Source organism: Nyctibius grandis, chromosome 1, assembly GCF_013368605.1.
Source record: "Nyctibius grandis isolate bNycGra1 chromosome 1, bNycGra1.pri, whole genome shotgun sequence".
Lineage (NCBI taxonomy): Eukaryota > Metazoa > Chordata > Aves > Nyctibiiformes > Nyctibiidae > Nyctibius > Nyctibius grandis.
The window spans coordinates 125,199,881-125,318,799 of NC_090658.1; the positions used below are offsets into that span (position 1 = coordinate 125,199,881).

Consider the following 118,919-nt stretch of genomic DNA (forward strand, 5'->3'; position numbering starts at 1 on the left):
CAGGGCAGGGGCAGGGCAGCCTCTGGGGAAGCTGCGTTTCCCCCGCAGAAGCGGGTGCGCGTCCCCACGCTACCCCACTCGCGACAGGGAACAACCACCCCCCGCGCTCCCCGACCCGCCCACGACATGGCGGCCGAAGCCCCGCCCCTCGGGTGGCGGGGGCGGAGCTCCTGCGCCCGCCGCGCCCCGCCTCACCCGTCCCGGGCGGGGGCAGCGGGTGCCCCGGCCGTTGGCGGCCGCGCGTGCGCGGTGGTGCGCGGGACGCTGGGGAGTTGGCGGGCGCGGCGGGGCGGCCGGTCCTGGGCTGTGCGCTGCGGCGGCCGGGTGAGTTGCTGCGGGGCCAGGTCGGGCCGGGGGAGCGCGTTCCGCCGAGCCGGCGCTCCCTCAGCTCCGACCGGGGCTTGAACTTCGCTTGGGGCCGTCTTGAGGGGGAGGGCGGGCTGAGCCTTCCCGCTGCCTCCGCCCGGCGCTTCGCCCCGCTCCGCCGGCGGCCCTCGGTCCCGTCCCGCGTGGAGCGGGGCGTCGGCGTGAGGCGTCCCCCGGCGCGGGCAGGGCGGAGGGGTGGTTGCCGAGCCCGGCCCCTTTCTCGGGCACCCTGGGCCGTTACTCCTTCGCGTTGCTACCACGTTATGGTCTCATCGTCCCTAAAAATACCTCACGGGCTGCCCACGGCGTCGGGGCGGTGGCGTGGGCTGCCGCTCAGGCGGGGCGTATTTTGGGCAACGGTTTTGGCAGGAGGCGCGGAGCGTGTGCTTGGTGCGGCGGTGCGCTAGGGGGACAGAGCCCGGCTGGGGTGTGGGGAGTGCCGAGGAGTTGAGGTGCTGGCAGCCCGGGGGGGTCCGATTTCTTTCCAAAATGCACAGCCCTGCCAGCCAGCTGCAGAGGAAGCGTTTATGCTGTGATTTTTACCTCAGCATATCAGTCACGTTCGGGCCATTAGGTTTGATGCTTCTCTTGCTTTTAATTTGCACTTGCCATTTCTCTGTAGCTGCTTGTTTCTTTGTCACAAGGTACAGTGCAGTTCTCAGTCATGATTTCCGTGTGGTGTAGTGATAGACTGTGCTCTGCTGTAAGCCGTTTTCACCTTGAGAAGTTTACTTTCTGCCGAAGTTAGTAAGACAGGCTTTCATGGGGGAAGGGGGTTGTGTGTGCTCGCTTGAGTATTTCCGCCCTTCAGAGCAAGGAAAGCATCAAAGGTCGTTTCTGTTTTGTTTTTCGTGTATTGAAATAACTGGATGCGTGGGCTCAACAATACTGAGCACAAAAGTCTCTGCCGAAACTAATATGTCTGTAACTGGGTGGGTGAGAGCTGCTCGTTTCAAAGAACTGGCTGGGAAAGGTCAGCGCCGGGTCAGTGGCCCGTCCCCCGAGGAGCCGGTCGCAGGGATGGAGCCTGCGGGGGACGGAGGGTCCCTGGGGCAGGGGAAGCTGGTCTGTGCCGGGAAGGGCCAGGAGTATCCTCCCACAGTTAGCAGATGTAGCTGTGGTGGGCTGCTGGCAGCTTCAGCTTCTTCCGGTGTTTTAAATTTAATTTTCAGAGGTGCAGTTTCAGTTCTGTGGTACTTTTTTTGTCACAGACACAAAAAAAAAAGGCCCCAAAACTCTTAATGTTCGGAGTGACATCTAGGGATGTCTGTCAGAAGTTGGCAGGAGAGGTTGTTTGTGGAGTTGGGTTGGCTTGCGGAGCTGAAGTGCTTGCAGTGCAGTCTGATCGCTATCTCCTAATGGCTTTTTGGTCACAGTAAACATCAATATGCTGTACAGGCTGATTTCTTTACCTTGATATAGTAACACAAACGTTTCTTCTAAGTGTAATTGCTCTTGTACTTTAGAAGGAACAGTGACTTTCACAGCTGACCAGTTTTGAATACTATTCATGCATGTTTGAGGCCAGCCTAATGTAGCAAAAGAATTAATTTGAAGAGCTGCTTCATTGTGTTTGTCTCTTTTTAACAGCTGTGATGACAAGTCACAGAGAATCAACAAAAGCAGATGGCTGGAGGTGGCTCTTGTGGCTTTGGGGAGTAGTCTGTTGAATAGATTGAATAGTCTTAAATTCACTATACTTCCTTGATACTGAAAGTTCATTTTTTCCAAGGGCAGGTACAAAGTTCCAAGTACAGTGATTAGGTACACTTATAAGATCATAACATACCAGCACAGGCTTGCCTGGTGAATGTATATAATGCTCTGGCAGAACATTTGTGGGGAAAAAAAAAAGACTGTACTGCATCTTGTGTGACATGTTAAAGGTGTGCTAAGTATCCTATTTTGTCCTAATGGGTAACAGCATCAGTTAAATTGAAGGCTGCCTAAACTTTAAAACTTGTTACGGACATATTGACTGAATCTTTTTGGTTGTTATGGGGTCTTATATACATTTCTACAGAATGTGTCTCACAAGGATTTAACTTTCAAGAAACAATACCAGTGGCAACCTCCCGAAGAACATGAATTAGTACTGAATGACTGAATGGGGATTTTTTTTGTTAGTGCTGCAGTGAATGTTGTTTCCCCCTAACCTCTCCATCTTGTTAAATTAGATGTCAAAACCCTTGAAATTTATTTTAGTCTTGCTGTGCATACTGCTTTTTCAGAAGTATGATGGCTGTCGCTGCTTAGTTTGACGCTCTCTAAAAGCCATGTGCGATGTCATGACTTAGTCCCAAACCTGCCAGGAGCAGAACATCACCTGTGTAACCTGTACCCAGCGGTCTTCAGGAATAACTCTTTAAACCCAGTTGCAACTTAAAATTTCTGTTCTTCTGGGAGCTTGTCTAATTTTAGGGTTTTTTTTATTTTAGATTCTAGTTTTTTAACAGTGTTTTTGGGAGTCTCTGGCTTTTTGTGACTTTGCATAACTTTTTTTCAGAGAGCTCAGGAGTGAGCGTAATGAGATCAGTATGGCATTCTTAATTTCTTTTGACTCGGCAGAGTAATCCTGTAGCGTATTTAGTGCTTGCAAATCCAGGATTTTCTTTCCAGCTAAACAGTAGACCAGAAATTATCATTCACAGTTTCTGGGATGCTGCACCAATGTGTTGACATATGGTGGGAAGAGGAACCTGACAAATCTTGCACCTTTTGATAACGCGCGCTATTAAGGTGAAGGTCATTAGAATGCCTGCAGTGGCTGCAGTTTCTCTGCAACTGTCTCATAGTGTTGTGAAAAATTAGGGGAGTTTAAGTCGTGCTGCTCAGAAAAGGAATGTGATGTTTTTTCCTCACGTAGCGTAAGTATGGGCATGTGTGTTCAATTCACATGATTATTGTGGAATTGATTTTGTACATTTATGAAAAAGTAATCTTCCCTTTGAGTGTCCGAAACAGATGCATAGTTCATGTGTCATTAAATTAGAAACTGCAGGAAAACAAAGAACCATCTGGAGACTTGGTGGGGGGGGGGTTGAGGTTTCTGGTTAAATGTACTATCAACACAGGAAGAACTATACAGAGTTTCAGCTACAAAAGGAGGCAGAGTGTGCTGGGCATTGTGTCTGATTGGGTTTTTTGTTTTGTTTTTTTTTTGTTAACTATCTTCTTTTTGCAATTAGGTGAAGCACCAGAATGAAAGATATGGACAGTATCAAAACTGTAAAGAAAGAATGGTAGGTGCTAGTTCCCCCCCTGCCCCTTTTCCTCTCCCTTTCCTATTGCTATTTGTGTGTCCTGTCATGACTTTTCAAACTTTATGTTAATTTTTTTTCCATATCTGCCTGCTCTGCATATAGTGCAGTTTTTAAAAAAAAAAATATTTTACTAAAAGATTTTTCACATACCCAGAATGCTTCCTAGATGCAAGAAGCTGTGTAAATATTTTTATTTAAACTAGAAAGGCAGCCTTACAAATTGCTAACTCACTGTGCACCTCTACATTTGATATGGAGGTGTCTGGGTTTCCAGCTATGTTTCTGAGGTAAAGCGTAGTGAATACCTAGATTAACGCTTCAAGTTTCTTTTGTTCTATTAGAAAACTAAAATGAGGACAGCATACTTTTGAAATCTCTTCTTTAATGTTGTTGAGTTTTTCTTTTATTTAAAGATGTTAATCTCTAGGGATTCTTTGTGTTGCATAGATGCACTGCAAACAATTCTTTTTTATGCAAACATATCTAATTACCATTCAAGTAAGCATTGCTGCTATTGAATTCAATGCAGAGTTTTATGTAAAACTGGATATTTTTCAAGAGCTGAGATTTTTTTTTTTCTGAATAGCTTAAAATAGACTTTTCTGAATCTCCAATAGGAATAACTCCTTCAATGTTCACCAAAAGCTGCATAATCCTCTTACTATGCAAAGAACCTAAACTGAAAGATAATCATTCATTCAGGTTGCGTATTTCTCCATTTTGATTGGTGAAAATCTAACAGAAACATCTGTCACATATACAATGTTCTATAAAAAGATGTGGTTGATGCATCTTTTTTAATACTCTATCAGTCTCCACAGTATTGAAGTCTTCTATTGTATTTCTTCAGTGTGCTCAGGGGGTGTTCAGTCACTTGTTCTGGAGTTTCCCTAATGTACTTTCAAAGACAGTAATGGTGGTTCTGTGATGGTGCTGGGAATGGGGAGGTTAAAGTGGGGATGGGGGAATAAATCCTAGGGCAATTTTCTTGTATGTGGTTTTTAACACTTATGGCAAAGCAAGTCACCCAAGCCTGTATCATGGAAATGCTTTAAGGCAGGCCTTTCATTGGTGTGCAGTTAAATGTTGGATGGTCTGAGTTAGCAGTATGACTCACCTAACTTGCATTCCTTGCTCAGATACTGAGTTTAGAAGCTTCTGCATATATGAATTCACCTTTTCTATTGTCATTCTTTAACTTGTGCTTCTGAAGTGCAAATAGTAGGAGTTAGAGATTCATAAGAAGTTTCTAGAAAAGGTACAACGTGAAGTTGACCTGATGTTTTGTAACAACCAAGTAAGCTGGGTGCAGGGGAGCGTGCCTTTTACACCTCTTGGTACTGAACTTCTAGAGTAACTGCTTGTCTTCTCGTGTTCTCTAAGGCATCATTTTACTTATGTCTTTGTTCTGCAGGGTGTGTAAATCAGGAACTGATGATCAGATTTTGAATGGTACAGAACAGAACTGTGACTACTTTGTAGATCACCTTTTTGAAGAAGCTCAGAAGGTTGGTGCTATATGTATGCCCCCAGCTACAGTCAAGAACCAGGTAGGCGGTGAAGAAAAACCACACATGTTTAATATTATAGCACTACAGGAGTACTCTGGAAAACAAATACAAGAAGTCCAGCAGTCTTACCCAGTACATCTGTAAATAAATGCACACAGAATTCAGATAGCAGTAGGAACAGTCTCCCATCTCTCAGTCAACAAGGCCTCTGCTTTTGTGCTGCTGGCTCTTCTATTTTCTAGTGGTTTTAGTGTTGTTCTAGGACTGATGCTGGCGTTGGGTAATGCACTTCTGCTTTATTAGTAAGGAGAGTGAGCTGATCATGAGGTGCAAGGAATGACAACTCTTATTACATAAGAAGTTGTTTTAAAGAGTTGCAGCGTTTTTATGCAGAGGCACAGCCCCAATTTTTTTAATTTGCTCTCATTTGTATAGCTGTGGTGGTAGTGGGATGTTTAGTGTGCGTTGATATCTCAGTGATTCTGTCCGTTTCATATTTTTCTGTTACTCCCCAAAGACTGGTAAGGGGCTGGAGAAAAGGCCTTGTAGAGCTAAGATGTCAAGGAGAAGTTTGGAGTGGACATTGCTGGAAATTACGTTCATGGATCCCTGACTGAGCCTGGGAGAAAAGGAGTGTCAGGAGCAATACCTTAAATTGCAGTTCTGAAATAGTGTTCCATGGCAGTACTTGTGTCAATGTCTAAATGGGAGGTTGCTGTGGAATAATTAGTCCATGTTAGACTTGCATACTGGTTCACTGTAGAGGAACCTTTCCATGATGAGAACTCCTTCCATGTGCATTAGTGCCATGAGACACAAGACTTCTTAAAGGAATCTAATCTTGCTGAGTGCTATATACTTTCTTGACAGATGACCCAACCAAAAGAGAAGGAATTTTATTCAACAGTTTGCACATGTTGTGCATTTATGTAGCAATCATCTTCTAACAAGTCAAACTGAAAAAAAAAAAAGAATTGTCAAGTACTATCAAGCCTAGTTCAAACTAATTTCCAGCTGAGCTGAATTCTGCATTTGTACATGCTTCATATACCTCACATGTGGCCAAGTATCTGTCAAGACAACGTTATTTCAGGGGTCAATCCCAGATATATCCATGTTAAAGTTGGAGAGATTTTGATGAACAGTGTGAAGGCTACAAGTTAAAGTAGTGGATGTTCTCTGGCAAAGTTAATAAATTATTGAGAATTTATTTTTTCATTCCCCCAGCACCAAGGTTTTGAATATACCCAGGAATTCCAGGGTAACATAAATGTATGACTGTCTGAAAGTAAATTTTCTAGATACTTGCTGCATTTCCTGAGTGAAAGGATTCTGCATGCATTATCTCAATGCCTTACTTTCAGAAAATCCTGAATGATCAGAGGAAGGCTTTCCCCTAATAAATCCCCAGCTGGACTATTCTGGTAGTTGGTGTTCCAACACCAGGCATATGTGCTCTCAAATTAGCTCTTGAGGAGTTGCAGCTGGCTGGGATCTTCCAGCTTTTTTTTTTTTTTTCCTGCTGAATTGAAGGGGTGTTTTTGACCTAGGAAAGCAGAATGACTGGGGGAAGGTTTATTTCTAACCCTGATTGACACAAGATACTTAGAAATGTCACTTACCCCTTGCAGTTGCTCTGCCTGTTGGCACAGGGCTGAAAGATTACAGTGAGCCTGCTCTCAGTATTTTTAGTCCATGCAGTGGATGATTTACAGTCATAGGGTACTGTGGGTATACCAAGCTGGTTTTACATCAGTGTTATAATGAGAATTGTTCTTACTTTATAGGTTGATGTAATCATTAAACTTTGGAAAAATGGGTTTACAGTAAATGACAGTGAACTTAGAAGCTACACTGATGGTGCAAACCAGGAGTTCTTGGACTCCATTAAAAAAGGGTAAGTGAGGTTTGTGTTCTTAATGAGCCTGAGTTAATGTGCTTTGAATAGCACTTAGCTTATGCTCTAAATTTTTTACACAGCTGCGTGGCTTTGCTGCACTGCAGTATCCCTGTAGGATTGTAGGCCAGTGCCTGTCTCAGTTCCTGCAGTGCTAATGGCTGTTTTAACATCAACAGGTTTAATATAGCTTTCAATTGCAGTAGTCATACAGTTGTTGATGAAATAGATAAAAGTGAGTGTTGGTAGGGGGCACAGCAGGTGCAGAGAGAAATAAAGTATAAATCAGAGTGCCCAGTAAGAGCTACTGATCAAATGGTACTTTGACTAACGAACTCGATGCACAAGTGATTGAGTATTTCTCATTTTATGGCCTTTGTTTTCTTTTTATTGATGAAAAGCCTTAAATGGGCACAGTTGCTCCATGTAACATCGAGAAACTGAACAGTCTTAAATTTCAGACGTTTTTCCTAGTACAAGCTTGCTATTTCAGATGCTAGTGTGTATATAGCAATCTTACTTTTATTCCCCTGTTAAAAATTAGCGTGCTATCCTGATTTCTGCTAGTGTTTGCAGTGTTGCTTTAAAAAAGCAGGTTGACCATACAAACCAATGTAATTTTGCACCTTTAATTTGTAGTCTGTTTCCTCAGCCCATACAAGTGGAGAGGAGAATATAATTTAATAACTCTTTTTCAAGTATGTGAGCTTACTAAGCCATTGCATTTTTTGTCTTTTCAATACTTTGCTAGCTCATCAAAAATACCAATTTTGCACTATGTTTCTCCTCTATGGCTGTCACCTGGGTTAGTTGTAATACCAATTAACTGCACTGTTTAAAGCCCATTGCTTTCTTTGTGTGCATGCATCAAAAGTTTGCCACCTCTCTTCCACTGTTTGCTTGTGGAGATGCTAATTACAAGATGGTTCCTGCATAATCATTGATGGTAGAGAAGCACTTAGTACAGCTCCTGTGCCAGCTGAGCCCCACCACCTGAAAATGTAGTATCTGCATCAGAGCTCATAGACAAAGGGATTGTTGTGTTCTGCTTAATGCAAATAAAGCATCACTGAGGTGATGTTACTGCACTACAGAGTGTAGCTGTTAGTGATGATCCAATTTTTAAAAGCTGAGACTCATGTTTATTTGTAATTACACACATTCTGTCTAAACTCAGTTCTTTCTCTTTAAAAGCGAATTGTCTTTTTTCCTTCTTGTTGTACTATGGGGATAAAATAATTGAACCTTTTGTGGCAATGTATGGCAATACTGAACTTCCTACACATCATGTGCTTTGGAGTGGTAACTGCAGAGTAAATGTGAACATCATTCAGCAACTTGCATTATGATGTCTTTTTTTTATTGTTGACTTTCTAGTTAATTTGCAGTTCAGGAACTTGAAGTTGTTTTTATGTCATGCACTTAACATAACTCTTAGTAAATACTTGTGAAGTTTTTTTTTGAAAGCATCATCCTTGCAAGGATAAACATAGAACATGTATGGATGATTAATCTGTTTTGTATACTGAAATGTATTTCTGACATTTTTTTTTCTTCTTAAGGGAACTGCCTTTTGAGCTACGAAAAGTTTTTGATAAGGAGGAGGTAGACGTGAAAGTGGAAGATAAAAAAGATAAGGTGTATTTGTCATCGAAAAAGCCAATGTTTCGTCCCTTTTCTGGACACGGTTACAGATTAGGAAGGTGAGTAGTCTGATGTGACCTATGATTGAGTAGCTGAAGGGAACTATACCCATGGCAAAGGATCTCATAATTCAGCTCGGAAGTGATCTCTGGAGTTCTCTAGTCCAAGCTCCTGCTCAAAGCAGGGTCAGCTGTGGGGACAGATGAGGTTGCTCAGGCTTTTATCCAGTTGGGCCTCGAAATCCTGCAAGAGTGGAAGCTGCACAGCCTGCTTCAGTGCTGGACCGCCCTCACTGGAAAGAAATTTTTCCTTATATCCAGTCTAAACGACTCTTGTTTCAATTTATGTCCACCATGAAGAGCCTGGCTCCCTCCTCCTGACAACCTTCTGTAGACCCTGGCAAGCTGCTGTTAGGTGTCCTCCCCAACACCATCTCTTCCACAGGCTGAACAAGCCCCTCTCCTCAGGGCTAATGCTCTAGCCTGTGGTCATCTTGGTGGCCCTCCATGGGACTTGCTCCCATTTATCAACATCTTTCTTTTATTTTGGGTACCAAATCCGAATGCAGTATTCAGGTGTGTCTAATGAATGCTGCATGGGGGATAATCAGCTCCCGCAATCTGCTGCTGGTGTTCCTGTTAATACAGCCAGGTTGCTGTTGGCTTGCTTTGTTCAAGGTCTCAGTATTAGCAGAACTATTACCAGCTGAATGGCTGTCATTCTGTTTGTGATTTAAGAGAAAAGAATCTCTTTTAAAGCTGTATGTGCAACACTCTGTGAGAGGAGGGGAGTATGACAGTCCCATAAAGAGAACTGAAGAAGAGGTTATTTTGCATTCTCTTAAAATTCCTCAGTATTTAACCATGCATTTATTGCAGTGAGACATTTTAGTGTGTTAGAGTAACCCTCTTTCCTTTACTCCATTACTCTTGTGGTTGGAGAGTGTCAGCCACTAATGCCAATGCTAAAACAGGGCTTGATTTATAACCAAACAATACTGTATTTTGGAAGGCTGTTGTAGAGGGGCAGGCCAGGAGTTCATGTATTTGATCCCTGGGACTTTTGCTTACTCCAGCCAAATTATTTGCTTCGTGTATCCCTGTTGTATAAGACTTACATGCCTATGAAAGCAGACTTCAGCCTAGGGAACAGAAGGCATTCAGTGACCAGAAGCTTACAGGAAGCCTTCACAGGTGGGAAGTCACATGCTTAGTGACCTGCCAACTGGAGTTAGTAGACTGTGATGAAACCTTAGGTGAACAGCTTGTTTGATTAAGTGCAAAGGGCTTGCTGCTAAGGCCCAGTGCTTGTGCTGAGGGAAAGCATGACCTGGGAAGGAATAGATGAGTTAGGGGAAGAAGATAATAATGTGCAGAATAAGAGACTGATAACAGTAAAGGATGAGTGGTTCCAGGCTGCCTCAGAGAAGCAGGTATCTGTTTTATCAGTTTAATCTGTTTCTGTAGCACAGTCCATTCAGTTGCTACATGCTTGAGTAGATACGGTCAATAGGGAAAAATCTTCCCTTGAGAGATGGATGAGATGCTGCTAGATTTGCTATTGGTAGCACTGAAATCCTGAGCAAACAAGGGTCAAGAACTTAACCTTATTTTATCTACAAGTAGACCTGTATATAGCAAAAGCAAAAAGGTCTTCAGTGTGCTGGGTTTCTGCTGCTAACCAGTGCTAAACGGTAGGTTGTTCAGCTGCTTGTCGTGCTCTGTCATGCCTACAGCAAGTAATGATCTTGCTTCCCAATAGGCGAGTTAGGTTCTGAAAATGTGCTGTTCTGTGAATTTCGGTTGACTGGTCTTGTACACTGAGACATCCTACAACTTGCTCAGTGTTGGTTTTGTTGTTTGTTTTTTTTTTTTATGGACTGGATAAAATGCCTTTTTTCCCCCTACTCTTGCTAGTCTATTTAGTGCTTTGCTATCAGAGCCTTTTCTTTAAAGATGAGTACATATTTTTGCTGATGTTAGAAACGTGAGCTGTAAAGGCTCTTACTCCATAAACTAGTGTTCACTTCCTGCTGTTAATAAGGTCCGTTGCATGCATATGTTACTCTTTCAGCAGAAAAGCTTTGTGGGGAAATAGTTGTGCTGTCTGAGACCTGTAACAAGTTTTAATCCATAGAACTCCCTTTCCACAGTTGTATTTGTGTGCTTAATCAGAAATGAGAGAGGCAAATGACTGAACAGTTTACTTCAGCTTATGTCCTAGCTAACCTTCTGCGTATCAAATGAACATTTTTCTTTAATAGTCTATAGATTTTCTGCCAGTGTTCCCAGATGGATGATGTGGTGGATGAACCATTATCTGTTGACTGGCTCATTAAAACTTTTATTGGAGGAAAAATGGAGGAACTAGAAATGATATGTTTGTTTATATAACTCAGATGAGCTTGATCCTCTCCCTTTTTGTAGTACAGGAGAAACAAATGCGACTTATCAGACTTTTCCAGTATACCTTATGAACCTGTATAACTAGTGGGTATATTCTGTTTTATCTACCATGGTTCAGCTGCATTTAATAGTTTTGACTATAACAAGAATTGCAACCGCATTTCTCTATTAAGCTTATCAATGCATTTTAAAGACTGCCTCTGAAGCATGTTAATTAAACTATTGACTGAAATCCCTTGTAGCAAAGTGGGCTTGCTCTGTATAACCTCATTAGGGTAAAACATTGCGTGTCAAGCTGCTTAACTATTAGTCAGGGTAAGGCATGATACCTAACTCTTAGGCTTTTTCTTGTCAGAAAATTGACAGGAGGCTTTTACGTCTCTTCAATCTTTAGTTTACATCTTCTTTTGATAATCTCATAAAAGGAATAAGCCTGTAAAAGGGGTGATAATGCTTTGATCTCAGGCTAATAAGAGACTTAAGATTCTTTGTTTGTGGCTTTAAATCGAAGCTCCCACCACTAGATGGCTTTACCTGTCAGTTCTACAAGAGCAAAGTCATTAAGTATGGAAATGCTTTAAACCTTGGTGAATATAGATCTGACTTTCTCTTGCAGCTTAGCTTAACGTGTTGGCTTCTGTTTCACACATACTTTGCAGTTGAAAAAACCATCTCCAGTATTTACCACAAATTCTGAGATGTGACCATGAGGGAAGTCAGTTGGAGAATGATACCTAAGTCTGTATTCATTTGAGACAATTGTCTGAACTAGAACTGTGACTGATGGGCTAAAATGTAGTTCAGCCCAGGCTAAACCAGACGCCTGGCAGCTGCACGGTTGACTACCTCTCCAGCCTCCGCTCTACTGGAGACAGCTGTCTCACACCAGTGCTTATACTTCAGTGTCTGAACCTGGAGCTGCGTGCCACTGATCAAGCAGACAGCGAAAGCTGGTCATTGCTGGACTGAAGTATGACTTAAACTTTTTTTTTTTTTTTTGCTCTGCTCGTGAGACTGTTTAACATTATTTGTTGGTCCTCAAGCCTTTTTTATCAGATCTGGAGGGCAATTAGAGTTTATTTTGTGAGCATGAACAGAAGCTGGGTGTGAGAGAAATAAATCAGTAGAGGCAGGTAGGTGATAGTAGTCAGCTGTCCTTGAAGTACCAAAATGTTTTACAGATGTGCCTCTTGGAATCAGTTGGTGCTACGTTCTTGTGCCCAGCTGATTTCTGTGTAATGCAAAACAGTCAGTTCTGTGCCTCTCATCTGCCTCCAGTTGCAGTGAACATCTTATCACTCACTTGGGAGTAAGATTCCTTGATTCTTTTTTTAGAGTTTCAATGGCAGAAATAAAAAGTGCCTCTACTGGCTGATAGCCTAGGAGTTATGGCACTTAACTAGGCAGTGGGTGATAAGAGGTTTTTGAAATACCACAGACTGAGTGCTCAAGACTCTAACTTCATTAGCCTGAATATATGAAGTCATTAGCCATCTTTGTTTTAATAATAAATTGGCTGTGACTTTTCTGCTTTGTGATTAAACGAATACAGGTACAAGAACATAAGGATGCAAGGATGGGGTTTGTCCGTGATGCAGATTAGTATTGTTAAGACTATTATTCTATGGTCATTGGTTACCAACTTTTCTCTCAAGAAACTCATCAATTTTCTGTGCAAAGAGAAAGCTTTTCCACAAACCGCTGTGTTCATGTAGTCAGTGACCACAGCTGAGCTCAGAGAAGAAATGGTAACTCCTTAAATCACTGCTATTGTTTTGCAAGCAAACATCTGGTTATACTCACATGAGCTGAGAATGTGCCCATTGGATCAGGCCTTATGATGACTTAAACAGTCCATGCTGAACAAACTTAGTCCTGAAAGCAGCACTAAGCTGTAGACGTTTCTTCAGAATACAAATTGTTGCCTTTTTTTTTTTTTTTTTTTTTAAGACCATGTACTGGGACTGAGGTGCCTGTATTCTGTCAAGTCATTTTATGGATCTTTGCCCTTAGGGTAGGGTCAGCTGTCAAAAGTGCCTTGGGAAAAAATAAAATCCAAGTGCTGTGTGCATCAGCCTGAATTTTCACATTAAGTCAGTTTCTCTGATAGATGAGTAATGTTTCTAAGCTGAAATAGATGATGCTGGGGTCTAAATCAAGGCTAACAACATTCAGTTAAATTGAATTACTGTAATCACATTATGGTGAAAATTAACATTGAGTATGCAAATTCAATCCTCAGTTTCACCTGTGTGACTGGAGTACAAAAAAATGCATGAAGAATCTTCAGACCGTTTCATCTCTTGTGTATTCATATTTAATCCTTTCATATTTAAGTTCCATCTTGTAAAAATGTTTAACATGAGCAAACTGAAATTCTTTAGCATGTTGAAGTCTCCAAGAGAAAGTATTGGCATACACTTAAAAAAAAAAAAAGCTGACATTTATGTCAGTATTCCTGTATTTGTTAAAAAAAGAAGTCATCAGTGTACCCTGAAACAGGGCAGAAAGCTCCGGCAGCAGAGGTCTGGAGGGAAGTTCAAGCTTACATGTGTACACAGAAGGCGTAACCTCATATGGCTTTTCTTTTCAGTGCTACTCCAAGGATAATCTCTAAAGTAACAGATGATCATCAAGGACCTGACAACAAAAGATGCCTGCCTTTAGTACCCTTAAATGACTTGGAGCCTATCACCAACATCCAGATCTGGTTAGCTGACGGGGAAAGGATAATTCAGAAATTCAATGTTTCTCACAGGTAAGATTTATTTTGACACTGTCATCTGTATTTGCATCTGAATTTTTGTCCTATGCCTGTACACATGATAAGTCCCTAATTTCTGTGAATAATCTACCTCCTCAGTTCACTTAACACTGGACTGCTGTTCAGCTGTTCCTAGAAAACCAGCTTTCAAATTTTGAGAAATCTTTTAGCTGACAAGAGAAGAGCATAAGAAGAATGTGAACTGATGTTAATAGCGCATAACTGAGCGTAAATGAAAATCTGAGGAAACTGTAGGAGTTCTTTGTAGGTTAGTGGACGTTAAGGGGTATATATTGCTCATTAGTAGAGGAAACAGCTTTTAGGATGACAGATCTCTCATAAAATTATGACATCTGGAGCAAACTGCTTAGTGAAAAGCCTCATAGTCATTGGGTATGGACAGCATCACAGCTGGGAGCTAGAGGATGTGACTTAGAGTTGAGCCAGAGAAACCTCTAGGGACGGCCAGAGTCAGTGCACCAGGCAGGGGAGGTTCCTCACCTGTGTGTCAACGTGGACAGAATAGAATGCATCCTATGTATTTAATCCTTAATTAGTAAAATTTCCGGTTCCCAAAGAGGCTTATAAATGGGCATAACGTCAGAAGGTGTCAGCACAGCGTATGTATGCAGGAGCTTTGAGAAAGTAGGATTAACTGTTTAACATTAAATTGTAGAACTGCTGTCTTGACACCTTTCTCAAATTTGTAATTTGTAATTTGAGAAATTACTCCAGTACTGTACAGTCACATCCTATGGAAAGGATATGTTGCCTCTGCTTCTCTGTGAAGTAATTTAAGGTCTTCATAGATTTAATATAACACAGGCTGCTGTCAAGATAAACTGTGTATGTCTATGTCTGGTCAGCAGACAGAAAAGCTCAGCAGTTGAAGGTTAATGACAGTAACTTTTTCTTTAACTTGTACTAATTTATTACTGTTAGTGGCCTGAGGTATGAACTGAAACACTGTTGTGATGTAGTGCTGAAAGGTCAATTGCTATTTTAATTATAAATACTTAATTGGAGGGCTTAATATCTTAATTATTCCAGGTTTCACACGTTTAAGTATATTTAGAAGCTTTTTGTCTTCATGGTAAATAGCAGTTCCAACAGGTGCTAAGTGCTTTTGGAGGAAAAAAAATGTCTTGAGATAAGCAGAACAGATGCCTTGCTGATGTGATGCTCTTTTTGAAGTAGTTTGCAATAAATATTCCATCATAATATATCCTCTTGCCACAAGACCAGCGTGTTTGTGCTCTATACGGTATTTGTGTATGACCTAATAAGAAACAGGGGGAAATCCTTTTAGAGTACATATCCTTAAGCATTATCATTGCATGTATAGCACCCCTTTCAGTGGAGAAGAAGAAAATGGTCAACTATTTGTTGATTAAGCTATAGGTAAATAACCTGTAGCATATTTATTGCAGTGCCTAGGTAAATTGATTAATTTTACCCTTTTGCAGACAGAATGTGTATGTGCCACTACTTTAGATATGACTTCATTACTGATGAAAGATTGAAGTTACAGCATTGGAGCGTAAGTGCAGGTAGCTTTGTAATACTGCAGCATGGGGAGTCAAGGAGACATGAGAGTGAAGCAATGAGCAGAGCAGTGCTGTAGGAATAGCACACGTAGATATCTCTTGAATCGAGTTGTGTCCCTTCTTGAGCAGTTGCTAAGTTAGTGTGACCCTGGAGCATCGGGTATGGAGCCTGGAAAGGAACTTATCCTAAAGCAGATAACTGGTGGCTAATTGCCCGAGTTGCTCTTGGGACCCGATGATCTTTGATGTAACGCATGTAGACACCTGTAAATGTCCAACCAAAAATTAATTCCTGCTTGAGGTTTTTCAGGCTCTAGGCTTATAAGACCGAGCACTGTCTCTTAATTGGGTCCTGCATGCACAGAAATTAGGTGCTGGCTGTATCTGCCGTGCTAAGGATGACTAAGGCATGAAAATTTGGTCATCTCTGCTGCTAAACTGTTAGGATGGCTTTCCCCCAAGCCAACTAGCACTTTCCCAGACAATATCTAGGCTTGATCCAGGGGTTAGCTCAGGTCACGGACCATTCCCAGGAGGCAATAAACGCCGTGGGCTACCCTGTGCATGGGGGAAAGGAAGGATGAGTTTAGTAATTTGCCAGTAGCCAGAGTCTACCAGCTGGCCTCAGGATCAGAGAATGGGCATTGACACTGTTTATTTTACTGGTGTAGATGTATCCTGTCATCTTCATTTTCTAATTAAATTGTCAATCCTGATTCTTCCACAGCAAAACTGTCCTGCTCACTTGTTGCAAGGTTCTTCACACCTTAACAGGCTCCTTGACTGTTAACGAATTCACTGCTGCAGCTGCTTTGGTAGAAGGAGACTGTATTTACACCTAGTTAACTCCTAAGCTATCCAGACAATTTTTGCAAACCCTTTTTCTTTATTATTATTATTATTATTATGGTTCTGAAACATGTACCGCACACTGGAAGCATCTTTATTCTAGCTCTTGGCTACAGAAACCTCAGGTGAGAGCTCCACCAGCTGGTTAAGAAATGGTAGGCTAGTGTAACTACTGTTGGAGCCATAGTGAGGCATTTGAGTGCCCACAGTAAGATACTCATCCTTTCTCCCTTGGGACTGCTCTGAGGGCATGCAAACCTTGCTCCTTGCCTCCCAGATGGATCAGGCACTTCAGGATACTACCCCATCTCTATTCCTCCATTTCTATGCCATCAGCTATTGCATGAAGTGGGCGACTCATTCTCTTCTTGTGGTGGCTATGTGTGTTGTGTATATGGTCTGTGTTGGGAGTGGAGTGCTCTAATGCAGAGTTTTCTTTTTTTCTCCTCAGAATAAGCCATGTCAGAGACTTCATAACAAAGTATCAAGGATCAGAGGGAAGTGTTCCCTTCACACTGACTACTTCACTGCCGTTTAGAGAGCTGCGAGATGAGACACTCACGCTAGAAGAAGCAAAGTTGCAAAATGCTGTGGTTGTTCAGAGACTTCAGAAAACAACTGAACCTTTCAGACTCTTAGTAGTAAAAGCACCTGACAATGACTATAAATCTGCTGCTACACCTAATGGACAGCTCAAGAATGAGCAGAAAAACACTGTCAAAAGTACAAGATCAAATTAGCTTTTAACTGACCAAAAACTACATACAGGTGGAACTAGACAAAACCAAAAATGTAACCAGCAATATCTGGATGCACTCTCATCCTCACGTACTGTGCTCGTAGAGAGCAAAATGTGCGCTGTGCTATCATCTGCTGTGAGTGACAGAAGTAGTTTCAACTAGATTTGGTGGTCAGAGCTATATAATGTAGCAGAGGTAACTGTACAACGGGTTGTCCTTAGATTTTCCTTAGTTAGAAAGCTTCTTAGTTCTTTAATGAGTGTATTTAAGTGGAACAGTTCTCTGAGACTTAATTACTACTGATAGCACCTTTTAAGTAAAAATAGTATTATTTTTGCAATTTGGACTAAAGTGAAACTGATCTGATTGGTTTCACATTTTGGTATAAGCTGCTGCAGTTTGCCTTCTTCTCACAGTAACTTTTAGGTAACAGGTGCTGCAGGGAAGCTCACATTTGAACTAAACTAACTTGAAAATCTTCATCAGTATCTTCAGGATTTAACTTTTATCACAACATCTGCAGTGTAATGTTCTATAAAGTCTTCATGTGGTGGTAGGTGCACGTGTGAGAAGATAGAAATGAGGTAGTCTGGTGCATACTGCATATGAAGTGCCTCAAAGTAAGCTTGGAAGGAATTATTACCAATAGTTGAAGTGGTTTCTGCCTGTCTTGTGCTGCTATGGGTGTCTGACAGATGGGGGGATGTGAAACTACCTAGCTCCTTAGGGTAGAGATCACTTTTAGCCTTGTCACACAAGAACTTCAGCTTTTCTGGGGATTACCATACAGGAATAGTGGCTTAGAGGGACACAGTTGTTTTTATATTGTATATCTGCCTCTGTCCTGAACTGGCCAGCTGATTGAGATGCTAACTGCATGTGGCCAAGTTTCAAAGATGTTGAAAATCCTTATTTGAAAACTGAAGTTTCTTCCCCCTCTCTGCCTCATTTCCATCCCAATTTTTTTATTTTGGTGTTCAGGTACTTGAGGCATAAAATTTGTAGCCAACTATTCCATGTTTTGCTAAAGGAGAAATCAACATAAAGACTAAATATTTTGTACTGTCTTTGCTAAATAGCATGTGGGTTTGTGAACGGAACTAGAGTCTCCAGGTAAGACTTATCCTGGGGCATTCAGTGAGCGCTGACTAATTTGTGCTGCTTAGGCAAATGGATGATTTTGGGGGTTGTACTTCTTTTGCATGGTTAAATGAAAGATGGGTTTGGGATTTCCTGGTTTTGTTCTAAATAGAAAATGACTTAATTGGAGTGACTTGAATTCTATCTAAAAGTTGTGTTACTTCAAACTAGGGATACGCTTACTGCATTCCCAGGGATGTAAAACTTTTCCTTCAGCATCTCTCCTGGTATGTTTGAGGGCAGTGAAATGCAAGTCAACTGCACAAATATCTATTCAGTGTATTCAGAAAGCAAATCTCTGAAAACTATACAGTTAACTGTTTTCACTGCTATAAACTTGATGTGCTACTGTGTCATTCAGGTTTATGTAGCAAATAATGCGACTAAATTTTCTTTGCTCTTGCGTTGACTCCTCTACTATATGAAAGGCCTACCAGATCTCTGGTAGGAGGAAGAAATGTGCAGACAAATCCACTAGTAAAATTGAAGAGACAAGTCACCTACAGACACAGATCCAACCCTCAGTTTGCAGAGCTTCCTGAACAGTGAATTTTATTAATCAGTGCTCTTGAATTTGTCTTAATGTAAAACTAAGTATTCAAAAACCACATATGCTTGATTGTAAACTCAATTGTTCCCATCTAAAAGGTGCATGAAATGTCAAAGTAGCAGTATACTATTCCTGCATTTGCAACATAGAAATTAAAAATAATTAGTATAAGATCGATTGAAATTGAAGGGGGGGTGTGTGTCAAATTTTAAGGTAGGTGTATCCATTTTGCTTATTATCAAAAGACCATGTTTTTGGAAAGGAGCAGTAGGTATTTAGTATTTCAATGTTGATTCATGTCTGCTACCAGTTTTTTAAGAGACTGGATAGCTTGGTTCTGTCTGGCTGTATATTGTGCTTTAGTGAAATCAAGTGTTTCTGGCTACAGCTTTGTTGTACTTGAGTGTCTGTTTGCAGTTTGAAAGTGTCATGATCTTAATTACAAAATGAGAGCAAATCTTTAAAAAGTCAAGAGTGATGCTGACTGCACTAATCCCGTATTAGACTAGAAAGTGCCTTTAAAAAAAGGCAATGAACTGTGATTGGATAATTTATTTCCTAATTTGGAGAAAATCTTTGGAATGAATACAGGGCTCTCCTAAATCTAATTGGTTTTGGTCAATTTGTAAAGACTGATTAGCTACCTGTAGTGTCTGGACAGCCTAATCTCTTGCTCAGCTCTGTAGACAGCTATTGTGCATTGGTCAAACAGTAGTAAAACTAGCTTGATCAATGCTTGAGTTTGTGAAACACACCAATACTATCAGTTATTCATTGTTTCTTCACAAGCCTTCACTGTTTTGAGTAAAGCCTGTGCGTTAACATAATTTACAGCAAAATTGCAATAGCCTAGAAAAGAACAAAGAAAGGAAATGTTTTCTGTAGTTTTTTCCTCCGTGAAGAAACATGCAAATGCAGGTAATGAAGATTAAACGTGTTAAGGTAAGAAAGACTGAATGTGTTACGAAGTCATTGTGTGAAGAGAAAAACAAGAACCTAAATGCTGAATTTGAGTGTTACACACATACCTTCTATCAGCTTGGTATTGTAGAACAAATTACGTATTGGGGCTAAGGGCCTGAGCAGCCTAGCTCTGTTTTGAAGCCCATCTGGCTCAGTCTTTAGGGACCTATTGGAGCCTAAAAGCTTCACAGAGTTTTCAACAAGGCCTGTTAAGGCCACGATATCAGTTTTGCATTGAAGGACTGCTTTTAAGAAAATTTTTTAATGCTTTGATCTTTCAGACTTTTGCAGGTTTGCTGTTCCTGTCAAATGAGGTTGCACAGGATTTGCGTGTCAGTACTTCATGGCTAGTTTGCAGTGGCTGTCCCAGACCCACCAAGTGACCCTGTCAATAGCAGAGCTCTTTGAGTCAGTCAAGCCAGGAAGCCCTGTGTGTATAGATCAGTCACCATGTTCCCAAGACGAGCAGATCACAGAGTCCTTGTGTGCTTGTTGGTTTGTTTAAACCCTCTTCTCTCAGGCTGTCTCACTGCTGAAAGAATTCATACTTCAAAATGCATTTTTTTTTCCTCTGATGCAGAGCATGCTTGCAAAACCATTTTCTTGTGGGCAGAGTGGTGGTGAACTTGTACTGCCTAAATAACGGTGTGAGCTCCAGGGTCTCTGAGGGCAGGGCAGCAGCTCTTTCCGCAGCGTGCTTCCTGGGTGAAGTGCGGTTTTTGTGTCATCTCATGTCCAGTTGACAGAAGACAGCATTGCTGGCTGGCATGGTTATAAATTCATATAAATCAGAAAACGGTGCGTCTCTTCGAAAAGAGAGAGCTGGTATTTTTGGACTTTGGATGAAAACAGCCCCAGAAACCTTCACCATCTCACACCCCATCACTAAGCGCTTTGCTGCGGGGCGCGGCGGGAGCAGCGGCGCCCCTGAGGGGAGCTGAGGGCGGGCGCTGTGGCGGCCTTTCCCTGGGCGCTCCGGCCGGTCCGTCAGCAGGCTGCAGTGCAACGGAGCCCGGGGGTAACCTCACGGACGGCTCCCGCGGCAGCCCCCGCGGGAAGGAGCGAGGCCGGCGGTGCTGCTCTGGCCGCCGGGAGCTGCCCCGCTCCTCTCCCCAGTGGCAGGGGCATGGAGGGACGGAGGGTGAGGGGGTGTTCCTGCCGCCCGCCGCGGGCTCGGCGGACCCGGCTGTGCAGCCCTGGCCCGAGGCGGGGAGAGGGCTCCTCTCGCGGGGAATACCCTGTCCCGAGCCTGGAGGGCAGCGATAGCGCCTTCGCCTCTCCGGGGTGGGGGAGGAAGCCACCCGCTCTCCCTGTGCTTCCCTCCGCCGCCCCGCCCCGGGCACGCAGGTGTTGGCCGGGGGTGGGCTGTCCGCTTTGCCATGGCGGGGGCTGCGAAGGAGCGCCCGGCGGAGGAGGAGGTAAGGGGCTCGGGAGGGGGAAAGGCGGCCGGCTTGGGGTCTGAGGACCCCCACAGTGCCGGGGTGAGGCGGGCCTGGGGTCCCACCCGCGCCCTCCTGCTCCGCCGCGCTGTTTATTTTATTTCCATACGCCGGGGAAAGGCGGTGGGTACTGCCGGGGGGTTTGGGGCAGTCTGGACTGGCCGCTGCCGTGTTGTGTGTGGTGCTTCATGCGCAGCCCACCTGAGCGGGGTACCTGAGAGAGTTCTTAAATCCTTACACCGCGCCCCCCTTCTCTCTCCCCAAGAGGCTCCGTGTAACTCGGATATTTTCCCTCGAGGGCACTATGCGATATTTGCTGTCCACTTCGGTGGCAGGAAAAAGCTCCTTCGCTTTCCACTTTCTCTTCCCTCCGAGGCTGTCTCTCCCGTGAAGGCAGATGGGGGATCGGTGGCAGGAGAGGGGCGGGCGGGAGGGGGTTCACTCTCCTCATCAACTCCGAACTTCCCCATGAGCGCTGCGAGCGAGAGAGTACCTGAATGCTTCCTCTTTAGGCTCGGTGCTTGCCGAGATAGGGTTGGAGAGGCAGGTAAGAGGTGAGTGAGGAACCCCCTCGCTCCGTGTCGCTTGAGGGGGCATCTGGTAGAACTGGGAAGGGGCAGCCTCAAAGCAGAGGAGCCCAGGTGACCTGCCGGGATGTGGTTGGTATAGGGCGTTCAAGCCATGGAGCTCATCGGATGCTGTGGGCACATGCAGTTCTGGCTTGAATTTTTGCATTCAGAAAGCATCTGCGTGAATTCATAGGAGAAATCTGAAGATCTTAAAGAGAGATACGCTGTCCTTGGCTCACAGAGCCCCTCAGCACTACATTGCTGGCAGATGGGAGAATATCATGGGAAAGCACCACCGTATCCTGCCTTGTTCGTATGCCCTTTCCAGGTGTCTGCACCCAAGCCCTGCTCCTGTTATTTCTTCCACTCAAGGGTGGGCTGATGTCTCTAAGAAACCTGAAAGCTGTCCTCACAGTACTTGGTATGAGGGACCTGGGATGCCACCTGCGACTGTCACACTCATGCTTTTAAGAGGCAGTTCTATGGTCACTCACAGAGCAGAAACATTACCAGTAGTAATTCTATGTTGAAAGACAAGCTGACTTAAAAGCTGTTCCTCATTAGCTACATTTTCATTGTTTCTCAGATAAACCTAGACTAGTGTTTATCTTTGAGTCACAGGTTTTGCTCTCTCTTCTTACTGCTTTTAAATTACTTGTTGGTTCAGTTCTGGACTCAGCTGATAAAGAATAGCTTAGGACAAAATGCAGTTGCTCCCTGTGTCCACAGTGTTCATGCAATATCTGCTCACAGTTGCAAAGAGTTTTTTTTCAATGTGCTTAAATACTTTTTTAGAAATAAGATGATCTGTTATAAATATTGTATCCAATTTATTTTCTGCTGGGGAAGGGAAAATTTACAAGCAATGAAAAGTGTGGTTTTAACTTACAAGACAATTAAAAATAAAGGAACTACAGTCTATGAGATGCATTAATTTTCTATAACAATGTTTAAACTTATTCTTCTATTTAGGGAGCAAAATCAAATCTCTCAGTTATTATAGTTTCTTGGTTTACCTTGAAGCACAATTAACTTTGATATGACAGGAGCATGTATAAGTACTAAATTGTGAAGTTAATTTGAGAACAAAAGAAGATTGTAACTTAATTTGACCTTCCTTGGTCTTACTTCCCATCCTGTCCTCTCATGTTTCTTCTAAAGCTTGTAGAAGCAATTTGGTGTTGACATTCAACTACACCACAGGGGTCTCACAACAAAATTTTCCTTGTAAATACTTTGTATTTTGTTCCTTATTTGACCACTGCCTCCACATTCGGATCTCTAGTGAATTTTTGGAGCTTCAAGCTTACTGAGAAACTTACACAGGTGAAAAAGCTTTCACCGAATTTCACAGAAATCAAGCAATTCCTGTTGCTTGAGGAAGCAATGCAGCAGGGAAATTCAGCCTTAAGAGACAAACCCTGTGAGGTGCTCACAGCCAGTGCACTGCTGTTGGTCACGCTGCTCTGCACAAGTGCGATGTTATCCTTCTCAGGGCAGTTTTTGGTGTCATTTATTAGCAATATCATGTAAACCCAATGAAGGCTGGGGGAATTACTCCTCTAGATCCTTTAACAGACAGCTGCAACCTGTATCTTTTCTACTCTTGACTATAAGCCCAGGAAGTTAGAAAGAAGGAAATGTTTCAGCTTTACTGATGCAGAGACCTACCTTTATTTTTACCACTGTCTTATATGATACTGAGGTAGAAAATGTAGTGATTACCATATAGCTTCAATACGGAGAGTCAAAATAGATGGTGGGCTGCTTCTTTTGGAAAGAGACACCAGAATGTAGACTCTGATTATTTCTCAGCAGATGGAAACTCAGGGGCACTCAATGAAATTACCAGGCAGCAGATCCACAGTGAACACAGTGGCATTTCCTTTCATGGTATGTCTCATTCACGTGTAGAGCTGCTGTGGTGTATTATGGCTTAATGTACGAATGAGTTCCAAAAGTAATTAGGCAAAATAAAAGGAAAATGGGCATTGAACAGTGATCGGGATGTAACCTCCATTTTGGGAAGTTCATGAACTGCTGATTGCCTGAATTTCTGAGGCTGACCAAACAGGACACCGTTGTGTGCTGTGTCTATCTGACAGTTTGTTTTATTCTGAAAATAACACTAATAAACAAAATTTAGTGAAAACTTATCTATTGCTGATGAAACTATTGACTTTGCTTCAAGGTGATCTGGGAGCGTGGTTCAGAAGGTAGTTGAGCAGCATGCTGGGCTGTGTGGAATCACAGTGAGACTTTTTTTTTTTAAAAGTATTAAGATTGTAAATTTTCTAACCACGAAACTGATGTAAAGATAGAAGTACTGCCTACAGCCTGTAAGTTTAGATCTTGGTTGACTGTTTCCTGTAGCACAACTCCAATTAGACTAATTCTTAAGAAATTAACATTCTTTGTGTTATAAAAATATTTTGAAATCATGTATATTATATAGAGGCATTTACTTTTTCTGTGTTATCATGGTATTAGCTATTTAAAGGACAAGGGGCGGTGGTTTTAAACTGAGGGACACAAGGAAGAAATTTTTATTATGAAGGTGGTGAGACAGTGGCACAGGTTGCCCAGAGAAGCTGTGGCTCCCCCCTCCCTGGCAGTGTTCAAGGCCAGGTTGGATGGGGCTTTGAGCAACCTGGTCTAGTGGAAGGTGTCCCTGCCCATGGCAGGGGGGTTGGAACTGGACGATCTTTAAGGTCCCTTCCAACCCAAACCATTCTGTGATTCTATGACAGCTACTAGGGAAAATAAGTCAGAAAGCAGCATTATGGATCTAAAAGTTTTTCCCAACTTGTTTTGGGGGTGGAATGGGATACAGGATTTACATAGCAGTGGTTTATATCTCTTGATTTCAGTTGGAAGTCATCTTGCCAATGCTGGGAGATCAGAAGGGAAAGTGTCAAAGGAAAATAAGCTTTTAAAGTAATTCAGTTTCTGGGAGGATGGAGATGAGGCTAGGAGACGGGAATGATTAAATAATAAAACAGTGTGATAAAGTTTAAAAGTACACAGCCCCTGGAGCAAAGCTCAAGAGAACTGTGTTGTGAGTCAAGCGAACAAGATTCTATAGACCCCACAAGTCTAGTAAAGCTCACATTTAATAGGACTTATGTACGAAAAATTACTTTGTACAGCAAATATGTATGTAGTCTGTTGTGTTTAAAATCGCTTATCAAATTAAATAGTATATTGTTCTGATGAAGTCTGTCTTGTGACTGTTCACCACTCTTATTTTTTCCTGGAAAGAAGAAAATTGCCGATATGGAGTACAAGTGAGGCCTGCTGTGGCGATACCATTTTGCAGCTCGTGCCCTGACACTGTCCAGTTCACTTGGGCGTAGTAACAGGATGCCACCCCATCTTTCTCTGTGGAAACACAAAAAGGAAAGAGTCCTGATACTTGTGCTTGCTTGTTCACACCCACTCAGATAAAACAGTTCAAAGGAAAATGATTAGATGACAAAAGGCTCTGTCTAGAAGTCTAGAACTTATCAAAACTCTGTTAGGTAATAAAGATGATTGTACTTAATAAATTTAAAAATGTTCAGAAGTTAGGTAATATATCTGAATATTATCATTATGGTGGATCTTATAGCCATATCTCTATTTTTGTCCTGTAAGAATTAAGGGCTTGTGTAGTCAGTTCAGAGAGAGGGCAGATCCAGGATTAATATTGCTGCTCCTCTTCATGTTTCCTGGTTCCTGCTGACAGCAATCTTTAAAGAGGGATTGAAAGCCTCGAAGTCTAAATTTGGGTTGGATATGTTGTCCCTTTGAAAGAAATACAAGATTAATGAGTCATTTTCCTCCTCAATTTTGAACTTTATGGCATGAAATTAAGTCTTAAGGTTTGTTTTTTTTTTTAAAAAGGCTTTCCAATATTATGGAACTTCTGTTGGAAAACACAGTGTTCTTCATTAGAATTTCTATTAGACTATATGCATTTTTCTGTCTTTTAATTACTGTTATGAAACCTTATTTTCAACGTTTATCTTACCTTTATTTGGCAATTCTATTAGAGAATAACTTTTCAAACATCAAAAGGCAAATGAGAGAGCACAGTTTTGCAAAATTTTTTAAACACTCCTAGAATGACTTTGTGTCCTCCCTAAAGAGGACTTGGGCTTCAAAATCACTTTTCCCTATTATGCCAACTTTCACGAAAGATATAGAAAAGTCAAGTCAAAAGGAAGATGCAGAAAGTCAAGTGACTTTGCCAGGGTCACACCAGCATTTTGTGACAAGGAAGGAATGGAGCACAAATGTTTGGGATCTGTTCAGTCTGCATTTGACTGTGAAACTTTCCTTCTATGAATGTTGTCTAATTACTATGGTATGATAGTATATATTTATTATGGTCTCAAAAAATATATATTTTTTTAAAAGTAAAGTTTTCAACCCTTAGAAAAATCTGAATTAAACAAAGACAAAACTAAGCTCGGAAAATAGTGTAACAGTATGTGCACTTCTTTGCTGCTTCTTGCTTGTTTGTAGACTTGTTCCTTTTTAACAGCTTGCGAGAAGCAGGTGGGTAAGCCTAGATTCCCTTGTAGGAACACTGTAATGTGTTTTTAGGGGCTGAATTAAGGAACAAAACAGTTGAAAATCAAAGCAATGAGCATCCAAATGCCTGTTCATGATGGGAGTTGAGGGTGTATGGATTTATCAGTGGAATACCTGCGAAGTGAACACCTGAATTTGGTGTTAACCTTAGACTTTAACCTTATGACTTCTGTAGTTTTTAACATGTGTACTTTGTTTTTCTCATAATTTTTTCAGCTTCATCTTGAACAGGAATACAGGCTCTCGATTTGCAGCAAATTATGCTATGCAATAGGAGGTGCCCCAAATCAAGTGGCAGGGAGCGCTGCTGCTTTCTTCCTACAGATCTACCTGCTCGACATAGCCCATGTAAGTAGCACAAGAAACCTTTACAGATTGTAGACTTACCTCAACTCTGATGTTGTCAGCAATGTCCCTGGAATGATAAAAGGTGAATTAGCTAATAAAGCTTTTAAATTGTCTTGTTATCATTGCCTCTAGCTGTTCAGTGTCCTGGAAACTGCATAAACTTGTCCAGAAATTTTTTTTTTTCTTTTTTCACTAGTTTCTTTCTGTCTTGAAGTGGCCATTGTTTGCTTTTAGTTTGGGATCATTAGTAGAGCTTTAGGCACTGCAGAGCTCACACATTTGCAGACGCAAGAAAAAGCAGTTCTCTGTGTCAAGAGTCAGTGTGGGATATGAGACATCTGAAACATTAATAGCACCGTGTTGAGGTTGTGAAGTTTTGTTCATTTGGTTTAGTTAAAAATCCTTGCAGTTGCATCCAGTAGTCAACATAATTTCACATAAAATTTATTTGGTTTGTCTAGGATAATTTCTTTGCAAAGAAAGCTGAGTTATCGTTCCTGAAGGTTCTTTGCTTCCAGTCTGTGCCTTTCTGGTGCGGAAGCAGACCTGGTAAAACAAAGCAGTAGGAGTCATCCTATTCATATGACTTTCAGCTGCTCCAGCTAGATTTCAGGACAGCAGAGAAACAAAAAAAATCAATCCATAAGCATTTTTTGCTGTTTTGGATTGTCTTGTGTGTCTGTGTGGTAACTAGGTGGGACAGATAAAGTATTATAGGATAGAAAAAAGGATTTTAGGGAGAAGAGGCCAAATTGCAAGGACTGTGAGGACAGCTGTAGCTGAAACTACATGAGTGGCTTTCAGCACTGTTGACTGTTTTTATTTGCTGGAAAGAACAGTGGGTTCTGGATCAGATATCATTATCTATTCGCTGTTTAAGATTAGAAAGACAGGATATCATGATCTGGGGAGTGGAGGTGTCAAAAAGATTGAGTTTATGGTTTTCCTATAAAAGTCTGGTATCAGAAGCTGAAGTGTGACTTGATAAAATTTGCAACACAAGATGACTGGCATGTAAAACTGAGATCTTGAGTATCTTGTTGAGATCAAAGTCACAGGATCTAGAAAAGGGGCCAGTTTTGGACAGCAGTGTCAAAGATGTCAAGTGGGCTGGTGTGGAGTCTGAGGAGTTGGAGGTGGAACAGGTAACTTGGAGATGCAGCAGGGAGGTAGATGCAGCTCTGACTACCGCTGTTTCACACTTACGTCAAGGATGGCAATACAAGCCGTTGGAGAGGATGAAGCACAAACAGAATGAGAAAGACACTAATACAGTTTTCCCAGGGTGCTTATAAATATGGCAATTTCCCCACACTCTGCTCATCACAGAAATTGAAAATTCTTGAAGCTAGGGACTGTTTATTCCTTTGTGTACAGTGTCCAGAAAGCTGGGGTCCCATTCTTGCACCTGTGGGCACTACCCAAATAAATGACACAATAATAATTATTTTGTTAACAAGCTCCTACTAATTTTGCTCCCAATAATAAAAGCTCGCAATAATTTTGCTTAATGTCTGTAATGATACACTTACTACTTCATTAAGGGGCTTAATTATTTGTTCCTTGATGGTTTAGTTTGTTCTCTGAAGTAATCCTGCAGGGACAGGATTTATTACAAGGCCTGATAAACAGCTCTGAAATCCTGTGGTTTTCTTCCACACATTTTCAGGGGAGAGCATGTAATTTTATAGTCACTACCTGGATTTAATTCTTGCCCACTTAGAGGGCAGAACTGTTTTAGCTCTTTGAGAGATTGTGAAACTCACTAGGTGTAATCTTTCACACATAATCTGGATCCTTTCTAAGAAAGTTACAGTTGAATTCATTTTCTGTAGGTTACAATTTTGCCATTTGAATTCCGTGTTCCACCTAAGTTACTTGTATAAACTACAGACATACAAATGAACTCCAAACCACACAGGATCCGTGAGTCAAATTACTAGAAATCACCAAAACTTCTGATAATAGGATCCTGGTCTTTATTCCTTTTGAGATGGGTGAATTTGGCATATTTTATCTTGTATTGTATTGAAACTGAGAAGTTTCTGACATTGGTGCTGACAGACACTGTCTAGATTTAGGGGCTGAGAAGACACAGCCAAGGGATGTATAAGCCCATACCGATGATGAAGACAGGGTGACTACACAGGGTGACTACTCCTAACATAAGAGAGGTTTTAATTTTCCTCAAGGCTTTTTGCCACATCTGTTTATCTAATATCTACTTCCTTTCTGTCTATTCAAGTTATCTGAACAAAATGCTAATGCAAAACCCACCGAGTTTGAAGCTTTTTGTCCCTGTGTCCCTCATAACTGCAGTATTTCAACCCCTGTATCTTTCTGACTGCTATTTTGTTCTTGTTTTGGCTGACCTATCTCTTGAGAAGCAGTAATGACTTGTGAGCAGTTCCAGTGCAGCCCCCATGGCAAGTCTGCTTCAGGGTTGGTGGGCTACTTGCCACCCTGGCTGTGGGAGGGCATAAATCAGCAAAGGTGGATGAGGTGAACATCAGCAAACTGCTGTGGGACACAGCCCAGTGTTCCTCCCAGCCTTGTCATACAGTGCAGCAATAGGATCCTTGGAGAGCCACTGTCATTACCTGCTAGAGACTACCATTCCCAATCCTTCCCTGTTCATAAGCTTTCTAGGCTGTAGTATGTGTCTTGGAGCTGGTGGTATCAGGAAGATTGGCTGCCCCTGCAATTTCACCTGATTTGGGCTGAAATTTAACAGGTGTGATTACAAAAGTGCAGAGCATCTGCCTTTTACAAAGGTCATCCAGGACATTCAGAGATTATCGCCTCTTTCTTTCACCTCTGAGGGAATACCTATGGCAAATTCTGCAGGCAGGGGACCTGCACCAGCTGGAAGCCGTGTGATGCTGCATAGGAGGCAATAAGCTCTGCAGAAAAGCAGGGGATGCTAGCTCAAGCTTGGTTGTATCAGCTGCATTCTCCAGGCTTCCCGCTGCGTTGGAGCACTGATAGCGTGAAGAAGCGTATAGATGAAGGGCTTTGTCTGCCGTCACTGTTTAAGCCGCATAGGCTGTTTCAGCAATCTCTCTCTCGATAATTCATTTGAGGAACATTCGTGTTTATATAGATTGCAAAGACTTTTTTCAGGCTGTAGTTTCAGTGACATTAACTGAGCACTTGGAAGAGAACCCACCTCTTACAACCATTGTGCGATACGAATTCCAAAGCTCTCTACAGATATATGTGAAAAATAACTCCATTGCCTGGGATAAATGGTATTTCCATATAGGCACTTAAGTATGGTCCTCCTGGGTTAGCTTCAAAGGTTTTTCTAATTGGCCATTTTATTCTTATGTAATCCATGAACATTTTTCAAGGGAGATTTGTTGGACACGTGCTGACAACTTTGATTTGAACAGATGTGCCTTATGCAGTTCAGTTCTCACAGTTCAGTTCTGAGTGGATGAAGTCTGCAGTGCTACAGCCTCTTCCACAGCCACGTGCCGCCAGTTGGCAGCCTTGTTGGTAACCTCAGGAGATGAAAAAACATGACTGCATGTAAACAGCTCCCTCTACTTTTTTCTAGATAGGTCAAGATAAAGATATGGAGAAACAGGGCTATGTGGGGAACAAAGTGAGGGGATAATGACAGAGGGACTCTGTCAGCTTCTATGCCTAAAACAAGGACTTTTGTCTACTATTTGACTGACTCATTTTCCTGGTTCTCAACACATTCATAATCTCTCCTTCCTTGCACTTTTCCCCTCTAACCAAACCAGGACGCCCTTCTTGCATGGTGACTGTCTCAGTGGCTCATTTGTTTGCTACGGGTAACCAATAGTAATTTCTATGACAGCAGCAGACATGTTTTGTAAATGAACTATCATTATTCTTTAAAACACTGAGGTTTTTTTTCTGGAAAGTTGCTTTACGCTGTTTCATTGTATTGTGAAACAATGGCTCTTGTTTACAGTATTGTGTCTGTACTTTCAGATTACTCCGTTTCATGCCTCTTTGGTGCTGTTCATTGGCAAAGCCACAGGTGCAGTTACTGATCCTGTTGCTGGCTTTTTTATTAGCAAAAGTAGATGGACAAAAATTGGCCGGCTCATGCCTTGGTAAGCACAGATGTGTACATATATTTACATATATATATAGCGTGTGTGTTGCAATTATACAGTCATCTCATTGAATTAGACTAATTTTTCTTTGCCTGTTTCTCATACAACAGTGATTGCATTCATTCTACATGTATAAAATAAAAAAGTAAAATTGCCATGTCTATTTCCCTGTAACTTGTTCACCCATAAAAACATAGAAGAGATTTTCTACCACTGGCGACACAAACAAATCAGACCAAGACACTGCATTGTTAACAAAACTGGAAGCTCAGGGCTAAAACTTTCTTGAATCTGTGGTTGAATTTTCTTCTTGGTCCAGATTCCTTTAGTTTGGCTTCACTCCTCCACAAAGTTGGAACTTGTTTCTACTTGTGTCCTAGTGTGCCTTCACTTCTCACATCAGCCTTCCAGGAGCTTTGTTAACTTTAATTCTCTAGGCCTTTCATTTCAGTAAAGGATGTGTGCATACATGTGGAACAGATGTGACACCATGGCGTTGAAGGGCCAAGCAACCAGCACTGCCCTGACTTCGGTTACGTTCTTCCTTACAGCAGTCATTCTGGTCCTGCTTCTCTTACGTCCCCGTAACCAAAATACTTAATTAAAAAATCACCATGACTTTTATAATGGTATGAGATGCTGTAAGATTTTGATCAGCACTTCTAAAGGGCCAGAGTGATGTTTCACTGTGAAATACTTACCCTTTGTATGCACTCTGGCTAGTACACTTGTACACGTGCTGTCCGTGTACTGTAAGAAGAGGTTAGAAGAATGAATGTTACTCATATAGGAAGGAGATTGACACGTGAGAAGCAAGAAAACTGGAAAGGAGTGGTCCAAGTTAGAGAAACTCAAGTTCATCTATGCTACAGGGCATTTATTTGTTGATTTTTTTGTATTTTGGCGACTGAGTAGTTTGTGAAATAGGGAGTCTTTCATCACTGCTCTATCTCATGCATTATATGGATGTGTTATAAGATATTTTGAATAAATTTAACACCCAAACTTGATTCACAACAAAAATCTAAGAATAAATGTGGTACCCTGAGCAAAGAAGCTGAATTTTCATGAAAAACAAGCCCAGCTTTTTAGCTGGTAGTTCTCTTGCTGTCGTGTGGTTTTAGGGCTACAGAAACTTGTCTGTGGGCAGCTTATATCTGACAAAGAATAGAAGGCAAGTACATGTTGGAAGAAGGCTGAGATCAGCAGGAACAGGGCCTTCAGGTCAAAGTTAAATTTTTTTGTCAAGAGCCCCATGGGAAAAGAGGAGATTGCCTCTGTTTCTCTTTTCAGGATTTGGTTTGTGGCCAGGTAAATGGAGTGCTTTTTAATGAGCACTGAATTAATCAAGTAACAAAGTTATTCAAAAATAAAATAATGACATTTTTATACAAATGCTATTAGATATATTCTGATGTCTTTTTTTTTTTTTAGTTCTCTGAAAATCCTGCAAATACGTTTAGTGTTAGTGTTAAATTGATGTTAGGATAGCTCCCATCCTAGCACAAGCATGAATTTAACAGCCATTTGCACTGTAAACCAACTACTGTACAACTTGCACTTCTTACAGGAAAAGTGCTTATCTAAGCCAGCCCTTAATATACATTCATCAAACAGCTGCTTTCTTTCCAGAAGGATTTTGTCTGGTTTTTGGTCATATTAATTTTTTTCATGGGAATTTTGTTCTGACGCTTTGCAGGTCAAACCATGTTTATACAAAGCAAAAAACAGGTCTTCCATTAGCTTAAAAAAATACTTCAGTATTTTGAAATTATTCTGACTTCTTAAATATCTAGAGTGAAGCAATGGAATTGGCTGTCAGAAAAGCTTGCCAGCAAAGCGAGAACATTAGTAAAGGAGGTGAATGTTTAACTGTAGCTTAATACTGTACTCAATATAATAAGTCATCAATCACTATTGATTTCTTTTATGTAAAATGTTTAAGAGGCATAAGCAGACATTGACTTGAAATATAGAAACCTGGTCAAATATTTTGTCGAAGAAGATAATAGTAGAAAATGAGTTATTCAGCAACTTCAGCAAGGCTCTGAAAACTCACTGACATTAATGAGGAAAGGAAAATGTGGTAAGAGGAGGGAAGGAGGGAGGAATACTAAGAGGGTTATTGCTGAAAAGTTGCACAAAAGAATGACTATGAAAATATTTTGCTGTGGTGACTGTCTGGACACCAGTCTGGAAGAGCTCACACTTTTGGAGAGGAAGGTAGATTCCCTGAGATGTGTTAGGATTTTACCCTTATTTGTGTCTTCCATTGCTGACCAACTGTGGATGAACTGTGGCCTGGGGACTGGAGGGACAGAGAATACCAGAACCTGGCACTTTCCTTGTAAATGCTCAGCTCCCAGTGATGCTGTCCATCCCAAAGAGCAGTGTGGGAAAGCCATTGTTTTACTAAACTATTTACCCACATTACTCTTTTGTATTCCAGGTTTTCAGTTCACGATTGCAAAATAATCAGCTGACCCCCAATGTCAGTAGTGCTGTTGTGAAGGGATTAATCTGTTTTCTCTTTTACGTGTTTGAATATTTTTTGTTGGGATCTTCGTCATCTAATTACATTGTTTAATGTCTGATTTACAAGAATACAGGAGAGCCCTGATGCTGCTGCAGCTCAGACTTTTGGGAAATAATAGCATCTGACCACTTCTTCTGTGTCATGGAGTTTGACAAGTGTTGTTTGCCTGAAATAATTTTTAGACTAATGTAATTAATTTCTGGTTAATGGCAATGTCTGGAATTTAAGTTTCTGTGTTTCTTTTTTTTTTTTTTTAAGCCACCTTCCTCACCAGAAGATGATCCTTTCGTGTTTGAAGTGATTAGGAGTTTTGCTGTTGAGTTAAATGAAGCAAATTATCATGTACCCAAGTAGATGCAGACTGTAGGAACTTTAGTAGTGGGCTGTCCATTATCTTTTATCCTGTTTTCAGCATTTTTAAGTGTATCAGCGTATTTGTACTTGCTTGAAGCAGCAATGAAGAGACTAAGTTGAGAGGAAAACTGAAGGCATTAAAATTGGAAGAGGGAATCCTTGGTAATAAGTAAGCTCATGTAAAAATTGCTGAAGTATGCAAAGACGTGACAATAGAGCTTAGTTTTCAGTGGTTCTTTCAAATAAAGGTGTAGTCTCAGACATGTACTAAGGAATGGCAATATAGGTATGCTGTAACAGTGCATGTGCAAGGAAATTGTGTGTTCTGAGGGGGATATTAAGTACAGCTCTTTTCCTTCAGATTTGCTGCGCTTTTTCCATTTTATGGAAGTACTTGTATACATTTTATATTAATCTGTGTATTTAATACATGTTAACGTTTCATACTTAAAAATATGGCATTATTGTAGTTAGAAAACTTGCACATAAAATAAATTGCATTATATTGATTATTAGCAGGAAAATTTAATGTGCTTGCTATCATTGTGTTGAGACTGTTGACGTGTTAAATCTTCTTTGCAGGATGCTGGCATGTACACCCTTCACAGTAGCGTCCTATTTTTTTATGTGGTACCTGCCTCCTTTTGTATCAGGAAGAGTTGCATGGTACCTGACTTTCTACTGCCTTTTCCAAGCACTGACCACCGTAAGTAGATTCCAGGTCATGATGTTCTCAGCAGTAACTTGCCTGTTTTCTGTCTGTGTTAATGCATTCAGATTTAGTAAACTGAGATTTACCGAAACTTTACATTTGATTTCAATTTCTAGTGAGTTTAAGGGATAGGCAGATGTCCTTTTATCAAACTCTCTGCTGGTGGATGGTTTCTGCCCATGGTTTCTCTGGCAAATGACCTGCTAATTCAGACAGATTACGTCCAGTCACTTGCATTGGCAGGGCCCTAGATACTCAACTCATTCTTCTATAGATCCACAGAGACATTCAGATTCCTAATTCCAGTTAGACATCTAACTTCTCATAACTTCTGTTTTCAGGAGCAGATTAGGAGACCAAATAGGTTTGTGGCTCTAGCTGTGGGCATTTTGACTCAAGCTAGAAGGCAATGAAAAGTCAAGGTACCAGAGCTGAAATCGTAGTCATCATGATATTTTTGCCTGGATAGAAGAGTTTGAGCACATTAATTTTTTAATACAGAACTTGCAATATATATGCAGAAGCCATCATTTCACTGAATCCCAAAGAACTTCTCTGACAGATTCCATACTGTATGTAGGGGTTGCATCACCCTGTTTTGCCTTGTAGCCAGAATCAAGGTGAAACAATGTATCTTCAGTGCAAAGCAGTATCACACAGCAGATCAGGACTGGAAGTGACACAGCTGCATTGCAGTTTGGCAGGGTATTATCTTGACTGGGTGAATTTCACTGGATCACGTTTTGAAAAAGTGGTTCCCAGACATTTAAAATGTTTGTATTTCTTGTTTGACTTTGGCTTTTTCTCCTGTTTACAGATCTGTTGGACCTGGGAATTCTGTATTCCTGTGTTAAGCTGGAATATTTCCCTAGGTCCCTTATTTTATCTGTAGAAAGATGGTCCAGAAGACATTCATAATGGCTTAAAATAATTTTCTTTCATCTGTCTTTTGAAGGAAAAACACAGGTTTTCCATGGCAGAGCTTTGAAAACATATACACTTGCCATGTTTGATGGAGGTGAACAGAAATGCATTTTGTACGAACAGAGTAGGATGCAGATTGCGAGACTTAGTTTGCCTGGCTACAGATCTCTGTGGTGGTGGAAACACCACAGAGAACTTGATTGTTCAAGCAGGTTCATGTCCCACTTCCACTTCACATAGTCTGAGAGTTTGGCCTGTATGTTGTTCCAAGATTTTAGAAGTGATTTTTATTTTAGTTCAACACTATGAGGACAGGGTCCCACTCACATCATGACCATCCAAAAGGTCAAGCCTTTAATGTACAGTAGTTATTTTCAATAAAGTACTACTGGAGATAAGGCCTCTCCTGCAGTAAAAGTGGGGTTCATTTACCCAGCATTGCAATAAATACTACCAGTGCATTGTTTCCACCAAGATTTTACAGCAAGGTATCAGTTGCATACTAGATACCGTCCTGTAAAAACAAGCAACACTCCTCATCTACCTTTTTGTCAGCGCATGGACGTAGCAATTGAGTGTTTCTACCTATTCTTAACTCAAATTAAGGAGTGTGTGGCAAAATGGTGCTGAAGACAAAGTAGTTGTCACAATTATCTCCTAGAATTACATAGTGAGACAGATATTTGGCATGTTTTGGGGATTTATACAGTCTTCTGACTTCAATAAAGTGGAAAATTGTATTGTCTTCATTATGGCTTTGCTTCCTGTTAGTTAGCTCAAGCTAGGAACATCATAGTCTCCTAGTGCAAAGAAAACTAGGTGCTTTATAGCCCAGCTATGAAGGATGCTTTCCCAAGGAAGCTGAAGAAGCACAGCATTAAGGTAAAGCCTTTTGGTAATTTATTATTTATTATTTGTATTACGAAAGATACTTTTTTTGTTTTATGCACTTTACAATTCAGAAAGAAGGCAGGTCGTTGTGCTAAAAAAATATAATATTCTAAATAAGTGAATTTCAAGGTTGCATTAAACCATCTTCCTGGATATCAAAGGAACACAGCATTTCCTTTGGCATTTCCTAAGTGATGTTCTTTCTTTGCATAGTTATTCCAAGTACCATATTCTGCCCTCACCATGTTTCTCAGCACAGACCAGAAGGAGAGAGATTCTGCAACAGCGTACCGTGAGTGTGATCTGGGCTTTCTCATGTGAATTAGGGCTGAGTTTTATTTAAAATCATTCCTTACCTATAGGAAGTTCCTAATGGTTTGTGTTCCTAAACTGGACTTTTATGAGATTTTCAATATCTGATGAAAAATATTTTATCTTGTAAATGCTTCCATTTTTTCTAGCTAAATTAATGTTTTATTATCTGGAATTGTCTGATTAACTATAAACTCTTTTTGGTTTATTGCTAGCCAGACGAAACAATAAAAATCACTCTTACCTAAGCCAGGGTAAAGAATAATGAATTCATTTAAAGCTGATTTGTAGGGGAAAAAACAAAGTGCTGATCTTCTTTAACATTCAATTAAAGAAAGTCTGAAAGTAATTTTGAGTATTTTTATTTTTTTTTATTTTTTTTTAGTTTGGATTTTCTTAGGTTTATGTGTTTCCTGTTCAAAATTCAAATCCCAAACCTGTTTTCTCTGAAAAAATTTTTAGAACTCACAGAACCAAGACAGTTACTCTCACAAAAAAAAAAAAAAAGAGTAGTTTTGTGTGCATGTTCACACCAACTGAAATATCTTTTTTTATTTCATCTGTGTTTATTTAATTCTAATATATACCAGGTAGTTTAAGGACAGACCTTGTTGTAATATAACTAGCACTCTGACTGTACTAGTTAAAAGAATGAGGGCTTCCAGACCGTATCTCTGGCTCTTGAACAATTAAAACCAGATGAAGTTTTTGCTTTGAAGCAAATAGATCAGACCAAAAAAGTGCAATGAAAATATTTTCAAGATTTCCTGTATAGATCTTAAATTGAATGTAAGAACAGTTTCTTCCCTTCCTACTCTCTTCAGCTCTGTTCTCATGCCTTCTTTACTATGTCACTGCTGTCTTTCATGGCCACCAGCATTAAGCAAGGTAAAGAGAAGAGTCAAATATCACATGAAAGACTTTTCTTAAAGTTTTAACTTGTCCTTCAGTGTTGCTTTAGAATAACTTGTAACTTTTTTTTTCTCTTCCTGGCAAGAGCCCTTTTCTTTTCCATGAGTCCTTCTAATTCTCAACATACTTACTTGAGTATGGTGAAAACTAGACCATAGAGGCAAATTAAATGGCCAGAAGTGCTAAAAAAATCATGTCAGAAATACAATATCCCCTGAGCAACCCAGTCCCTTTCTGGCCACATGGAACAGTTGTAATTTGCATTATCATCAACTATCTCAAGAGAAAGTCTGGGCTAGCAGTCATAGGACAGGACTTAACAGCGGGAGATTCCAGTTGTGTTATATTCTTTGGCACTGACTGTATTCTGAGTCATCTGGCCTAAATTCTAACTAAATCCATGTACCTAGTGCTTTCTGTTGTCTGGTTTTATGTCTTCAAAGGCTGTGATCCAAATAAATGTGCTTTCCTATCTGCTAGTCCCATGCAAGACTTCATAGGCATGTGAAATTTGTGCTCATAAAAGCTGTTGAACTCCATGGCTGAGAGGTGTTATACATTTATAGTGTCATTTTATTGTTCAGAAAGGATTTAACTTTTGAGTGTGCAGCTGTTCTCCTAAGCCAAGTTAGGGTTAGCCAACCATAGTTTTGACTTTTCAAATGTTGATATTTTTGTATATTTTAAAATTATATTTGTTTGGAGCCAAGTTTCCTTGTAATGGTTATGATTATGTGAAAATTTCTTTTTTTTTTAACAAGTGTTTTACTTAAACACTTTTGCCTCTCTTTGGGTTTTGTAGAGAATTCTTCTTGTTGATAGACTTTCTTGGATGCATTCAGTTGTTCAGGCATTTCTTCAACTGTTTAAAGAAAAACAGCTGTGTAATATGAAGTGTTCTTTTAAAAAAAGGTTGGGACCAGAGTATCCATTACCCTCTACTGGAGACGAGCAGAACTGCTCATTATAAATTTTGTCCTGCTCCTTACTATGAATGCCAGGTAGAAATACTGGATTCCAAAGTTGCTTTAACATAAATCCTACTTACGTTCTGGGCAAAATGTAATCTACTTCAAGGTACAATCTGCTTTCTGAAAGATCAGCTTTCTTGGCTAAGGTGGAAAGTAATACATTATAAATTCTGAGCACACAAGAACTTTGAAGTGTGCCTGTTTCTCAGCTCTTGCTACTTCTTAGAAAATAAGGTTTCATAATGGTTGTATTTGTTTTGCTTTTAATGATGCTTCTGAGTTTTATGCTACACAAGTGCTTGGTAAAATGCAGATGTAGAAGCCTAGGTAAAGGCTATAAATGTGTAGGTGGCGTTTTGAATGAAAGGTGTGATTCAGGTCCATTGCCTTTGCACTGAGTAGTCAACAGTTTGGAAGCTCTGCAAGGCCCAGCTGAGACTAGTTTGTATCCAAAACTTCAGATCAGGTTGAGGTTAGTATTTCCACCATCTGCCAGCATTTTTGTGTATATGGACTGAACTGTAACATTGCTGTTAAGACTGGATGTGAAGTTTGGGGAAGAAGCTTTTTTTTTTTTTTTTCTTCCCATTGCTTTAAGTTGTTACGTGAAGCCTCAAATTTTCCACTCAAAAGGATTCTCTGTTTGGGAACATACTAGCAATGGTTTAAATGATCCGAGTCTTCTAGGGAGCCTCTCTTTCCTTTTCCTTACTTGATCTTCCATAGTTGTGTACAGCCCTTGTTACTGCACTGTCTGAACAACCTCTCAGTCTGTGTGCATTGCCCTCCCGTTAGGTGGAGAAGTACTTTTATTCCTTTACAGGGATATACAAAAAAGCATGTGTCCAAGGTCACCTAGGAAGGCTGTTATAGAGCAAGGAACTTGAATAAACCTGAATCTTGAAACGCCTGTCCCTTCCCAGCGAGAGTATGATAACCACCAGGACACAACCCCTCTGGAAGTGGCTCTTCAAAATCCCCCATGATGCTTCTGAGGAAGGAACGTAGGACCCCTGGAGCCACCAAGAGAGAATAAGTAGAAAAAAGCCTGACGTTTAGGTCAATGAGAAGAGCATTCCCTCATAAACAGGGAGTCTTGGTCCCTGTTCCTAACCTGTTCATGTATTCAACCCGATGTATCTTTATGCAAAATGTGTAAATAGTCTCTGGAGCTAGGACAGGAATTCAGCTTATCTCCCTGCCATGGGGGTGTTGGGTATGGCCATATTGCCTGGAAACAGAAGTGGTAGGCTTGAAATCCCTCAGGGTGAGAAGGGTCTAGCACCCAGATAACCCACCACTCTCTTGTGACAGCTGTAACAACTAGCCGCCTTGTTGACTGATTTTTGAGTACATGAAGCATGAGCTGGATGCCCATGGTTAGATCTTTGCTTTTCCAGATGGAGGCTTTGGTTGTTTTTCAGATGATTCTTGTTCTGATGGTGCTTGGAGTGTTAGTGATCTGAATCATTCTCTGAGGCTGAGGTAGCTAGTTCTGCCTGACTGTGGCCTTAGGCAGTTAAGAACAGCATCTGCCGTTTCCAGGAGCTTTGCAGCTGTATGGTTTCCAACATAAGCCTGAGGTAAGTATCATTTTATTTTACAGCTGGAGAACCTAGAGGTCTGATCAGATAAGTGGCTTCAAAAACACTTCACAGGTTACTGTCAAGCTTGAGATGAAAAGTCTGATGTTATGGCTCCTATTCCTACTTCTGAAAAATGGCATTCAACATTTAAACTATAGTTCCGCTCTGGTCCTCGGGATGAAAGGTTTCTATGTTATCCCCTCGTGGCTCTTAATCTCATCCGTATCCATCATGCAGCTTGTATAAAAGAGACACTTCCATGGAGGCTTCTAAAAGCTAATCAGAAAACAGATGACAAAACTCGCTTTCCTTGAAACTGCTCTATTTCTGACCTTCCAGTTCTGCTGTTCTTGGTATTGCTTTTTCTGCTTGTTCCCTGTAAAAGAAAATGGTTTGATGAGGTTTCTCTTCAGTGAGACAAATGAGCAAGCTTGCAGACAGTGGAGGAATCGAGTTCTCAACCTCAGTGCATGTTTTGCTTCCTTCTTTAGGAATGACCATGGAAGTGCTTGGGACTTTGATTGGAGCTGCACTTCAGGGGCAGATTGTGGCCAGTGCTCATGTCTCTCATCACTGCACTGTGGATCCCTCAGTAAACACAACCGACTCCTGGCATGACACTCCCACCTTTCCAGACCCCTCAGATCCCCTGTCTCATCAAGTAAGTGTCTATGGGAACACACTAAAATCTCTTAGGGAGAGTGGGGGGAGTGTTTTTGTGATACCATCATCCATCTGGATGAGCATGAATATGACCTCCTTGAAATCAGTAATGCTGGAGCTGAGACAACAACCTTGTTGGAAACAAGGCTTCCTGTGTTGTCTTTGCAACCACTTATCAGCATGACAGTAGAATTACACTGAGGAGCTTTGCTGAAGATGCCAAACTGTAAAGTAGCTAGGAGGTATGTGGCCATCCTTTGTATTCACTATGGGCTGATTTACAGTTTAAAATAGAAGCTTAGTAAGAAAAGCTTACTTTACCCTGCCAGGAATACCAGATCCAGTTCTGGGGTTGCCAGCACAAGACAGACATGGACCTGTTGGAGTGGGTCCAGAGGAGGGCCACAAAAATTGTCAGAGGGTTGGAGCACTTCTCCTGTGAATAATGGCTGAGGGAGTTGGGTTTGTTCAGCCTGGAGAAGAGAAGGCTCCAGGGACACCTTATTGCAGCCCTTCAATATATAAAGGGGGCTTATAAGAAAGACAGATGACTTTTTACCAAGGCTTGTAGTGACAGGACAAGGGACTATGGTTTTAAACTGAAAGAGGGGAGATTTAGATTAGATGTAAGGAAGAAATTTTTTATGATGAGGGTAGTGAGAAACTGGAACCGGTTGCCCAGAAAAGCTGTGGCTGCCCCCTCCCTGGCAGTGTTCAAGGCCAGGCTGGATGGGGCTCTGAGCAACCTGGTCTAGTGGAAGATGTCCCTGCGCATGGCAGGGCGTTGGAACTAGATGAACTTTAAAGGTCCCATCCAACTCAAATAGTTCTATGATTCTATGAAAAAAAAGTGGCTATAGCAGGATATTTCAGTTCAGCAACACTGCTTTTCAAAGTAGTTATCACTAGGGATCTCCTGTAAAGATTAACGGCATTATGTGAACGAAACTGTAAGTCCTACTTGGAATCTGTGTTCTTGTGAAGGTACAAAGCACTGTTGGAAGCAAATGGTTGGTAACAGGCAATTTGTGGGAGCAGGGCTCAGTGGTTAACATGTGGAATGAACCTAGAGATCCATGCTTGTTTATTTCATTTTCCACAGCAGATTTTTCCTGTAATCCTGCACAAGTAATTTAATCTCTTCATGCTTCAGTTTGCTATTTTATGAGAAACAGAGAAGGTTTTATATCTCGGAGGAAATCCTAAAACCTGATCCAAACCTCAGTGAACACAATTTGATAGTCTTCTGTTGTTTCCAGTGGTCTTGAAACAGGCCCTGAATCAAACAGTTACCTTGTGTGATGTTTTTTTCTGTGTCACTTGTGAAATCAGCACTTTGTTCATTCCTTTTTACCAATTGCTAGATTCGCGCTTTCTTTTCGTATTGTCATCTATTTCTCTGTCAGCGCATGTACTAACTGATATATAAAATTCCCCATGAAGAAGATTCCTTGACCTGAGTCTAATCTCAGGTGCTTTGTGCGAATCAGTATGTATGTATTCGTGCTCTGCTTATTGTAGTTGAATAGCTCCTCTTACCACTCTTCAGCAGGAGTCAAATCACAAGCTAAAGGCATGTTTTTATGCATGCTCTGAATTTGCATACCTGGGACCAGCACTGGTAGTCCAGGAAGGGGACCAGCCCTTGCCTCCGCCCACTCCCCAAACACTGTTCTCTGCCTCTGTGCTACCTGATCCTTGTTTTTTGGCACAGGCCATTGTAAGGCTTCTCAGAGAGCTGATCTGGGAAACTGCCTGGGGAGAGTTGGGCTGCTTCTGTAAGTAGTCATGCCATTTTATAGCCGATTAAAGCATTTTTGAAGCCGCTTGTTAGGTAACTTCTAGTGTGTATTTTAACAAGACACAGAACATCATCCCGTCTTCCTTTTTAGCTTCGAGGACAATGGCTTGATGTAGAAAACTACTGTGCTATTACAGCTCTGTGAATTATCAAGAGGAGTAGCTTGAAAAGTCGTGGAGCAAGCTGAATTCCATTGCACAGCAGATTCCCTGTCTGAATCTGCTTTATGCCTTAATCACCAGCTTCCACTTTCAAATCTCTTAAATGGCTTTCAAGGAAAAAAAAATACATGATCTTGATTTATTTCCTTTCTGTCTAACCACATGTGCTTTCTTGTCCTTTTTGAGGTAGGAGGGAGATGGAGAAAGAAGCTTCACAATGAGTTGACTGCCAAGTAGTTTTTATTTGGAAAAAATAGCAAAGATATGTAGTATAAAGTAGGCAGAGTTTGTAGGTAAAAGTAATATCTTTCATTAAACCAGCTACTAACGCTGGGAAACAATGGAAAAGCTTAAAGACATGCAAACATTTTTCAGATCTGAAGAAGCTGCAGTGTGACTGGAAGTTTGTCTTTTTTTTTCCCAACTATGTGGGTTGATTTAATTAAAGATATTACCTTCCTCATTTCACTTCCTTGTTTACAAGCAGCCATGTGTTCATTTTCTGTGAGGCTTTCCTGTTTATTTGTTTTGGTCTTTGATTTTTTTTCCTTCTTCTGCTGTTTTGTGTGTCACCTTCTCAGGTTTTGTAGATGAGTTGTATCTCATTGTTGAGAACAGTCTGGATTATGGTGTCCAGCTCTTTTCCATGGGTGAGGTTCTGTTCGCTCCTTGTTCCTTCCTGCCCTTTTTCCCAAAGAGCCCTCAGGCCTGGGCAGAAACTATGGTGTGAATGAACTGCTGTGGCAACCCACCTCACTCCCTGCTACCCTGTTTTGTGAGGACCAGAATTTTTTGCCATTCACATAATCTGGCATCAGTTTGGTTGGATTATGGGAGCATGCACGACCACTGAACCACATCGGGGAGCTGCTTGCATCGCGTGACAGGACACTTGCCTTTTGTTCACACCACGTACAACACAATATGCACCTAACTGCACGATCAGCGGGAGATATTGGATCTTGAATTTTGGTTGTATGACTGATGGACATTGAGACATAAGTTGAGGCAGGACTAGGGTTTATGAACCTGAAGTACCGCCATCAGTCTAAAAAAAAGTATTTAGAAGAGGCCGAATCTTGACTGTTTCTTTTAGTGCCATTCAGGGGTATGACCCTGACCCTTTTTGTCACGAGGACTAATTCTTAGCTGTTCAAGAGCACGCCTAGTTAAAAAGAAGACTTAGTGAATGACTGATATTTTTTTGCTCGTTATTAAAGAAAGGAAGTGAAAGAAATGGTTATTTCTAAGCTCTCCTGAAGTGGTTACTGTAAGCTTAGGAGTGGGTCTTTCCTACTGGAAACCAAGCATGGATATTGATGTAATTTGTAGATGGGTTAACAAGTTTTGTTTAGGGTCAGAGAATCTTACTTGGCCTACCATGAATATCCTTGATAGTTTAAGCTCAAATTACACTTAATGATGACCTGTGAAAGAAAGCATTTAATTCAGTTGCTTCAAGCAAATTAACAAATAAATAGACATGAAATATAAAATTCATAATGGAGTCCTGTTACTATCCTTTTTTCAGCCCCTTCTCTCCTGGCTAGGCTGCTTTTGAGACTGAAATTACATTGTCTAAGCAAATTCAGGTATCTACAATACTTCAGTCTGTAGTCTGTGCAAGCCATAACCCATAGCATAAAAATACTCTGTGACATAATTTATAGCTCTGATATAAAAAGACCCAAACTTTTATCCCAAATGAATAGTCCTGCATTCCTTTATTTCACCATGTCCCCTTCTGAAACATAAATATCTTAACAAAAGCTATTGTCTATACTTACATGGTTCATTTGACTACATTTGCATCTCTATTAAGTGACTTTATATTTGGGAGTACATTCTTGTAATTGCATGCTTATTTGCCAACTGCTTCCTACATTTATAATCATTTCATTTGCAACATATAACTGATAATTTGGAATTCAATTTTCCTATCAAATAATCATTGTATGATAAAGGTCTATAACCAGCACTTATTTTATCTTTGATAACACAGTATAAAATAAATTATTACAGAACACTAAAGCAAAATAAGTTTTTAAAGCTTTATTCCAGAGTCAGTGTAAGCAGACTTATGCGGTCTGGTGGTGTGGGAGGTATCCTTGGAGGCTTTGTTCCCCTGGCTAATAGGAAGCCAAGATTTCTGAATTTGCTTGAGTATTTCACTAAGTAACTGGGGAAACAAGCATGCAAGCTACCATATTCTCAAAGCACTGGCATGAAAGTGTGATTTCTAAAACTCATTAGAGCCTAAAGGAAGTTTTTATTATCATTATGTATAAATGCAGTAGCTGTAGTAATTATGTTTACATTAGTACTGAGGCCTTTCCCAGTCAGCATGAAGGGACAGATTGCCGTCTGTGTAGCTAGATCAATTGGATTTACTAAAAATCAGAATCACTCGATGGATGCTGCATGTTTTTGACAGATGACTGTGTATGTCTATAGCTAGTCTCACCACAAGCAAATTTTTAAAACACGCAGGTTGCCCACACAGTAGCCCTTTTGTTCACAGCTTCTTTTTTATTTTGCAAGAAATATATACTTCCGTGCCCTGGATTTATCCTAGAGTAGGTGGTGTTTATAAATGAACTGCAGAAGTGAACATTTTTCAGAGAGGTAAAAGACAGACAGTTGGCTGTATGTAGACAGGCATTTCTTCATTTGCAGATGACTCACCAGAAAGAGACTGAAATTTTCATAATGGCTTGTCATTCTTCTGACACAATTTCAAATATGTCTTTTTTCTTTTCAAAGGCAAAAGTTTATATGATTGCAGCAGGGGTCATAGGAGGTGTGTATCTTCTTGGAATTGTCATTCTTTTTCTTGGAGTAAAGGAAAAAGATGGTAAGATATAGTTAAATATGCCTAGATTTAATAATCATTATTTCATATTCATCTCTGGAAAAGATTGTTATTTTATGTATTCTTCTTCTCTTAGATCCTTATGCTTTAAATTCAGACAGAACAATTCCTTTTTGTAAGGGGCTTGGACTCACCATGAAGCATGGTCCATATGTGAAGCTTACGGCTTCATTTCTTCTCATCTCGACAGCAGTTCAGGTAACTTCTGACTCTCTAAGTCTGTGCGTTGGCCTCATTCCAGTCCCAGCATGGGAGAGTCTGTGACAGCTAAAATGCAAATAACCTTTGACTGGTGACTGGAGATGGTGATCTAGGAGGTGGTGCCTTCCCCTACAAATCAGTAGGGAACCAGAACCCTTTTTTTGGTGCCTGGGGGTCCTGTGTGGCTGGAGATGGTTCTTTCAAACGAGAAGCAAAACCAAAGTCCTGACCATTTAAAGATGGCTTTTTTCTCTTTTTTTCTTTTTTTTTTTTTTCATAAAAGGTGAGGAACTAGTTCTAGTGACCCATATTGGGTCATTATATGTTATCCATCTACAGTCTCCTGTGGTTTCAGTTGCTTAGAGAATGCTTTTTCTCTTCTCTCTGTTCTTTACAGCGTGTGCCACTTTAAACCATGGCCCCTTTCCTTTGCATAGGTGACTGTTCTCAGATAGTGGCTGAACTGGTTCATATGGAGTCTTTTGTGATGGAAGGCATTAGGTCAGACTAAGATGATGTCCATAGGCAGAAGGTCTTACCTGTCTCAGAGTTAGACAGAGCTAATTTTCAAATGATGACCTGCAGTTGAATGTGGCTCTCGCAAAACGATGCAATATGTCCTCCCGTAGAGAGAAGCTGTAGAAAAACGTAAGGCCACTCAGTAAGAAACCCCTATTCTCCATAGTCCAGCAGTCTTTTTAAAGCTTGATTTTTGAGCTATGTTCAACTCAGTAAATATGCTATTTTAGTGTGAAGCTGTACATATCAGTTCAAGTTGGCTTTATTTTGAAAAGCAAATAATATTCACATTTTTGTCAACAGACTCTTAGTCACATGAGCCATTGATCAAGTGAGTATCAGGACAGAGGGCAAGAACAGGGCATGTAGGAGACCAGCGCTGTGTTCACCAACAGTCCTGGTGAATTAGTGAGTTCCTTGGAAGGGCTGCTTAAATGTCTGTCTGCCAAAGCAGCACTGAAGTTTCCTGTTGGCCTGGATTTGGGTGCAGTTAGTAGGCTGTCCTTCACAGCATCTGTCAGTCCTTGCTGGAAGGCCCAAGGGTGAGAAACAATAGCAGAAGCATTTCTGCTTACATCTGGGAGCTGCAGGCACTGCGAGCAACAGCAGAGACAGGGAGAAGATGAAAGATGAAAGATCCCTTATGGTCCAGATCCTTCCAGCATCCATTCAGTCAGTAAGGATACAGGGCGCATCTGGTTGCTGGCAGCCAACTACTTGCTGACAACACCCGGAAAGGAAAAGATCTTCTGTCAGTCCATATCTCTTTGTTTTTCTATTTGTACAGACTGAAGGGAAGGTGAGTGGAGGCAGAAGCTGGAAGCTGTATTGCTCCAGTTCAGCCAGCATGAGCAGCAACCCTTGCTATTGTTACTCAAGGGAGGGACACTGACTTCATGGAATTTAGTGAGTAGATTACTGGTGAGCAAAGGAATAGGCAGGTAAAGATGCATTGGCCATAATCCCAGAGTGTGATATTCTATATCTAAAATGAAGGCAGCATAAACTGGGACACAAGCTAGGGAAGGCTTTGGTGGCAATGGAGAAGGGATGTAACTTTTATCCTCATTTGTATACAGATGATTGGCCACTTACAATCTACAAGGGCACAAAGTAGCAAGAGTTGGTCATACTGCTGTGGCATGAGTATTGAATCCTCCCCTGTCATTCCAGTTGTGCAGAATTGCTGGAGCTGTGCCTGAACCATATTCTGATGTTCAGAAACCCTCTGAGTTCTGCAAGAGCATGGTAGCAGTGGCTTCATCTGTCATTATAACACAGTGCAGCTAAATCCAATGAGTACTCAGACTTATGGAGATACCTGACCCAAAGCTACAGTCCACAGCCAAGGCTGTATACAAAGCCAGCAGTTAGCTGCTTCTGTACAGGAAGTTGGCATGACTGTAATTACAGCTGAAGAGTAACTTGTTTTGGAGTCAGAGCTTCTGGTGAAAGATTTATGGCATTGCTATGGAAAAGGAAGGACAATTTCTTGCAGTAGTCTGCAGCTGTGACTATGACAACAACACAAGGCAATTGCAACACAGGGAATGAAGCCTTTAGACAGAAACATCTCATAAGGTGGTTCCTGTTTTGGTCATTTTTATGCTATATTTGGCGCGTGGTTTACCTCTTGCTTGCCCCAATATTGTTGGCATGTTACTCCACTGATAGCAGGAGAGTTATTGCTTCTTTAAATTGTTGCAAATGAGGGAAGACAGACTCCCGAGTGCTACGTTTAACAGATCGGTCACCAACTATGTTTGGCTAGTATGGAGTGTGATGTCATTTTTGTCTTTTTTTAATTTTTCTTTCTTTTTTGGTGTTCACCAAATGTCTTCAATTCAACAGCTGGAGCAGAGCAACTTTGTCCTATTCTGCACTCATGCTGCTGATCTTCGCAATCACTTCCAGTATTTGGTGGTGACCATCTTGGTGAGTTGCACTTCTCTCACGTATTTTTATTTGATAGCTGGTTCTCACTGGTTTTTGGCACAAAATAACAGAAGAGTTTTGTGTGTAGGCAGAGCTGTTAAGAAGCTATGCCATCTTTTACATTGCCTGTTTGAAATAAAGCTGGTGTTCCCTACTGTACTGCTAAAAAATGCTTTGGAGCTTTTAATTCATTCCTTGTTGCTTTTACCTGTAAGTCACTTTCTGCTCCTGTAAGAGGCAAAAGCTGATGTCAGAAAGGAGGTCTGGAATTTTAGCTCCTTTTTTCCCTTTCCCCAGTCTGATATGCTGAAAATTAAACAACTTTTATTTGTGTATTCATACAGACAAGCCTTCTGGCAGCTTGCAAGGATAAATATTTAAAACATCCAAAGATATGAAGATTCCTCTCTAGAGCAATTGGCAGCACGTTAAAAAGATCCTTTTACAGAACTTTTTTCTTGAAATGCAGCGGTAGAATTCTGCTTGCTTAGGTGATACTTATAACTCAGTTACGCACTGCTCCTGTGCTGCATGATTTACTTTATGATTACAAGTAGTATTAGTTGAAAACTGCCATTTTCATCCTTCTGACCAAAGTCCTTTTAACACAAGTAGAACGTTTAATGTTGCATATCTACTGGAAAGTGCATGTACTGCACTTTTGAAATATTTTGTAGAGAATTTGTCGACCATATATAATACTGCAGCAGTCAATTTCAGGGGAGCTGTTGCATGATTTCTGACCCATATGGCACAGAGACTTTGTGGAACCATCTCAGGGGAACTTCATTTCCACTTCTTGGTCTCAGCCTCCCACCCTTTCTATCCCTTTTTGATTCTTCCTTTCCCACATTGTGAGACAGATCTTTTCCATTGATTAAACCCAAAATGTAGGAGAGCGAGGGATGACTGTTGGGTATCTTAAGGCTCGGCAAGTAATGGACACCAAGAAGGGAGACAAGAGACAGTAGAGTTAAAGTCAGTAAAGAGTGGAATATAACAGTAACAATGAGATGACATTTAAATTTAGGTCAATTGTAAGATTGTCATTAGTAGCAATACTTCAGTGCATTGGTTCTATGTTGCCTATAGTTGTTGCTGCTACCAGGTGAGTATTACAGTATATGAAAAGGTAATGTTGACTGTAAGCGACTATTTCTCTTACAGGTTGTTCCTAAGAATAAACATGTAGTATGGGATATGCACTCTAAGTATATCCTAAGTAAGTGTATCTTGTGCTTCAGCTTTCTTCCGCTATGATGGAGTAGAGCTTAATTCACTTACCGTTCGTCAGGTTCAGATAACGAGGCAAAAGGCATTAGCGCAAAATATGACTACTTGCAATATGTTTGAACTTTAATGACTCTATCCTGTATAGCTTTAACTGCTGCAGCTTATGTTAGGAAAAGGAAATTTTGACATACTGCCTTCTGATATTTGACTGTGGAAAACCCTCTCATGGATAGCTTTTGTTTGTAATATATAAGAGTGAATAAAAAACCAAAAAATCACTCAAAGGATGAGGAGAAACAGGAATCTGCAAGTTCACCTTCCTTTCAGACCCCAATGACAGACAAAAAGATGTCTGTGAGCTCTACAGCTGAAGAAGACAGTGGCAGTAAGCACAGTACAGATGTGGGTTTTTTGTCAATTGTAGGTATCAGCAGCTGTGAGCATTCCCTTCTGGCAGAAGTTTCTGCAGCGATTTGGCAAGAAGTGTGCAGCGTGTGGGATTTCGGTAAGCAAATCCCTTGAGAAAAAAAATCTGCTTGTGCTCACTTCATTTGACAACTGGAGCCACTTCAGGAGCTCTTTCAAGTGCTTATAACCTCAGGCTACATGAAATTTGCTCAGTTTCAGAGTTTGTTTTAAATCGTTATACCAAATTTCAGACAGATTCCAAGTTTCCAAGAGAAACTTTTGAGAAATGGATTGATGCGGAAGGGAGGTCACAGTTTATTAAGAATCTGCACAAGCTCTGCATTTGACTGCTCTCCGAAGTGAACCCCAATGAGGTTTTATAAATTCGGATCTGTGTTGCCTCAAGTTGACAAGTTATCTGTTGTGCAAGGCTTGTTTTGTCTTTGTATACGGTGCTGAGTTGACTGCATCTGTAATTCAGTCACAGAGGAGGAAACAGAAGTCTGTTACACATCCTTCTCTAGAAGCGTAAGAAGGCAGGGGTGCCCACATCCCTCTGAACAGAGTTGGACAGTTATTAGTGAAGTAAAGAAATAGGTGACCTACCTGAGAAAAGAAGCCTAGTTTAACTTTGACACAGCTCTGCAAAGCCAGCTCAGCGAGCCTGCCCTCATCTCTGATGGATTATTTGAAGTCCTTCACTTAGTGCAGACAGGAGCAATTTTCTGTCATCATCCTCAGTGAGTCATTGTATAGGCCCGTTCCTCCCCATTTTTCCCCTGTTTACCTTCAATTACTTACAAAAGAGGAAAGAAAAACTGTCTGTCTTGTGCACAACAAAGCATGAGGACTTGGAAAATCCAGCCTGAAGCTAATTGTCAAAATCTGAACAAAGCTGAAAAGTTTAGGTCTGGTGACAATTTTTGAATGTAATTGAACAGTTATAATTTTTGGAATTAAAATCTGTGTGTTGGAATGACTTCCAAAGAATCAGAAGTAACTTTAAAACCCAATTTCCAAATATGCTGAATTGTTATATGTTTTGAAGTAGGCATCTGGAATCCAAGTCCCATCCTCATTTCTTTTTACCACTCGAGCAAAGAGAATTGCCAAAAGCAGTATTGGACCATTGACTGGACCTGGGAATGCAGATTTCCTCCTTCGGAAATCTCCTCCTCTGTCTACTTGGCTATGAAATATGCTTTCTTCAACCAACTTGCCTCTATAAATTTAGTTTAACGTGACTGGAAAGCCTGTCAGCACCTCCGTAAACATGGTTTGACTTAATTTTACAGTTGAGTTGCTTGACTGTATTACGGTCTAAGTGGGGGCTGGACTGAGAAAAAGCCACCTCTCTATTTCACCTTGTAGATATTTCTCAAGGGACTCTGTGTGCTCAGTGATGGATTTTGTGTCTGGCAATGCATCACAGGAGCCTCCTATACTACCACCTTGTGTGATCTGTACAACTAATCTGTTCTCTGTCACTGTGAAGTAAAATCACATCATTTAAGGCTCCTATATTTGTCACTGGGGAATGTCCTTCTGGAAGAGAAGGAGATGGGGAGAAGACAAGTTTTTTTTCTCCAAAACCTTACTCAGCTTTCAGGGTGAAGATGTAATTTGAAATTCAGTTTCCTGAAAAAAAAAATCACACTACTCCAGACTAATTTTTCCTGTGAAAGTGTTTCCATGTTGAAGAGACCCCTGAAAGAGTGTAGAAGGCAGGGTAGGTAGATAAGCAACAAGAGTCTTGGCTTCCTTCCCCTGATATTGCTCCCTTTTTTACTCATGCCTCCACAAGAGATGACTAACAGCTTAAGTACTAAGTATCTAAACTTCCTAGAAGTTTAAAGCCTAGACTTTCTGGAAGTACATGGTCATACCCAAGCAGGATCGCTGATAGCATTCTTCCCATGATCAGGTTGGTGCACAAGCTAGAAATTATTCTCTTCTGTTTATTTGCTTCTGCTTCCATGTGCTATGTTCATTTACATTGTTTGCTCTGCCCTCATGGGGCAAACGTTGAACTTACAATCTGTAAGGCTCTCAGCTGGAGACTGTAGGTGAAGGTGTCATGAGAAATTTTAAGAAGTGTGGCGGCTTGTTGGTTCATGGGTTTGGCAAGGTGTCTACAAGTGGAAGATTGCTCTCTCTCACAACTCTAGCTTCCATCCTAGCCAATAATAGCTTTTGGCTGTGGGTTTTGGAGGATTTAATAAAAAATAAAAACAAACCCCAAATGCCCCCTATCTTTTCACCTCCCCACACATACGCAATTGTTTATTTGCCATCTATCAGCACTGTGCAGCATGGTGGAACGCCCTTCGACGAATCATGGCTGTGCAGCCCCTTTTGCACTCTCCCATCCCCATTTCCACTCGCATCCTAGCTGCACCTTTTCCTGTTTTGTCCCTCATAACACACTGCTGCACAGGCCAGTACCACCTTTAGCGTCCCAGTAGCGTCGCCTTCCCTAGTGCTGTCAGGGAATGGATGGAAGACACGTGATAACTGTAGGATATTGTTTATGACTCGGAGGGCAGCAGCCCTGTGACTAGGGAGCAGGGTGCCAATAATGGAGTATTTGCTTTGCAAGTAGGAAAGAAGGAGATGCATTAGCTGTTTATTGCAGCAGGAACGCTGGCCCCATTATTGCACTACTGTTGCATGAGTGAGACTTCAGGGCATTGTAGCCTCAGTCCTGTGGGTTGTGCTTCTCTTTCAGTAGAAAATTACAGTTACAGTGATTATTATTATCGATCTAGAATTTTGCTTAAGTGCTTTGGTTTCTGAGTGGGTGCCCCACGTGGAGCATAAGGCCGTCGTAAAATTGCTTACAGGCAACGTAAAATCTTGTATTGCTGGAGTGCTCTCTTGTGGTGAAACAACGATTTTGCCACAGCATTGGGCTTATGCAAGGATTATCTGTCTGTGCTGGGAACTTGCAGTCAGGAAAGGTTATTTTCTGCCTCCTTAGGTTAGGAGCAAATGCTTTAGATGGGAAATGCATTTAAAACATAAACATAATGGATTAGACTCCAGGACTCCCACAATCACTTATCATACAGAACTGTAAATAGCAGTGCTTAGGGAAATCACTCTCTGTGAAAGCTCTTCTCATACCGTCAACTCCCAAGCTGCAAGTATAGAGGATTGAAACGCTTAATGTTAAACTAATCCCCCATCATTAAAAAGCCCTGTAGATAAGCCCCTGGTTCTGGATTCTACATGTGCTGCGCCCATGGTTCACAGGCGTGTGAGATGGAGCATGTGATGGGTATGGGACAGCTGGGCTGTATGCATTCAATCAGCATTTAAAAGAGTGGATTTTCAGTCCTGTAAGCCCATTGCCTCAAGTTGAAGTTGAGGAAATCTGGTGGGTTTAAGTACTGCCAGAAAACCAATCCTGAGCATCCCAAATTACTTTGGTCTTGAGGGTAGCCTTAGTGACTTGTGCACTGTCGTGAGCCTGTCTGGCTGTGCGGTGTGGGAGTAAACCACACTGCCTTCCTGGTTTTAGTTATTGCTGAGTACCTAGATTTCTTTAAAGCGGTCATTGGAAATGAAGGTGCAAGCAAACTCTTCTTCATTCAAGACTCAAGATGATCTGTGAAACGGGATATTTACAGTTTAAAATGGCCCTGCGCCTCCTCTTGAAATGCAGCGTGATGGTGTTTCAAGGCTTTGTCTCTAATAGTAAATTAAACAGTTCCACTGGCCTAGAATAGAAACTGGTTTTTGGTCATCTCTATTATTAAATTGGCAGGAAAATCTTAGCACAAGCTGATTAGCAATCTCCCAAGAAGTATCTGGGCACAGTTTGGGAACTAGCCCACTTAAGGGCTCTTCACAAAAAAGTATTTATATGGCCACACTTCCTTTGGAGACTGTGAATGTTTAGGAGTATGAATGTGTCCGGGGTCTGCCAGTTGGCCTCAAGAGTGATAAATAGGCTCTTGGGACTGTTTAATTTACTAGTGCAGTTATAGCTCTAATACTGCTAACAGAGAAGGCACTAACGTTGCTTGTCCTATTTTTCTCTGATTCTTCTGGATAGGTAAATGCAGATTGGCTCAGGGCTCTTTGGAAATGCCATTTCACCAAAATACTGAAGCGTTAGGCATTGCTGTGCATGAACTGTTCTGTAACACAATCTTACATTTTGAAGGGAACAATCTATATACCATTGAGCAGTACATACTGTAAGTTAGATGTACTCTTTTTCTTCTTCCTCAGTGGATGATTCCTTTTACAGTCATGCTAGTGACCATTCCAAACCTGATCCTGGCTTACTTGGTGGCCTTCGTCTCTGGTCTGAGCATTGCAGCATCTCTTCTGTTGCCATGGTAGGAGAATTTTACATTTGAGGTGGTGAAGGGGGTATATGTCTACATTATATGTATGTACTACTGCATGGAATTTGCCTCCAAAAGAGGCAGAATTTGGCAAGAGTCACTTCTTCCAAGAATCTTTTTCTGTTTTTATAATAGAGGCTATTTGCAATGATGTGACTGGTTGCCCTGTTGTTAACAGATTACGGCTACTGTAACTATAGCTGCTCTTTGTACATATGAGTACGTAGATGAATCAATAATCTAAGTAGCTATAGAACTTGTGATAAAAGTACAGGAATGATGAAGTTAGATAAATCAATTAATGCTAAGCAATTAAGAACGTAGCAGAGGAAACATAAGCCAAGCTTTGTATCCCTACTTGAGCAGTCCTCTGTTACAGATCAAATAACACCAAGGATATGATTAAACGAAACTGAGAATTCACGGTCCTTTGCTCTTGAGAACTGAAAAGATGCAGGGAAAAAACTACTCAAGGGTGAGCAGGATGGGACATTTCCTCTCCAGAGGGAATAATTACTATTCAGGTCAAATTGAATAATGAACAGCTTTCACAAGACTGTTGCTGAGAGCACTGTTTTGCATTACTCATTTGTACAATGCCCTGAAAACTCCAAGAGATCATGGAAACGTAGTTTGGAGTAAGCTGTCAGACTACGTAAGCTTTCCTGCACAGAGGGTGAGAGCCCTTTTTTCCCAACAGTAAATCATGACATATATTGGAAATAAAATGTCAATTCACAATTGACATTTGAGCAGCTTCCGTTCTGATTCCCTGTTACCAAATTCAGTCTCTTTGAAGTAGAGAGAGAATAGATCTCATTGGCTTCTGAAAATGTTGTTAGCTTGTCAAAAGAGTTATTTCCGAGTGAAACTATGCAGAGATTCAGGGTCCCTTCAAATCTTAAGAACCATGTTTTTTTGTTGTTCTGTTTTTTAATATCACAACTTCTGATTGGAATGACAGTCAGTCTAAAGAATTCTGTCACCTCCCAGCAAGTGTTTGATAGTTTTTCAGCTGGTTTTCTACTTTGTAATACGTGGCCATGCGTTTCTTATGTGGATTTTTGCCCTCCTGTCCAGCAGTAGGACTTTTTGAACTGGATTCTTTCATGTGCGTGACTACAGCAATCAGATCTTAAAGAGGGAGGAGGGATGTACTATTTCAGTAAGTCTGGACTTTGAGAAGAGATTTTTGCTTGAGTTTTTCTTTTATCTTGCTCATCTCTAGGTCAATGCTGCCTGATGTTGTTGATAACTTTCGCCTGCAGAATCCTCATGGAAAAGGACATGAAACCATTTTCTATTCTTCTTATGTTTTCTTTACCAAGATGTCAGCAGGAATTGGATTAGGAATTTCTGCAGCAGGCCTGGAGTAAGTAACACTGTGTTGCCACTTAGTGGATCTACTCGGAAAGCATTCTGAGGTTACTTCGCCTTTACCCTGTGGAGTTAATTGCCTTTTTGCCCTGAGCCTGAAAGTGCCAGCAGCTCCAGATGGCTGACCACTAAAGATGGGATTGTTATCATCTGGGTCAGACCACTGAGCATTAAGTTGCCTGCCCTAGCATGTTTCAGTTCAGAAAGACCTGACTTCCCTTTAGATTTTCCTCTTTCCAAATTACTCATGTAAATTTTAGTGGCTTATATCATTAAACTAAACATGAAAGCTCAGCAGATGAAGGTCCCCTACAAGTGATACAGCTGCTTTGTGCATTCCCTGTTGCATTTGGGTTGGACTATATATATGTGAGCTTGTAAGTCTTTACATGGATTGGAGTGCTTTCTGGGGTGCCTAGTGGCCTGCTCAGCATAAAGGGATCACCAGTTCCTGCATGGTTTTAGGGAACGGGACACTGATCAGAGTCAGGAACAGTCTTTCTCACAGCTCTGCCCAACACCTAGACCTTGTCAGTTTGGAAGATGCTTTGTGTTCTCGTTCCACTTTTGCTTTGTCTGTTCTGACTAGACAGTCAGGTTGAGAAAGTGGTCAGCCATCTCCTGCCCTGCTTTTGTGCATGACCTAGCAGAAAGGGCCTTTGCCTCTAGCTGCTACAGCACACAAGCACAACAGGCCTTCAGCTGAAACTGCGAAATAACAGGCAGTGCTTGGCTGAACATTTTAGGCTTAGGAATTTTAGATGCTTACTGCTAACACCCTCAAACAAATCGCTGTTCACCAATTAGCCCCTTTTCAATTGCATTCCAGTTAGCTCCCAGTAATTTGCCAAGGCAGATGTTTGTGGGAGAACACAGAAGACAGAGTGATGCCAAATGAGCTGTAGCTTTCATAGGTGCATGTTCAGAGGAAAATAAACTTATTCCACAAATTGGGAATGGGAATTTGAATATATCAGCAGTTGTGGGACATGGAAGCCCTGAATCAATGAACTGTAAGTGTGTACCTAACTGTAAGCACTTGAGTAAATTTGTCTATCTTGAGAACAGTGCTTAAGTGTGTGCTTAAATTAATTATTGCTGTTGAAATTGGTTAGATTATTTGCATACTTTTAAAGCAGAGCCTAAACACTTTGCTGAATGTTAATAGGAAACACATAATGGATCAATTTCCTTGCATGGGATTCCATGCTTCTCTTAGTAGTTAAATGTTACATAATAATAATGAGAAAATACAGAGGTAATGCAGTTATCTGAAATAGAGCACCAAAATGAGATTTGAAAAACAAGATTTGAAACACGTAGTGGGGGGAAGAAAGAAAGAGAGGTATAGGAACAATGGGAGAAAATTCTTGAAGAGTGTTGGGGGAAAGAAGGGAGCCTTCAGATGAACAACTGCCTTTCAGCTTTCGACGTACACACACTACTGTTATTTCCTTTTGTTTAGGTTTACTGGGTACAAGCCAGGGATATGCAGACAATCCAACGATGTGATCCTCACGCTGAAAATCCTCATTGGAGCGGTCCCTGCTATCCTCATCCTTGTAGGTTTATTTATACTTCTTTTCTACCCAATCACTGAAGAAAGTCGGAAAGAAGCAAAGCTTGCGCTTGAAGAGTTAAGGTAGGTTTGAACTGGTAGCAAAGAGCAGTAACATCACCGCAGCGGCTCTTAGTCCTACTGGGCAACAAATTATTAGCTACCAACATACACCTCTGTATTCCTTACAACTAAACAGAACAACACTGAAACATGGGAAGTTCCATCTGAATATGAGGAGGAACTTCTTTACTTTGAGGGTGACAGAGCACTGGAACAGGCTGCCCAGGGAGGTTGTGGAATCTCCTTCTCTGGAGATACTCAAAACCCACCTGGACGCGACCCTGTGCAATGTGCTCTGGGGAACCTGCTTTGGCAGGGGGTTGGACTAGATGATCTCCAGAGGTCCCTTCCAACCCTTAACCATTCTGTGATTCTGTGAACACTCTCTGAGTTGAATTATTAACTGAATATTACAGCATTACATGCTCCAGTATCTTATTTTTGTAGTGTAGTACTACCTGCTTAGAGGACCATTTATCAGGTATATCAGCTGCTATATTTTACTTTTTCTCTGGGGTGGCGCACAAAGCACTATTGCCAGAAGCGAAGAATATTCTATGTAGCTAGAACCGAAGAACTTCTGGAGAAAATGTGAATAGTTACAATTTACTTGTATATAGAAGAAAATGGGATTCTTGACTGCATTCTTGGTGTTTATGGCGTATAAGAAACATCCAAACCATTTAGAGGCGTAGGCAGGAAAGATCGTGGGAGAAAAAGAAAGGACAACTTTGAGCTGTTCTTTCCCTTTTTCCCCTATCACTCTCCCTTCCTCCCCTTTCCTCCCTCTCCGAAGAAAATCTTGCTTAGCTCAAAATCATCCACCTCTGCCAAATGAAGCCTTGGTGTACTGAGGACGTACATAAGAACAGTCTGTGCTAGCAGACTGATGCATTAAATATCAAAATATGTTGTTACTCTGTCTTTTTTTTATTATCCCAAGTTACTGGAGTTGGAAACTGATTTCCACACTAAGGGATCAGTTCCAGGGCCTAAGCATGGGTATGGTAATGCAGTGGGTATCTGGGACCAACTCATTGCCCTCAGGTGTCTAAGATACTTGCATGGGATTGGCAGATGTGCCACAGGCCTCTTGGACACCAGCTGCTTTCTTGAGTGGCAGCTGCAGACCGGAGCGAACAGGCTAAACAATCTGAAATGGGACTGCTCCCTCCCTTTTAGGTCCTCTAGTCACTGTCCACAACAACCACACCTTGCCGGTGGTTCTTAGTTGTTTGAGATCACCAAACCGCAGCTTGATAGATGAGCACTAAAAGCCAGAAGTCTGTTCATGTATCATTTGTTCTGCCTTTAACAGAAGGAGCCATCAAAGCACGGAGAACCTGGATGACCACAAAGGGGACACCTCAGTCTCAAAGGTCTGAATACAATGACTTTCCAAATACAGTCTCACATCCCACACACAAACTCTGTGAGAGTCTTACAGGTCATTTCTCTGCTCACATTTTATCAAAAAGGATAAAGGATGATTCTGACACAGTCAGTAATGAAATCAAGAGAGGACACCACTGTGCAAAATAGATATCTAACTCCATGCACTGTGCTAAAAAAGACATTACAAATGTTCAGGAATATAAGATACCAAAGCCTTGGGGTTTTTTGTTTGTTTTTCAAGGGTTAATGGAAAGCTGTGATCTCATTGGAACAGGAGATTCTATGGACTTGTAGGTCAAGGGGAAAATGTGTAAATGTGATGCACCACCCAAATTTTAACTCGTGTGATGTACTTCACCCTTAGAGGCTGAGGTGGATTTTGAACATAATCTCTACCTGTAAATTGCACACCAGTGTGTTTGGAAAGCACTTGGGAATCCTGAAGTATAGTGTATAAAGTTAGGATCTGCTTTGTTTTGAAATGAAGCAAATCACTGATGCAGAGATGTTTTGAGGATTTTCTCATGAAGAGTTTTTCTGAAAGAGATTTTGATGTAATTTAACTTTATAGATTTTATATGAAACAGAATTTTACATTTCCCATTACTGGAGTTCCTTGCTTCTGAAACCTGTAAACTGATCTTTGTCAGAGAATGAGTACTTAACATTTTCAAAATCAACATCTCTCAGGATACCCAAAATCAGTAGTCCCTCCCAAAAATTAGACTATGGCATTCAAATTTCTGTAAATTTAAGTAATCACGATACTCACCCATTTCTCATGTGGTGTAGGCTTTCTTCCTCACAAAACACCATGACATGGCTGTTAATCTCAGCTGGCACACAGTGTTTTATAATAATGAGGCTACGCTTGACTTTGAAATGAGGATTTTTTTCAGTCAGGGATGTCATCATGCTTTAGATACATTAACTGAAACCTCATTTCTACTATCGATTCACACTGCTGAACACAGTGTGTAGATGACACACCTAACCTCAGGCACTTTCTGGAGCACTCAAGTTCAGACCTGGTCATTCTGGGCTTCTTCTGTAGTCAGTGGAGATAGAGAGACCTCCAGAAGCTGGCTCCAAGCTTAAGCTAAAATGACAGAACTCTGAAGACATATCTAAATCTGGAGGAGGGAGTGGTGAATCCAAGAACTGAAGGCTTGTTCACCTTCAAGAAATTAGCACAATGCAAGACAAGACACGAATTTACAGCCCGATGGTTTCACTGTATGAATATGTGGGAGGGTGCCTTCATTTTGTACTAGAAGTGCCTTTGGAGGATGGGCTTGCCGCTGGTGGGGAGCACTTGCAGTAGGTGTCACTGGAGGCAGTGACCACAAGTCATTTGCTCAGGGCCATCTGGGAAGTGACTCACGGTGCTGGGACTGGAAACTGGGAAAGCTTTAGCTGAAAAGACACTGTGAAGTAGAATCAGTGCATCCACTGAGCGTCTCAAGTTTAGTACTGAAACCTTTTCAGGCAAGTTTGAAGTCTAAGGCCTAACGAACTGTCCCAGTTCAGCAAAATGCTTAATCATGAGTGAGCTTTTAAAGATCTATTTTGAGTGTGTGGGGGTGAGAGTTAACTATGTTTAAGACTTCTGTTGAATTGAGATCTAAGGCTGGGGTTTTTTTTTTGTTTTGGTTCTTGGACAAATCAAGATTTGTATGCCTGGGGCATATGTGTTTACAACAATAAAACCCATAAGCCTGTTTACAATTTTGAGTCTGACGGAATTGGAAATAGCAGATATACTGCACTTCTTAAGTAGGTACGTTATGTTGTAATATCACATAGCTCCAAAACATCATATAAAAGAGTTTTGGGGGGTTTTGATTTATTCTGTAATATTTGTGTCATCTTTAAAAACAACCAGAAGTCCCAGTAAAGGCCGTTAATGTTTTTAATGGGTTATGTTTTCAGCTGCTATAAATCTGTAGCTACAAGGCAGTGGATCCATATCAGTTTACATAAGCCAAATACTTAGCCCAGTGATAAAAGAGTTGCAGAAACTGCTGGCTGTGGTTAATTGCAGTAATTTGAATGTGGCTTAAGACATTATTTCTAGATCAGTTGTGCAGTTGCCTCTAAATTGCACAACACCAATCTGAATTCAGTCTCTTGCAAGGTAAACTTGGTTGATTGTAAACTGTTTTCCTCTTCTTCAGAGAGACAATGTAATATTTATCTAACAGCGATGTGCTCAGTCCTCACTTTGCGTATGGTAGCCATGATGGGAACTGCCAAAATAAAATAGAAAGCTTCTGTAGATGAAATGTAGCAGAGTATTTTTATATTTTAAAAATCTCAATTATTTTATTTTATTATCAGAGTTGTACTTTTGTTAAGAAAATGAATGTATTTTTCTAAAGTAAGTAGAATGGAAGAATAAGTGCAAAGTAAGTTGGTTTTTTTTTGTAATTTTCTTTTTTTAAGGCTCGATGTTGGTGCTGTAAAATGAATGTACTTTGTATGTCTCCTTGTCAATTTTAAATGATGTGTATCCCTTATGTATGTTCAGAACATGTGACTGAAAGAAGCACATTCTTATATCCACAACCATTCAGATTAAATGCTAATCTAATGTAAATGTCCTGCCTTGCACTGATTGGCAGTAACAAGGGCCATGTTCAGTCCCCAGGGGCTCTCAGTCAAGCAATACCCAAATACAGTTGTAAGAATATGGGAGATTGGATTAAATCAGGTGTGTTTGTGTAATGGACAGCACTCCCTCACCTGCACACAAGCAGTTCTAACAAATGGATTCACACAAATAGAGGAAGAAAAGCATAATGGAGTTACGTGTCACTGGGTAGTCCCCCGTGAGGCAAACCATGCCCATTCCTTGCCCTGACTGAAGCATAGTGAGGGCAGCCCAAATCTTCTATACTGGGCTGGTTGCTGGTGTAGTCAGTAGCTGAGCTAGTCACTGGTCTTCTCTTCCAGTTTGATCTCCCTTGTAGTTTCTGCCTAAAAATAATGTTGGAACCTTCCAAGCTTATACCGCCTTCCTGAGTGGAACTGCTGGTGATCAGTCTCACGGCAGGTCACAGCTAACCACGTAGGCAAGCTGCCATTCCCCATCAAGCGCTGAAGGAGGGGGTTGCTGTCAGCCACTGCCACCAGCTGTGTCTCCTGCTAAGCATGTTCTCCCGCCTTGCTGTACCCTGTCTGCCCCTGAGCTTGCTGACCTGCCATGGCTTAGGTGGATTAGATCCCTTGTGCTGAGTCCCTCACTTTAATAGGTGAATATGACTTCGGACATCTGCTCCCGGGGAGTCCCTGAAGGCTGGGACCTTCGGTGTCAGGTCACTGGGTTTTCAGGAAGGGCTCTGTAGATTTGAGTGCTAATTCCTTAAGTCACTCCTGCACCTTATAAGAACCGCTGCTAGATTCAATCCCTGCTGCATCCTCTCGTCTCTATCCACCTTCTTCATTCCAAGTAAAATAGTTGAAGCGGACAATGATTTAAAGCCAAACCCTGCTTTTTTTGGGTTCATAGTCTGTTTCCAAATACCACTTCCTCATTTCCTTTTCTACTTGCCTTTCTGGGATGTAGATAGAAAATGCAAAATTAAATCAATCTTCTTGAGAGGAGGAGTTTCCTTAAGGGAAACCCGGGTCCTTTAAGACCTGGTATTTGTTGTCCAGCTCTTCAAAGATGAGGAAGAGAAGGCAAGTTAGTTTGAAGTCTCATGCAGTAGGGTACAGCCAGTAGCAGTCTAGTGTATAGTGGTCAATCACATACCTCGTATGAGTTTCATATCATAGTTCTGTAAAAAACAGTCTCAAAGTGTTACAATAGAGTCTCCCTTCAGAAAACTTCTAGGTGGATTGATGGAAAGGTCAGTTGGATTTGTACAACTGGCAGATGAAGGAGGGAGTTTTGTTTTCCTGCAGTTTTTGAGATCACAAGTTCCTCGTGCTGCACTGAATGCTTTTCTTCACCTTGCCTCTCTGCAAGACCATGGTTCAGATACCTAGCAAGAGTGCTCAGTATTACGGTTACAAAAATGTGTATATGTTATAGGCTTAAAGTATGAAATCAGATAGCTTTCACATCATTAAGCACCAAATCTGCTGCATAAAACAGATCCTAACTCCCTGGGAAGCTTCATTCAAAAGGCAAAGCAGCAGCATCTGTCTCTGTCCCTGAGGCAGAGGAGGAGACTTTTTGCTATGTTGCACCCGAGAATTTATAGTCTCTGGACACAAACTGGCATGACACAGAGCTGAACAAACAACAGAGGGAGAATGGTCCTAGAGCCATGGCACCCTGCAGACAGATTGGGTCCTCAGTATCATTTCAGAGACATTTACAGAGCAGCAGTCTCTAACCCTACCTGGAGAGCAGCAGTGCTGTTGGATGGTAGAGAAACATGAATGTTTGCTCTAGAAGTGTGGAAGCAGAAATAAATATTGGTGGGCTCTGTGCTCCTGTGGGCACATGAGAGGAAAAGGGTCTTGCTTCTCCCCACTATGGATATTCCACATGGTCATACTTTGTCCCAAACTCCACATATCTAAACTTGTGCTTTACCCCCTTAGTAACACCAGTGCAAAACCACAGGCCCTTCCGCAGGCACTACTTCTAAACAACAGCAGTGTAGTATTTCAGGCTTTGATAGAAGAGAGGAAATGGGGGACAACACAGTGTTGTCAAGGATTTCTTTATTATGCAAGTTTATGATAATCTAAAACCACCAACACATTAAAGACCAAGATGGAAACTTTTGCTCGGAAGCTTGTAAGAACACGTGTTTTCAACCACTGATACAAAGGCCTGCTTTATACTTGTTAAAAAACACTGCTCAGTATAAAAAAAAGTTAATGTTTCCAAGGATCAAATAAATAATTTACAGTGATATGCACCAAAAAAATTATGGAAATCCAACAGAGAGTTGAGACAGACTGTTGTTTAGAATTTGCAGTCCTACACAGTAAATTTAAAAGTCTCCCATCGTAAGACAGGCATTACAAAATCACTGTCAAAAATTAAATTTTACTGCTGGGCTGTTCTGAAGGCTTGCTGCTGTCTAAAGTCTTGGAGGAGCAGTCTCTGAGGACTTCCAAAGAACTCGTGATATCCAGACTTTCCGAAGAAGCAGGTCTACACCCTTCTGTAGAACTGATGATGTCCAAAGTTTTGGAAGAACGGGCACTGTAGCCTTTCGTACTGGCATCTCTTACAACTATCTCCTGCATGGATGTAAACGTTAATGGAACAAAGCCCTCACTGTCTGCTGTGAGAACAATCCAAGATGAACCTGTGAAGACACGTAAACATCTGTTTATAAATTATCCTGTAATTAGGTATGTTTAAGGTATAAAACATATTTCTTTTAAAATTAAATGGTTCTGTATGTTTACAGGTTTTCTAGCAAAAAAAAAAAAAGCGCATGGGGAGATACAGGTTGTATAATCTCAACAATAAAGTCAGTTAACAACTATGTGAAACAGGTTTCCGACCAATTTTGCCACCAGGAGACGAGACTAATAAATGCACGCTTCAAAAAGGAGGAGGAATGAAATTCTGAACAGAATTCATAAGCAGCCAGACTATGTTTAATTAGGTATTCATAAGCTACTTCACAGTGCTTAAGATATGCAGATACTGTAAAAAGCAGAAATTTATTAAGTTGACAAATTAATATCATAAAAACAATTCAGAAACTGCTCCTATTACATAACTTGAATAGAATTAATTCCAATAAATACAATGAAGAAATACTGTACCATACTGTACAAACCCCCCTCTCTGGTGAATTTGCTATTTGACTTCACATCACCATTAGCATTATTTTTACAATTGGAAATCGTTTACTGAATCCAAAACACTGACTTGTACCAATTCATATAAACCAGAGAATTTTCATGCTTGTATCCATTAAGTTGATGAAGAAATAAAATAGAGCTCATGGGGGGTGAAGGAATTCAGGGAAATATTTCCAGCCCTTTGTAAATTTACATTATGTAACTTCACATCACAAGTAAGGTCATGAGACGATTGTAGCTTAGAAGCATGCAACCCTTTAATCTTTTGGGTTAACATCTCTTTTGGACCAAACTTTAAAATCAGTACAATTCAGGAATTTGAAAATACCATTCCTACTTTGCCCATTTATCTAGTCGTATTTGTAAAATTAATAAAGAATCCCACTGTAACACTGTTTGCTTTTAAAATTTATCTAGTAAGGCCAGTCATGTACTTGATGATTACTCACTCCTGGGCGACCAATTCTGTTAAGTTTATGTTTTTAAGCTAAAAATGAGAAGTAGAAAGTAGCGCAGGTAATGGAGACATTTTTCTTGCCAGAAAGGGAAGTTGTTCAAGTCTTACAGCTCAAAATAAAAGTCCAATCTCAAAAATTGAGAGACCAGTATCTGCAAAACTGCCTACTGTTATTGCTGGGTATATCACACGTTTCTGGGTTGTGCCACAACATTAAATAGTCATAGAATCACAGAATTGTTCTGGTTGGAAAGGACCTTTAAAATCAAGTCCAGCCATCACCGTGTTTCAATACAGGTAACTGATCCTGCAACAGGAAAACTACTAAACTCATGTAAGATAGTGGTAAGAACCTTTTCAAGATTCAACTGCTAGTGAATGATCTGACTACAGTTTTATCTAGGTATTGGAATACTAAATTCCAACAGCTACTTAGAGAAAAATAAAACTTGCACAATGCTAGAACAGCAGCCTTAAGGCTTTGGGGTAGTTGCAGTAATCTGCAAGTAGGCAGGCAGCAGACACGGTAGGCAAGTAGCTGGAATATAGTACAGAGAGTATCTGTAGTAGTGAGAGATCGTATCCCAAAAGTATGTTTTCTGCCTTTGCCAAATTAAGACACTTAGAATTGACACATTCACAGACACACAGGATGTGTGTGGGATGAATGGGTAACAGCAGAGAAGAGCACAGCAGTAAGAAAGGTGGTTTTCTTCACAGCAAAACCTGAAGTGAAATGCACTGCTAAGATTTACAGAGCTACTTTTGTGTTTATAAAAAACTACAGGATTTCTTAAAGGAGATCAGATGCTGGAACTACAGATGAAAATATAGAAAACTGTATCCCAAAACCACCAATCAACTCTAACCTCCTCATTACTCAGACTTCTCCATTTAGAATAGCTGAAAACATAAATAAAATTCTGGGTGACAATAATTTTCCTGTATAATTAGCTACTTGATAAGGGGGTATCAGTACGTAAAAGTTTGCTCTCTTTTTTTTTAATAATGTAAAGATTCTTCTCAGTAAAAGCCCAGAGAAGAATCTTTATGTTATAAAACAAACGAGCAAACTTTTATTAATAATCTTTTATTATTTATTCCTTGTTTTTTTTTCCAGATGGGATTATGCATATGGCTACTGCTCACTGAGAATGTCACATGCGTTTAAAGCGTTTGTATGACTGGATAATTACAACATACCATGTTGCATTTCTACAAGAGAGAGACTGAATATCTGCTGGACTGTATTTAGACGGAGTTTACCACCACAAAGAATAACAGCTCGTCTTTCATCTGAATCACTTCTGGAAAGCTGCTTCTGTAAATACAAGAAACAAATCGTTAGATACCGTGATGTGTATTTAAGCAGAGATGTCAAAATGGCATTAATCAAAACCGGATCACAGACACACCTTCAATGACATCATTTACAGAAAGGCAAATGCTGTGTTCACTCAGACCCATTTGCAAGATTTATACTTTATAGTCTCAGCTCTCAAAGAGACAAACTGTGAGTGACAGCAACAAGTAACTGTGCTAATTCAGCATCTGTCAGAACAACAGGAGAGGAAATCATACACTGCTGATGAAGAAACCATGAGCTCCATCCACAGCACAACCCTGACTCTCATCCTACCACCTGCCAGGGACATTTTCCTGGTGAGTCTGTAAAGCTGCAGGTTTTCCCATCCTCTCCTCGATCCACAGCTTAAGAAGAGGTGAGAACTCCTGCCTGTGAATGTTTGGGAGGAAGAAAGGACTAACAGATCAGAAGGGCTTGTCTGTCTCACCTCTGACCATCACTGCCCCAAGCCTTAAAATCCGAAAAGCGTATTCAAAGAATATCCCCCACAGGGCAGAGCAAAGCATTTTTTAAATCTGCAAAAGATCAGTTGTTACCAAAATGACAAACTCCATCTTTGCATAGGATAAAATTCACACAACGATGGCACTTCCCAGGAAAGCCTTGATGACATCTCTGGGTCATGACACAAACATGATGAAGTACATTCCACTCCTTCTCCGTGCGGTGGATGGACCCATCCACCCGCAAGGAGGGTGTATGGTAGAGGGGAGGTCAGAGATGCACACAGGCTCTTCACCCCCTGCACTGATAAACGCTGCTCTCTCCAAGACACTGCTTGTTTGGGACATTTTGGGTTTCCTCAACATTTTGTAAAATACAGCGAAGAACTTGGGCAGTAGAGAAACAATCAGGGCTCAGCACATGAGGTGAGGATCCCTGTTCGCCTGTTAACGATTTCTGAATCAAATATGCTCTGACTGAAGTTAAAACACAGCGTTTTCTGCCAGACTTTCCAACGTCATTTGTAATTCAAAAGTCAAATGTTTTTCTTGCCACAAATCATCAGTGATCAAAACAGGTAGGTAAAACTGCAGCACTGCTTTCATTTGTGAAGCACCCCCATGCAAGTGTAGCTCATCTAGCTCTTGGAACACTAAGACCAACTGATATGTAACTCAAATTATATGCAAAAATTCAAATTATATGTAAAAAGAGAGCTCAATATAAAAATGTAACAAAAATTAGTGCTACCTCAAATTAAAGTAGGCTTCTAAACAAACACCTCAGACAAACGAGACACCAGACTGGCTGAGGGAAAGTTTCACCTCTCAGAGTAATGCCCCATATATAATTAAGACTTAAGAGAGCTAGAAAAATTAGACTTATTACAATTATTAAATATTTACAATGGAAAACAGTGAAGAGAGTGAGGGAATATGATCTAGGACCTAAGAGTTCAGTGCTACAAAAGTTGAGAATAATAAGTTATTGCAAAAATAAAGCTGAAAAATAAGAGCTTATTGAAAGGAAAACAGCAGTTTAAATGACTTTGAATATTGACTAAGGTTTTTTAATCTGAATTCTAGAAGAGACCTGGAAGTGTTTTGATAATCAGGTAACTTACACTTTGTAGCATGAGATTTGGAAGTGCCTTCTTTCAGCCAAGGAAAGTGTCTTTCACCTTAAATTTGATTTTTAAATCCATTTTTAAGCTATGTAAACCGAACTATCTACTGTGTCCCTAAGGGTGTTTTTTTCCTTCTCAGATGGTGCTTTCAATACTAATTAGCAACATTTCAGTTGCAGAGCCAAAGCATTGGTTTTTTTTGTTTCAGTCTCCATTATTTCAGTTGTCCTCACAGGAGGACGGGAGATTTATACCAACTCCCACCCATAGAAATTTTCACCTGTCTAAATTTCTAAACAGAAAGCTTCACAAGTTGCCTAGGAAAAACATTACCTTCCAAGAATTTCATATAAATCTTTAAATCTGCAATGGAACTCTCACGTGTGGGTTCTCTGGAGTCCCATCAGCCTCTGTGCAGGAGAAGGTCTACCTGCGTGGGTCAGAGCCAAGGAGCTCAGCCCAGTGTGAGGCAGGGACAGGGAGCTGCTCATTCCGCAGTATTACATCACTTCACAAACACTGAAAGCCTGCAGAGTCACGGGACTTGGAACATTAGTCCCACCTACAGGAACAGGATGGGAATCTAATCCTATTGACCATTACATGATAATGGTCTTTTTTTTTCTCCCCAGAAATGCTCTGGTTTTACCACTGGTACACTCAGCGGTGCAAGAATGAAAGCACTACTACAGCACGCATCTGAAACGGCAATGATTTTAGATACATTAGTTTAAGTTTTGTTTAAGAAATTATCTGAAGTATTTCCCTCATTCTGTCTCCTATCAGAGACAATATAAATACGTAGTTTTAAAAGAACCGTAAATAGGGACTGAGATGCAATTACAGGAAGAGCAGGGAAGAAGGACAACAAAAACAAATCAGGCTTACATAAAGCCTAAATAAGGCTAAGTAGGACTCCTATGGATTCACCTGCATGCAGCAAGATCACTCATATGGACCAAATTTGCACATACTAAACATTGGCAGGATGTCACCCTTCCTGCGCATGACCTGACACGCGCTCGTGTTTTAAATCCGTACAAAGAACATACCTCCATAAACAGATTTTATCATTAAGGCTTCCAATATTAAAATTACCTGGCAGGTGATGTTAATAAAAGAGGGTTCCTGAGAAGATGGGTACACTGGAATATTACTCTTCCCAGATTTTAGCAGCTCAGTTAATTCACACAGACGATGCTGTAATTCTGTGAAGTTACCGGACAGTTTTTCTACATTTTTCGAAAAGTAACTCGCCTCCTTTTCACTTAATAGGTTATTCTTGTAAGAATTTTGTATTTTGAAAGCTGCATCTGCCTGCCTTTTTGGAGATGTTGGCTTGTTAGAAAATGCCAGCGATGCAGCAGACAGTGCCGCAGCCCGATTAACTGGTTCGGCATCGAGAGACTCAACAGCTGGAGGAAAATTCATAGAAATCTTTTTCTCTTTGAGGTCGCTCATGTTCAACAAGAAGCTTTCTTCATAATCAGGACTCTTAATTTCTTCAACAAGTTTCCTTCTGCTGACAGGGGTCTGAGTGGCAGCACGATCTGGTATCAAGAGTCCACGGCTGAGGGGGTGAACATCTGTAGAGAGATCATGAGGTATGTTTGAAAGGTTCAAACTGGAGCTCCCATTAACTGATGCGGATGCTGAAGGACCCATTTCAAATATTAGTTCCTTAATCATCAATCGGATCATATATTTGTCTGATCTTGAAGAGGGAAGAAATGCAGGGTCAGTGAATTTTTGTCTTCCAACCAGTATCAGTAACAATTTATTGGTCAAGAAACACAAACCCTTTGGTTTCTCATTTTTCTCTAGCTGAATTTGTTGAATATTGGGTAAATTGGATGAAGTCAGTGAATAGACTAAAATAACGTTACAAGTATTGGAGGCAACTGATACAGTTTGAGTTTTGGGGTCAAAAGCCATTATATCAGGAACCAGAATGCCCGGGATACTAACTTTTTTGGTAGAGGTAACCTTTCTTTCAAAAGTCACCAAGATGAGATGTGAAGAATCTTGGCCACTTCCCGTTAAGTAGTCCTTGGGCCTCAGATAAAGAAGAGGATTGGAATCAGCACCCTGCTTGCTAGAAAGTATGTGAGTTAGATCCACAGGAGATGTAACAACAGACAAGGACTTCTCAGAGTCCAGTGACTTTTTCCCCCCATCCATGGAATACTCTTCCTCACCACATAAGCTGGACTGTGAGGGGAAGGACTCTGTTTCAACGCTCGCTGGAAGTTCAAATGCAACACCAGCATTTAAGCCGCAGATCTTGTCTAGGGGAAGCTCGGTGGCAACAGCAACTTGGAAATTCAGAGTAGCTTCCACAGCACAGATGTAGCCTCCCACATCAAAGACTGGGCAAAAAGAACAAGCGTTCAGTGTTTTCTGAGCATCATCCCAAATATAAGAATGAAGGGCACTGCCTACTCCCACTACTAAGCGATTGCCTTCCTTCGTCCAACAAGCGCAGTGGATGAGACCGCTGCCTTTAATGTCTGCTTTAATTCTGGAGCTGTTGAGGTGAACAGAGTGTAAGACAGAGGCATCCCGTGTAGTGAGCACAGCCAAGATCTCCTTCTTCGGATGCCACACGCAGCCTTGGGGGAGCACGGGAAACGGCTCGCTGATGTCACATATCTGCGAAACTAAGAGCTTATTTCTTTCTGTAACATTAAAACAGAGCTGCCAAATGGTGATATGCTTTTTATGTTGAACAGCGAGCAGAGCTGGGGCATCGGGGGGACACGGGCCCCAGTAGAGTCCATGGACATGTTCAAACTGACCGACAACACTTGAGTCACCAAATTTTGGTTCTCCATTATGAAGGTGTAAAGCAGTCAGTATCACCTGTTTCCCATCTGTCCAGGCAATACCATGCACAGGGTGAATTGCTTGGTATAAGGCATTAAGGCCAGTTCTCAGAAGCTTTGCCTTTCCTAGCTCCATGATTTTTAACGTGAGACATCTAAACAAATTGGAATGAAGAGAAAAAAAAAATTATTGTAGTGGATAGAGGACAATACCTGTACAATTATTTAGCTCATGACCCTGTTAATGCTGGACTCTTCCTTCCAGTGAAGTCAATATACACATAATGTGCATCGATGCTTAATCCCCAACCCTAGAATTTTTTGTTTATGATGTTTCCACAGTGAAACGCAATTTTAAGAGAAAGAAACTTTGCATTTTACACAGGCTTAGTCTGCTGCATTTTCATCACAAGACCAGTCCTTTCATTCCAATCGACAGGTTGCTGCTTCTCAGAACATTTTCAAATGACTTCAGTATTGAAAATTTTCAGAATATCACCTCTCACTCTCAGCTTCATGGACCATTTGTGATCAGATAAAGTAATCCCTTACAAGTATAACCAACCATTAATGTATTATCTATAAATCTGATCCTGTATTAAGTGGGTGAGCATGAGGCATTTGTATGGTTATTCCAGAAAGCTCTCTAAAAAAAGCAAATGCAATTTTGAACAAAGTTAGCATCAAAGCAGATCCTTCTGAGGAAATGAATGAGAAAAGAATTTAAAAGAACTCAGAATGCAGGCAGGGGACTGACCCATCTACTTCAGGCATGAGCCACACTATGATAGCATATGAATGGCTCATGATCTTCAACATTCTCTAATGCACTGATACTTTTTTTTCTTTTCCTAAGTGATTCAGCACCTTTTTGTCAACATTCACAAACCACCTTGTAGCTCGCTACTGTTTGTTGGGCAAAAGAGATGAAAGCTGTAGGCAGCTGACTCTGCCCGCAGAATGGTATTTCCACATATCTGAATATCCACATAAAAATATACATACATTTTAATATGTTTTTTTTTTTTAATATCTGCAGTAATTTTGGGGACATTTTTATCATTTGGATATTGCTTTCAGAGTACTTATTTTCATAGTGTCCTGCAAAGTAGAAATTACTGTTTTATAGGTAGGAAATAAAACCACAGAAAACCTTCATTCCACTATTTTGGAAAAATGGGTTACATGATTTGCCTGACACCTCAAGAGAAGCCTTTTCAGTTCTCTCTACAGACCATCACAGCTTCAAGAGGCAGAATGGGAAACTGCCAGCAATCATTATTCTCCGTAATCTGTGACCAGGTGTCTGTGACATGCAGAAGCCATATGCAAGGCACCAAAACTTCAGAAGGGTTCAGGATTTTACACATATTTCTATTTTTTGAGCTGTGAGCAATCCCTACTCTGTGCACAGAAGCCAATTCAAAGGAATTGATGGTTTCCTCACTTAAGATTCTCCGCAGGATTTGGCTCAGCTGCAAAGCCATGGCACAGAAGGAGTTGCAGCTTTAGTAAGAAACACAAAAAACAAGAAGAAAGTAGTTGAGAAAGTCAAACTGTCAAACTGGAAGGGTTTATCGCAATGTGCAGGGCCTGGCATTACCCGGTATTTTAATTAACTATTTGTGGATGACACCAAACTTGGAGGAAGGGGATTGGAAGAGCGGATTTCAGAGACTAAAATTAGATAGAAAAAGTTATGTTATGATGATCAAGGTATCTTCTTCTCAAACGAATAACAAGTGCAAAATAATATACTTAGTGGAGGAAAAAAAAAAAAACAAAACACATGTGAATACCTCTCCAGGAATAATTCCCTGGGTAGCAGTATAGCAAAAAAGGATCTGGCTTGCAGTGGATCACAAATTGAATATTTCAGTAATGTGAGAATGTTGCCAAATAAGACAGTATCATTCTGGAATGTGTTTAAGAGGGATGCCATAGACAAGGGAGATAACTACCCCATGTCCTCAGAGGTAACAGCATCTCCACTGGAGTACTGCGCCTAGCTCTGAGTTTTAACAGTCGAAGGATGATGGAAATGCTTAACAGAGCTCAGGGACCAGAACAACACAAGAAGGGGGTTCAGTCAGTTTGGAGAAGATTGTGAGTGGAAACTTGCAAACACCCACCAGGCTGCTGACAAGAGAACACTGACCCATTGTTCTCCAGGTCTGCTCTGGACAGTGCAAGAGAATAATCAGCTTAGTTTCAACAAAGGAGATTTAGGTCAGCTATTAAGGAAAAATTCTAACTGTAAATGATAGCTAAGCACTGAAGCAGGTTACCTTGGAGAGGGGGAGAAGGCACTAAGAGCCAATTAAGTAAATGTCTGTCAGGGATAAGTTTAAGTACGCTGGATCCTGCCTCACGGTAAGAGAGCACCCAAGATACTTCCTAATCAACTTCACCATCTGCCTGTCTCCCCTCTGAACTCCAGCGTAACCAACCTCAACCTTGTTAAGCAACTGCCACTTGCAGGAAAATCAAAACGATAGTTGTTCGTTCTTCAAGCACTCTGAATCACGTAGGCTGCTGGGCGATACTTACTAATGGCGGGGACATAGTAACGTGCCTCAGAAGCCATGCTAAGATGCTAAGCCTCCTGGGCCATCTGGAGAGGTTCCTGTGACACAAGAGACGTTTTACGCTACCCACAGCGGACCTGGAACAGCCAAAGCAGCCACGCACCCGCCGGCCATCGCGCTCCAGCCGCCTCGCGTCCAAACCCCCGTCCCTCGGCCGCCACCGCTCCCACCTGCGTACGCCATGGCGCTCGGGGCGTCGAGGCGTGCCACCACCGGCGAGGCTCCCGCCAGCCGCCTCCTGACCGGCGGGCAGCCCCCTCCGCGGCCGCCCCGGCCTCGCCTCGGGCCCTCCCGCGCGCCCCGGCCTGGCACAGGCCGAGCTCCCCTGGCACCGGTGTCACGGTGCTGCCACGGCCCCTGTGGGCAGGCCGGGGTGCTCGGTGAAACGCGGCGCCTGTCCCAGCCCCTCTGGGCAGCCGGCGGAGCGCCGAGGAGGCGCTGCGGAGGATCCTCCGGCAGCCGCCGCCGCAGAGGGGCACCGGGCGGCCATGGCAGGGGAGCAAGAGAGAGTGCCCGAACCCGTCCGCCCGCGCCGCTTCCCCCGCCCGCACTAGCGACCCGCCGCTCCCCCCGCGGGCCCGCCCGCACCGTTATTCCCCACCTCCCCCAGCAGCCCGCCCGCTCCGTCTCCTCCCGCCACGGCCAGCAGCCTCACCCGCCCGGCGGCCCGGCCCGGCCCGGCCCGGCCCGGCTCCGGTGAGGCGGTGCCGGCGGCCGCGCAGCGTAGCGCAGCGCAGCTGGGCGCTGGCTGTGGCGGGCACCGCCCGGCCCGGGCCCGGCCCCGCCTCCCCTGCCCAGCCCCGCACCGCCTGGCCGCGGGGGGCGGGTAGTGGCGCTCCGCTTCGACGCTCAGCAGCGGCGCTCTAGCCGGGCACGCGTGAGCTCTATGACCCAGCAGTCGGCGCCTACAAGGGGCGGGCGCTAGAACTACAGCTCCCAGGAGGCAACGGGGCGGCGCGCGCTTACGCAGGAGGGTATGTCACCGCCCCGCGGCTTCCCAGTTCCCATCGCGCGCGGGGCGCGAGCGGTCACCTGAGGGCGGCGCAGCGGTGCGCGGCGGTGCGGGGCCGCGGGTGGGGGGACCGGGCCTCGGCCCCTCCGTGGCTCCCGGGGGGTCACGGACCGTGTGACAGGACCGACCCACGCCCCCCTGGCGTGGCTGCAGCCGTGTGGCTCTCGGTGAGGCCTGAGAAGGGACCATAGAACCATGGAATCGTTGTGGTTGGAAAAGACCTTTAAGATCATCGAGTCCAACCATTAACCCAGCACTGCCAGGTCCCCACTAAACCATGTCCTTAAGCACTACATCTACTCGTCTTCTAAATACCTCCAGGGATGGTGACTTCACCACTGCCCTGGGCAGCCTGTTCCAATGCTTGATAACCCTTTTAGTGAAGAAATTTTTCCTGATATCCAATCTAACTCCCCTGGTGCAACTTCAGGCCGTTTCCTCTCATCCTATCGCTTGTTACTTGGGGCAAGAGACCGACACCCACCTCGCTACAACCTCCTTTCAGGCAGTTGTGTACAGCAACAAGGTCTCCCTTCAGCCTCCTTTTCTCCAGACTAAACAACCCCAGTTCCCTCATCAGACTTGTTCTCCAGACCCTTCACCAGCTTTGTTGCCCTTCTCTGGACTCGCTCCAGCACCTCAAATGTCTTTACTGTAGTGAGGGGCCCAGAACTGAACACAGTACTCGAGGTGCGGCCTCACCAGTGCCGAGTACAGGGAGATGATCACTTCCCTAGTCCTGCTGGCCACACTATTGCTGATACAAGCCAAGATGCTGTTGGCCTCCTTGGCCACCTGGGCACACTGCTGGCTCATATTCAGCTGGCCATCGATCAACACCCCCAGGTCCTTTTCCACCAGGCAGCTTTCCAGCCACTCTTCCCCAGGCCTGTAGTGGTGCATGGGGTTGTTGTGCCCCAAGTGAAGGACCCAACACTTGGCCTTGTTGGGCTAAGGAGAGAGGAGACGCCCCAGGCAGGAGGACATTGAGTCCCCAGTGTGGCGTAAGTGTGCCTGGTGATTCAGACATCAGCAGCGAGACTGGCCTGGCCTCGCTACCAGAGGTCAGTTCAACCCCCCTGGGGCCAGAGGCTGGTAAGATAAAGAGCTCCCACAACCCAGGAGATAGGACACTGGTCTGAATGCAAAGCCTGCAAGTTTCAAGAGTTATTTGGATCCTTCAGCACAAGATAAAGATGCAAAATGAGATACGTGCCTGCTTTGTTTTATGTTTGGGGTTTTTTTTTCCTTGGGAGGTCACATTTAAGTGAAGAAAGCATATAAATATGATAGAGAACTATTCCAATACAGCTTCTTTGGTTCTGATTTATTGCATCGGGCATAATTGCTTACAAGTCTCTGAGGCCTTTTTAAAGTTAATTATACTGGAAGACTGTGCCACTTTGTCACTGCTTAGCACTGCAGAGCAGCCTGATCATACAATTTTTGAAACCCATACTTTTGATAAAATGTTGAAACACTGGAAAAGGTGCCTTACAGAGCTGCCAAAGGTGTGAAAAAAATTCTTGAAATGGTTGCAAGGTCAAATATGTAAGTAGCTCAAACTTACTGAAAGAAGAACACTAGGTGGTGACTTGGCTATATTGCATGAGTGCCTTTACAGAGAAAAACAACACAACTAAAGAGTTCTTTAAGTTCGTGAAGGAAGGTTTCACAAGAGCCATGGATGAATTCAAATATGTAAGACACAGTTGTGAGTTTGATTGACCACTGGAACAAACTACCAACAAAGCAGATCCTCTAAGTGCATCTTCAGGTTAAAACTCGGTGACTTTCAGGGACATATTATTTAAATGCAGATTTTTGCCTCAGTCACAGACAAATTTCTGAGCTCAATAAATGGATTTTATATTAAGTTCTGTGGCCTGTGATGCACTACAGGTGAGGATATCTATGTATCTGTGGGGTACAAGGTAAAATTCCATGTACTGTCTCTGTCCAAAAAAGCTCAACATAATTTTGATTTATACCTGACAGGGCACCTGCAAGATGCTGAAAGATAGGTTGGTGTGTTTGAGAAGACTGCAAGGAGTAAGAACTCTTCTTTTATTTGTGGTTTGTGGAAGAGAAATTCCTGACATTCAAATTGAAAGAAGTTAGTTTCCAGGTTCCTTTGGAAGCTTGTTCAGCAAAGGAGATGTGGTCATGGGGTAGAGAGAGGGATGGCTGGAGGTGGAGAATAGGATTTGTTTGAACTGCTGTATTTTTGAAATGAAAGAGAGTCTTTCTGCCAGCTTCAGGCACTTGATGCTGTGAGTTGCAGTAAATAAATAAATAAAGACCAGATTTGATATAATTAGTAGATTTCCAAGGTTACATTTTTAGTTTAGAAAGATAAGCAGTGGACCCAAATGCCAGCTTTTATGTGTTGCTCCACAAATACACACTCTTGGGTGTATGAGAATTTATTCGAAAAGGAACAAGCACAGTTTGAACTAGATGATCTTTAAGGTCCCTTCCAACCCAAACCATTGTATGATTCTCTGATTTTCATTTCTCCTCTCTATTCTCCTTTTTCTCTGTCATTAATTACAGGGTGCAACTGGAGAGAGAACAATCCAAAACTAGCCCAGAATTGAAAAGGAAATCTGAAAAAATTCCTGTAGAAATCTACTCTGACGTTCACAATATATGTTAATGTACTCTCAGGGGTAGGGCCTTAGTATATTATGCCTCTCAGAGAGGTGAGCAGAGATGAGCCTTGCTTGAGAGATGGCAATGACGATCATTTTGATTTGCTCTTGTGCTTTTAGATCTGGGAGGTACACGCTTAGCACAGTTATAAGAACAGAACACCACCAGGAATTTCTGCTCTCTCTCTGCACCTGTGTCACACCTGGTGGGTTGGTTGTTTTCCAGTTTTCCAGTTCAACTCCCTTCTCTCTGCAGGATTCCGTACACTTGAACACTCAACGCTGTATTACACCAGGTATCGGCATAGAAGGTGCTTTATCCTGTGCATCGCAGAGGGTAAGACAGAGCCTGTGCTTTCAATCTCGTTCTCCCTATGGATAACAAATAAGGTGACCAAAAGATACACCTCCTAAGGCACTAATTGTATGCCCTGTGTTTTTTTCAGATTGATGGTGATGCGGTTTGAAAGCGCTGTCAAGCTATCTATAAATCAGAAGACTTGTAGGGACATGTTTCAGCAGTGAGGCTGGCTGTGTAGTGTTTTATTCAGTGCCTGACACCTGAGAGCCTGCAGCTGAGCTCTTCGCCTTGTGTTTCAGGCAGAGTTAGCCACTGGAGGGCTTTACTAGCCAGCAGCAGTTTGCTGAAGGGCAACTTAATTCCCGAGTATTATTATAGTCCTGTAACCTCACAAAGAATCTTGTTGAATAGTAATGATTTCACATTTTTCTCTTTTCATGTAAACTTAAATTGACCAGCCATATTAATATACAAAAATAAACATTTTAAAACTGTTTTATCAGGTGGAGAGACACAATTTAAGAAGGCCTCGGAAGATCTTTTCACATTAAGTGTTTATTTTTGTTTCCTATGCCTGTAATTATACAAATAAGTATTTTTAGACTTTTATTTTCATCATGTAAATTCTCTTATATGTATAAATGCTAACTGAGTTCTACAAATGAACTGAAAATATCACCAAAGCTTGTAGTTATTTGCAAATCTGCAAAATATGGTCAGTTGTATAACATTTTTACTAAAATGGAATTGTCTCAACCTACCAGAGTGCCAGGATGGTGTGTAGGTAGTTATTATTACATCTAAGTGTTTATTTCCATGCCCAACAGTGCGTATCTTATTTGTGTAACCAGAGGCTGCTTATTTCGTGGTGTAGAGCATGAAAATTGCTGTAGGCTACTTGGCCAGCAGCCACTAGCTGTGGCTAGTCACACAGCCATGATGTGCATAGCCACAGCGGTTATTTCTCAGTAGCTGTAATGCAAATAAACATCTCTGGTTTTCTTTCTTTTCTTTTCTTTCCAGACTTCTCAAGCTGTTTACTGCTGATATATATGATGCATCTGTTACCTCAGGGATTTAAATGATGCGGAACCCCTTAGGAGATGTATATAAGGTAGAAAGTGGGGCAATGAAATTATGCAAGGGAAAGTGTTTAAAAAGCTGAAATTATAGAAATAATTTCCTATGGTCACGCTCATTTACAGCACACATTTTGTCTTTTAAAAATATGTGCTTATCCTTAAAAAATACGTCAGGCTTATCCTTAAACACTGAACAGTCTCACAAATCTGTTCTCAGTCCCTATGCTGAGAACAGATTTGCATTCTTGTAACTTAATTTGTTGTATCATTGGGGCGTCTGCTTTTCAAATTAGCTTGAAACACAACATTGATAAGAATATAGGACAGTCTGAGGAAGAAGAGTGATGAATACGTGCTAGAGGGAAAGAAGGTGAAATGGATGTGACGGGGACATGTGCTGCAGAGTTATTATTTATGCACCCTGTACATTTTTATCTTTGTTCTTATTGAATATGTACACATTCAAGGAACGTAAGGGTATAAGGGAAAAGAATAATTGGAAGGTAATTCCTGTTAACTTCATAAGCGTCATTTTTTTAAAAATATATTTAATCCAGGTTATGGACCCTGCTGAATGAGCCAGTTGATCTCATCATCATGTTTCTTAATGGGAAAAATTAATGAGGCATGGTCATGTAATTTAGACCCCTAAAATATCATATGGTAAAGCCTAAGATCAGTAGCTAAAAGGTACAGATGTTTTATGTGCTTTTTGTTATTAGATTAAAAATGTTTCTTCTTAATTTGGGGAGGTGATTAGTAATAAAGATAATATAAGATGAGCAATTTTGCAGAAAATTACCTAGGCCCGAGTCAATATCATGCTGTTACAAGAAGGCAGACATCATTGTGGGATGGATGTGTGAACAGGATCATTGTGTGCGACACATGAGTATCTTGTCTGGTTTTGGCTGAGTAAAGCTAGAAGGGGTCACAGTGTTTCCGTAGTTTGGGCACAACTGAATTTTGTGCTCTATAGCACAAGGTCTTGGAGGGGGTTCCTTGTGGCTCCAGGCTTTGAATCACAGAATCACAGAATCAACCAGGTTGGAAGAGACCTCAGGGATCATCGAGTCCAACCGTTGCCCTGACACCACCATGTCGACTAGACCACGGCACTAAGTGCCATGTCCAGTCTTTTCTTAAACACATCCAGAGATGGTGACTCCACCACCTCCCTGGGCAGACCATTCCAATGTCTAATAACCCTTTCTGAAAAGAAATTCTTCCTAATGTCCAACCTGAACCTCCCCTGGCGAAGCTTGAGGCTGTGTCCTCTTGTCCTATCGCTAGTTGCCCGGGAGAAGAGGCCGACTCCCACTTCACTACAACCTCCCTTCAGGTAGGTGTAGATGGCAATAAGGTCACCTCTGAGCCTCCTCTTCTCCAGGCTAAACAACCCCAGCTCCCTCAGCCGTTCCTCGTAGGTCAGACCCTCCAGACCCTTCACCAGCTTGGTCGCCCTCCTCTGGACTCGCTCCAACACCTCAACATCTTTGAGGAATGAAGAGGATCAGTAAAAATTTTGGGGATTAGGACAGTGACAAAGTGAGTGGGACTTATGCTTCTCTCTGCAGCAGTAGCTATCACGCCTTATCTCCTAAAGCAGCTACCACTCCATGTCTCCTGAAGCTTGCCTTATCAGGTTGCACTTCAGCAGGTCCAACACTTTGCTGGTTGTTGTAGAGACAAAGGAGATGCAGGCTATTGTCTGAATTAGTTTTCAAACAGCTGATTGTTATCTACACTGGGAAGGAGGCATGGGCAATGTAGAAAACTCATACAGGAATGGTTTGTCACCCCCTGCAGTTTTTCACACTGTCACAGCCTACTTCTTCTGTATGTAAAAACCTGCACTGGTGCTTTTTCTGTGTCTGAAACGGGCCTTCAACTAAATTCTCCTAACTCTGCTGCAGTTTAGGAGAGATACTGAATGCTAGCGTAGGGCAGAGTAACAAGAGGTCCAGGGTGGATGTCTGTGAGAGAAACTGAAGGTAGACAAAAGAAGACTGAAGGGAGACGTAATGGACATAACAGTTTTCAAGTATTTAACAGGCAGCTGCAAAAGACAAAGGATATAAACCATGAGTAGTCAAAATCTCTGCTTTGGGGCAGGGAAATGGACCTTCCACATAGAGCATAAAGCTCTGTGTCAAACTAAGGTACTTGCACTGCTGTGAAAGTGCTAAGAAGTAAAAATTAGTCTCCTGACCAGTCACACAGTTTGTTGTGTACCATAAATAACATGCAAAACCAAAATAACATCATGTATGTTGGAAACGAGGAAGCCTTTTGAGAGTCTTTCAGTTTTAAAATTTATTTGGGTGAAACAATTATGTTGTAAATAAGGATTTTTGATATGACAGTGTTCCTTTGGGATAATCTTTCCTAGGACATTTTCAGGTGTACCTCTTCAGAACAAATAACACCTTCTTTTAAATTACACATCCTTGTAACTGTGGTTAGTCCGGAACCAAGCTAATATACAAATCACATCCTTACAGATCTTTAAAAATATCACAGAATCACACAGAGTCACAGAATCAACCAGGCTGGAAGAGACCTCATGCAAGAGAGATTGTTCAAATCTTCACCTTTCCAGTAGGCACCTGGAGTTCCCTTTTACTTGTGCCACCATATATAGACAGCTTGTCTCCTTCTTCTCTATAAATCTTGCTGTGAGAACCCTTTCTTGTGGCAATAAACAATTCAGTCTTAGATACTTCTATCTCCTACTGTTGCATTTTCTATTTTCCTTTTATGTAACTGATCTGCAAAAGCACTGCTTTCATCTTTGCTGCTTCTTAGGTTAATCCTGCATTTCAAGCACACTGTTATCATGCACAGTTTTCTTTTATGATATTAACAGGTACAAGTTTTGAGATAACAGTGTATCAATGAAGATCAGTGTAGCTACGTTTTGTGTTGATAACAATATCATAGAATCATAGAATGGTTTGGGTTGGAAGGGACCTTAAAGATCATCTAGTTCCAGCATCCCTGCCACAGGCAGGGACATCTTTCCACTGGACCACTGAGGTTGCTCAAAGCCCCATCCAACCTGGTCTTGAACACTGCCAGGGAGGGGGCAGCCACAGCTTCTCTGGGCAACCTGGGCCAGGGTCTCACCACCCTCACAGTCAAGAATTTCTTCATAATATCTAATTTAAATCTACCCTCTTTCAGTTTAAAACCATTACCTCTTGTCCTATCACTCCGTGCCCTTGTAAAAAGTCCCTCTCCAGCTTTCGTAGGCCCCTTCAGGTACTGGAAGGCTGCTAGAAGGTCTCCCCGGAGCCTTCCCTTCTCCAGGCTGAGCAGCCTCAACTCTCTCAGCCTGTCTCCATAGGAGAGGTGCTCCAGCCCTCTGAGCATCTTTGTGGCCCTCCTCTGGACTCGCTCCAACAGGTCCATGTCCTTCTTATGTTTAGATATTATTAATATCTGAATAAGATCTTAATAAGGAAAAGTAGACATGGAAACAGAGATGGCAGCTGTATAGAAGTTACATGAGCGTAAGAATATTTACAAACTGAGTGACGTTCAATGGAAATTTTGACTAATTTGCAGTGGAGACAGTATTTTGACTCACACTTTTTTTGACTTATTTGACTTACTTTTAGGTGAACTAAGTTTCTGAGGGAAGGATAACAATTAGCATCATACATACAAGTCAAATTGGGACTAGTTCCTTAATTGTTGGTTATGCTATCTATGGTAGCTAAAATGTAAAGAAATGCAATCAGCTTTATTGTAAAATGCACTGAAGTGTTAAACTTAAAAAGAAATGTACTGATAATTACAGAGGCACAGAATTCACTGATAGAGGAAAGGTCTGAGATATGATAACAATGGGCATGTCAGTAACTCATTGGTGTGACTTAAGACTCATGATGCCTTTTCCACTATGCTGGCACAACTGTGCAGCTGAGCTGTAGGCTGAATTGAAAAACTGATCCACTTTAAAAGTGTTTTGGTAGGTCTTTTTAGCCATATACATTTTTGGGGCCATACATTTCCATCCAGCGACTGCAGGATGAATGAACAGCGTTCCAATGGAGAATGAGAAGGCCTTTGACCAGTATCGCTTTGGAAAACTTCATCTCAGCATCCCACAGATAATTTTTAATTAGGACACTAAAGGTTTTCTTACATGGCAAAAGTTTATTTTTTAATCACTGAAATTAGTACATTACTGTGAATTTTGTACTAATTTTTAAAATAATGTTTGTGGACTGTGTCTTTATACTGCCTTTTATATTTTTGATGTGTATTAATTATGTTTGATTTGAAGGAAGTGACTTGCCTCTGAAGTGAACTAATGCTTTGCATTTGTCTGGAGTTTTGATTCATTTTTGTCTGTTGTATTACGCTGTGGTGTTTAGAAGGACTGCTCTCCTGGTTGCCTACTCCCTTGTCTGTTAAGATATCATGGTGCCTGCTGACAAGTGAGATGGATCCTTGCCAAAGGACAGAGGTTGTCGAGTACTAATGGTTTTAACTCGCAAGTCTGTCTAACACTGCAAATGTCACCTCCTGTGCAGGAAGTCTTTCTGTGCCAGTACTGAACTTTGGCACTGCATGCCTCCAGACATTTGATCACACCTGACTGTTCACACATATGTGTCAAATAATAGTGGAGGAAAGGGAAGCATGAAGTTCAAGGACAGTATTGGCTCGCTGCAAGCAGAGGCTGAATGGCACTGAGCGCTTTGGCAACTCTTATGTGAGAGGGACCCAAATGTCATCAGCAGGGAGATAATGGCAGTCCTCTACTTGTCTGTCAGATAATAGCACCAGCAGGGAAGTACTGAATCTCAGCAAAGTGAGTTTGCATTTAACATAAAGATCGTGAAATTGCCTCAGTCTGTTAGAAAAATGAAGCCGTAATATTGACTGATTAACATCTATGTAAGCATATAAAATGACTATTAACATATAAAACACCAATACATAAAATAATCTCTGTTGTGTGGGACAACGGAAAATAAATTCATACTTTCAGGTGCGAGATTACATAACCCCTGGGATTTACCTTGCCTGACTTCACATGCTTAAAAGTTAGGTCAGATGAGTCCAGGTCTAAAGGACTGAACTGTTTCGTAATTGCAATCTGGTACTATATGTTGTTTTCTTAAGAACAAGTTAGATAAACAGCTGTCAGGAGTTACTTAAGAATAATTGGCACTGTCTTGGGTTAGAGGGAAGGACTCTTCAGCTACATCCTGGATGGGGAAAATGGTCCAGTGCTTGTGGTTTTCTGTTAAGATGGGAAAACCTGAAAGTAAAAATGGCTAAAAATACATCCATTGTCCAAGCTGAGAAAACAGATAAAAATGAGAATCGGGGAAAGGAAATTAGGCTTGATGATACTGTTAATAATATTTCAGTGGTTGAAAAGATATTAAAGGAAATTGATACTTAAGATTTTTTGCATGAGTATAGATAATACTGTTCTGGAGTAGTAGAGGAAAAAAGGGGAAGGTCATGCAGGGCCTACTTTATACACTTCCTGCAGTGATCTCTCACTTTGTAGCTACTATGAAGAATATCAAAGTAATATTTCATTGTGCAAAGTCAGCATTGTAGATTGGCCAGCAGAATTTCAGCTGTCTTGGATTTTGTTGCATTTAATTTTTATATTGTTTTATTATTGTTCTCACAAAATTGTTTTCAAAATCAAGAAAGAAAAAGTCTATCTGGTATATAGAACTCCTGTTGTTAGCGTTTTCCCAAGGAGGGGGTCAATACAAGAAACCAAGAAGAGTAAAGCAGACTGCTGCATGCTTAGCAGCAGAGTTATGGGAAAAGTAAGGTAAGTTTTAACTTTACTTTGAAGCAGATTGTACTTTTAAGTAAAGATATACCAACTCCTAAAAATAGACTAGGATGCATATAAATGTGCCAGATAAAGATGCAGAGTAATTAAAATGGAAATTTAGACTTTCTGGTATGTTGTTTATTCCCCACAGGGGAAATGTTTTGGAAGAGCTGGTACACCATTTAGTCTTCTGAGCGCCACTGGTGTGACATACTGAATGTAGTCATTCTGCTTTGACTTCTAATTTGAGCTCCTAGTCTTCCTCGCTTTCCTCTGTTTTAATTACAGAAGAAAAACTCCCCTACTGGGTGACTCTGGACAGGAACCTAGCACCAGTAGTCTCATTATTCTTCCAGAGGAGCCTGTCCTTTCTGCTGGTGAAATAAGGAACGTAAAAAAGGGGGTTAGCACCTTCATGAAATTTAGATGATCTGAACAATGCCTCTTTTTCTAAACTGATCGATTTTGGCCTTATAAAACAGCACTTCTGGAGGACGGTGAACGCTTCTCAGTCTATGTTTTTCTCCTTTTCACAGCCTACTGTCTGCTCAACTCATTTAGTACAAACTCTATCTTTCCACACGCCTTTATCACTGTTTGTGCGAAAATCTTTTGTACAGCTTGTGCTTAATAGAACAGTTGTCTTCTATCTCTCCACTGATTCTCCATCTGTTCTCCATCCAAACCAAAGCTGAAAATTTATCCTCTGCTTTGCATAAATCTCTTCAGCACTTCTTCCAGTGCTTTTATTACTTTCAATTTTAACTTTACAGCCCTGTGACAGACACTATGTAAGATAGTTCTGCACTGCACTGCACCCCTAAATCATTACCTGAAAACAAATACCTGAAAACATTTTAAAGTGCATATATTTGATTTAAACACTTATTTTCAAATATATGTACATAATAGTGTGTTCATAAATGGGGGAAGTGCTATTCTTTAACATTATACAATTATCCAATTTTAATTGCTATATAGTATATTTTTCCTAAGCCTTCCTACAAAATTGTAACTGTCCAACAAGATGAACTAGCGTCATTTGTTACCAGACTAATTGTGCTGGGTGATGATAGCGCCTTCAGGCAGATTAGTTCCTACTTAGATTCAATAACCCTTGAGTCATACAGCAGGGGAAAACAATGTCACCAAAGTATAACAAATCCAAAAGTTCATTAAGCATCACAGAACTGAGTATTTTAATTTTACAGCCAGTTATTCCCTGAAACTAATTGTTTTGTCATCTAAAAGTTTATTTGCCTCTTTTTGTCTCCACCAAACCAAACCAAACCAAATTAAACCAAACCAAACCAAACTTTGACAGAAGTTCAAAGAAGCTCTTTCACTCCAGATCTTCTCAACATTCAGATTGTTTTGTAGAAGAGTAATACATGAAAAATTAAAATGGTAGTGTGACAGACTGACAATGAAATGTCTAGTGATAATTACAAGTTCTGAGGTATCTTTGATGCTTAGATACTCGCTGATCTCTACTAGTTAAGATTTTCACCTTCTCAGAATTCTCCTTTTGGCTGTTGGAACAGCACTAAGGCAGGAAGATGACGAAAGGTGGAATGTGAGTATTTCTCTAGCAACAAGGAAGTCTTTACGAATAATGTATGTAATGAACTCAAAGAAACTGTACAGTACAAACAAAAGTGTCTTGGTGTGTTATCAACCTGATAGGCTCAATCCCATTTTTCCTCAAGTTCATATGTTTAGAGTGCAGGACTGTTCCATTTAACGTATTTTTTGTGTTTCATTAGCCTCATTTCAAGTGGACCAAACTATGGGACTGCTACCCGTAGAAGATAATATTTGTGAGAAAAATTCCCTTTTAGTTCCTCCTTTAGTTGAGCCTAAGTATTCCTCTAAAATATATCCTCCCATCATTCCAGTTATTTATAACTAAGTTTCATTTTATTTGGCCATAGCATAGGTATTGTGAATACCAGATACTGTTGTGAGACACAAGGATGTTGTTCAAGTGTATGTGCAGGATTAGAAACATCTGCTACTTCGAAATGTGCTCTGTCATTTAGAAATCCAATAATGTCTTCCCTCACCATACTAAGTCTGTGAAACTCTGTGTTACTTACTTGATTTCAATGATTTGGGCTGATTTCAGTGAAGGAAAACACTACTTCATCCGAATTTTTAAAGCAGTAATAATACAAATACCTTTTTGAGCACAATTATAATGCAAAGTAGCGGGCAATCCAATTAACCAAATAATTGTAAAGTAGTAGATGTGTTTATTAGTTAAAAGGTCAGATTTATTTTTATTTGTTTTTTTTTACAAACTGGAATGCTCCTCGAGGCTGCTTAAAAAGATCTTTGCGAACAAGGTAGTGCAAATATACTCAGCTACATTGCGTACCTGTGGTTGTAGGCAATTTAGAATGATGATTCCTTTGCCTCTGGGAGGATACTTGCATGAGAAGGACATTATTTATTTCAATGAGTTGAAACTGTTTCCTTATTTCAGGAATTGAAACTCTTCCTCATGAGATTTCTGGCTGCGTCACTGGAATGGTCCTAATGCCAAACTTCCAAACCCATTAAGTGCCTTCAGACCGTAGATCTACCTTCTCGATCCAGCCTTGGTATGGGGTGAAGTGTTGTAACTGGATTTTAGCCTATCTGTGCCCTATAAACAGGCTTGCCATGGTTCCCAGGGAGGGAAAAAAGACTCTCCAGGAGTACTGACAAGACTCAAAATGCACAGTATGGAAAATAACTCTTAATAGTAGCTTAAATAAGTTTCACCCCTTTTATGTTTCCCTGAATGTACAGGGTGAAGCAGGTATGACCTTTCCATGGACTCTGCTGGGGCCTGTCCAGCAGTACAAAATACTAGGCTGCACACACGTGGCTACTCATTACACTTTACCCATCTCTTTGAATTTAGAGAAAGAAAAGTTAGGGAGTTCATTCAATTCTTCCCTTATGCCTGTTTCTGTCACCATAATCATGATAGTTTACCTTCCATGAATCTGTCTGCCTGCTTCTCAGATGTACCTGTATTGCATCTCGTCTCTGAGGGTGAGGTTCATCTGAATAAAAGTAAATGTTTGTATTTAAACTAGTCACTCTAGATTGCTTTTGCAGTCAGTAGAAAGGAATAGGCACTTATTTACTTAGTTAATAGGGATGGTTCACCACGATCAGTTTTAGAAATCTATGTTAGGGCATGAGTAATCTGCTGTAGAAGGGCTTTTCTTTTTTTGACTGATCATACAGGAGTCTAGATGACAAGTTCAGTGTAGACACCTGCATTTAGCCAAATGAAATTTACGTTCAATGTCTTTGATCCTTAATTTGCCTTGCAAGGTTTTTTCTTTCTCTTCTGTGTGCATGTATAAATCTATGTGCTGTGTAAGACACTGACAGGAGACAGTGATGCAGCCTTTTTAGTAACTGAACATTTTCATATAAAAATTAAGCATTTCTGAAAATGTTGCAGGTTTCCATGGGATCCAACTGGAACAGCAAATACAGCCTGAAGCAGTTTTCTTTTTTTTTTCCTTCCCAATTTTCCTTAATGAATATAAATGCTCTTTAGTTGTGTTTTCTTCAGCTTTTGTGTGGGCTGTACACCTGTATTAGCTACATTTGTTGTTACTGCATGATTTTTAGCAAAATATTGTTTCTCCAAGAACATCCTGACCACAATTAAAGTAGAGGCTTCTCTCTGCTCCAGTCCACTGGCGGCCATTAATAACAACAGCTGTGGTGAACTTTACTCTAGGTCTGATCCTTCAGAAGAAATCATGAGGGTCTAGCCAACCCTAGGATTTAGCTATAGTGTAACCAGGCCACAGATTTTATGGTTAAAATACATTGAAAGTAATGAAGACAGCTTTCTAGTCTTTCAGTTTCTGACACTGCAGAATGTCTCTGTATTGCATTAGGAAAGAAGGTCCTGAGCGTTCTTTGTTCAGAAATTATGTCACTCTGCTTCATGGTCGCATTGAAATGCTTTTTTTGTAGGAGTGACCTCCACAGACTTCTGAACTGTCGGTTCCATCCCTTATGATTATCTCTTGTGTTGCTTTGAATATTAATGGCACAAAGCCGTCCTTGTCCGCAGTGAGCACAATCCAAGAAGAGCCTACAAAAATTAAGCAAAAAAAAAGAAAATGAGGTACTGCTCTGGTTACATAAAGTGTACAAGCACGTTTTAAAAAGTCAGCCAGCATAGGAGCAGAGCAGGCTTTCCTTTTGTGCACTAAAGCCTTATTACACTAATGACATTAAGGTCTGACAATCCATGCTAAACACACCTTTGTGTCAATGCGAAGGGGGGCTAAATGAAAGGTCTGGAAAGGTTTGAGGCATTTTATCCCTTATTTAAATGAAGTTGAAGACCAAGATGCATCTTTGCTAGTTCTGATAAACTGTAAGTGTCTCCATTTTCTGAAAACTCAGCCAGCCTTTCCATGCTGACTTTTGTTCTAGTGACATCTACTTCTGCTTATTCTTTTTGCTCATCTGCTCTACCCAAATGATGAAGAGATCATAAAAACTGAAAAAGTTGGCAAAGAAAATGATTGTGCTCTATTTATTCTAGAAGGAAGCAGGGGTTTCCATCTCCTTTACTGTCAAGCCAAGATTGTTCAGTATGTTTTCAAATTCATATAGCAAATGAAAGGAAGTTACACCCTGAAGATGATTTCCAAAAGATATCATGATTTACAAAATCTGATATAATAAAATTTCTTGTCCTTTAATGATTTATCTAATCTCATAAAGGGAATGAACAAAATCTGAATGACATTTTTAATCCTTTTTTTTCTGAAAATAAAAAGAAGCAAGATTAAAAAACAAAGACATCAAAATCATTCAGGTTCACTTTCTGTATTGCATAGAAGCAGAAAATAAACCTACCCCCTGCCCCTTTGTTTTTTACTTTCCTTTGCAAGTCAGCTTGAAAATGAAACTGTATGTACAATATATATTTTTTTCTAGTCATTCATCTGTTTCCTTTTGGACTGGATATTGCAGTTCTTATAGAAAATAGTGAATTCTCTATTTGTCTTTTTTCAGTTCGACATTTTATGAAAAAGAAAAAAATCTGTGGCAAAGGAAAAGCATTGTGGGAGCCCTTGTATCACACTTTTTTCTTAGAGCATATGATCCTGTCATTAGTGAGCAGGGGCATTAGCTGGGATATGAGGTAAAAAAAGCCCTGATATGTTCTGTTGTTGAAATTTTTAATTTTGGGAGATAAAACTGTGTTTTGAAAAGGAATGTGAAAAAAAGGAAGTGGAGAAAATCCAGAAGAACGATGCTTAATTTTTGGCAGTCATAACAAAGCATGTTCCTGGACAAGGCAAATCTCCCCTCCTTATACTATTAACAAAGCACTTTTCCAGGCTGCTACACTATTGCATGTTGTCATGTCACCTGTTACATCATAAGAAGATTGTCATTCCAAACCACGAATCTTTAATCTTCTACTCTTAATACTTTCTTTCTAATTCTGGACAGACTTCAGATTCTGTAAGTGATGGGCCTGAAAGTGGAAATTCTACTGTCCAAATCGATAGTTACATTGTTGGTCAAATTGATAAAGCATACTCTTTTGTCAAATTCTTGGAACTTTTCCATTTTCATCTATTGAAATGTTTGAAATTCTCTGTGTCATTGATAACACTTGCTTCGAAGCATATCCCACAAAATATTTCAATGATGGAAAAACCTTGTGCAGAATGCAGGACCCTTTTGCTATGCACAATTATTACTATGATGACCTGCTGAAAAGAGAGACTTCTTTGTGCTAATAGCAGGGCACTATATGACAGGCTATATTTAGTACAGGTATTACAGCCCTGGACTTAAAATGCAAATTCTTGTTTCAGTTGTTCTTTTTGCTGTCACCAAACAGAGTCAATTTCAGAAAAGCCGAGCACCACATTGAACAGAAAGAGGGACATGTTAGGGTGGTTCCGAGACATTGTCTTTTTGATAACTCTGAAGCCTAATGCATGAAACTGAGGAGTGGTGTTCTGCTAATTAAATATTAAATATTCAACTGTTTGATAGAGCTGAAAATAGGTTTCCTCAGGCCCATTATTTATCGTTTTCATACTGAATTCTAAATATCTTTTTTCATTATGGACATTTGTTTCCAAAATCAAGAGCTGTAAGTACAGGCTAAAAATGGTATTCTCTGTGCCCTGCAAAGCTGCACTGTGTTATTGCAGAAGCCTGCTGGGAAATAGCTCAGGCCTCGACAGCAAGTAGAGTTTTTTCATATATGCTTCCACTGCCCTGTACAGTCAAGAGAGATTGCTGACAAAAATATGACACCTCCATATCCTTATCTTCTAGGACAACTCTCAGAAACTGCTGTAAGCCAGGGGAAAATTGAAATGGCCCAATGCGTCTTGGATAAAGGCAGCTCCCCTGATCTGTGTTATATTTGTAGCCCCTTTTCTTCATTCTTGTGGTGTCATCAGCAACAAGGAGATAAGCAGAATATGAATGGCAGAATGATGCATATTTTACATCTCTCTTTCCCTCTGTCCTTGGTGTCAGCACCAGTAACATCCCAGGCCTGATTTCTTTTTCATCAATAAACCTATTTTATAGCAGTCTGGTATCTAACCATCATTATTTAGAAAACTATAGCTTATATTATTACTTTCCTTTTCTTTTTGATTTCACCAACTGTTGAATTCATTCCTCATAAGACAGAGTACACTGGTTAAGCCAATGTGTCTCAGCCTGTCAGGGGCTAAGACAAGGGGCAAGACAGAGAGTAATTTATGGATCTCTCAATGTGGAAAACACACAAGGAGACCATCATTATAGACAGCTATTGTGTAGCATAAGATCATAATATATTTAGACTGTGATGAGAAAAGCCATCAGAAGCATTGTAGAGAAATGGCTAAAAAACAACAGTATGTATGTTGCTGAGAAGCTAGCATACATGAACAGACAGGGACAAGGTAATTCAGAGACTGGTCTGGGGCTAGGATTTCCCTAGCTGCTTCTGTCCTTACAAGTTAATCAGTGGTGGGTGGTAGAAATGTGAGACTGGCAAATTAGAACATTAAGCTTCATTGTTTATCTTACACTAAAATAATCCCAAATGATACTTTTTTTTTATATATATATATATATATATATATATAAAAACAAAAATCTGAGAATGAATTTTTCTCCAACCTACTCTCTATTGTCAGGTCTGGGACATGCTTGTAAAGATGGGCAAAGCAAAATGCCAAAAGGTCTCAAGGAAGTATTTTAATTTCCAGGTAACACAGTGTACTGATTATTTTCTCGGCCTTCCTTTGTAGAGGCATCTAACATATTACTGTGGTAGCAGGTAGTTCTGCAGTTACTTAGCATTTAAGTGATTTCAAGAGACACTGCCATATTTCAGACAAAGGAAAACACATACTTTTCAAAAGTTAGCTATCTCAGTTTATTACAGTATATGGGGTAATTATTCTACCACAAATGCCTTTTTCACACTAAAAATCTCAGGTGAAACCAGATACCAGAAATAAAAACAAAATACCGTGTTTCATTTCAATAACAGTCAGGTCAAACAGCTGCTGGACTAAATTCAAATGGATCTTGCCATCACAGAGGAGAACATCTTTTGTTTCTTCAGTAACTGCTCCATTTGAAAAACTTTTCTTCATATGCATGCATGTAAAAGAAAAGATCTTGTTAAAGGCTTAGACATCATTCCTGAGTTCTTCTAACCATTCCACTGCTCTTCCTTTCATTTCTTTAGTCATTTTGCTTTTTCTTTGCCTTTGCTACAGTTTATACACGATACCATCATGCAGTGCATTTCTACGTGCAATCTTATAGTCCCATGTGAAGAGGAATATGCCTCTTTGCTTTTTGCTTTGTGTGCTCGTGCAGCTCCAAACTGCATCAGCCCTGTATATATAATGTATTAGATCATGCATATATGCATCCATTGGGCCTTTCTGCCTGAAGAGTCAGCTGAGTGGAAGGGAGTATATCATGCCTGGAATAAAGTTGTCCAAGATGCTACCAGAGCAAATGAGTACTCTGCTCAGTTTCAGTTGGACGCATGGGTGGTTTGGTAGTCATTGGTCAGCTATTCCACCCCAGTAAAATAACCTCCATTCTGGCACAGAGAGAATCGCAGAGAGACTGGACATAGTGACAGTCTCTCTGAAAAGCTGTCACAAGATAGCTTGGGAATCCTGGGTTTTTCTTTGAGAGAGAGGGAATGCATGGATTCACAGCCCTGGAATTTTCTCTGACATTCACTAAAAGAACACACTTGAATATAAAGGTGGCATATTCATACTTCATGAAGTTTAGCTGACCTTGAGAATTGACACCTTTGTGTTCGTTCATTCTGATTCCTGCAAAGTGCAAGGACCACAAAACAGCTGAGCTAATGTGGTTATGGAGTGGATATATATTTGTGTTTACATTTTCCTATCTGCTATCGTTTGAAAGTCATTTTAGCATTAAAAATTTTCCAGTGACCCAATGCCATTATAAAATATATGTGAATTGGACATTTTCTTCTAAATAATCTTGCTGTACTTTCCCCTGTGAATTTCATTTTGTTCTGTCCTCTTCATAATTTCCACCTGTGTAGTTCCCATGTTATGATTTTTTTTTCCTTTGACATCCCTTGTGTTTGCAATACCCCCAGATTTAACGTATTTGTTATTTGAATGAACAGTCTATTTATCCCATTTCCTAGACCTTTCTACTTTGTACATTCAGGAGGGATCCGAGTTAACATTTTAGAAAGAGTTGAAAACATGTCATCTATCCTAACTCCTGTTCTAGTCCTACGCTGTCTGTGTCTACTTCACACCCTTGAATCTTTCTTGCTAAAATGAAACTTACAGTTGAATGAATTCACAACTGCATCTTCTATTTCTGTGCAGAGTAATCTAACCTTTGACTGAATAAATGTCTCTTTTAATTCTTGTCTTCATCTCTAATTGTGCTGTCTTTTGGCTCAGTCACTCTCTCAGTGAACATGTGCTCTTTTTTGCTGTGTAACAAGCTTTCTAAATCAATCACTTTCATTTTTCTGTACATAGGATGTATGCAGTCATGCAACCACATTGGATTCTGTAAATCAGAATGTCTGCCAGCTGTTGCAAAAGTATTTTTCCCCCCTCTGTCATAAATTGCCCATACAGATAGTCTATGGCTGATGGTTATTTATTTATGTATTATGATTGATTGAAGATGTAAGAACTGTAAAAATATATTTCTGTTAAAAATTCACACTTTCCAACTTTCAAAGGTCTTCTCATGTCTTTCCCCATTCAAAACAGCCAGAAATTTGTTGCTGTGTAATTAATAGGGAAATACCTAAGGAATACATCAAAGAAGTATCATTTTCTTAGTCATAAACCCGTAGTAACTTTTCATTACAGCTATAACTATGTAACAGAACTTCTTTGTCATTTTTAGGTCTCTTCAAATTGTATAGTACTATATTCTATTGAACATAAATACATTTAAAACTCAATGGGCTGAATGTTCAGCAGTGAGCATGTGCTTTGCATTTACATCGCAAAGATGCCATTTGTCCTTACAGGTATTTGTGCAAAGCTTTTAATTGCTGCATATTGTGGATTAGCACATCTAACAGCTACTTCATTTTCCTGAATTCAGGTTGAAATAGCAGATTTTATTCACACGCTTGTATTTATTCAAACTTGTACTTGAGTTAATGAATTACAGAAAAAGGTGGACTCTAAATGAGACAGGCACATTGCCTTGACATGAGTGGTTCGTTTTTTCACTTAGATACGCTTCAACTCAAGAATCATCAGAAAACAATCTAGCTCTGCCTCTGTTGACTTGTAATCAGTTGAATGGAAATGTATACTAAGGATGACTTCGTTCTGGTATGTTTCCTACTTAGCCTTGCAAATTATTATTGCAACAGCCATTAGAAGTGGAAAACATTTTTGTATATGCAAAACTACATGGCATCTATTTTTTATCCTAACCAGCTGTTCAAGTAGAGACCTCAAACCTTAAGTTTCAGAGTTGTTTGTCTTCCATTACTTGTGAGCATTCCTATTAGCTATTCTCTCTGTCTTTGTTGTATACTTCTGTTCATAATGATAAACTTACTTAATCATCTTTACATTTATTTTTGTCTGCTGGCAAATTCTGTCAGGTCAAAAATCTTTCTCTGTTTTTATCTTCTAATTATTTAGCATTTTTTGTTTAATGTTTAGTTTAAGTGATGATAACATGTCTTCTCTTCGAGGAATATGTTCACACGCATCATATCATAGATTAACTGATTTAAACCCATGCCTTCTTGAGAGGTAGGTAACTGTTAGTATTCCCTTTTTATAGGTGACCAAACCATTACACAGGAAGATTAAGAGATTTACTCAAGGTCATGGAAGTAATTTGTGACAGAGTTAGAAATGAAACTAAAATCTCACCTTAGTACTTCTCATTTTCATGCCTTAACCCAAAGACAATTTTCTAGTCAAAACTAAATTTAATCCATGTCTTCCCAAAATAAGTATCTGGTTTTGCTATGTTGCTGTTTATCCCCAATAGAAGGCAGAGGACTTGCAATTCTCAGATTAAAACCCCTTAATGTTTGTTGTTTTATCCTAAACCAAAGTTTATTGGTAGACTAAGAACATATTAATCACAGAAGAAACAAATATATTTCCACATTTGTGAGTGGATATTTTCAGATTAAGTTTCTTCAGCCAACTTCCTGTGGTACGTCAAGTCCAACTCTCCCTCAACAAAAATCCAACAGAAAGAAACCATCAATTCAAGAATTGTTTTCCTTCATCCATGTCGTCCTGCCCCTTGATCAGACTTTATAGCCTATAAAGGGTCTTCTGGGCAGCAGTTAGCCCATAATAGCATTGCCAAACTGTCTTTCAAAACTCATGTCGTGGAATGCAAATATATACAAGAAGAAAATCATTTACAAAGGCAAAAAGGGTTCCTGGATTCAATGTTGTACACTGCATGTCTGCATGATAAATAAACATGTCTTTTATCACTTTTTTGAACCCCACTGATCAGTCAGCTAGTTCTGTCTCTTGACCTTTTTCACTATTTATCTTGTATTTCCTAATGCACTGCCTACCCTTGCCTGGATGCTAAGATCATCTTAATGAATTTAAATTCAACGACTGATGAAACAGTGAGGTAAATAAGAATATGCTAACAATCAGAATTGGTTTTACTGACACTGGATTAGTGATCAATTGCAGTTTGAATGTGTCTTTCTTGCACATAGATGTCTAGAAATGTAAAATGTTCTCCAGATAAGGCCTCGGCTGTGTTGCCCAGTACTGCATTACTTACTGGACGTGCCTCACTGATGTACCCACAGACTGCCTTTGTTCTTTTCATAAACATTTTTGATTCATAGTCATCTTGTAGTCAATTAACATGTGCAAGCTTTTGTCATCCTTTGTTGTTTTCAGCTAATGAATATCCAGTTTTAGCAGAAATTCCTTCTATTAATCCTGGAATGTATCACTATGTACTTCATATTAGTTCATTTCAATCCATTTTTTTTTACTCTAGATGCTAAGGTCATGAAATTACAGGTGTGATATCCTGATCCTTTATTGAAAATACTACTGACTTTATGCCTTACACAGATTTTATTAGCATATCTCATCAGATCATTAATGAAACTTTTAGATTAGCCTGAAGATCAATCATGAGAAAATCCACTAGTAAATTTCTTCCATTTTCTTCTATATTACTGTAACCGTTTACTATCTTCCTTCCAGCTAATTCTGTAACCATCTTATATTTTTTCTATTAATCCCTATTCTCTTCTGTTGAACAAATAACTTCCCCTGTGGCACGATTTCCAGTACTGTACTGAATTACAGGTGTTTTAAATATTCTTCATATCCTTTGTATTAATAATCTGTTCTTTTATAAAGGAAAGGTATCAGGTTAGTCACATCTCTGCGTTGTAAGATGAATAGTGCTGTAGTTGCCTAGGACTCCATTTTCTTAAATCCTTGATTTTAGCTCTTTGTATTGTGCTTCAGTGGTAATTTCAACTTTCATACCTTAGTAACCATTAGCTTGCCTTTGTCTTGCCCCATATTCATTGTGTGGGATGAGAAAAATCTAGTAAACTAAATAGACGTTGGGGTTCTGGCCCAGAAGACAATGAAAAGGGAGTTAGATGGCTAAGGAAGACCACTGAAGAGGAATGAGAACTATGATTTTTGACATTCAAAGTACTGTGTCTCATTAAGCCTTGTGCAGCATTGCCACAGGTAGTATTAATCAGGTTTGGCAGCCTGCACTGCTTCCCTTTCCTGTCATGATTTCTACTGTGGCTGTGATTCCTGTTTGATTTTTGACAGGTCCTGATTTCATTTTGGTGAAGATCTTAATATCTTTGCTTGCCCTTACGTGGGACATTCCAGTTGCAACACTAATTAACTTGTCAGAGAAGCATAAGCCTGTAAAATGTTTACTTTGGAAGAGATCTGAGGTGCTCAGGGGTGCACCTGACAAAGTGACCCGTTTAGTAGATGAGGGCAGGGCTGTGGATGTAGTCTATCTAGACTTCAGTAAGGCATTCGACACTGTCTCCCACAGCATCCTCCTGGACAAACTGGCTGCCCGGGGCTTGGATGGGTGGACTCTTAAATGGGTTAAAAACTGGCTGGATGGCCAAGCCCAGAGAGTGGTGGTGAATGGGGCAAAGTCCAACTGGCAGCCGGTCACTAGCGGTGTTCCCCAGGGCTCAGTTCTGGGGCCGGTGCTGTTCAATGTCTTTATAGATGATCTAGACGTAGGGATTGAGTGCACCCTCAGCAAGTTTGCAGATGACACCAAGCTGGGTGGCAGTGTCGATCTGCTGGAGGGTAGGAAGGCCCTACAGAGGGATTTGGACAGGTTAGATAGCTGGGCCGAGACCAACGGCATGAGGTTCAACAAGAACAAGTGCCGGGTCTTACACTTCGGCCACAACAACCCCATGCAGAGCTACAGGCTGGGGGAAGAGTGGTTAGAAAGCGGCCCGGTGGAAAGAGACCTGAGGGTGCTGGTCGACAGCCGGCTAAACATGAGGCAGCAGTGTGCCCAGGTGGCCAAGAAGGCCAATGGCATCCTGGCCTCTATTAGGAATAGTGTAGCCAGCCGGTCTAGGGAAGTGATCGTCCCTCTCTACTCAGCACTGGTGAGGCCGCATCTTGAGTACTGTGTCCAGTTCTGGGCCCCACACTTCAAGAAAGGTGTTGAGGTGTTGGAGTGAGTCCAGAGGAGGGCGACCAAGCTGGTGAAGGGTCTGGAGGGTCTGACCTACGAGGAACGGCTGAGGGAGCTGGGGTTGTTTAGCCTGGAGAAGAGGAGGCTCCGAGGTGACCTTATTGCAGTTTACAGCTACCTGAAGGGAGGTTGTAGTGAAGTGGGAGTTGGCCTCTTCTCCCGGGCAACTAGCGATAGGACAAGAGGACACAGCCTCAAGCTTCACCAGGGGAGGTTCAGGTCGGACATCAGGAAGAATTTCTTTTCAGAAAGGGTTATTAGACATTGGAATGGGCTGCCCAGGGAGGTGGTGGAGTCACCATCTCTGGATGTGTTTAAGAAAAGACTGGACATGGCACTTAGTGTCATGGTCTAGTTGACATGGTGGTGTCAGGGCAACGGTTGTACTCAATGATCCCTGAGGTCTCTTCCAACCTGATTGATTCTGTGATTCTGTGATTCTGTGATTCTGTGATTCTGTGCCTAAATCCCAGTGCAGTTTGCATTTATAGTGAATATCAGCATTTCAGATGAAATGATGCTAGGATTTCTCTACTCTTGTCTCCCTGTTAATAGCTCTGCAGCTACTGTTTCAGGTATATTGTCATCTGAGATATACCCTTTGTCCTCATGCTTGTGCTTCCATGATCTTTATGTTTTGAGTATGTTTTTTTTTAACTCAGATCTTTACTTTCTTTGCACAGTATGAGAACTTGGATTCATTTTTGACATTACATATTCCTTTTCCTTTGTGTTTATGTATCCAACAAACAAATCATCTGGTCTAATAAAAGGTATTATGTCTCCTCTACAAACCCTGCTTGTCAGCTATTGATCAGTTTCAGAACATTGTTGTCAGAATTTGTTCTTAACAAATTCGTCAACCTTTGCTCAAAATGTTATCCATGCATTAATCACACCTTCTCTTGACTACTGCAGGTCTTTCTTTTATAGTCATCCTAAATCTCTTCCTTCTAAACTTCAGGATGGCTGACTAGTTTCTTACTCCAGGGAACAGTCATATCACCTTCCTCTTCCATCATTTTCATGGCTTTCTTTCTATTGCTCAACCTGAGTCAAAATTGCCCTTTGGATTTCAGAAATGTTCATGGTCTTATTACAGCTGATCATTGCAGCCTGGTCTTTGCTCATTTTACTGCGCCACCCTTATACCCCCTTCTTTATCTCTACGTCATGTATTTCTGTCAGAAAAACTTTATTGCCATATGTTTGGATCCTTTCTATTCATCTCTCAGCTCCATGTAAAAAAATTATTTATTTTGTAGCTGACCTTGGCAATAAAGTTTCCCATAGTAAATTGTATGAAGATGCTATAAAAGTACAAATTGACTTGTATGCAATTATTGGTGAGTGCTAAGACAAGGAAATCATGGTGACTAATTGCTGAAAAGATATTTATTTCCTGTTTAATTATGCAATATATGCTTTTAGTGATATAGACTTTTGACATAATATCGCTTGTGAGCAAAATCTAGGAGTTGTAAGATATTCTTCAGATTAAGATGAATTTTACTCCTCCTGGAGAGGTTTGCCTAAATGCTGTTAATTTCAAATCCAGATTGGCTTTATTTCCACTGTAATTAGCTTTTGAATGAGGCTCGTTTAAATATTCTGCAGCTGTTTCTTTTCTGGGGAAAAAGGATAAAAGTATCTTTTTGCAAAATGAAACAGAAACAAATGTGTGACAGATCCTCATCCCTTCTTTTTTTTTTTTCTTTTTAAATATTATCCTCTTATTGCGTTTGTCTGTCTGCCCTCCCACACTCTCCTGAATCACGAGTCTGCATGTGGTGAAAGAGCAATAATATTTGCTTTTCAGGGTTGAATGATCAAGTCACCTCTGGTGGCTGAATGCTATTACACAAGTGATAGTGCAGTGACATTTCCAAAGTGTGAGTGATCTTGTTTTTCTTTTACGGCTACGGGCTACAAAGAACATAAATTCTGGTAGTACTGCATGGACGTGACTTCAGAGGAGTTATAGGTAGGCTAGCACTAACAGAATAAACAAAGGTTTTGAAGACTATTTAGTGAGCAGACATTATGAATTATTCAGTAATAAACATTCTGTCTTATATTATGGTTTTCTAAGCAGAACTGGAAACATACATAAATATGTCAATAATGCTTCTGCACAACAGTCTTCATAATTGCCCGTTAATTATTGCTACATTTTTATCCATTATGGTTTAAACTTTCCTTTTATGTTTTTAATGCATAAATATGGTTAGGCAGTACTGATCATTATATTTTATAGTACAATAGATTTCTCAATCAAGATTGAGCCTCTGCCGTGCTGAGGATTATACAAACACTTAAGAAGACATGCACTTGGCACAAAAAGCTGAAAGATAAAGGCTGTATTATTGACTGGACTGCAGTGTTCCTAAAGCTTACAATGTTTTCCACAGGCTGATATTTATATCATAAGGCAATAAAGCTATTTCCTGACTTTTTTTGCACTGTGAACACAGAGCCTGGCTGGAACCCACAGCCCAGCTGGTCTCTGAGCTCACAGAGTGCTAATCAACTCCTGAAGGAGGAACAAGGTTCAGATGTCTGAATCCAAACTAATCAAAACAACTATTTTCTGAGAAAATTATTAGCTGCCTATGAAGCAAATATTTCCCTGTCTGTCTGGAGGCCTTTTTGCCATCAGTCCATTTTTCTTTTTTTTTGGCATCATACTGTGATCCTGTTAGATTTCAGAAGAGGGGCTGAACTATGCAAAGCATTAGTTGAGATTTACACAGAAAAGCTATGTGTGCCGGAAAGACATTAAGTGGTACTTTTTCTGAGTCATTATAATGCAGTACTAGCTGTGCTTTCTGCTGGCTCAATGTGAAACTAACCTGTTCTGATAAATAAGAGTCTTCCTCTCTAAATGTAGTTAGTCTAGCAGTATTTTAGAAGCACTAATATTTTATAATTTTTTTTGCTCCCAAAGAAAAAGCAAGATAATTCTTACTGCTTGTGCAAGCAAATGTGCACAGTGACTTCAGATCTTAGATTAATGTTACATGTCACAAAGCTTCCCTTTGGAAAGGTTAATCCAATCGAATCCAAGAGATAGGGCTGCTTGCCAAATAAATAAGTTGATTTATATTAAGAAATCAGAATTAATTTGAACATGCTAGCGAACAGAAGGGCTTGCTTCTTGGCAAATAAAATCCTAAATTATTTAAAATAGACTTTGCTTTTTTCATCAGAATTTGTATAATGTACTCAAGTTAAATTATTGACTAATTCAGATCAAAAGCTTTGCTTTTATCCAGAGTACCTAACATACTAGAATCTGCTTAAATGCCAAGTAAACAACTGCTAAAAAGTAATTAATATAATTGATTTGAGTCACCATTCCCTTAATGAGTGTTTAAAGAGGGGTACTTAGATGTCTGTATGGATTCCTTTAAAGTAAAAGGAAGTCAAATTTGTTTGAGAAGTACATACTTCAGCATCATCACAGTGTAATGTATTACTCTGACATAATGCTGCTTATGTTGCAGTAGATAAGAATGCATTTATAACTGGCATCTACATCCTGAAAGGGACCCCAGTTTTAGCAGCAATACCACTAGCATCAACATGACCAAAAAATATTATCAGTATAATGTTAATATTACTGCAAATAATACTAAGAATAATAGCCAGAAATAATTACCCAACCTACATTCTTTGCAATTCTTATTGAAGCCAGTAGGAATTTTCATAGAATCATAGAATGGTTTGGGTTGGAAGGGACCTTAAAGATCATCTAGTTCCAACCCCCCTGCCATGGGCAGGGACACCTTCCACTAGACCAGGTTGCTCAAAGCCTCATCCAGCCTGGCCTTGAACACTGCCAGGGAGGGGGCATCCACAGCTTCTCTGGGCAACCTGTGCCAGTGTCTCACCACCCTCACAGGAAAGAATTTCTTCCTAATATCTAATCTAAATCTACTCTCTTTCAGTTTAAAACCATTTAAAACCAAATTTTGTCAAAACAAGGGTGGGATAGGAACACGATGATTTGACATTTGTCTGTTTGTTTAATGAAATTATAATTGCATATCGACAGATTTTTTTTTCAGATTATTTGAACTGGTAATATTTTTTACAAATTGAGTATGTCCAGCTCTGTGAAGATCAGTGGTGAGAAATTATAGTAGAAATAAACCAACTTCATGTCACGCCCACCTGAATTTTCCATAAATTGAGATTCAGTACTTTGTTTCAGCCTTTATGAGAGTCTAGCTAGCTGCAAACTTTGAATTTGAGCTTGGGTTTGAATTTATTATGTTTCTGGTCAGCTACCATACCACCCTACTCATAGGCTCATCTCTACACTAAAGTAACATATACACCTTTTGTACATTAACAACTCTTTGGTTCTGTTCTCTCTCTTTGATAGATGCACACAAAATCAGCTAGTATCCAAGACAGTTGTGCATAATCAAAGAAGAAAGAACAGAGACAGATCTCCCATGTGAAGTATCCTCTAAGTTACCCACATCATCCTGAGCTATTGTTTTAATGACAAATTATAATACCATTTAAATTAAGCTTCATGCCAAGCTCAGGTTACATTTCTCATGTGTTGATAAGAATTAAACTGCATCCTCTTGATTTAAAGCTAAATAAATACAAGATTGTTTAGAAGTTCAGTGTCCTATCACAATATTTTTAAGCTGACAAAAAAGTTACCTGGCAGGTGATATGAACGACAGGTGGTTCCTGTGAACATGGATAGGCTGAAGATACCTTCCTCCCATTTTTAGCAAAGTCCGTTATTTCAGAAAGACTCAGTTGTAACTCATTGAAGCTGCCACAAAGTCTCTCTAAATTTCTAGATATGTGACTCATTCCTCTTTCATTTGGCAAGTTGTTGTTCTTAGGAGAACTTGTTGTTTCTTGGATCACATTGAACTGCACTTTAGGGGAAGCTGGTCTGCTGGAAAGCCTGGTAGGTGTTCCAAAACCAAGAAGAGATGCTGAACGATTGGTAGGTTCAGCATCCAATGTTTCCAAGACCACCGAGGGGTCACTTGGGAGCCTTTTTTCATCCAGGTCACTCACACTTGATGAAGAGCTCTGCTCATAACTAGGGCTCTTTACTTCTTTGATGAGTCTTCTGCTGCCGCTAGGAGATTGAATAACTGTGCTTCTTGATATTAACAACACCCTGCTTTGAGGTTGGTCTTCTGTAGCAAAATTTTCAAAGAACTTTCTTTTTCCAGGTGTATTAACAGAGGACTCATAGTTATAAAATATTTTCTGCTTAGTCTCGGGAAATGCTGAAGAGTCTTCTTCCAGCATCAATTCTTTGATCATCAGACGGATTACATACCTGTCTGAACTTGAAGATGGAATAAGACTAGGCTCAGGGAACTTTTGCTTGCCAATCAGAATCAGTAGGAGTTTATCTGTCAAAAAGCATAGGCCCTTTGGTCTTTCATTTCTTTCCAGCTGGATTTGTTGAATATGAGGCATGCAGGAAGAGGTTACTGAATACACCAAAACAATGTTAGAGGTATTAGAGGTTACTGCCACAATCTGAGCTCTAAGGTCAAAAGCCATTATATCAGGAACCAGAATACCTGGGATGGTGACTTTTCTGGTGGTGGTTACCTTCCTCTCAAAAGTCACCAAGATCAAGTGAGAAGAATCTTGACCATTTGTTGCCGCAGAGTCTTTGCGTTTCAGAGTAATAAGAGGACCAGGATCAGACCGACGGCGGTTTGCAAGAATACGGGTTAAATCCACAGGACCTGATGAAGAAGAAGCAACTGAATCAACACCTGATCTGTCTGAATCTATGGACTTTCTTCGCAGGTCCATGGAGTATTCCTCATCACCAAGCACCAGAGCAGACTGTGAGATTAAAGAACCAGTCTCAGTACCAGATGGCGTATCAAATGTAATGCCTGCATTCAAACCACAGATTTTATCTAAAGGAAGCTCAGTAGCTACAGCAATTTGGAAATCCAGTGTGGCTTCTATAGCACAGATATAACCTCCAACATCAAAGACTGGGCAAAAGGAGCAGGTATTTAGAGTTTTCTGAGCATCATCCCATATGTAGGAATGCAGGGCACTGCCTATAGCAACTACTAAACGACTACCATCCTTAGTCCAGCAGGCACAGTGGATAAGCCCACTGCTTTTGATATCTGCCTTAACTCTAGTATTGTTAGTACGAACAGCATGCAAGACTGAAGCATCTCTTTTTGTAAGCACAGCCAAGATCTCCTTCTTTGGATGCCAGACACAGCCCTGGGGAAGCAGTGGAAACGGCTCACCAACTTCACAAGTCTGAGAAATCAAGGGTTTGTTCTTCTCTGCAGTGCTGTAGCCCAGCTGCCAAATGCTAACATGCTTTTTATGCTGAACAGCAAGCAGAGCTGGGGTATCCGTAGAGCAACATGAGCCCCAGTAAAGCCCATGAACGTGTTCAAATTGACCAACAACACTTGAGTCTCCAAACTTTAGCTCTCTGTGATGATAGTGTAAAGCAGTCAGTATCACTTGCTTCCCATCTGTCCAGGCAATTCCATGCATGGGGTGGATGGCCTGATATAAAGCGTTGAGGCCAGTTCTCAGCAGTTTTGCCTTTCCCAGCTCCATCTTTTAAAGCTTTCTGTCTACTGGTGGTTGTTCCAAAGTAGAGGATCCATGGAATTCACTTGCAGATCATGATGAGGAAATTTTTTTCTCGTATTCCCTTCCTTTCCAGAACCAAGCTGTTTTTTTCTGCTAATAATGCAAGAGCCTATATTGTGAACTCCTTCCCAGCAAGCCTGCAGCTGCTCTTCTAAGTATAAATCCATGTCAAAGCTGCTTTTGCTTTTCTTTTCCTGGGAGGAGTTATCATCTTCATGTGATGGCTAACAAGGTTTAATCAATTACTGTACGTTTTCGTAGAAGTCTATTTTTAACTCTTCACTGCTGGGAGTGTATTTAAAAATAACACTCTAATACCTTGACCTTCAGTGAATGAAGGTCTTTGGTGAAGGCTGGAGAGAGATCATACACTGTTAAGCCTAAGTATTAAGCTACAGCCTGAAATAATGACCTGACACTTCTTTTAGCCAGCCTTTGAAGGATAAAAGAAGATTTAAACATACCTGAGAACTGTACAAGGCAGATTGCAATCTCTGATGGACAGCATCTTTCAAAGATACAAGATCCTAAGTGCCTATGAAAGGAAAGTAGAAAAGGGAAATCATGCTCTGTTCTGTTAGTAGTTACAAGAGAACAAAGGAAGGTGAGATTTAAAAAAAAAAGCAAAATAGTCTAGAAGCAAAGACAGCTGATTAGAGTTCATTGTACTGGGACAGACTTCCTAGCTACAAATATATATTCATTTCTTACTTCGTCTTCCCAGCCACCTGTATCTGAGGACTGTTCCCTCATCATATAGCCAAAATGCAAAGAGGAAGCCAAAATTTCCCTCAACTCTGCAGTTTCTACAATATGTAACATAACATCATGCAAAGATCCTTGAGTTGACAAAGACTCAACCAATAAACTCATGTAACACAGTGGGGCCGTGTGAGGATACGCCAATTTATTTCGGCTGTATTGTTTCAGGAGCAGAGCTGGTTCAGATGGACTGCCTTGGGTGTCTCCATTCTTCCCTCCTCAGCACATCCTGTTCTGGGGTTAGCTTGAACAGAGCTTGCATATCGCTGAACATAAATTGTCAGGGTGGGATTCATTACTTAAATATAAGCAACCACTACTATTTCCAATGCCGTAGGGTATCTGAGACAGCCACACTGGGCTGGCAGATATGGCATAGGACTTACAGAAGAGTAGTGCCATTCTGGAGTGGCAGCTGGCTACAGAGATGATCCCTAGATAGTAGCTAGACTGTCTAAGATGGCATTAGAAGGTTATATACAGGTAACTGAATCCCATCCTCAGCATCTTTTTGTAGTTCTCATTTTACTAGCATCTCCTTTCTGCTTTGATGTAACTTGTGCCTCTTGCTGTTTACATTAAAAAAATAATGTGAATAAATTAGACCTAGGTGGTAGTTTACAAATTATCAATATAACCGCAATGGTTAAAGATGTACGACATTCTGCATCTTTGGGTGATTTATACTTTATATACTTTATAGTACTATCTGGGAAAAAAAGACCTCTTGTTGAAGGCAGTTGGACCTCCATTATAAGAATCTTTTTAGTAGCCTTTTTCCAAGTGTATTTACTGAGGATAGTGTGTACCAATAAAGAACTCCAAATTTACATAAAGTAATCATACCATATTCTCATTCACAGCTACTTAGTTTTTGTAGGTTATTTCATGAAGATTACATTCAAAATCAAGACTTTTTTATATTCATCAAGGACAAGCCAGCAATGATGACTGGAATAGGTAAAAATTAAGAAGTTAAATTCGCAGGTTAGAAGATCCCTTTTTATGCAAGACTCCTAAATTTTTGGTCCCTGTCTGTGCTTGCAGCGAAACCATGTTTTTTAATGATTTTACCTTACTCATTGCTGACACAGATGCCCAGGCCATGCTTAAGATGCCACACTGCCATACCTGTTTCACTAGGAACTCTGACTATTCTGCACTTCCTCAAAGTGGTAGCAGGATTATTGTGTCATATATTAGTGGTAGCTTTTTATCCATAGTAGTTATAATGAATAGATTGCATTAAAATACAATCCCAGCAGCTCCACAAATTTGCAGAGTCTGTATAAGATATTTTTTGTTTTGCTTTAAAATAATGCTGCTTCGCTGCTTTGCTGTCTTCTGGATGTATGTTACTGAAACAGATAAAGCTATTTAGCACAGCCATCTCATCTACATTCTGAATGGTGCTTTAAATATCATAACAAAACTATGTTGCAGCTGGATTCTAGCAACCTAAAATGTGTTTTGGATGCAGAAACTTCTGCCTCAGTATGACTGAAATGTTTTATCTCAGAAGATGTTTCACTAAGGATGGTGTGCGTTCTGCCAGTTATGCAGACACCTTGAGATCATGGACTACTCATGTGGAAGATTGAACTTTCTTTTCTATTTTTTTTCATTTCATCACCTCTCATAGCATGCATCTGCCCTTCAGCATTGTCTGTGACATTATCAGAGGGCGATACAAGGCTGAATCTATGAGATTTGCCAGTAACAGAATCATCCTCAATTTTGGAATTAAGGATGTCTCACAAACACTGAGTTCTTGAAAACTATTTGTAGCAGAGCCACAGTGAGGTTTTCATCTATCTCTGAAAGCATTAGGAAATAGGACTTCATCTGATGTACTTACTTATTTCTAGTTAATTCTTTGAGATAGTCAGACATAAAAATGACAACATCCACAAAGTTCCACTGGCATGTTAGTGAGGTGATGAGGTAGTGAGGCATGATATATTCACAGCTGATTTCTGCTTTGTCCAGTGTTAAGATCTTTTTTTTTCCCCAAACCCTAGCACTTTCAGTTCACCAATATTATTCACCTGTTGTATCCTATCACGTAACATCTTTATGGTAGAATTTTTCTAGGAAGTCTGAAGCAAATCAATAAAGGTGCTTAGTAGATAAGGAGTTACACACTTCATTTAAAGCAAAGGAGGTTCAGAGATCTCTGACCACAAGGAATGTTTGTAATACAACTTCAGTGAGTGTGAGATGAGGCCCACTGAGAAACCAGACTCGCGGAGAGACACAAAACCTTTGATGAGTTTGCTGTGGCCTTTCTAAAAATCTCTAAGGCTCAAGTGTTCCTTGAAATCTGCAGGGTTTGGACACACCACAAGGCCTATTCTGTAGCACTTGAGTTTGAACCTTGGGCTCCATTTGGGATAACATTTGAGGATCTCAAGGAAAGTTTCCTCCCATGGTTCATTCTGTGGGGTTTTTTTGGTGGGAGAGAATAACGTAGGCAAGAAACTTCTGTGAGAACAGAATCATCTAATACCTCCATAAACACTATATATGACAAAACTAATTTGAGATAAGATTACTTTTCCGAGTTTATCTTTAAAAAACTGTGTAAATAATGGAAGACTTGTAAAATATACGAAGGGGAAAAAACATAAGTTATGCCATGATTACAGAATTTAAACAAGTTATACTTGGGATCAAAGCAAATTCCAGATGCAGGCACAAGGTGAATGAGAGAGACAATGAAATTTCGTTTGGCACAGCCTCATTTTTAAAAACAGGATAAAAAGAGAGAGGGGGGAAAACAAGTTCCCCTCACTCAGCTAGCGTATTTTTTCTGGAAACTGGTAAAACATTTAAATAATATTTCTGTGTCACCTTGGCATGCACGGATCTGTATAGCACACACTCAAAATAAAGGCCAGTAACTGAAACTGTCCTGGCAGTACTACAGTTTTCCTTTGAAACCCAGAAAAGCAATGCAAAGAGTAATCTGCTAGTAAACTGAGACACTCCAGTGAGCAACCACAGTTTTTACCGTGATACAGAGCACGATTCTGATCCTATTAACATCACCATGCCTCTGATTAACTTTGGTATAACTCAGATCAGAATGTCACCCGTGGTTTAAACAAGGTGTTTCAGCTGGTGGCTGGCTCTGTCGTGCAGAGTGATTCCAGCCAGCCAATCTCTGTTGCTTTCGAAGAGAGGTGTTTTTTAGAAGCAGCGTACAAAGTCCAAAACTGAACACCACCCACTGAGCTGCACAGAGCTGTTAGTAGCATGAGTTCCAATAGTTCATAATGAATGCTGGAAAATTAATCCAGCCCTCATCATTGCAGAGGTTGAGTTATCCTTTTCTGTAATACTGATTTTTTTATTGCTGTTTTCTTACATTGCAATACTTACACTTCACCTGTCTTGGGAAATGGTGAATACATTTGGAGTTCAATATGGATCAGAGCTAATGAGTTCCAAGTTCTTAAATATATTTAGCTGTCTATTTCTTGTCCAGTGGGAGATCAGTATCTAAATACCTCTGTGGATCTGAGTTCAGTGCCTTGCTGGAAAATCTGAGATTCAGACTTCATTTTCTCCTCTATTCATGGTAAAATTACTTGTAAAATAACTCTTTCCGGGCTAAATCTTGCTTCAAGTTAATTAAATTGATGTTAATATTCCTGGTGACTTCAGAGGAAGACAGATCCAGCTCAATATGTAATAAAAACATAAAAGTAATAATTTTTCTGATACTAATTTAACTCAGCTTTATAAAATGTCTAATGCTTTGTGGTATTTTTACTTCAAAAATATTTCTATTTAAAGCTACGCACCATGATTTCACCAATTTAAGTCGATGTGTCATTTAGTTCAATACTTTCAAGAAGCCTGAGTAATGTATTTATTTTTCCACACTGACATTTCTTTGCCTTGAGATCTGATTTTAAAAAACAGTTATCTGTCACAAGCTAACTGGAACAGAATGTAAAAATGATGCACAGTTAATAAAGATACAAAATACGTAATCTGTCAGAGCAGATCCACTGATCACACTATGTAAATCAGCATTCTTCTGACAGTGACATGTCTCTGTGCTGTTACTGCTCTCAGAATGGGATTTAACTCACTAGCTAGCATGTTTTTGTATGTATGTCACGTAAAGTGGGAAAGATCTAGCAGAAGATTGTATTTTTTACATAAATAGATTTAAGAAAACTGTTAAGAAGTTTGGTTAATTAAAAAAAAAAAAAAGCAAATTATTATGTAAAGGTAAGGCCCTGATCACAGAATCACAGAATCACAGAATCACAGAATCAACCAGGTTGGAAGAGACCTCAGGGATCATCGAGTCCAACCGTTGCCCTGACACCACCATGTCAACTAGACCACGGCACTAAGTGCCATGTCCAGTCTTTTCTTAAACACATCCAGAGATGGTGACTCCACCACCTCCCTGGGCAGACCATTCCAATGTCTAATAACCCTTTCTGAAAAGAAATTCTTCCTAATGTCCAACCTGAACCTCCCCTGGCGAAGCTTGAGGCTGTGTCCTCTTGTCCTATCGCTAGTTGCCTGGGAGAAGAGGCCGACTCCCACTTCACTACAACCTCCCTTCAGGTAGTTGTAGACGGCAATAAGGTCACCTCTGAGCCTCCTCTTCTCCAGGCTAAACAACCCCAGCTCCCTCAGCCATTCCTCGTAGATCAGACCCTCCAGACCCTTCACCAGCTTGGTCGGCCTCCTCTGGACTCGCTCCAACATCTCAACATCTTTCTTGAAGTGCGGGGCCCAGAACTGGACACAGTATTCAAGGTGCGGCCTCACCTTGACCTTTTCTATGCAGGCTACATTCAAACTAAGGAGACTTCAGGCAGGAAAGTCACAGCTTCTTTCTAAGACTATTTCCTTTATACTTGCAGTGCCATGGTCTCACCCTTCTGGAGTGACTGCCTGGGCTGAGTGTAACAGGCTAAATTGATCTGTCACCTGCTAAATAGAGGCATCTACTCTGGGGACACATACGATGGAGGAGACACTGCTAGAGTACAGACAAAAGTTTTGCAGCTTCTTGTAGAAGTTCACAAATTCTGTGAACTCACTTCCACACTCAGTGATGTGCTGCTAGATGGCAACTTTCCAAATGTAGTAAATCTATGACTGACTGCAGAGAGTCGTCTGACGTGTGACCTCCAATTGTCTGAAATCCCCCTGGATCTCAGGGAAGCCGCCAGAGATGCTCCATCATATCGTTCCAATGTAAGCTATCCATCAGTCTTGCAGGAGTGTTGTCAAAAGTCCTCTTGATGTTTGTGGTTCTTAGAACTCCTTCTCTTCTGTAATAGAAAGGCAAATATCATGCAATTCTAACACAGCAGTCCAGCAAGTCTGGGGGAGTAGAGTTGGCGGAGCATGTGTTAATATCCCAAGCTTTCCCTTTTGTGGTTTAGAGTGAGACTCTTGTGGTTCATTGGGGTGGGGAGAAGAGAACCAAACTTTTTCAGAAGGCCACTTCATTCTTGCTTGCAGCAAGACTGTTGGGCTCAGTGTTTTTCTGGCTTTCACCATGCTAAAGCAAAATAGGTGAGGAATTAGGAAGGAAAGCACATAAAGGGTGGTTATGCAAACATGGTCACAGAGAATAGAAATCATTTCACATTTAATTGTAGGACTGGGATTCATCTCACAAATTAACATGCCTGCGTTGACGTATATACATATGGCTGCCTACTTGAAAGTAGTACCCAAGCTCTCACTGGGCAACTGAGTTGAGCCTCAGCTCTGTAACACATCTCTGGACATACACACTATAATTGTCTAAGTCTGACCCTGCTTACTGATGCTCTTAAAAGTCAGTGGTGAGAAACAGACACTTTTAGGGCATGATTCATTCCATCCTAAAGTGCCTAAAATAGATATATGAATCTCGCTTTATGAGTCTAACTGAAGTACTCAGATAGGACACCGTTATGGACAGATGAATGCCAAGGAATGGTTGCGCAGTCATTACACGCATGTCTGTTATAGCTAGCACATTTATCAATGATCAGCCCACTGATAGCTCTTTCTAGAGCTACATGGTTCCTACATCCCACATCCCTCCCACTGCTGAATGCCCTCTCTGTCTCAAACCACTATTTTGTGACTTAATAGTCCCATCTGTACATGCCAGCCTCTTGTGCTCACTTTATAAAGCAATCAAGAAGTTTTTGATGGTGTTCTTAAAAAGGAGTATTTCCTGAGCTTGAGCTGTGTTTGCATGGAATAGAATCTTAAGGAAAGTGACAGAAACTCCAGTACTTACGTTATTAAAATTAGACTAGGCAAAATAGTATGAAATGTTCTTTAGGAAACATTCCTGGCTTGGCAAAGAAAGGGAATGAATGATCTAATAGGTCTTTCCATCTGTAAGTCAACATTCAGCTTCCAAGTTATGCCAGTCTTTTCCTTTCACAAGCATTAAATGTATTTGGTTTTGAAGACAACTCTTATTAGCACTGGGTTTTTTTACATGATGAGGTAAATTTGTACTTTTGAAGTGATATTTTTATCATTTGCACCAAATACATCAGATAACTTAGGAACTTCTTGCATGACTAAACGATAAATAGATCACTCTCATTTGAAAGTGACTTGAAGAACAAAGGATAAGAATATTTGTAGCAGATATATATTTATCCCAGCTTGATAATTTGTAAAGGTCACTTAAACTCTGTCTGCACTGGGAAAATCATTTATTATTGTAATGTAAGTCAGGACAGTATGAGCTGGACATAACCCTGCAGGATCTCCCTACCTCTCCCACGATATTGGTGAATGTGTTCCAACACAAACCTGATAATTAAAATGAAACAGTGGTAACATTGTGCTGCTATCCACCTACTTTTTAAAATAGATCACCTTTAAACTTTCTGTGTCGGCTGAGCTGTATGGATGATGATTTTAATCCATAACCCTTAAACTAGTTTAAGTGTTAGGTAGAACGGTACTGAAGGTCCTGTGATGTCTACGTTTTTACTGAAAGGCTGAAATGGTTCTGTTTTGGCCTTCTGTTTTGTCTCAGATAAGGCCTTAACCTAGAAGAAAAAAAAAAATACTGTCCTCCTTCACTTGTAGGAAGGATTAGAAATTTTTCCACTTGAGGGTCAGTTTAAGCCTAAATACCTGTTCTCCAGGACTCAGACACCTTGACTCCATAGGTGCAAAACCCAGAACGGCTGACTCAGCCTTTCCTTTCTGTAAGAGAGCTGAAGGCCAAATGCTCGGTCAACCCTGATGAGGAGCTGAATACCAGAAAGATTAGTGTTTGTGTTTGTCCTAGAGATGAATGTAAAAAGCATGAGATTTTTAGCGGCTGTTGTGGATCTGTTGACACTTACCTAAAGTTAAAGCTGTCCCTGGAGTATCATGCAAAAAAATACCCCAACTTTTTGCAATCCTTCTGTGCTGCCCTACTTGTAGCTGTCCTGCTATGTGTACCACCTGCCCCTCTGCCTGCTGATCTTTTAGTTGTAACTTCAGATAATTTTGGTCAGGAGGTTCTAGAAACTCATTAAATAGTGTTATAATTGCACATGCAGAAGGAAGGAAAACAAATACGTCCTTAATTTTTTGAATCCATTACCCAGCTCCCTTGCTTCATTTATCTGGAGGATTGAGAACGCCAGTTAATTTCTTTTCCACGGTTACATTTTCCAAAATCATCGAAAGACTAATCAGAAGCTTGTAGCTAATATTTGCGGTTTGTTTGGTTTCCTCCTATTGTTTGAACTGCTTCCAATATGTCTTGCCAGTGACATTTCTTCACCAAGCAGAATAAATACCAAAGCTATAGAGAAAAGAAGTTTACTGGAGAAAGCAGCAAATGTGTTGCACTGTAAATACAAAGTTTCTCAAAGTCACCAACTTCTTTCTGTAACTTCCATGGCAAGGAAATGACAGAGCTGGAATAATTAGTTTACTGTTTATAGATATGATTCCAGTTTACAGATGTGAACTCCAGTTTGAAAGACAGACTTACTTGCTTTTTCTTAATCCATTTTTTTCTATAAAAAATTGGATGGAAGAGAAAATTTAATCCTCTTGGGCTGTCTGCTTATGATATTGTTATCATTGGAAATTTTATTTGTAAGACCACACTGCACGACCCTGAGTTTAGGCTCTGGGCCCCAAGCTGTTATATTTATTTATAATAAAAGAGGACCTCTGCCTCTGAATTGTTTGCAATCTAAATAGACAAGGAAGAATGATCATTCTCATTATATAAATGAAATACTGAGGCACAGAGCAATTCAGAGCATATCTTCAGTTCAGCAAGCTGGCTTCAAAACGGTAGGCAGTGAAGCGCTATCAGTGCAGCAATCTGCATGCATGCTAATTAGCCTGGATGGATGCTGCAATTTCGTATTTATATTGCAGCTGAGATGGTAGCTAGTGTTTACGCATACTGTTGTGCAGTGCCCAGTAAATGCATTAGCCGCTTTGGAGCATTATGCATTGCAAACAGACCAAAGTGATTTAGGGTCATGCAGTCAATTTCAGAACTGTGGATAACCTCACTACCACTTCTTTATTTCCTTCTCGTCTTCATTCCGTAGGAAAAATATTACAGCCTCACGAAGCAATTTAGCGGAAGGGATCTTTGGAGGCCACATGGCCCAACTGCTTGCTTGAAACAGGGTTAATTTCAAAGTTCAATCATGTTCCTCAAGGCTTTGTTTGATAACTCATCTTCTGAAGACTTTTTCCCTCTCTTTAGTCAGAATTTCCCCTGCTGCAACTTGCATCCATTGCTTCTTGTCCTTTTGCTGGGCATCTCTGAGAAGAGTGTGGTACCATCCTCTCTACAACCCGTTACATAGTTGTAGACAGCAACTGAGATCCTTCCTTGGTTTTGTCTTCTGCAGGCTGAACTATCCCAGCTCTCTCATCCTCTCCACATTCTCCAGCCACTAACCACATTGGTGGCCCTTCATTGGACTTGTATGTCAATGTTTTTTCTTGTACTGGGGAGACAGAGACTTGTGAGAGGATGAGTCCATCTGAAGACATTAATCTAAACCCACATTTTTCTGGAGGTGGTAAATTACATACATCTCTTCTGGAAGTGAGCTCCATTAGTTGGGTCCTGGTCGTGTGGAATTTTTGCCTCCATTCCTGAGCATAAGCTACCAATTTTGTGGCTGTAACACCTGGTGGTGTATATCCTGATGAGCTGGAACTCTTCCCTGTGCATAGCTGAGGTGACCTCACCTAGTCCTGTAAAAGAGTTTGAAGATCAGGATGAAGACTTTCATAATGACTCACACGTAAACGCTGTGATAGAGAATAAGTGAATATCTGAGTTGGGAAGAGCCTGATGAGGCAGAAGAGAATGCCAGAGAGAGGTGGCAGCTTTCAAGTCAGCTTTAGTGCTACTGAAAAATTCCAGCTGCAGTTTTGCACTCATAGCTACAGCTGCAAGGGGAAACTACAGATACAGATGTGGATGAGGAGTTCCAAGAGGAAGATGAAGGTTCAGAATTATTGCTTCAGGATGAAGCTTTATTCTTTTTTGGGGGCATTTGGAACAAGTATCATTTGGGAGGAGCTGACTGTGCTGCAGACCTGTGGTAACCAGCAGTGGTGAGAAGAGAGATCACCCTCCTATGACAGGCACATTGAGATTTTTGGTATGTTTTGATCTGTTCATCAAATGGCCATCACTGCGGGTACACTATCAGAATTGCCCTGGGCACCTGCTTTGAGGGAAATCGCTGCTTCTGGCCTGACTCTGTTTTTTTTTTTATCGAGGCTGGTGATGAACAGGAACATTCACAGTGACATGACCTGCTGGGCTGTGCAGGCTGCTGTTTATTTGGTTGTTTTTTTTTTCCAGTGTGATGCTGGTTTTGCATGTCCTGTACACTTTTGGGTTAAAATTACTTGATGGTGCATGTTGGTTCGGTGAGTGGAAAGGTCAGTATTTGCAAAATATTTTTAGTTTGCTTTCATTATTTGTTCATAAAACAGTGGCTGGGTTTCAAAGTAACACTGAGTCCTTCTCCATGGATGCTGGTGAGGAAAATGTGTATTGTTTGAGTTTTCCTGTGGTCTCCATGAATTTGTATGTTTGCAGAATTTGTGCTTTTCGTTTATGGGCAATTTATTGCTTTGGCCTTCCAGGGGTGTTCTTTGTGTGCATATGGAACCTATTACACATGATTTGTAGATCCTTTGTAGATTTAAAAAACAGTGAAGAATGAGATTTCACAATATAGGAACTATGACCTAAACGAAAACACCCTAAAAATTTGAAAACTGTTTGTCTTCCTAAAAGTGGAAATGCCTGAATGGTTTGTAAACAGTGCAGGCTGTAGGGGTTTTAACTAAAGAAAATGAGATATTCAGCTGCTAAGCTGAGGTTTTGGGTTTCTGCAAAACCTCATAATGACTGTGATCAACTTCTCCTCTTTGTGACCACTGAGGAATCTTAGACGTTGGAGTCATGTGGTTCCATCATAAGATTCAGGAAGGAGGGTTCACAGAACCCCTGCTTTTCCAGGCCGCTGTTTTTGTTGCCAGGATAGAAGGACATGCTGTGGGAAGGTCTTGTGGTAAACCCACTGTGCAGGACGGTGAGATCTACAGAGCCTTGAAAGCTGAGACTAATGGACTTTATCCTTGATACAGATAAGCTGGATCTCAGAGGGGGAGGAGGTGGATGACGTGCAATAGCTTTCAAAGAATATTCTTTAAAACAGTAATCTCCTGGTCTGCTTCAATAATTCGGTTTTAGCAACTTCCTTGGTCTTGGTACAACTTTCCCTCATAGCCCCTTTGTCCCCTTTGCCTCTCCTCCAATTCTCTGCCAGCCGTAACAACCCTAAACCACTTTCCCTTGTATTTCAGAGGCTTTCCTGAAGATATGGGACATTCCTTGTTTCAGTCTTCTCTTCCAAGATCTTCATATGCTGTGTAGTTGTTAGCACCAGTGTCTTTGAGGACCTCGATGCCTCTGGAGAGTACTATAAGGTAAAAAATAACAACATTATTTGTTGTTCCGTATCTGCAGTGACAAAGATTTTAAAAAATATTCACCCAAGAATTTTGAGATACCCTCTACAGATCTTTTTTGCTCTTGGAATTTGGTCTCACCTTTCTTTCCATGTGCTTGGGAACATGAGTGTAAGGGATTTAATTAGCTCATGCCCAAAAGAAGCTCTGTGTCTGCATTTAGGGACCCAGGACACGGCAAGAGTCCATGGGAGCGGATACTTACAAATACAGCAGGTTTAGCCCTAGGTCACTGCTTGGTCCCTCCTAATCCCGTCTTGTGGCTTGTGCGTTTTGGTCCTGGCAGGTTTTGAGTTTTTGTTATGGTTGTAAGTCTGCCTGAGGATGCTGGGATCTGTGTTCAAGGCCTGTTATGTGTGATGACACTTGGAGTAGATATTCCTTGGTCCCTTCTGAACTGTATCTATTATGTGATTGAGTCCAGTCTCCTCCTGTCACAAGACACAACTTGGGAACAGCTTATTCTTCCACCATCATGGAGAGATGCGTAGCCCTGATCAAAGGAAGTATATACTTATAAAGGCTAAAGGGAACCCAGCAAAGTATAAACTGCTTTGATTCATCAGCGTTATGCCTTCTGATGTTCTGATTGTCTGAGAGGACATAGACATCTACCTGGAGCCTGGATGAAAGCAGCCCTTTCTTGTAAAGTCGAGGGCCTTACTAGGACACTGTATACCTAGAATTTCACTTTGTAGCTCCCCTTATATGCTCAGCATTTGCTGTGCCATTCTTGTTGTTCTGTCATGACTCTGAGGCACATCTGGAATTAGCAATGTTCATGGCTTCTTAATACTTCTGTGCCACTTATCTCCCGCTTGGCATTTTCCTATTTCTCAAATGCATTTTTAGTATCTTTCTACTTACCAGAAATCAAATGACATTCTGAGATTTGCAGTGCAAAAAAAAACCCTTTTCAGAATTTGCAGTTACAGACCTGTTCTGATGAACAGAAGTAAGTGCTTGCTTATTCTATATATCCTATATGCAGATGAGAATTACTTGGGATGGGAGTCAGGCTAAAGGAATCCCTGTCCAGTCCTCATTACCACTTCTGAACTCCTGTGAACTCACGCTTTTTCCTCACTTGCCCACTTTTTGGGAAGCTTCATCCAGCCAGCCCCAGTAATTATAGAATCATAGAATTATAGAATGGATTGGGTTGGAAGAGACCTTAAAGATCATCTAGTTCCAACCCCCCTGCCATGCACATGGACACCTTCCACTAGACCAGGTTGCTCAAAGCTTCATCCAACCTGGCCTTAAACACTGCCAGGGAGGGGGCAGCCACAGCTTCTCTGGGCATCCTGTGCCAGTGTCTCACCACCCTCACAGTCAAGAATTTCTTCCTAATATCTAATCTAATTCTACCCTCTTTCAGTTTAAAACCATTCCCCCTCGTCCTATCACTACTTGCCCTTGTAAAAAGCCCCTCTCCCGCTTCCCTGTAGGCCCCCTTCAGGTACTGGAAGGCTGCTAGAAGGTTTCCCCGAAGCCTTCTCTTCTCCAGGCTGAACACCCCCAACTCTCTCAGCCTGTCTTCATAGGAGAGGTGCTCCAGCCCTCTGATCATCTTCATGGCCCTCCTCTGGACTCGTTCCAACAGCTCCATGTCCTTCTTCTGTTGGGGGCCCCAGAGCTGGACGCAACACTGCAGGTGGGGTCTCACGAGAGCAGAGTAGAGGGGCAGAATCACCTCCCTCAACCTGCTGGCCACACTTCTTTTGATGCAGCCCAGGATACGGTTGGCCTTCTGGGCTGCAAGCGCACATTGCCGGCTCATGTTGAGCTTCTCATCAACCATCACCCCCAAGTCCTTCTCCTCAGGGCTGCTCTCAATCCATTCTCCGCCCAGCCTGTATTTGTGCTTGGGATTGCCCTGACCCACATGCAGGACCTTGCACTTGGCTTTGTTGAATTTCATGCGGTTTGCACAGGCCCAGCTCTCAACCCTGTCAAGGTCCCTCTGGATGGCATCCCTGCCCTCCAGCGCGTCGACCACACCACACAGCTTGGTGTCATCAGCAAACTTGCTGAGGGTGCACTCAATCCCGCTGTCCATGTCGCCGACAAAGATGTTAAACTGGACCAGTCCCAATTCCCAAGGAATGCCACTCGTCACTGGTGTCCACTTGGACATTGAGCCGTTGACCGTAACTCTTTGAGTGTGACCATCCAGCCAATTCTTTATCCACTGAGTGGTCCATCCGTCAAGTCCATGTCTCTCCAATTTAGAGACAAGGAGGTAATGTGGGACAGTTTTGGAGTGTCTGACTCACAACAAAACATGAGTACAATAAAGTGTGTGGGTGAACAGTCTGATCGGGAGTGGTTTGAAAAGCAGCGTGGAGATGCATCAGAGCAGAGATGCAAGGGCCACATTATCACAGTTACAAAACAACAGAGTAATTCCCCAGTTGGATCACCTGACAACTGTCCTGTGTAGATGAAGATTTTCCTGAATGGAATCCAGTTTGTACCAGAGAAAAATCCTGAAAAAGCTATGTCAGAGAAGTGCAGGTTGGAATTAGATGGATACAGACAGCTCTTTGAGTTGGAAAACTGATGATGTTGAGGTTCCATTTTTATTTTGTAACCCAGAACACACAGAACTGTAAACAGAACTATTCCGTTGGAGGCAGTGGAAACTGTGAGATTGGTGCACACAATAGTTTATGAGGAAATAGTGTTTTTCATCTATTTTGGGGACACTCGTCAGACGTAGTTGTAGCTCTTGCAGAGGCTTTTGAATTGGTAATCTTACATCATGGGAGTGCCTGAGCAACACATACATAGATTTTCTTATTTAAAACATGAATTAGGACGGGAAGTTATAAATTGTGTTGCGCAACAAAACTCAGAGGGGCCTGCAGGAGACCTGCCACTGCTGCTGCTGACGTTGGGGGCACCACCGATGGGTACCGCTGCCCCTACTGCTGCTACTCACCGACACAAACGGGTGTGCGTTCACTTCAGCGTGCAAACACCGTGTGCCAGGATGGACGCTTCCCCCACGGCTGTTTGTAACTGGGAAAACGCCGACCCTCCCACCCGCCTCCAGACCCGTCCCGGTCGCTGGATGGTTTTAGGAGCGCGCTGCCCGCTGCCCGCTGCCCGCTGCCCCTGCCTGCCCGAGCTCCGGAGCCCCTCACCGCTACCCGCCGCTCCCGCACACGCCCTGAGCCCTCCCGCCTCTCACACTCCGCGCCGGGCACGCTCGGACGGCGGGAGGAAACGGTGCCAAGACCCCCGGGGGAAGCGCTCCGCCGGGCAGCACCGCGCGGGGAACTGGCGGGGGCCCTCCGCTAAAGCCAGCCCTGCCCGGGGGAGGGCAGCAGCACCCCCC

At 41.0% G+C, this 118,919-nt stretch overlaps 4 protein-coding genes across 4 annotated transcripts; 2 read left to right on the forward strand and 2 right to left on the reverse strand.

Annotated features, from left to right (window-relative positions):
• The first annotated feature begins 229 nt into the window (after positions 1-229).
• Positions 230-19,063, forward strand: UBXN2A (UBX domain protein 2A). The gene is made up of 7 exons (XM_068413868.1): positions 230-324; positions 3,555-3,608; positions 5,044-5,179; positions 6,928-7,037; positions 8,600-8,740; positions 13,680-13,844; positions 16,698-19,063. The coding sequence occupies exons 2-7, from the start codon at positions 3,568-3,570 to the stop codon at positions 16,984-16,986; spliced, it is 882 nt and encodes a 293-aa protein (XP_068269969.1). The 5' UTR covers positions 230-324; positions 3,555-3,567; the 3' UTR covers positions 16,987-19,063.
• A 1,955-nt stretch (positions 19,064-21,018) lies between these two features.
• MFSD2B (MFSD2 lysolipid transporter B, sphingolipid) lies at positions 21,019-58,825 on the forward strand. Its single transcript, XM_068396661.1, has 14 exons — positions 21,019-21,057; positions 26,442-26,573; positions 30,543-30,667; positions 34,143-34,266; positions 36,301-36,379; positions 40,360-40,529; positions 45,257-45,347; positions 45,442-45,563; positions 47,937-48,020; positions 49,678-49,758; positions 53,901-54,010; positions 55,248-55,391; positions 56,862-57,038; positions 58,336-58,825. Exons 1-14 carry the CDS (start codon positions 21,019-21,021, stop codon positions 58,400-58,402), a joined length of 1,545 nt encoding a protein of 514 aa, XP_068252762.1. The 3' UTR covers positions 58,403-58,825.
• Positions 58,826-63,075: 4,250 nt separating this feature from the next.
• LOC137669237 (WD repeat and coiled-coil-containing protein) lies at positions 63,076-73,042 on the reverse strand. Its single transcript, XM_068411231.1, has 4 exons — positions 72,965-73,042; positions 68,688-70,569; positions 65,857-65,974; positions 63,076-63,688 (listed from the first exon to the last, which is right to left on the reverse strand). Exons 2-4 carry the CDS (start codon positions 70,548-70,550, stop codon positions 63,417-63,419), a joined length of 2,253 nt encoding a protein of 750 aa, XP_068267332.1. The 5' UTR covers positions 70,551-70,569; positions 72,965-73,042; the 3' UTR covers positions 63,076-63,416.
• A 14,792-nt stretch (positions 73,043-87,834) lies between these two features.
• On the reverse strand, positions 87,835-103,747 carry LOC137670145 (WD repeat and coiled-coil-containing protein-like). The gene is made up of 3 exons (XM_068412807.1): positions 101,828-103,747; positions 91,407-91,527; positions 87,835-87,986 (listed from the first exon to the last, which is right to left on the reverse strand). Exons 1-3 carry the CDS (start codon positions 103,745-103,747, stop codon positions 87,835-87,837), a joined length of 2,193 nt encoding a protein of 730 aa, XP_068268908.1.
• Positions 103,748-118,919: the final 15,172 nt, after the last annotated feature.

Excerpts from the sequence above, each read along its gene's own strand:
- LOC137669237 (XM_068411231.1), bottom strand. The coding sequence starts at position 70,550 with ATGGAGCTAGGAAAGGCAAAGCTTCTGAGAACTGGCCTTAATGCCTTA. Across the intron at positions 65,975-68,687 it reads TTATTAACATCACCTGCCAG|AAGCAGCTTTCCAGAAGTGA; the intron begins GTAATTTTAATA and ends TTGTATTTACAG. Across the intron at positions 63,689-65,856 it reads TCTTGTAGAAATGCAACATG|GTTCATCTTGGATTGTTCTC; the intron begins GTATGTTGTAAT and ends GTGTCTTCACAG.
- MFSD2B (XM_068396661.1), top strand. The coding sequence starts at position 21,019 with ATGGCGGGGGCTGCGAAGGAGCGCCCGGCGGAGGAGGAG. Across the intron at positions 30,668-34,142 it reads ATTGGCCGGCTCATGCCTTG|GATGCTGGCATGTACACCCT; the intron begins GTAAGCACAGAT and ends TCTTCTTTGCAG. Across the intron at positions 45,564-47,936 it reads TCATCTCGACAGCAGTTCAG|CTGGAGCAGAGCAACTTTGT; the intron begins GTAACTTCTGAC and ends TCAATTCAACAG.
- UBXN2A (XM_068413868.1), top strand. The coding sequence starts at position 3,568 with ATGAAAGATATGGACAGTATCAAAACTGTAAAGAAAGAATG. Across the intron at positions 5,180-6,927 it reads CAGCTACAGTCAAGAACCAG|GTTGATGTAATCATTAAACT; the intron begins GTAGGCGGTGAA and ends CTTACTTTATAG. Across the intron at positions 13,845-16,697 it reads AAATTCAATGTTTCTCACAG|AATAAGCCATGTCAGAGACT; the intron begins GTAAGATTTATT and ends TTTTCTCCTCAG.
- LOC137670145 (XM_068412807.1), bottom strand. The coding sequence starts at position 103,747 with ATGGAGCTGGGAAAGGCAAAACTGCTGAGAACTGGCCTCAACGCTTTA. Across the intron at positions 91,528-101,827 it reads TCGTTCATATCACCTGCCAG|AAAAGTTTTTCAAATGGAGC; the intron begins GTAACTTTTTTG and ends ATGCATATGAAG. Across the intron at positions 87,987-91,406 it reads TGTTATTGAAATGAAACACG|GCTCTTCTTGGATTGTGCTC; the intron begins GTATTTTGTTTT and ends TAATTTTTGTAG.